The 144,179-nt window shown below is 31.9% G+C and overlaps 1 protein-coding gene across 3 annotated transcripts; it reads right to left on the bottom strand.

Moving 5' to 3' along the window:
* Positions 1 to 52,111: 52,111 nt before the first annotated feature.
* LOC114335966 (UDP-glycosyltransferase UGT5-like) lies at positions 52,112 to 112,778 on the bottom strand. 3 transcript variants are annotated; one of them, XM_050653581.1, is made up of 7 exons: positions 112,657 to 112,701; positions 97,211 to 97,385; positions 82,542 to 82,771; positions 80,671 to 81,278; positions 64,545 to 64,764; positions 52,646 to 52,865; positions 52,112 to 52,409 (listed from the first exon to the last, which is right to left on the bottom strand). In XM_050653581.1, exons 3-7 carry the CDS (start codon positions 82,747 to 82,749, stop codon positions 52,118 to 52,120), a joined length of 1,548 nt encoding a protein of 515 aa, XP_050509538.1. In that variant the 5' UTR covers positions 82,750 to 82,771; positions 97,211 to 97,385; positions 112,657 to 112,701; the 3' UTR covers positions 52,112 to 52,117. The 3 variants fall into 3 exon arrangements, with proteins under 3 accessions (XP_050509538.1, XP_050509643.1, XP_028142066.1); XM_050653686.1 differs by having other exon boundaries at positions 64,611 to 64,764; XM_028286265.1 differs by lacking the exon at positions 97,211 to 97,385 and having other exon boundaries at positions 112,657 to 112,778.
* Positions 112,779 to 144,179: the final 31,401 nt, after the last annotated feature.

Below are 144,179 nucleotides of genomic sequence, written 5' to 3'. Positions count from 1 at the left end.
CTTCTTTATTTAATTATCTATCAATAATTTCTACCACTTTAATACAAAGAGTACTTAATAATTTTAGAGTCGAAAAAATAATTGAAAAAACATATGGCAACGGAGCGAATCGGCTTTGAGAGGATGACACAAAAAAGTCCAATGATTGGACGTGCAAGTGCCAAAAGAATAGAATACAAGCCCAATGATTAGACGCGCTAAAACATTCTTTAAACAAAGAACAAATACTTTTGACCCGGCATCCGAGAGGTGAATTTTTTGCCACTAACCAACATTTGCCCCAGCAACTGAAGAGTTAGAGAATCTCAAAATATATAATATTTACGTTTAGTTGTCTGTGATATCTGGACCGTCAACATCTTGAAATGGTCAGCATAGTCACTATTTACACTAACATTGTCTGTTTCTTCACTTTGCTTCTGAATCACTCTTTTCAATACATTCGCCACTGTCTGCTTTATCCCATAAGGCGTGAAGGCGTGCTTGTTCTCGTTCGTAATTCATTTTAGCTTAGACTAAAAAAAATGTTAAAATCTGTAATAAGTATTATTCACTAGCCTATACTTATTTATTCATAGGAGTAAAACAAAATAAAGACAATTCTGCAGAAAGTACCAAATCCGACTCGTGGACTGTGACCAACTTCAATCCAAATGTACTTGCTGAAACTAAACAGACGGCTAAAAACTATGTGTCATCGCATAGATGAATATACAATAAAAAGCTATCTAGCCGCTGTGGCCACTATAGGAAAAATTGTCTTATATTTTAGGCGCCTCAGCATCGTTGGGGTGTACTACACCCCACCTGCCGGATGCCGGGTTAGTAGCATGTTAAATAAATTAGAAAAAAATTTTAAAACTTACCACTCAACGTGGGTTTTTTCACTGCTGAAAAAATTTAAATTAACATCAGCAGACATGGTTTCAGTAAACTATTAAATGTCCTGAATTCGTGAGTGTTTGATTATTTATAGCTCCTGCTACTAATCGAAGATCACTTCAAAGAGGTACTTAAAGAAAAGTGTAGTTTGACATATTATGTACTTCCAGACGTTCTTAATTACACTGTGCGGCAGAAAAAACGGGCACCCCAAAAAATAGGCCATTTTTGATGTCTCGTATCTCCTAAAGCTGTTGACCGCCTTAAGTAATTGTTTCAATACATTATAGCCCTATTCGTTTACAACATCGCTGTGATAATATTGTTGCTAAAGAAGTAAATTTTCATTGTATACCGGGTGTACGAAAACTGTGTTTTTTATCAAAGTTCGCAACACCCTGTGGAATATTCTAGCATTTATAAAATACTGAAATTAAAACGCAAGTATGGCCTTAGGTTTTCTTGACATTCTGTTTTTTGACTCATTCGCTTTTGTCGGATAATACAAAAGTTAGGTACTTTAACAACTAGCCATGTTCTTCATCAGTACATGGTGTTTCTAAATAAGTGCGACAAACTTTAAGGGGTAATTCTGCATGGAAAAATAATGACCGTTTGCTTTATAAACATTTGTCAGCAAATGTTTCGTTTCAGAGATACGGAATGTTGAATTTTTTCTTACAAACTGACGAATTATTTATTGCCCTAAAACCGGTTGAGATATGCACAGGAAATTTGGAAGGTTTTAAGAGATAGTTATTGCGCATTTTTTGACAAGCAACTAAGAATTTATTATTCACCATTGGGGCGCATACGGGTAATATGATCGATCATATTACCCGTATGCACGCCAATGGTAAATATAAAATTCTTAATTGTATGTGAGAAAATGTGATATAACTACGTCTTAAAACCCACCAAATTTCATTTGCATATCTCAACCGGTTTTAAAGCAATAAATAAATCGTAAGTTTGTAAGAAAACATTCAACATCCCGTATCGCGGAGACGAAGCATTTGCGCACATATATTTAACCGTTGCGGACATACCGTTATAAGGCAAAGTGTCATTATTTTTTAATGTAGAATTACCCCCTAAAATTTGTCGCACTTATTTAGAAACACCCTGTAGTGATGAAGAACATGGCTAGTGGTTAAAGTACCTAGCTTTTGTATTATCCAACATAAGTAAATGAATCAAAAAACAGAATGAAGAAAACCTGAGGGTATAGTTGGGTTTTAATTTCAGTATTTAATAAATGCTATAATTTTTCAAAGGGTGTTGCGAACTTTGAGAAAAAACACAGTTTGATTCGTCCACTCGGTATACAAGGAAAATAAACCCGTTTAGCAACAACATTATTACCTACAACATAATAATAGAATATTAAAAAAATTACCTAAATCGGACAACAGGTTTAGGAGATAAGGGACATCAAAAATGACCCATTTTTTGGGGTGCCGGTTTTCTATAAAGCGCAGTGTATTATAGGGGTCAGGGGGAGAGTTGAAAATATGCGTAGTTTAGGCATAAGTTTACACATTCTTTCAACTAGACTAAACATGAAACTCAAAGAATAGTGCAGCTGCGTAGGACCTACATGTCTGACAAAAATTTTTGAATTTAATTAAACTAAAATGCTACAAACTGTAGCTTTTGAAAACAGTAAATGTTTATGCATCTTTCTAAATAAATGACTTTTTCTAAAACAATAATTTAATCATTTCGCTTAGCTGTTTTCTTTTTGTTACTATATGTATATTTTCTTTTTCAGGTAAGTCACCGTTCCATACAGATCAAAATATTAATTATGGTACTACATATAAAGGTAATTCTTTCGTTGTGGAAGTTTGCAATATATTCCAAGGCCATGTTGCTCTATATAAAGTAAGTACTACCATGGATTAATTTTCTTGTTTCGTTCTAATCTTACGTGCTTAGAAATCGGCCCACTTAAAAATTTGGTCGTTTTTGATGTCTCGTATTTCCTAAACCTTCTGGCCGATTTAAGTGATTTTTTTAATATGTTATAGCCTGATTCTTTAACAATATGGTTTTAATAATATTTTTGCTAAACATGTAAATTTTTATTGTATACCGGGTTTACGAATCAAACAGTGTTTTTTTCTCTAAGTTCGCATCATAGTCCTGTCGCCAGGGGGGGTACAACGGCCTCCTTAATTCAGATGGACTTACCTAAGTTTTTCTTATGCATTTTGACCCGTAGAACATGAATTTTTTGGGTAACAGTTGATCTGGATGTCGATAAATTTGTTATAAACAAAGAACTTGAGGAATTACATAAAAGCGATTTTTCGCAAAACAAAACATTTTTTGTATTTTTTGGGTGATTCTCAGCAAAAAATGGTTTTACAAGTTTTTTCGGATGCATAGTTTTAGAGATAAACGCGGTTGAACTTTCAAAAAAACGAAAAAGGGCAATTTTTGAACCCGAATAACTTTTGATTAAAAAACAAAATAACAATTCAGCTTACTGCATTTGAAAATTCTTTTTATTTGTTAAACAAAGCCATAAACACATAGTGTTTCCCATGCCAATGCATGCGTTTTAATGTACGTAATCTACTTAGAAATTGTATGTATGCGCCTAATCGTTCGATTTCAAATGGGAAATGCATTGAAAACATCATTCAGTCACTATGTGTTTATAGCTTTGCTTAACAATAAAAAAATTAATTTTTAGCAATGAAAGTAATCAAAACCGATAGAATTTGACTTCAACTTTCAATTGCGGTAAGCAGAATTGCTATTTTATTTTTCAATCAAAAGTTATTCGGGCTCAAAAATTGCAATTTTTCGATTTTTTGAAAGTTCAACCGCGTTTATGTCGAAAACTATGAAAAAACTTCGAAAACGAAAAAACTTGTAAAAACATTTTTTGCTTAGAATGACCCAAAAAGTACAAAACAATGTTTTGTTCTACGAAAAATCGCTGTTATGTGATTCCTCAAGTTCTTTGTTTATAACAAACTTATCGACATCCGGATCGACTGTTACCCAAAAAATTCGTATTCTACGGGTCAAAATACATAAAAAAACTTGGGTACGTCCATCTGAATTAAGGAGGCCGTTGTACCCCCACTGGCGAGAGGACTATCACCCTGTGGAATATTCTAGCATTTATAAAATACTGAAATTTAAACCCAACTACAGCTTCAGGTTTTCTTAATATTCTGTTTTTTGATTCATTCGTTTATGTTGGATAATAAATAAAAAATATGAAAAAAATTTTTTTTAAGAAACGCTTTTCTTTAGTTACGAGTGACTAAAATTAAAAATATTATAAAAAAATCAACCAAAAAACAAAAAAAAATTAAAAAAATTGAAAAAATCAAACACATCCGTCAAAGAAAAGCGTGGCGCGTGTTCATCGAATAAACGTTTTTCGCCCCATAGTCTGGGCTGATTAACGGAGAATAGGCCATTTTTAGGAAAAGTTATTTATCAGCAATTTTATTGGTGGAATCGAATTATAAGATCCTATATATTAATAATATAGGTATGCAAAGTCCTCAGATAGTGTGCTACTTTTTTTATAAACAAAATGGCGCCCGAAAATCGTGTTTTTTTCAATTACTGCTCTATAACTCCGAAGATTTTAACTTTACAAAAAAACACTCAAATAAAAATTCACCGTGATTAAATTCTGCATAGAGACGTGTTTTTCCCGATCTGCTTCGACGAAAATTTTCCTCGGAAAATACGGGTTTTCCCAACAAAATCTTTAATTTTCAAATAAAGTTTTAGATAAGTAATTATTTACCAATAATTAAATAATTTGGTGACATAAAAGCCTCCTTGGTTTAGATTATAGTTCCAGAAGCTGGTGAAAATTAAACGAATATTTTAGCAACAATTCAATTGTTAATTAATAATTTACGGTCGCAATAATAACCAAAACAATTATGATGCACTGATCAAACTTTGAAATCTTATAAAGATGAGATGCCTGTTTAACATCTTGTCGACAAAATATAAATTTTTTATTTTTTTGCATAATCTTTAGATGTTTTGAAAAAAATAGTTATAAACAAATTAACGTTTCTCAGAAAGTTTTTACTATATTATAATTTTAAAAAATAGCTAAAATGCGCATTTCAAATATCTTAAAAATGAATGCTTTAAAACTTTTTTGCAATCATTTGCAAAAAAGTTATGAAACAGCAAAATAAACATACTATTACTACGGTGTTAATAATTTTTTTTAATTCTTTCAAAGCGTAGAAGTGAGTTTAAAGTACAAGCTAATTATTTATAAAACAATATCGATTTTCAGCTTAATGGTTATATTTAAATTAAAGATTATAAATATATTTTTTTGTAATTTACACGCGCGAAAGTAGAATAATACAGTACCGTAGCTACCCGCCCACATACACAACTCGCGCGAGTTTAAGCGTGTCAGTCGCTTCGAGTGAACATTTTATCTCCGGCTCTGTATCAAGCCTACTTTCGCGCTAAAAATTACAAAAAAAAGTATTTTTAATCTTTGATTAAAATATAACCATTGCACTAATTTTTGACATTCTTTGTGAGTAATTAGATTGTACCATAGACTCACTTTTAAGCTTTGAAACAATTAAAACAAATTATAAACAATGGAGATATCGTATATTTATTTTGCTGTTTCCTAACTTTTTGCAAATGGTTGGAAAATTTTTTTAAAGCATTCATTTTCAAGACCTATGAAATACGCATTTTAAGTATTTTTTAAAATTAGAATATTATAAACAATTTCTAAGAAATGTTAATTTGTTTATAACAATTTTTTTAAACATTTAAAGATTATGCAAAAAAATGAAAAAAATTATATTTTGTCGACAAAATATTAAATAAGCATCACACCTTTATAATCTTTCTAAGTTTGATCAATGTCTCGTGATTACTTTGGTTGTTATTGCGACTGTAAATTGTTAATTAACAATTGAATTGTTGCTAAAATATTCGTTTCATTTTAACCGGCTTCTGAATTTATAATCTATACCAAGAAAGCTTTTATTTCACCAAGCTATATAATTATTAATAAATAATTACTGGCCCAAAAAATTTATTTAAAAATTCGAGATTTTGTTGGGAAAACCCAAATTTTCCGAGGAAAATTTTCATCGGAGCAAATCGGGAAAAACATGTCTCTATGTAGAATTAAATTGGGGTGAATTTTTATTTGAGTATTTTTGGTGTAAAGTTGAAATCTTCGGAGTTATAGAGCAATAATTGAAAAAAATACGATTGGTCGGCGCCATTTTGTTTATAAAAAAAGTAGCACATTATCTGTGGACTTTGCATACCTATATTAATAATATATAAGATCTTATAATTCGATTAAAGCAATAAAATTGCTGGTAAATAACCTTTCTTTGTACTTTACTAATTAGACCCACGTATTATAACTATTTTTTTTTTTAAATTTAAAGATTATGCAAAAAAAAGAAAAATTTATATTTTGTCGAAAAAATATTAAACAAGCATATCATCTTTATAATCTTTATAAGTTTGATCAATGTATCATGATTATTTTGGTTATTATTGCGATCGTAAATTGTTAATTAACAATTGAATTGTTGCTAAAATATTCGTTTAATTTTCACCGGCTTTTGGAATTACAATCTATACCAAGAAATCTTTGATATCACTAAGTTATTTAATTATTGATTAATAATTACTTACCTAAAACTTTATTTGAAAATTATAGTTTTTGTTAGGAAAACCCGCATTTTCCGAGGAAAATTTTAGTCGGAGCAAATCGTGAAAAATATATCTCTATGCAGAATTTAATTGCGGTGAATTTTTATTTGGGTGTTTTTGTTGTAAAATTAAAATCTTCGGAGTTATAGAGCAATAATTGAAAAAAATACGATTTGTCGGCGCCATTTTGTTTATAAAAAAAGTAGCACACTATCTGCGGACTTTGCATACCTATATTATTAATATATAGGATCTTATAATTCGATTCCAGCAATAAAATTGCTGGTAAATAACTTTTCCATGAATTTTGCTAATTAGCCCAGAGTACCAGGCTTTTCTTTAACGAATGTGCTAGATTTTTTCATTTTTTTTTTATTTTTTGTTTTTAGTTGATTCTTTTATAATTTTTTTAATTTTCGTCACTCGTAGCTAAAGAAAAGCGTTTCTTAAAATTTTTTTTTTCATGTTTTTTTATTTTTTACTTTTTAGTCTTACACTTTTCAAACATTAAAATATATCGTCATGTTAAATCGGCAAAAAATTTGAAACTTTATTGTTTATTAATGGAGCGTAACGTAAACAATTAACGTAAAAAGTGAAATTATGTATTGTTCATATCATTAGCTATACAATCCGTAAAAGTTTCAAGTTTTTACATTGTAAAAAACAAGAGAATTTAAGCGTTTTCCATTAAAATCGTTTTTTTTTTATTTAAACAATTAATAAACATGAAATTTTTTTTTATTGATGTTTTTCTTAAAGTAATAAAATCATTTTTTAATAAAACGTTGATAAAATCATTTTTTTGGTAAAATTATGGCTTATTTTCCATTAAAAATAGTTTATTTTTTTATTGACTATTCGTATATTGTTCCCGCGAATGCATATGTCTGCAAATTTTCATTCATTTTCATTGAAGAAAAGGCAGTCAAATTAACGTCTAAAGATTTGACGCAAACTATGGAACTAAATAAAAGCGTTTAATAAAAAGTTAGGTACTTTAACAACTAAACATGTTCTTCATCAATACACGGTGTTTCTAAATAAGTGCGACAAACTTTAATGGGTAATTCTGTATGAAAAAAATAATGACAGTTTTCTTTATAAACGTATGTTTGCTGATGTGTCGTTTCCGAGATACGGGATGTTGAATTTTTTCTTACAAACTGACGATTTATTTACTGCTCTAAAACCAGTTATGAGATATGAAAATAATATTTGGTAGGTTTTAAGAGATAGTTTTGCCAATTTTTTGACATAAAATTAAGAATTTTATATTCACCATTGGCGTGCGCAAATTGTACATTAATTTGTTTATAAGGGTTTCAAGCAAATTTCAGCTATAAACATTTATACTTTAATTAACAATAATGATGGAAAAACTCAAAAGGAATATTTTGAGCTTAGGAAAATGTTCGTATGCGCGCTCTTAGGCGCGAGATTGGCTCACCGCGTAAAGGTTCACGCGCTAACTTCTCGATGCAAATTATAATTTCTATGTATATACCTTATCTTCATTTTTCATTTTTGAAGATCCTAATAAAATTTTATCATATACTTCTTATAATGAAATCATCATACTGTACCTCGTATCACCTTTCATTATATTTACTTTGTCTTCTATTTTTGTATTAAATGAGAAAAAAATTAAAAACTGATATTTCAGAAATATAACTAAAAAGTAAGTTGATATTATTTATTAATACTATTTTTACAAACATTATCTTTCATGCATCTGCACCGAGATATACAGAAAATCTCAGCTTTTTTACATCTACATAAGTTCTTAGAGCAATTTTTACAGTTACATGGTGGTACTAAGTCTGTTCTTGTAGGCAGTAAAACTAAAACTTTCTGGGGCTTCAGTCTAATTATCTATATGATGTGGACTAACCACATATAAAGTGGATCTAGTTCTTTTGCAACATCATCAAGGCACATCAATTGTGTGTATGCCGCCACAACATAAATGCTCGTTTTATATGCAATGATGATTCTGTAAAAGAACTCGATCCATTTTTATATGGACATCACATATTTGCTCATTTGCATGCGTAGAAGCCGAGTTATGATCGATAAAGCGTCGAAAAATACTTACATACTTGACTGTGAGCCGATTTTGCGCCTCATAGCGCGCCATTAAAATATCGATATCTTGACCAAAAATAAACTTACAAACATTTTAAAAAGCTGAAAATGTTCCTTTTGAATTTTTCTATCATTATTGGTAATTAAAGTATAAATGTTTACGGCTTAAATTTACTCGAAACCCTTATAAACAAATGAATGTACGATTTTTTTAAGAAAATTATAACTTCCAACGGGTATAACTTTAAAACAAATGAAGATAAAATAATTTAACAAACTCTGTTTGGAAGCCTATTAGCTTTAAAATGAGACTTTCTAAGGCTCATTCACATGCGCAGAAGCTGAGTTACGATCGATAACGCTTCGAAAAATACATATTTTGCAATTTGCATTGTGCACGAATTTTACAATATCTTGAGTTCTAACTGTTTGGATTTAAGTTTAGTAAACGGTTTTTTCTTCGCTTTTTATTAACGAACAAATTTTATTTGAAACATTCTTTTCTATTTCTTTTGGTTTATGAGCCACAGGCTTATAAAAATATATAAACAATTAAATTGTTTATAACAATTTATCAAGAAACAAGAAACCGTTGAGTTTGTCCATCAAAATTATAAAGGACACGGTGACCCCTCTGGCGCCTAGACTGCTCCTCCAAAAATCCATTTCAATGGCTAGTAATTTATAGCGTTGAACAAATTATGTGTGGATTAAAAAAAGACAAATAGATGTTTTCATTACTTATGACGGTCAATTAAACGACTAAACGAACAAGCAAATCAAAAATTATATTTGGTTACCGATTTAATCGATGAAAGGATAAGTTCTTTTGTAGAAAATATTTGGTTGTTATTATGTATGTACGTATTGATAAATATCAACTGAAACATTAACGAATGTTGACAGTTGTACATCCAGATTTTACTAAATAAATAATATATATGTATGTTCGATATTCGCTTCCCATTTGTCGGTCTATTTCCGAATTAATTTAATTTGTTTCAATCACGGACTGAAATATTGTCGATACAAAACTGCCAGTTTCAATAATATTTATTATGATAAATGTAAAAAATAGTTGTATTATCTGCGTGGAAATATTTTACACATTTACATGTTGTTTTCACCACATAATATATTATATGAGATGGAAAATTAATTATATTAAAAATTTATCAGGTTTTTATTAACCCAATAGGGAACTTGCACATTTTTTATTACATAATAATGTTCAGTTTTGTTTAAAAATAAGATTTACAAAATTTCACGCTTCAAAAACTTTTAATATCTAGAAGTACAAATTTAAAGTCTTCTGCGGTATAAAATGGTTCAAACGACTCGTGACGTCACATAGTTTTATTATAAAGTTATGATGATGGATATATTTAGGTATATTCTTCTTCTCCTTCTTTAGTTTATTGGCCTCCACCTACTTGGGTATTTGGAAAATATTTATATATTGGAAATAAGGGAAAAATATTTATACAGGGTGTCCAGAAACTCTACCGACAAACGGAGACAGAAGATTCCTCAGATAATTTTAAGATAATTTAACCCAATTCACCTAATCCGAAAATGCTTTCTAAGGGAGCTAGAGCTCTTTGAAGATGGCGTCATGTACTTAGTTTTTCTTAAATATCTCCAGAATTCTTCTATTTAGAAAAACAAAAATTGGTACACACATTTACTTTCCAGAAATGAATCGATTCCATCCATTGCGAATTTCTAGTACCGGTCATAGGCGTCCGTTTTGGGTAGAGCAACGAATATTTTATCGCATAACTTTTTTGTCTTTAACTTTTAAGCATTTTTGATAGTGGATTATTAAATTGTGAGGTATTTTAGTACTAAAAGGTACTCTTTCTTTAAGTCGGTAGGACACGCCGTTTTCCAGGAAAATCGATTTGAAAGTTTTTTGTTCTTGGAATTTGAAAAAAAAATAAAAAAAATAAAAAAAAACTATGTATTTTATCAACTTCAAGCAAGAGCAACTTTTAGTACTCGAATACCTCATAATTTAATAATCTAGTGTCAAAAATGCTTAAAAATTAAAGACAAAAAAGTTATGCTATAAAATGACTGTTGACCTACCCAAAACGGACGCATATGACCGATACTGGAAATTCGCAATTAATGAATTTGATTCATGTCTGGAGTATAAATAAATGTACCAGGTTTCGTCTTTCTAAATAGTTTTTTTTGAAATTTTTTTTTGAAATTCAAGAAACAACAAATTTTCAAATCGATTTTTCTAGAAAACGGTGTATCCTATTGACTTAAAGTAGGAGTACCTTTTAGTATTAGAATACCTCAGAATTTAATAATTCAGAGTAAAAAATGCTTAAAAATTAAAGACAAAAAAGTTAAGCGATAAAATAACCGTTGCCCTACCCAAAACGGACGCCTATGATCGGTACCAGAAATTCGCAATGGATGGAATAGAGTTATCTCTGGAAGATAAATACGCGCACCTATTTTTGTTTTTCTAAATAGGAGCATTCTGGAGGTATTTAAGAAAAACTAATTACAAGACGCCATCTTCAAAGAGCTCTAGCTCCCTTAGGAAGCATTTTCGGACTAAGCGAATTGGGTTAAAATGTCTTAAAATTATCTGAAGAATCTTCTGTCTTCATTTGTCGGTAGAGTTTCTGGACACCCTGTATATTCTAATGACATTTATCTTATGTCATTGTAATAATATAGACCAGTTTGTTGAGGTTGGAGTTTGATAGAGTTTTTAACGGAAGGGAAGGAAGGTTTACAATAGAACATAAACCCATTTTGTAAAAGTACAAGTTTTCTATGAATAGCTCAAACGATCAAAAACACTTGTGACGTCACATAACTGAATTTTCTACTGACATTAAATGTCCTTTGTTTTGGACCTTTTAAAGGTCCAAAATGGCCGTTTTTTGCAACTGCGTTATTTATTGTAAAAATAACTTTTATGTATTTTTTAAGGCTTTAAAATGAAGATCTTTCAATACTAAACTTAAAAAAATAGTAGTGCCCGATTTGAGAACTTGTTGCTTAGATATTATAATTTGTTTATCCCAAGAGGTCAAATGTCCAAGGCTATAACTTTTTGACAAAAAAATCGTACAGAGTTAATCCAAGATCCACTCTCCTTCTAAAGACATATTTTTATATTCTGATATAAATAAATGCGTATAAAATTTTTCAACCTCTCATTTCGGGTTTCAAAATAAGGGGGCAAATTTCGTTATAAACATTTAGAACTGAAGCCGCCCCTGTACATTCTATGAGTTTCTAACTTGCAGATTATTGTTGCTGAAGCCAAAATAAAGATTCGAAACCAAATAAAAATATTCTACGACCAACTGAAGCCGAGATAATTGTTTTTGTTTTCTTAAATCGTAGTGATTTGATTTATAACAATTAAGAAATTATTTTACAGTTACTGACTAAAGAAAGACTGATATTATCTTAAAATAAAAATTATTTTGACCTAAAATTACATTTAATTATAAAAATGATTTTTAAAATGTAGTGGTGATTTATTTTTCGTTTCGACTGTGATTTATTGTGTCGGTTACCCTTAGCAACGGCAAGCAACTTATAATACATTGAATCATGAAATTTGTCAAACACATAGATAATATGTTAAAGAATAAAAATGATATTGGGCATCTGTGTGCTTTTGTCTTAGGGGTGAGTTTCACCGCTTATAAGGGGCGAAAAAATATATGTTCAAAATAAGTTCGGAAATGGATAAAACGTCTAATTCTAAGCACCTTTTGTTCTATAGCATTTTTTCACCAAGTTAATACCTTTCGAGTTATTTTCGAGTAAATACCTTCATTTTTCAACAACAAAAAAACACGTTTTTAGGCGGTTTTTGACAAATAACTCAAAAAGTAAGTTTTTTATTGAAAAAAAAAGAATTTTAACAAAAATATAGCAAATTAAAAATTGAAAAAAATGGTGTACGCGTGAAATCTCTAGACCCAGTAGAAACAAAGTTCTAGCTAATGAAAAGGAGGTTAATATCCGTCAAATTTCAAAGTGAATTATTTCAACGTGAAATAACCGAAAAATCATGCACTTTTTGGAGAAAAATCATTACAACTTTTTTAAAATGTTTAAAAAAATATGTATATCTGTTAAAAAAAAGTTTATAGCATTAAAAGTTACGCTGAAAATAAAGTTGATCTCTTTTTTTTTTTGGTAAAAAAACTCGGGAAAGTCACCCCCCAATTAGCATCAAAAATGAAATTAATCAATTTTACTTCAGTGTTGTTTACTCGTGTATGTGTCGTTTATGTCTGTAAGTTTCATCGGTTCAAGTGCTTATTTTTGAAGGGGCAGTAGTTAAAAGGACTTGAACTAGTCAATAATCACGAGTGTATGCAAATTTAGAACAGACATGTCTTAACAAATTTTTGCCTTCCAAAAAAAGCACAAAATCCAAAATATTCATAACAGCAAAAACTAAACATTTTTACTCTTTGTGATTTTTTGTCACATTAATAAATTTTAAGTTAATTAGAAAAAAACATGGTTTTTTAAATTAAAAATTAAAACAGATTTATTTTTTTTAAATAAGCCCTTTGAACCGATGATACTTACAGATCATATAAATAATACATGAGCAAAGTAACTTGTGAAGCGGTAATGATTAATTTGATTTAAGATGCTAATTGGGGGTTGACTTTCGAGTTTTTTGACCAAAACAAAAAGAGATCAACTTTATTTTCAGAGTAACTTGCTTACTTTTGATGCTATAAAAATTTTTTAAAAACAGATATACATATTTTTTAAATATTGTAAAAATTGATTTTTCTCCAAAAAGTGCATGATTTTTTGATTATTTCACGTTGAAATAATTCACTTTGAAATTTGACGGATATGAACCTATTTTTCATTAGCTAGAACTTTGTTTATACTGGGTCTAGAGATTTCATGCATGCACCATTTTTTTCAATTTTTAATTTGCTATATTTTTGCTAAAACCCATTTTTTCAATAAAACACTTGTTTTTTGATTATTTGTCAAAAAACCGCCTAAAAACGTGTTTTTCTGTTGAAAAATTAAGGTATTTACTCGAAAATAACTCGAAAAGTATTAACTTGGTGAAAAAATGCTATAGAACGAAAAGTGCTAAGAATTAGACGTTTTATCCATTTCCGAACTTATTTTGAACATATATTTTTTCACCCCTCATAAGGGGTGAAACTCGCCCCCAGGACAAAAGCACACAGAGGCCCAATATCATTTTTATTCTTTAACATGTTATCTATGTGTTTGCCAAATTTCCTGTCAATCCAAGCGGTGCTTTAAAATTTAAAGCAAAAACCGTGATACAATGTATTATAAGTTGTTAGCCGTTGCTAAGGGCAACCGACCGATCATAGTCGTAACGAAAAATAAATCTCCATTACATTTTAAAAATCATTTTTAATAATTAAATGTAATTTTCGGTTATAATAATATTTATTTTAAGATAGTATGAGTATTTTTATAGTCAATTACTGTGAAATAATTTCTTAATTGTTATAAATAAAGTTACTACGATTTAAGAAAACAGAAACAATTATCTCGGCTTCAGTTGGTCGTAGAAAATTTTTATTTAGTTTTTAATCTTTATTTTGTCTTCAGCAACAATAACCTGCAAGTTAAAACTCATAGGATGTACAGGGGCGGCTTCAGTTCTAAATGTTTATAACGAAATTTGCCCCCTTATTTTCAAACCCGAAATAATAGGTTGAAAAATGTTATACACATTAATTTACATCAGAATACGGAAACATAAGTCTTTGGAAGGAGAGTAGATCTTGGATTAACTCTGTACGATTTTTTTTTTCAAAAAGTTATAGCCTTGGACATTTTACCTCTTGGGAAAAACCAATTATAATATCTAACAACAAGTTCACCAATCGGGCACCATAAATTTTTTTTATGTTTAGTATTGAAAGATCTTCATTTTAAAGCCTTAAAAATGCATAAAAGTTATTTTTACAATAAATAACGCTATTAGAAAAAACGGTCATTTTGGACTTTTCGCAGGCTGTTTTGCAATAACGTATTAACGAAATTAAACTTGCAATAGCTCAAATTGTAGGTTTTTTAATTTGATACAATTTTCTATTTAAAACTTTTTCTCTAAAATGAATATCCTAAGCTGCAAAATTAAAAATCTTTAAAAATTGCAAATTTAACAAATGAAAATCGTCATAAATAAAAAACCGCACAAAATTTTTGGTTACATTTTAGTATAAGTTATTCCTGGCATCGTCCTTTACAACACCTGATAGGTTTCAAAAATTCCTGAATTTTATCACGTTTTTTCACCCACAGCCTGGGGTAAACGTGCAGTATATGCATTGCATTGTCAGTTATACTTACTTCAGAGAAAATATGAATATTTTTGTTTTGTCTTACTTTTTGAGGGGGGGGGTTTGGTTGGAAATCAACATATCAAGCACATATTTGTGAATTTTTTTCGAAGCTATGATACAATTATTTTATTTTTAAATTAAATAAACATATTAAGTACAATTCAGAATTTAGAAAAAAATTCAGTCCAAAATAATTATTAAAAAATAAGCCATTGGTGACAAATCTTGACAGGCAGCTCACAAAAAAATGGATTTTGCGGTGGACATCAGAATTCGTCACTAGATTATACGAAACAAAAAATTCAAAAAGATTTAATTACCTTATGAGTTTCACGAGGTCACAATGTCGAGTTTTTTAATTTTTAATGATTTTTGAATCTTTGGTATCACTCAGAAATCAAAAAAATGAAGTTATTGGTAAAATTTTTGTGAAAATCAACAGATTTATTATTGTTGAACAAAAATAAGCAAAAAAAGAAAAATATCTGGACGTTGTTACCCCATGAAATGTCTAAAGAAAATCTGTGCAAAATATCAGGTAGATCGGCCGAGTAGTTTTTCAGTTATATCCACCGCAATGTCCACCGCATTTGAAAAAGCAATTTTGAGAAAAATGCGTTTAAAGTTTTGACAACTGCATCTTCATCTTCTTATTTGTCTGCCAATTCAAAACTACAAAAGAGAAGGAGAACAGTTGTTTAAACGTTTCTCACTACGCCCAAGCGTGCTGGCGCGAAGTCGCGGCAAAGCGAGTCGAAGGTATGGATATTCAACACGCCGTATCTCTGGTAATTTTACTCCAATTATTGTGAAATTTTTAGAGAGTATTCTTGAAAGTATGCACTTTTATTTGAAATAATAAAAAAATTAAATACTTAAAACCATACCCCCATTAATACAGTTTTAAATAACTACCTACTTAACAATACCCTTAATAATATTAATTATAATATTTATAAGATATTTTCTATGTATAACCCAAACTATATTGTATTCGTAAATTAAACCAATAATATGATAATTAGAGGTTAGTAGATGTGCGTCTACGGTATCAGCCATAATCTCCTTGCAATTGGTGCTAACTACCCTGTCAGTATTAGAGAGAAGTTGGTCGAAACTTAGTCAAACAAGGATAAGTGAACTAATATTAACATACTAAGTTTCCGCTAACTTTGTATATTCTCTTACAGCGAGATATTGGGTTTCGAGATGGACTGCCCCTTAAGGCTGCTTAGGTATTATAAGAGTGTATTAAGGTGTAGGCGAACTAACCGATAAAATAAAACTAAGTAGGGTGTCACGCCTGTTTTATTTTATCAAAGTTTTAACTTCACGTTGAACTTCAAACCCTAAAGAACTGTTTAGTGTTAACATAATAGTGCTACAAAATATTTTAATTAAATAACAATTATTATTGAACTCATACTTCTCTAGGTGCGATTGGGAAAATTGTTGAGAGTGAATTTTTATAAAATTAACAGTATAAGTAGTACGCGCGCACTTATGTTGGGGCCACAGTAACGTTAACGTCTAACGTCCATTATCGCATTAATTATCACACCAAAAATTATGGAATAAACTGCGCGTTAAAGTGGCCAAACTTATTTTAGCGAGTAGTCAGCAGAAAACGCGTTTTTTAATCCAATAATTTCAAGATGGAAGTCGAAGCTGCTAAGCTGTTATATTTTATGAGTACCTACTAATGATTATTTTATGAATTTATTATTTATTACTTATAGACTATGGCGCATCTGTAAAAATATTAATACGATTGGATATTGAGAGGTGACTCATAGTTTTTTGCAGAAATTGCTTGAAAATAACTCAAATAATAATATTTGAATTATCCTCCCACTCAAAAAGGTCCGGAACATTGTTTAAATAATCAAAATGTCAGAAAATAAAGGAAAAATTCGATTTTCTTCGTTTTTTGATTATACATTTAAAATTATTCATTTCCGAGAAAAGTGGCACTAATATAAATCTTCCACCGTCCGTCGCTGGAAAAGATAATGTTGCTACAATTCGACGTCAAGCGTCACCATGAACACCATGATTTTTATGTGTTTTTTGTCGGGGATCCCATAAACAAGTTTATGTTTCGAAAACTGTTAAAAATTCAAGTATTTTCTCGTTACTCCACTCCATTTTCGTAGAATAGTATCTATGTAACCTATTTCACAAACCAAATTATACTCTACTACGCTGCAAGCTAGAACTGTGAACAGTGCAAGTGTAGCCACAACAACGCGATAAGTAACCGAGTAACTCCTTTGAAGTGTCGAAAGAAACCGCCACCCGACCTATCGCCTAAGGTTTAACGGGATTAATAATTTCATTAACAAATTAGCGCGCTAAGTCGTGGCTACACCTAACGCATCAGTCAAATAACGCGTTAAACGTTACTGTGGCCCCAACATTACAATATGAAGTTAGTTGCTAATCTAAATATTTTAAGTTACGTATTAAAAAAAGTAAAGTATAAAAAACATATATTATATTGGTGTTCTCGTTAATTCAACTGCAATATATATTATTTACGACGGTGATAGATATTTACTGATAATTTGTTATGATAGGGGAGCAAAGTATGCTAAATTTGCAGTCACTTGAGCGTTATGGGGACCTATTGGGTTGTGATTATTAGGTCCTAAAACCAAAAAAAGTTGGGTAAAATTTTCCATTTTAGTGGGGACTTTCGATTTTTTAATTTAAATTTCCATTTCCAATAATCGTTTGTTCCGGTTATAGCGCCATCTATCCATAATTCGAAAAAATGTCTCAAATAAAAGTTGCTTATTTTTACGTAAAGAATCCAAATCTTCAATAAAAATTTGGGGATCCCATTTAAGATTTTAAAGTAACCCCCCACCCTACCTCTGTGAGGGATCGTGTTTAATACCATTCCATAGATTTTTCAAAAATATTTTGAAAGTATATTTTGCAGTTTTTCGATCTGATGTTCATTTTGCGAATTATCGCGGGGTTTGTATTTAAGATTTTAAATTTACCCCCCCCCTCTCCTTAGTACAATTCGATATATTTTTGAAAAATATTGAAGACATATTTTTTAGCTTTCAGATCTAACGTTAATTTCGCGAAATATTCGCTTTTTTTTTGTGAAACTTTTTGACTCACCCATTTCCTTACACCCCGCTGAAATCGTCAGATTGTTGAAATATACACTCTTTTGCATGTACTTAACTTACCTTTTTTAATCTGACAATTTCGGGTATTTTTAAGGATAGATTTTGTTCGGGCCCCCCTTAAAGAACTTCCCTGTGTTAAGAGCCAATATATGGTAGAGGTAGATCTGCAGGGTACCAGGTTTCTTCCCATATGATAATCCGACGCGCTTAAGTAACTGCAAAAATCCCCGCTTGGGCTCCCCTACCATTAGTAAATACATTTATTTAGAAATCCACAAGAAAAAGGTTTTCCTGTAGCTGGCTGTATACCATATATCACAAAAAAATTAAATAAAATCCTTTATAAAAGGTATATTTATTAATATTCCCTAAAAAGAGCTACATCACAAAAGCATAACTAGTTTTCGATCTGATTACAGATCATCATCATTGCTGAACCTAAAATAAGTATAACATAATAAATGCAAAATTTAAAATGTTGACTATGGTTGAAAAAAGACATAGGTTATACTCACAGGATTCTGACATGATTTTTTTTTTTTTTTTGTGAGAGTGGGAATTTTCTAAAGACCGTACCAGGCGAATCGTACCTGGCGTGTGTTGGATTCAGAGTAAACGGAGTACATCCGAACGCAGTTCCCCCTCTGGGGGCCTTGCCTCCGGATGCATCCGTGTTACAATGCCTACCAACTAAACCCACTCTCGGCTAACGCGCGTGGCACGTCTTTCCAGACCGTTCTCTCGCGCGCGCAGCCTCCCTTTCTCTACTCTTTTCTTTTCTCTCTGTTACTTTATTGCTTTTGTTTACGCCTGTTGTCTCTCTCTTTCTATAATCTCTTTTCTTTTAATGATTTTTGTCACAGCCTCTATCACTTCTTTAAACTCCCTTTCCCCCTTGTCACTATGGCCATAAAATTGTTTGCTCCTAAGATGCCTACTTTTGCATGTAGCTTCGCTCTTTCGCCATTAAACTTTCTGCATTCAAACACGCAATGTTCTGCTGTGTCGCTTACTCCGCAATCTACGCAACTATCATCTATTATCTTGCCTATCCTCTCAAGGTATGCTCTAAACGATCCGTGTCCTGTAAGGAATTGCGTGAAGAAGTAGTTCGTACTTTTATATTTGCACTTCACCCACTCCTCCACGTCAGAGATCAGAGTCCTTGTCCATGCAGCCCTCCGCTCGCTTTCCCACTCTTCTTGCCACTTTGTAATGGTTTCTCTCCTTTCTTCTGTCTTTTCCTCGTTAGTCTTTCCGTATGTTTGGGCTCTCTCTTTTACCTGCAGGTGTATTGGTGGTACCCCAGCTATAACTTGTAGGGCTACCGTCGAGGTCGTTCTGTAGGCGCACACGACCCTTAATAGGATTCTGACATGATAAGCCACCAAAATTGGAAATATTTGGGTAAAAACCCTTTAAAATTAAACAGTCATGGAAACATTGACTAGAATTAGTATCATGAATGTTTTAAATATCACATGATTAGGTGCCGGACAAAATTTGACTCTCACTTGAGTTGAATTCGTTCAAAGGTTCTGCTATCTCACATTTTGAACGGTCGCTGGCAACTAATTATAGTAACGGAAATCTTCAAAGATGTCAAGGCTAAACCCTAAGCTGTCAGTGCAACAGGAAGTACCAATGTGTACCTATTGGTTATATGTATAGCCAACAGTATAACACTTGTTGAAATGAAAACAACATTAATTAACAACAAATTAATTAAAGTAAAAATAACCTCAAATGTTAAAGATGAGAACCTAAGAAGATAGTATAATTAATAGGGTGGTGCGAAAAAAGTCAAGTTGATAATCACGTATTGCTATAGTGAGGAAAAGTTGCGATTGGTAATTACAAGAAAAACAAAACAAAAATTATTAAATTCGGACTTTATCTTCCGATCCCGCAACGGGACTAAAGATTATGAGAAAAATGAAATTTTACCTTTTTTCGGAAATTTTTATTTATCCTTCATGTACGCTTGATTTATCGCTGTAGTAAAATTGATTTAAAGTTTGCATGGTTGAGTAATAAAAACAACAGTTTTACGCATCTAACGAATATCTTCCGATCCCGCAAGGTCAATCAAAATCTATAAAAATTTGAAATTTTCGATGATTTTGATAAATTAAAAAACATTTAGTTATCTCATTTTTATTCTACATTGTTTTCCTACAAGTTTTCCGCTTGTTTATATATTGTATGACAATACTTAAACAACCCAGAACTCACAACGAGGAGGTGGTTGCACTTCTAGCTCCACACACACCCTTCTCTCCAACCAACGAATGAGTGTGATTTTGACATAATTTACATAGTAAATTTCTATTTCATGTTCGTATCCAGCTTTTAAACGTCAACTTTGTATTGTGATTTGGTGGTAGAATCTGCCAACATGGACCTTGATTTAAGTGTTGCCCTTATGAATCCATTTCTTGATTGGGGCCCACATACATTAGACCAGGGGTGACCAACTTAATCGGACTCGAGATCTACTGTCGCCTTTCTAATAGAGAACTTGCACTAAAATTTTTTTTTGCATAAAATTGTTAATTTATGTTTTAAAATGTTACATTCAAAATATTACGTCTTAACAATGAATAGTGTACGTACATCTAATCAAAGTTCGGCGCCTAAAATTTCCGTTTTAAACAACTTCAAAAGCGAGACTTGTGGTCTGACGTCACAGGCCACTCGTATCGTTTGTCCGTTCGGGGTGGGCCATTGCATTTAATGCAGTTTGCCCATAGATAAATAATATAGTTGAAATATCTTGTTTTACTCTGTGGCAAAAATGATTTTTTCTGTGACAGGCAAAATATTAACATTTTATCTTTGTTGACATATGTATCAAAAAGTTCTTTTTTATGAAAGTTCTTTCTTTGTTCGTTTCTTGTGTTGAAGAACAAAGAAGAAACAAGTAACTTAAAAATAAACAAAACTTTTAGTAATAAAAGTAAGAGTTACTAAAAAGTATTGGTGCTACTATAGTATGCGGTCTACAGTCGGGTTTCTACTATAGCTAGCGGTCTACCGAGGGATGCGGTGTAAGTATAAGCTGAGATGATAAAGATATTAACTTGTAAAATTACAATATTGATTCTTCTTATTTATGCGTATTATTAACTTTGTAAAGAAGGATTTTGTTGCTGCTAATCACCATAATCTTTTCTCAGAAGGCTTTGAACACAATAATGAAAGGCTCCAGTAGGTACTAATAAACATTACAATAAAATATAATCTTTATTATAATGCCAATTACACCGTAGTCTTTTCCAGGATATACGAAATCCTTCGATTACAGGTAGGTAGATCAAACCCACGGGGTTAAACCGTATAAGTACTATAATATAATGGTACCAAACTATTGTTATAAACGGTTTAAACATGCTTATTAATAACTCTTACTTATTTGCCTTGACACCTTGCATTTCTCCAATAGAATAGCTTTTACTACTTTTTATAAAAGTTGCCACGATGAAGACATCAACGGTAGGTAAGTTAGTCAGATTGACCTTTTGAAAAACCCTCGTCCGTCATATTATGGTACCGTATATACAAGGTAGCACTCAACTTTATCAATTTCAGTTTAAAACTAAGATGATTGGGAAACTACTTATTACAATATATAAGATAAACATAAATAATACCTAGGAATTTTTCATTAAAGACGATTAAAATGTAATATACCCGTGATACCTACCTTAATCGCGTTGTTTCCGCCGGTTCACCGTGGCCGGTGACGTCGAACCAATAGAAGGACGTTCAAGAGCCTCCTAAGATATTTGAATTTTATAGCATTTTCAAAACGTCGTAATTAGCGTACGGGTTAAAAATATTTGTTTTTTTTTTCGCATGCAAGCGTTTTAAGATCATGTTGCCTTATGTTTTTTAATATTATTTTAATATTTAAAAATTTTTGCAAGTTCCCTATTCTCTGCGATCTACTGACTAGGAATTTTCGTATTATTTAGGACGGGAATAGGTAGGTAGGTAGATAATTTTTTCTTGCCATCGATCGACTGACCTAGGGGTCGCGATCGACGGGTTTGACCCCCTGCATTAGACGATGCTTCCGCGACCAACTTTAGGCACTTCTCATCAGATTGCGTGTGTCAGGGATAATTTTGTACATTCCAGTTTGGAATGGCAACTCCAGGCAATTCCAGGCAACACGCCAGACTGGAATATACAAAACCATCCCTGTCATACGCAAGCTGTCTAGCGGTACGTAGAGTTGATCACGGAAGTATCGTCTAATGTATGTGGGACCCAATCAAGAGATGGATTCATCAAGCCAACACTTAAATCAAGATCCATGCTGCCAGATTTTACCACCAAATCAAAATTCAAAGTTGACGTTTAAAAGCTGGACACAAACAAATGAAAAAGAAATGTATGTACTATGTAAATAATGTAAAAAGCACACACTCATTGGTTGTATGGAGAGAAGGGTGTGGATGGAGTAAAAAGTGCAACCACCTTCCTTCTTGTTGTGGGTTCTGGGTCATTTAAATATTATTATACGATATCTAAACAAGCGAAGAGCTTCACAACGTAACAGAAAAATGAGATAACTAAATGTTTTTTTAATTTATCAAAATCATCAACAATTTCAAATTTTTATAGATTTTGATTGACCTTGCGGGATCAGAAGATATTCGTTAAGTGCGTAAAACTATTGCTTTTATTACTCAACCACGCAAACTGTAAATAAATTTTACTATAGCGATAAATAAAATGAATATGGAGAATAAATGATAATTTCCGAAAAAAAGGTAAAATTTCATTTTTTCATAATGTTTAGGCCCGTTGCGGGATCGGAAGATAAAGTCCGATTTGAATAATTTTTGTTTTGTTCTTCTTGTAATTACCAATCGCAACTTTTCTGCACTATAGCGATATTGGATTACCAACTTGACTTTTTTCGCACCACCCTAATAATTAAGTGGCACAAAGATGATGTTTATCTACGGTGAGGGTAGGCACGCAACAATACTCGTGTATGAATTAATTTGAATTATAAAATCAACCTCAACAACTTCTTCTTCTTCACGTGCCACTCCTAGCGGAGATTGGAAATCATCATGGTCACTGCGACTTTGTTAGCAGCGCGCCTAAAAAGCTCAATCGAACTACACCCGAACCATTCACATAGATTGCGAAGCCTCGATATTTTTCTTCTTGCCGCACTTCTTCTGCCTTTAATAATTTTGCCCTGCATAATATTCCTTAAAAGTTCGTTCTTTTCACCCCTCATAATATGCCCCAAATATTCCACCTCTCTTTTAACCTCAACAACAACTGGTGGTTATACACACCTTTTTTAATACATTTTCTTATTAGATAAGCTTCTGAAAACGATTTTCGCAGTGGAAGTCGAAAGGTCAAGTATATTTTTTAGGTAAATTGTCATGAGAACAAGTCAGCCAAGACAATGTAGAAAATACATTTACATCTTTTTGGCTGACAGGGAAATTACGTTTCGTTAAATATATGTAGGTATAGGATTTCGTACTAATCATTCTAGTTCAGATAATCCTAACGCAAAATACCTGATCTATAAATTAATGTAAAATGACAAATGACGATAAGGCTTCTTTAAGCTCAAGAAACCATCTAATATCTGCGTATAAGTAACAACTGAATAAATATAATAATCAATATGGCTCAGTATAAAAGATATTTTATCAAAAACTAAGTAGCAAACTGGAACTTCTCCAAACCGACCATCTCTCTTATAAATTGCGGTTATATACTTGAGAATGACCACTACGAACTATACTGAGAATACACTATGCTCACAGACCGACCAGTCGCACCTAATGGACCAGGTCTATTAATTGCTATAGTCTATTATGTGACCAGATCTTGGTAGGGTGAATTTTTTCTTTGAAGTAAGCGCCGTATGGTGCCTATTTGGAGTAATGTCGGAAGGACAGAAAAATAAGGAAAAAGTTATTAATACAAGAGGAAAATTTTAAGTCAAAGGTTCAAACGTAAAATGCTTTGAAGCATTTAATAGTGGGGAAAATTTTCTTTAATGGATAAAGCTGTTCGTTACTTTTAGAACATATAATACCTACATATATATCATTTATTTTATTAATTATTTTCTGTTTTGTTATACTCACAGAATAAAAGCGTAAGTATTTCAAAACCATTAATTTTTATTAATATACACAGAAATATTGTTTGCCTATAATGTTCTTTAAGTATGCCTTTCTTGTAGTGGATTCAAGCCATTTTTTTGTCTGCAACAATAATAGCTCCTTTATTCCCACTAAAAACAACAAACAACACTCCATTTTCCGACAAATTCACGCCGCATCGACGTAACGTATAGTCTCCTCATTCACATGATTAAGCTATATTTCTTGCTGTAACATATTTATCAGATATTATTGTCTTGGGAGTCATACTTTATTTGTGCACGTTTTAGAAAAATAGACTGGAAGTTTTCTCGTAAAATGAACACACGATTTTATGAAAAAAATATCTCACTGACTATTCGAACAAGCATGTTTCAAAGTGTAAAATATAATTAGATTGATTTTTTTATTCTTTATTTTAATTCTGGATGCAATAATAAAACAAAACGGTAATAGCCAATAAGATGCAAATTGGAGTTAGACAATCAAATTATACAATAATCAATAAGTAATGACTTTCAAATACCTGGGAATTAATCTATCAGCCGACAACAATATCGAAGAAGAGGTAAAAGACCAAATAGAACGGCCGGATGCCTAAACAACACAATTTGGAAAAACAAACACCTACGAGTGGAAACAAAGGCCCGAATATATAAGTCAGTTATTAGAAACAAGACCAGATACAAGAAAAACACAAACACAAACATCTGGAGACCAACGAAATGACAGCTCCTATGCAATCCCACCAGTAAGAACAGAAAACAGTAAAATGAGCGAAAGGTCCACTAGAAAAACCGAAACATTTGCGACACACATTAAAAAAGTTTTTACGTCAAATGACGGAAAATACTCACCACAAACTGAAGTAGAAATTATTTCAATACTCACAAACGTATCAACTTGAACTTCCTGAGAAAGACTAACAAAAAATTAATTAAAAAATATTATACGACACAACTCGATCCAAAACAAGGCCCCAGGATACAATCTTATTACTGGAAAAACTCTTCATCAACTCCCAGAGAAACGCTTCCAATTTCTGATAAAGGAGTAGATATTTATTGCTATAATGAGATTAGGTCATTTCCCGTCACAGTGAAATTTAGGACAAATTACAAGGACATTAAGTCAGGAAAAGAACCAGAACATGTACAGTTCTACCGTCCTCTTAGTCTTCTTCCAGTAGAATCCAAATTGTTTGAAAAGATGACACTTGTTAGGCTAATGACCATACTAGAAAACAAAATACTAATACCACCACACCAATTTAGGTTTTAAAAGAAACGTTCAACAAATCAGGTACATAGAGTTTTAGAGAAAATCAATACGGAATTTTGACAATAATAAGTACTGCTTGGCAGTATTCCTGAACCTAAGCCTGGCATTTGATAAAGGTCTCTTAGCTAAACTAAAACCGGTGTAGTGATCAAGAAGAAAGAAGAGGAGGAAAAACAGCTGTACCAAAGATAGAGGGAGAGGGAAATATATTGTAAGTAGAAGGTAGACGTAATAAGTTCTGATGAGAGGCGAATAGGTGAGTTAGATTCTATGGGACAGACTGTTGAAAAGAAGCTAAAAAAAAATGTACAAACAAAAAAAACCCAATTCCGTGACCGAAAAAAAAGAAGGAAACGGGGAAAAGGAAGGGCCTCCTTGCTTACAGTCTGTGCTTCCGAAGCTATGTTGACCTTGCAGCGGCCATTCCGCTTTCGGAGCGCTGGATGACACAGGAGGGTCTGGTTTAGCAGGCAGGCATTTGGCGACGAGAGAGCATTTTAAAGTACCTCGGGAACTATCGCTGGGGCTACGAAGAATGAATCTTGCACTTAGGTCAGTCAGGCGGCGTTCTGGACTGAGATGTCTCTTGAAGATTTCAGACCCCCCCCCCGTTTAAAGATGAAAAAAAAAATCAACTGCGTCATAACTTAAGCATCATGTATTGGTTGTCAGCCAGAAAATTAAAAATATCAACTGATAATAAAATATTAATCTACATATCCATCCTAAAACCAGCTTGGACCTACGGTGGGCTAGAATTGTGCGGAATCGCCCATATTCTAACATTGAAATCAAAAAGATTCTAATCCAAAATATTGATAACAAATATTAGGAGTTACATGGTTCATAACCAATGAAGATATCCATTAAGAAGCCGGACTAACATAATAATATGTCAAAGCTGACATCAAAAATTGCACGAAAAACCATATGGTAAAACAAAGTGCATCCAAATGTGTTCGCATAAATAAACCGTTAGATTTATGTCTCTGTTGTGGTATAAATCACAACAGAACATAATTTAAAACATGTATCAAAGAAAAAAAGTTTTTCTTGTCTTTCGTTTGGACCTTAAAGACGATTAAAAATTCAAAATATAGCAGCCAGCTCAAAACGCGCCCTCATTGGTCTTGATGTCATATCATTGTAGTATTGGATGTCTTCGCCATTAATTTATTAGGTTTGGCATTCGTTTTGACACTCAGTTTTATAAATATTTTGATAGTTGTTATTTCTGATTAATATTTGAGTTACAAATGAATAAATATTTTCAATTTCCTTGCAAACAGAAGCAGTAGTCGCATTGTATTTCTAGTTCAATCAGAGAGCACAGCAAGAATCTCTACCGGTTTCGGAGCTTATTAGCCCTTCATCAGGAGAAGCATATGCTCCTCTCTCTGAATGAACTGGGATACTCTGTCTCTTGCCGTCCTGGATTGCAATGAACGAAATGGCCTGGATGTCCAAGCGACATCTGCTAGAAAAATGTTTAAGGTTTTAATCTAATAACACACAAAATGATATTTAATATAACATTCTATATCCTACCAGATTAAAAACAATGGAAAATAATGGCCTCGTATGTTGTTACCAGAGAAGGTTTTCTATTGTTTTTAATCTGGTAGTATATAGAATGGTATTTTCAATATCATTTGGTGTGCTATTAGAATAAAAAATTTATTGTTTTTTAATATTTGAGTGTTTTTGTTGAATTCAATATAATTTTCCATTATCATTTTCCAACTGAAACACAGAAATATTAAAAAATATACTTTTGATTACTGAATACATACATACATACTGAATACTTTTGATACTGAAACAGATATTATACTAAAGATAAAATGATCTTGCCGTACATGAAGACCTTGTGTGTTAATTGAAATATCTTGAACATTTTTTTGGCATGCAAGTAACCACTTAACGCCGTTTTTATCGGCTGGTAATCTAATAAATATTTTATTGGGGTTTTAATAGTTGTACTTTTACAAAATGACACTAAACAACACTTATAGTGTTTTATTTTATTTTCCATAGTAAACTTTCTTTCTTCTTTCCTTTTCTTCAAAAACTGTATCAAACTCCAATCTCAACAAACTAGTATATATTATTACAACGACATACGATAAATGCCATTAAAATATAAATATGACCATAAACATAAACATAAATAAAGTATAATGATGTGACGTCACGGGTCGTTTCACTATTTTAAATACACAGAAGAATTTAAGTTTGTATTTCTAAGTTATTATGAGTTTTTGAAGCGTGAAATTTTGTAAATCTCATTTTTAAACAAAACTGAACATTATTATGTAATAAAAAAATGTGCAAGGTCCATATTATTATTAACTGTGTATAAGTTTCTGTCCAATGTAGTTAATAATGTGACTATTTTCAGTCCTATTACTTATTGTCTATTATCTATCAAAACATTTAGGTTGAAATTTATAGAAAATAAATATAATATATAAAAAAACATAATTTAAAACATGTATCGAAGATAAAAGAGTTTTTTTCTGTTTTTCGTTTGGCCCCTAAAGACGATTAAAAATTCAAATTATACCAGCCAGCCAAAACGCCTCGTGACGTCATCCGGTTATATGTTTATATTATGCACCAACAAAGTTAAAAAAAATTGTGTATAATTTTAAATTAGACATTATAAATGGCTTGTGTTATGCAATAATGTACTAACCCACAAAAAGTTGTTTCGGAGATAAATTGATTTAAAACTTTAACTCAAATAAGAAATAGACTATTGATGTTTATAATTTTATTTATTTTTTAAATTATAAGACCGGCAACGAAAAAATACTACATTCTAAGATTATACAGATAAAGTGTCAAATTTGACATAAATCAGTGTCAAAAGCGGGTTAAGACATTTTTGAAAAACTACAATTATACCTAAAAATAAGCAAAACTGATCTAAACACTAAAGTTTGTTAATAATCATTTAATTTAAATATGTTTTTTGATCTAGTCCTCAAGAAAACTTTCGTCAATGTCAAAATCTAACTCGCTTCAGAGGTCTTCTATATCCTGTTCAAAGTTGGAACTTGGGGTTAATCTTAAAAAGTTGTAAAATGCTCTGGCATCTTGAGGAATTACTTTTAAAATATCTTTTAAGTCTTTTATTTTTTCTTTAGATAAAGGTTTATCGCTTGGCCACAACAATGGTAGGTGTAATTCCCGTATATTAAATTTACGGCCTTTTCCATGTTTTTGGTTGATCTTTTCTTAGTAGAATTTTCATGTGTTTTTAACCAACTAATATTTTGTTTATTGATATCAACCTATCTGTTTGTAACTGCGTTTAGTAAGTTTACCGCTGATACCATTTCCTCTTTTGTCATTCTATTAACAATAAATTTATTTCTGTTTCTACAGCCTTTCATAACGTTGATATAGTCTTGATCTGTGTATATTCTTTCGTTGGTTTTTAATGCACATTCAACGTCCCCGAAATGGGAATCATTGGGTAAAAAGGAATGACCCGACAATAAAAATTTTAATTGAATAACTTCCAACGAGGGATGATTTTGCAAAACGTGCATTAACATTAGTACCAATTTTATACTTCTGTTCTGGCCGCCGCACGAATCTGACCACAAATTTAATGTAGTAACTGGAGGTTTAACATTTTCAATTATATACTTGCGGAGACAAGACCCGACTTCCTGGGTTCTTCGGCCAGCTTCATGCTCTAACCATACATTAAACATCCCTTTTCCTGTGCTTCCTATAGCAATTCCCAAATTATAGAAGTTCAATTGCCTCTTGTAGTAAACGATACCAGTGGGTAGTGTGGGAAGAGGATGGGTTTTTTGCAAGTCAAATAATTCATAATAATTCATTTTCAATAATGATTTCTATCCCTACTGATGGGTTAGAACACTTTTTCTTATTTATACATTCGCCACATATAGCATTTGTGGGTTACTATGTTTTCCCCTAGATGTCTATGAGAGCGCCAATCAGCTTAAAACATTTTTGCTTACTGCAGTACACCTCATATGGAACCTGTTTCACTAAAAATCTCAATTTTGTACGAGGTGTGGGTTAGGACATTATTGCATAACACCGTCCAGCAGGCTGTTTTGCAATAATGTATTAACGAAATTAAACTTGCGATAGCTCAAATTGTAGGTTTTTTAATTCACTACAATTTTCTATTTAAAACTTTTTCTCTAAAATGAACATCCTAAGCTGCAAAATTAAAAATCTTTAAAAAATGCAAATTTAAAAAATGAAAATCGTCATAAATAAAAAACCGCACAAAATTTTTGGTTACATTTTAGTATAAGTTATTCCTGGCATCGTCCTTTATAACACCTGATAGGTTTCAAAAATTCCTGAATTATATCCTGAAATCGACCTATTTTTCACCCACAGCTTGGACTAGTTATTAATCTACTTATCTTTTCAAAAGTTTAATGGAAAATACAGAGTAATAATATAGATTATTTAACAAAAATTATTGTGTTTTGAATGTATGAGAAAAATGTTCTTGAAAAGTTTTATTTATGGTTTTTAAACAATTTTTTTTTGTGGCATGTTTATGTTAAATATATATTATGTATCACGTTGTGTAGAATTGTAAATGACAGTAGGTCTCCGAATTTCTATTAATCCGCTGTTGTTGGTATATTCTTGTTGTTGGCTTCTTCTTTTAGTCTTAGCTTCCAAAGTATGATTCTTTCTATTGATGGACTTGCTACACATTTTTCTTCATTAGGTATGAATTAACAAGACCAAGAGATAATAACCATCACAAAAATGAAGCATATTAATGATGTGCGACCTGAATGCAAGAACAGTAAGACGGAAAGACAACCTAAATGTAGGAAATGACGGTGAAGAAGTTACCAATGATAATGGAGAAAGGCTCATTATTTCATTAGTATAGGCCAACAATTTAACCTAAAATTTTTAAACAACTTCTATTCCCACAAAGACATACACAGATTCACTTGGGATCAAGATACAAGACAACTACTATCGATTATAGATATTATAATAAAACAACAATCAGAATGGAAAATCCAAGACACAAGGGTATACAGAGGTATAGAATGCGGATCTAACCATTATCTACTAATATTTCGAGCCCAAATCTCCTTCAAACATGATATAAATGAAACATCGAAAAAGGAAAAAGAAGATATAATCAAAGATTCCAAATTTAAACTAACTGGGCTATATGACGACTGCACCAGGTTCCTGTACCAGAAGAGACTGTATCAAAACTTGATCAAATTGACCTTTTATGTAGTACCAATATAATATACGAAAAAATAACATTTACCATTAACGAAGGAGCCAGTATAACATTAGGTATGGAGGAGATATCAAGTACTAGGAGAAATAATAACATAATCTGGAGCCACGAACTTGAACAACAAGAACAAATAAAATAACAGGAGTATTATAAACCGTTGAAGTCACAAAGCACATACGATAAAACCCAATACCGCGAACAATTAAGCAAATATAAAAAAAAATTAAGAAAATAATGAGAACGATACCTGGGATAGATAGGTAAGGAAGTGGAATGTCACCTAGGTGGAAGCAGATCCTCAGAAGCTTGGAAGTTCATTCGAAATCTAAGAAATAATAAGAAAAATAATACAAACCTTGAAGTTAATGATTTAAAGAAAGGGAAAACCCACGACAAAGAAGAACTTCAAGAAAATACAAACGAATACAGAAATACATCACCAAATCACTACAATTTAAATGGGAGAGAGGTAGAATTAAATGACAAATTCGTTGAGAGAATGATAAAATCACTAAAAAATAAAGAAACAATGTGGTCCAGGAGGAATCCAAGCGGAACTCATAAAAAATGGAACTGCAAAATTGATCAAATTAGTAACCTTAATTTTCAGCAATTACGGAAATTGTGAAAACATACAAGAAATTTGGAAAAAAGGATGGAAAACCCCAATACACAAAAAGGGTAACAAGTAAGATTACAAGAACTATCGCTGTATTACAGTAACCAGCAGCTTTAGCAAATTATATAAAAAAATTTAAAAACTAACAGAAAATGAATATGCACCTTTACAGATCGAACAACAAGCAGGATTCCGAACAGGAAGATCCTTCATCGACCACATCTTCTCATTCAACTAACTCAATGAAAAAAAGTAGCCAGAGACAGATAAATACATCTATTATTCGTCGATCTGACTAAGGCATATGATACCGTACCACTGTGTAAATTATGACAAGTCCTGGAAAAAATCCCCTATTAACATATCTTTAATCAAAGTAGTGCAAAAATTCTATAACAACATTCAAGCAAATATAAAAAATCAACAACGGATTTTCCGATAGCTTTATGGTGAATAAAGGACTACGAGAGGGATGCAGCTTATCGCCTACACTGTTTAAAATCTATATAAATGAGGTCTTGAATAAATGGTGGAAATCATGTTCTGAATGTAAATATAGCTAAATGATGAATGAACACTATGCACACTACATTTTGCTGACGATCAGAGGTAGTAATTGCCCAGGATAAAGATGATCTAATATTTATGACAAACCGGCTGTTTCGAGAATATTAAAAATGGGGCCTTTACGTCAATATAGAGAAAACCAAATATATGTGTATGTGAGGACAGAAAAATGAGTTACAACTAGAGGATGATATGGTTATTGAGCCAAGCTATGATTATGTATACCTTGAAACGAGAATCCAACAAAGTAGAAAGACAGAATTTGAAATAGAGGAAAGAATTATGAAATACAATAAAGTAATAGGAGTTTTAAACTCACTACATTGGTCAAAAATTATATCAAAAGAAAATAAAACACAGCTATGTAATAGCATATTTAAAAGCGTGGTACTGTATGGATGTGTAACCTGGCAACTGAATATGCGAACAGAACAGAAGTTGTTTGCACTGGAAATGGACTTCTGGCGATGATAGGTCTGCGTCTCTAGTGTCTCACTCATAACGAATAAACGAGTACGAGATATTATGAATAGGAAAAAAACATAATAGAAGAAATTCAAGAAAAACAACTTTGTTGGTATGGCTATGTACAAAAAATTGAAGAACATCGAGTCCCAAAGCTGATACTGAAATGTCAACCCGCGAAAAGAAGAAAAAGGGGCAAACCGAAAACTACCTGGATAAGTGAAATCCAGAAAGCAATGTCTGCGGGAGATCTACGACCAGAAGATTGGACAGATTGACGCGGCTGGAGAATAGGAACCGGAAGCTGCAGGAAGCTATAAACCGGTGTTATAATATATATGTGTATATTACAACAAAGAAGCATATATCTGACTCCAGGATCGGAGATCGAGATTATGTCTGGAAGACTAATGAAATCTTCGACGAGAAACAAAAAATGTTTAGAAGGAAAAAGAAACAGCAATAAGAAAACGTGATAAACGAGATTTTTAACCACTGCAACCGAAAAAACTCACGAAGATTATACTAACAGTTAAATTACCATAAAAAGGAATTATTCAACCCAGAATATTGGCATGTAAAGTTATAGATGTAACTGAAGGGTAATTGTAAGATATTAAGGTTTGGCAGTTTAGCTTCGACTGTAAAATATTACTGAAAATGATTTTATCACAATATGTGTTGCGATTTATTCTTTTTGCAAAAGTTGTTCGATTTTTATAAATAAACAGAAAATAAAGCTTTGTTATCTTTCAAAAACAATTTAAATACGTTGTGCCTTAGGCACTTTTTGTGTTGCAATTTGCAAAGACAAATTTAGTGTTTATACTGAAATAACACTTTTTTTATGTAACGCCCTAAGAACGTACAAAATGTTTGAATAAAACTGAAGCCAAAAGAACCATACACATTGTATAGATTACAAAGAATGTTTGCGGCAAAGATTAGAACTGATAGGCAAGAAGGCTATTCATGAATTGCATCAGCCTTTTGCACCTGATGAAGCTGTGTATTTGTCAAGTTGGTGACTTGGTATTTTTTTGCATTTAAAACAAGGGAGGCATGTATCAGAGGATATGTAAAATAAGGGACTTCACTAAATTCAAATCAGACATGCAGTGCACGTAAACAAAGCTTACAGTTGTTAAAGGTATTCAAAACGTATCTACTCGTTTCATAGTAACAGTATATTATTAACATCACGTTATCACTGTGTCTCTTTTCTCGATTATTAGATTTTATTGTATAGTATATAAATTACTGTAGTAACCGAATATGTAGTTAGTGAAAAAATAGTCCTATTAACCTTTAACTACCCGCGCATCAAGTTATAACATAACTACACGCGTGGCGTACTTTATACGCCACAAGAAAATACACGTAAAAGAGCGGATTTGTTTTTTTTTTTGAAAAATACACTTTAATTTTTTGTTATAAACCCTATTTGGCATCAGTGAATACCTTTAGTTAATTCTCAGTAAGCCAATTGGGATTTATAACTGAAATCATGGAATAACTGGATTCCATGATAAATAAAACTACTAATAAATATTTTTTTGAAATGTGATTTTTTATGGAAGAAAAAGTATTGTTTATAAAGAAAAATATATTTTGTGCCATAATGACTAAAAACAATTGAAATATGTACAGTGGAACCCCGATAAGTCGGCCCCCGATAACCCGGAAGTCCGGCTAACCCGGACCGATTTTCATCAGACAAAAATTTAACACATAAACAATTTAACAATTTTATCAAATAAAAATGTATGTAGGCAAAATAATATTTGAGAGATAATGTGTATTTGTGTAATTTGAACTACATATACAATAGTAAAAATGATTCATGCACACGGCAGCAGAGCGACCGTCTCGGCTTATCGGAAAGAACAGGCACCTGTCTGTATTCCTTTTCCTTTATTTATGTCAAACTGTCTTAGCATTGTTTAAAATAGACGTGACTATTTAAAAATTCTTTTTTAAAACAATGATCTTAGTCTGTTCTTAAATAACAATATTGTTCCTTGTGACCTTAGGCCGATGTCAGATTATGCGTTTTGACCGGATGCGTTTCCGCCGCATCCGGTGAAAACGCATAGTGTGACAGATCGGTCCGGTTGCGTTGGAAACGGATGCGTTTTGAGTCATCGGTACGCGCTTACAAACTGCTCCAGACTAAACGCATAGTGTGACAGGTCGGTCCGGTTGCGTTGGAAACGGATGCGTTTTCACCGCATCCGGTCAAAACGCATAATGTGGCATCGGCCTTATTGTGTGTAGTACAGTCGTATTAATCACTTCCGTTCTGTAATCGTGCTTCAGATTTTGTTTGCGTGATTTTTGTCTACGTAATGGTAACAAATCGTAAAAATGTTGTAGTGACAATGGAAGAGAAACTAGAAACATTAGGTAGGATTGATAAAGGCGAATCTTTAAAATCAATTTATTGCAGCATCATATGGTGTCGGTACATCTCTACAGTATGACTGAGTTTTTTACCAAGAAATGAACAAAACTCTACACTCTATACAACTATACGTAATTTAGATGTGTACTGTGCATATGTGTTTCATGTTTTTGTAATTATAATGGAGGTTATCTGTAAGTATACCGTATTTTATTAATTTTTACCATATTCTCCGGCTAACCCGGATTTTCGATAACCCGGATCGGCCGCGGTCCCGATTAATCCGAGTTATCGAGGTTCCACTGTACTTATATTACTACTTATATTAATAAAATCGTGGCGTATATTGTCCACCACCGGAAACAACAAATAATAAACTGTAAATTACGATCTTCCCAGAACGCCAATTATAATGAAACTAAAACCAAATGGTAAAGCACATTCCAGTGAAAGGTTAGAGAGATAAACAAGGTCAAGAATTAAATTTTTAAATATACTTACAGTAGAATTCTTATATCTGGCGTACAAAATACGTCAGCACATGTTAATGAAATAGTGAATATTTACGCGATTATACAAGTAATCGTTATCCAAAACTATTTAAAACATGGGCGGAAATAGCCCTCTCTTATGTTACCGATGACGATATTGGTGTCAACTAATGTTTACATCTAGTGCACGATGTTTACATCTAGAGTGCATCTCATGCGAATAAACTGTAAGTACAAATTTTTTAAACTTTGAAACTACCGTCTGGAAGATTATAAAAAACGCCACCACCCAGGCAACCAAATAACGTTTACAAAACATTGAATAAACGTCATAATTATCACCAAACGACGTCAGTTTATCACGTTTTTTCGACGTCGAACATCACGTGAATATGTCCCACCATAATTCACGTCATTTTTATCACGTTTTAAATACGTGGTATGAAAAACGTAGTTTTTACGTCGATTTGTTCCACCATAATTCAGGTTTTAAACACGTGATATGAAAAACATAGTTTTTACGTCGATTATGCGTCGTTTTTTAGATTTATTTTTCATTTTATGGTTTTAGAAATACACAATAATTGAATGGGTTCGCTGAATAACGTTGCAAGCGCCACATGGTTTGTTCTTGAGAAGTCAAAGGAAAACTTTTAATATTGTGATAATGGTGACTTTATACATTTAAAAAGTGAGTAATACAGTATGTGTTTTGTATTTAAAAACTGTATTACTAACCCATAAAATGTATAAACTCACCATTATCACAATACTAAAACTGTTTCTTTGACTTCTCAAAAACAAACCATGTGGCGCTTACAACGTTATTCGGTAGACCCATTCAATTATTTGTATGGGCATTGTTAGTATTTCAATTTTTCCATTTAAGTAAAACCAATTGGAAGGCTCGTTAAAGTGCATAGAATTACAATATCCTCAATGCAACATATATAACATACATAGAATTTTCACTTTTTATATTATATTTACTGTGTGAAAACTAAACCAACATATGTATAAACTAATAAATCATTTATTACCAAATTAAACAATTAGGTCAGAATTTAATAGCAAACTTAAGCTAACCTAAGTCAGAATTTAATAACAAATTTAAGTTTAAACCATTTAAGTTATATAATATTTATTATAATTATACCACAAACTTTAATGGTACGATTCCGACAACGACTGCAGACAGCAGTTACAGTTGTCACCATGACAGACGTCATTATTTTGCACTACTAATTTGCATAATTATTAGCAACTGACATTTTGCCGGACAGCAGTTGCAGTCAGATGTCGGAATCAGTCTCATACAAGTAAATAGTGCAAAGTAGTAACGTCCGTAATGCTGACAACTGCAACTGATGTTTGCAGTTGCCGTCTGCAGTCGTTGTCGAAATCGTACCTTTAGTCAGAAATAAACACATATAAATAAGACCCAATATATTGAATTTCAATGAAAACTATCGGCTTTATATTTATAAATTTTAAGGAAAACGATTGAATGATAAAAAATAGGACAAAACTACAATAGTCTGTGTTCTCACATATATTTCCATACACTTATAATCCTCAAATTGATTCCAAATAATTATTACATATTTTTGCATACAAAAAGATCTACAGACACCTGAAAAATATAGTTTTTGATTAAGGAACTGCAATGACCAAATTAAAATGATAAAAACAATTTACATGTAATATCTGATAATACACACTTAAAAGACTAATACATAAATACTCATCATGAAGAAGTTCATTATAATTAAAAATGAATAACCATTTTCATATCGTTGCAACATGAAGCCAAAGCCGTCTTATGTTTCAGTTCGTTTAGAGACTGCAATAGGCACTCTGACCGAACAGTTTCAAAATTAATTAGTTTTTCATAAGAGAATGCATATGTTGCTATCTCCAAACCATGTACATAGCTGTAATATCTGTACATGCACTGGGTTCTTCTTCTTCTGTCTTGCTGTGGGCATACTCAGCTGCAAATAAGATTGCTGCAATATGGCTGCAAACTTCACTGTTACCGGCCATACACATATGTGCATTTGCTATGCCATTGGAACTGGCTATCACCCAAGCATCTAGTGGTTTAGCGTTAGCTTTTTGGGAATGCTTCACCTAAAAAAATATTTTATCTTTGTGGAAATACTTCAACTATAAAAATTTATTTTTATTAGAGTATTTGCGTTCTTTACAATGATTGAGAATATTTTAAAATCAGACATTCATATAATATAATTTTAGAATAAACAATCATGCCTGTTTATTATTCTCTTTTCTATCATAGCAATTATATGTCGTCGACCTAATCTGTAAACTGCGTATCTCCATTTATCAAAATTTTCCAAAAACTACAAAAATCACAAAAAACTATTTATCTAGATATGACTAATGTGAATACTACGTATCTCCCATTTTAAAAGATAGGATGCTAAAATGAAATATTTTATGGATACATATATCACTAACATTTGTATATTGTTTAATATCTACAACAATAAAAGAAATAATGTTATTGCTTGCAAAATTCATCATTATTGACAAATATCAGGGAAAAATGAACAGTAAATAAAAATTGTTTCGCTTACCTTTCTCCAACATCTGGAGGTTCCAATAATAATTTCATTAAATAATCACTTTGCATTGTGGTAAGTTTATAAAGTTCACAAATGACAAACAATAGTTTTAAAAAATACACAAAAAACAGCAAACAAAATCCAAATGAATCCAAAATAGACGACAATGAAATGAAACGAACGATGATACAAAAATACAAACTCAAACATAACCTCTGTTTTGTAACTTTTGACTTTTGACAAGTAAGCTCCTCCCAATTTCGTGACGTCAGACTTAGGCTGTCTGAATCTGAAATGAAAACGTGTTTTTAAAGGTTTTTTAACGTCATATAATCTTACCTATTTAAAATCACCTACAAAAGATGTTTACACGACGTAATGTTCAAACACGTGTATATATTCAACCAAACACTGACGTTCCCTCGACGTTATTGACGTCACTTGGTTGCCTGGGTAGATGGCAGCACAAACCCAATTTCGTAAAAAAAGTGCCTTAGTCACTTTTTGCATTGACCCTTTCAGTTAGTGACAAGGAACTGATATTTAACAGATGGGCGAATTGTTTTGAGTAACTGCTGAATGGCAGTCATGAAGATGGGATAGAGGCTCTTATGATTCAAATAAATTAAAGTGACCACTAGGCACTCCCTAATGAACTACTGAGGACGAAATTAGAGCAGCCATTTTAAATATGAAAAATATCAAAGCCCCTGGTTCGGATAATCTCCCTGTCGATCTTTTTAAATACGTCTGCGATGTCCTTTTAAAACATATGCATAAATTATAATAACTGAAATCTAGCAACAGAAAGAAACAACCGCGGACTGGAAATTGGGAACAATGGGTTTAATTCACAAAAAGCGAGACAATGATAGCGTGTGATAATTATAATTCTAGAGACATCACCCTAATCAATATAGCATATATAAAGTACTATCCATAATATCGTACAAGAGAGTGCTCCCCTACTCCTAATAAATAGTGGGAGGATATTGTGAGGCTTTCCGCCAAATAAGTCAAGAATTGACCAAATGACACCCACCACATATTTGTGGATTGCAAAGCCGCATACAAGTCAATTAATAAAATATAAACCGATATTTTGTAAGCCGGCGACTTGGGGTCATGTGCTAGCTTATTTGAAAGGTTATTCAGATCTTTATCCACTAATATAAACATTAAAAATGGCTTAAATTTTTTTTTAATTAAATTAATTGACCAAAAAAAAAGAATTTATGAAATTTATTTACCCTTTGGATGATTAAAGGGGGTAAATTTTGACCCCAATATAAGTTTTTATTTAATAAATTCAGAAATATTTTCAATTTTAAACTCATTAATATCATTCTAGATACCCTCATATTTTGTAATAAAAACATTCCCTATATTTTACGAAAAACAAAATTTCTGAATTTGGGGTCAAAGACGAACTCCATTGGCCTTTCATGTTCCAATTTTATATTAAGAAAATACCGTCTATTATGTGAAATGGCTTGTAAGAATCATTTCAATATTGAAAAAAAAATTGTTAAACCTATGGCGACGTAAATTAGTGTATATTTTAAAATTTAATAAAAAATTTTTGGCTTGGTAAAAGGTATATTAGTTTAAAAAGCCTCTATAGGGCTACAAACATAGAAACAAAACGTTTTCGCTCTTTAACAAGAGCATCATCAGTGTTACAAGAACATGGTGAGCCAACCAAAAAATACAAAGGCCAAAGCCTTTCAAAAACAGACTAAACGTCTTATATAGATGCCAACATGGCAAAATCCAAAGGATGGATAAAATTCCTGTGGCTACAGCCCTAGGTCAACATATTATGACTCCCACACGTGGTAAGTGGGCCAAAAGATAACATTAGGTCATTATGTTGCAACAGGTGATAGGCAACTTAAAATTTCTTTAGTTCTATGTTCAGGATGATGATTTCTGTTTTTGTTCAGTTGTAATTAAAATATAATATATTTTATTATGTTCAACTGTTTATTTATCATTATTTATTGATACTATACTAACATTAAAATTACGAATACATTATATTATTTGTTAAAACAACTTAATTTTTTGTTAATTGTCATTTATGGCTGGGAGTCATTTTTGACCCCTGTTGGCCATCCGTGTAAAAAAAAGGTTGGTCATCGGAAGGTTAATTCAGAATACATGTTACTGCTATCAGAAAATAAATAATAGTATATTATTCAACGAGCATGTAATGAAGGCTCTTACTCACGATGATGAAGTTTGCGACACGAGCCGTAGGCGAGTGTCGTAATTCATCAAAGTGAGTAATAGCCATTACATGCGAGTAGAATACGATACTTTTTCTACGACATATTTTTATTTTAGTTAGTAAAAAATATAATCGTCAACTACTCGAGATTTAAATTATAATAATTTACAAAAATACCTAAATGCTATTTACCCCTAGTACGTGGCTGAATAATTGGTTGCCTACTATTACCAAATTCTTATTTATTGTAAAAATACAACAAAAAATAGTCAATCCAAGTTATATTCGTTTCCGAAAAATTGTAAGCATAAATTTGTACCTACTGTCAGTGAATCAAATAAATAAAAAATGGCTATTGTCGGTGGACGTATTACGTATTTCATATGGTTATAATGTTTATTTACATTTAACTATATATACCTAATATAATAATATAACAAAATATATTATGTTATCACATATTTAACACAATATAACTTCAAAAATAAACACAATATTATATTAGTTATAAATTCCAATTAACACAAACAAATTGCGCTAATGTCACTGTCACTAAAATAAATGATTAACGTAAAAAATTTTGAGTAAACAATATATTTATAAACGTCAAAAATATACTGACATTCTTACAGTTAAAATTCGTTTAAAAATTTTTCGTTAAAAGTTAACTATTGATATATTACAATAATTATTGTATTAAATAAACAAGTTTTTTAAGTAATTTTATTTACAGTTTATATACGATTAATATTAAAAATGGCATGCGCCACTTGAATCTAACTTCAGCCCGTGAGTAATGACCTGTGAGTAACTTCTGTCCGTGAGTAATGAACTATTACTCACGGGTATAGTAATGGGTGCTATTGTCTATGAAAAAATAGCGAATAATGAGAATGTTATTAAACGGTCGTAGAAAAAAATGTTTATTTCATAAATAAACATTATTTTCGGTTACATTCAATATTCCAGCAAACACAGACGCAGGTGGGTGGCACCACTTTCGTCTTACCAATTTGGACATTTAGTTTAAGCGAAAATCGATGGTTATTTATCAAATAAACATTTTCTTCTATTTTCAACATCTAAAATATACTGTGAGTTAAATAAATTACATACATTTTTCTTTTTAAAACATTAAATAAAATCCTTTATAAAAGGTATATATTTATGTATTATTAAAATTTCCTTAAAGGACTACATCACATATGCAGGACGTTTTCGATCTTAATATAGATCATCATCGGTGCTGAACTTATTAGTCTGTTCAAAACAATTATAATTTTAAGTAAAAATCGACCCATTTCAGTATTTTCCTTAAAGTGGCCGGCTTACGAAATATCAAATTTAATCCTGCCATTTCCACCATACTGTATTAGAGTAGTATTCCAGTATTCTACAATACTGTATTGTAGAATACTAGTGTTTTTATTAAGTAAAAATGCTGACAAAAGTTTCCAACAAAAAAGTTATTACACCAGTAGTTATTCACAGTTAATGTTGCGTTTCTGCATTAAGTACTGAATTCGTTAGAAATAATTGCAGCGACTAAAAAGAAGGAGAGACAAACTAAACTATAATTCTTCACGTGATAAGCACGTTTTGCAGGTTGCTTTATTTGTGCCTCGCTTACACAAACAGTGTGGGACACATCAAATAGAAAATAGGCATTATTGTCAATATTTTGTTGAAACATGAGTAATGAAAAGCGCAAGTGGAACTACACTTGCGTACATACAGGGCGCTGGAAAAAGTGTTACCCCCTTATTAACTTCACAATTAGTTTTAAAGTATTAAAGTTTTACTGGTGTATTTAGTTCATTGTTGATATGTAGTATGTTCGATTTTACAGGATCCTTTCCAGCCCACAATTCGTTCACCAAAAACAATCTACGTGTCTTATTAGTCTCCATCAAGCGAGTACCACCCTCCGCTGTATTTTCTATTTCGCCTATAAGATTAAGAGGCATTGGCGTTTTGAAGATTAATGGAATTTTAAAGAAGCAGTATGTAACTGCTTCAACCCCTTCTCGATAATGAAAAAATATACGTTCAAAATTACTCGGAAATGGTTAAACTGACTAATTATAAGCAACTTTTGTTCTATAGCGTTTTTTCACTAAGGTTACATTTTTCGAGTTTTTGCGATTGAATTTGTTAATTTTTCAACACAAAAAACATGTTTTGGGCGCTTTTTCACAAATAACTCAAAATGTAAGTATTTTATAAAAAAAAACTTTCTTAGAGAAAATATATAGCCTATAAAAAATTAAAAAAAAACTGTGAATGCATGAGGTAGTATGTTAGTTATGTAGTATTTAGAGTTAGAAATACTGAAAAAATTCCTCTGATTGAAACAAAATTTGTTTGTTTTTAACATAACAAAATTTCTGGCAAATTGGCTCGGCAAAGGCCATCAAATTTACAAAAAGAAAATAACCAAAATTGAAGCACTTTTTGGGGAACATTGTAACTTTCTAAAGCATTTAAAAAAGCTTTATTTTTGATTAAAAAAAAATTTAGCATCAAAGTAAGCAAGTTACGCTGGAAATAAAGTTGGTCCCTTTTTTGTTAAACAAATCGTGAAAACCACCCGCTAATTAGCATCCCAAATGAAATTAATCGTTACCGCTTCACAAGTTACTTTGCTTTACTCGTGTATGTACAGTGGAACCCCGATAAGTCGGCCTCCGATAACCAGAAAGTCTGGTTAACCCGGACCGATTTTCATCAGACAAAATAAAATTTTTTTCACTTTGACTGAGTTTTTTACCAACAAATAACCATACTGTACACACCTGTACGTAATTTAGATGTACTGTGCCTATGAATTTCATGTTTTTGAAAGTATAATGTGTATTTGTTTATTATTTATATGAATTTTATTAATTTTTACCATATTCTCCAGCTAACCCGGATTTTCGATAACCCGGATCAACCGCGGTCCCAATTAATCCGACTTATCGAGGTTCCACTGTACTGTTATTGTAATCTGTAAGTTTCATCGGTTCAAAGTGCTTATTTTTGAAAATGCTGTAGTTGAAATTTCTTGAACGAGTCACTTATCTCGAATTTATGCAAATTTTGAAGAGCCATATCTTAACCAATTTTTGCCTTACAGAAAAAAAAATCAGAAATATTCAGGAAATCAAAACCTACCTTTTTTTACTGTTTAATATTTTTCGTATCATTAAGAATTTTTAAGTTATTTTGAAAAAAAAAATACATTTTTTTTTTAAATTAAAAATTAAACGAATTTTATTTTAAAATATTTTTTTAAGCAAGCACTTTGAACCGATGAAACTTACAGACCATATAAAATAATACACAAGTAAAGTAACTTGTCAAGCGGCATTGGTTAATTTCATTTAAGATGCTAGTTAGGGGGTGATTTTCCCGATTTTTTTTTACCAAAAAAGGAACCAACTTTATTTTGAGCGTAACAAGATTTTACAACACCTTTACATGTTTTTTTTTTGTTTTAAAATGAACATAATATTTACTCACAAATAACTCTGAAATTATCGACTTGGTGAAAAACCGCTATAAAACAAAAGCTGCTTAGAACTAGTCAGTTTATCCTCTTCCGGACTTATTTTGATGGTATATTTTTTCACCCTCCTAGACGGGATGAAAATTACCCTCAGGTCTAAAGTAGACATCGGCACAATATCACTTTTTTCTTTCACATGTCAGCTGTGTGTGTATGCCAATTCAGTTTTCATACACAGTGTGTGTATTTGTGTATGTGTGTATTCATGTCAATCCAATCAGTTCTTTAAAATTTAGAGCAAAAATCGTACTAAATGGACCAGTAGAAAAACACGTATCTAGAATCGATATAATGATGCCAAAAATGAGCATATAAAGAGCTCAACTAACCAAAAGAAAAAAAAAATAAAGACCAAGGAATAGATTGTTCGAGATGCAAAATATTGATGGCATAGGGCAGAGTGGAATAAGGGGGAGTAGTAATGATGATGTCACATAGAAAGAGTGTCGAAAAATCGTGTAATATGGTTATGTATTTTAAGTATGGTTTTAGTAATACGTATTTAAATTAGTATATTATTCAACTAGCATGTAATGATGGCTATTTTTCACGATGATGGAGTTTGCGACACAAACCGAAGGCGGGTGTCATAATTCATCAGAGTGAGTAATAATTATTATATTCGAGTAAAATAATAGGTAATATACTTTTTCTAGTATATCTTTTATTTTTATTAGTAGAAAAATATAATTTTCTGCTACTCTCGATTAAAATTAAACTTTACAAAAATAAATGTTGTCCACCAATAGTACGCGGCTGAATAATTGGTTGCCTACTATTATAGAAGGCGTATTCGCTCTGTGTAAGTATTTGAAGGTCATACTAGAGAAACGATCGTATGCGTGAACACGCGTTAAATACGCTTTAATATGTGAAAGAATGCGACGGGGGTAACGATTTCTTATGGTTACCTATATCTAATCAAAAGTAAGGAAGCAAACACATCAAGAATTTTTATCACGTTTTTGTTCTTGTGAAATCTTGATAATATTATATTTCATATCTTACTTTCTTAATGAATAATAGCTTCCTGGATTTTCAATTTAGTGTAAAAATAAGATCGTAATTGACCAAACCGTATATACAACTGATTTTTCCTTCCTTCGCAATTTCTTACTAACATATAAAACTGCATCTAGCAGACATATAATAATCTATTTCCAAGTAATAGCATATCGAGTAACGGCGAGTTTGGGGGAATTTTACCATTAAAAAATGTGGAAATACCGTTCGACACGAACGCAGAACAAGCAGGAATCACTTGGAATTTATTAACCACATCCAATTATTGATGGACGCAAGAAACACAACGTGTATGAACTGACGGAACGGTCGCGTGATGTTCTTTAATTAATGAAACGCCTATTTTTACCTGACGGTTACGAAATATGGCGACAAGAGAATCTTTTAGTTTTCAATAATTAAATTAAGGGAACGGAACTGGAAAAGTAACTGTTAAATAACAGAATGCAAAAAATAATATTTACTGTTAGAATTTCATTAAAATTTGTTACTCTCACTAGGTCGTATATGTCTACAATAGAACATTCGCTGTTGGGCATGAAAAAACAAGTCAATTTTTAACGAAAACGGGATTAAGTAAAATATGGTTTAAAAAAGGATGTTTTATTGGTGGCAAAAGGGGATAAGTCAATGTAGCAAAAATTGGAAGTTAACTTGATTGTTCCAAAAGAGTCACTTACAAAATAATACATAAAGTTTGTTGTAAAAAGGGATAATATGTTAACATATTCCTTTTGGCACTGTCTATATCAATATATCTATTAGTGAATAATGAGACAACTTGACTTGGCCCCTTATTCACGATTAGCTTTTAATGCAACGTGATATTGCTTTCTGGAAATGGCCCACATGTTATATGACTCCCAGATAAAAAGCGCACATTGGCACAATATCACTTTTTTTTGAAATGTTAGCTATATGTGTGCCAAATTTCAGGTCGATCCAAGCGGTACCTTAAAGTTTACAAGTTTGCAATATTTTACCATTAGTGAATGGAATGGACTAGAATGGAGTTTTTTTGCTTTTATGTAAATACTTACCGTTCTTTTTTCTTTCTCTATTCTTTCAACAACGTTTGCTATTCATAGATGTATAAATTGGCCTGATGCTTGTTTATCTAAATTTCTCTTAACTCTAATATAAGTTGCACTAGCGTAGGTAATAGCAGGTAGAAGCTTAAAATTGATCTGACTCGATGGTGCAACGCATATGTTTAGTAAACTGAGCATAAGGCACGTCCTAAGCTTAAGATCTGTTGGTGCAACCAGGCATTAGTCTTTTATAAGTTCTATAAAAGTAAAGTTTTGGTACATTCACTCAGGCAAACAATTTTGGATTTCCGATTTGTCTGAAAATTGGTATATAGCTTCTGCGGGACGTAAAAATAAGATATTTAAAGTTAAAAAATCTTCTTCTTTTTTTCTCAAAATGTTATTTTATGCGATTTTACAGTGATTTGGTGTTTACTTAAACAAATTTGTATTCTCTATCGTAAAGTATCAATGAAAAACATAATATTTTAATAGAAAGGACTCAAAAATATGGCATTGTAACAAGTTATTTTGATTTAAAACAAGTTTTGGATCAAATTTTATAGTGTAGAAAACTTTAAAATACCGATTTTTACATTTTCCTCCATTGCCAAAATACATCATCATGGATTTGGCGGAAAATTTTATTTTTCTAATCTTTAGGGGAATCAATAGTACTATAAATTTAAAATCACGAATTAATTCCTCCGTTACGTTAGCCGCCATATTGATTTTAAAGGAGAACCTGTTTTGCTCAATGTATCCGCCATTTTTAACTTTTCGACAAAAATGTTAGGAACTGAAATTGTTCCAAATAAATCGTATTTACAATTATTACAATTTATTTTTAACAGTTTTTGTCGCGAGGTCGATATTTTTGAGTTAATTGTACTTACAGTAGACGCCTATATTTTTGACTATGATATTGCATGTAACTTTTTTGGTATTGCAATATAATTCAAATCCTTCTCACTAAAGTCCTATGTTTTGACTATATGTGGGCAAATCTTCAGCCAAATCGATTATGATGTATTTTGGAAATAAAGAAAAATGTAAAAACGCTATTTTAACGTTTCTACACTATAAAATTTGATCAAAAACTTGTTTTTAATCAAAGTAATTTTTTATAATGCCATATTAATGACATTTTTGAGTCCCTTCTATTAAAATATTCTGTTTTCCATTGATACTTTACGATAGAAAATGCAAATTTGTTTACACCAAATCACTGTAAAATCGCATAAAATAACATTTTGAGCAAAAAAGAAGAAGAAGATTTTTTGACCTTAAATATCTTATTTTTACGTCCCGCGGAAGCTATAATTTTCAGATAAATCGGATATCCAAAATTTTTTTCCTCCAAAATTGAGTGATTTGAAACGGAATCACCCTTTTACTCACTGACGAAATTGTAAAAATTATCTTCGCTAACAATATTCTAATTATAGTATTGTCCTTTTCATGAACATTTTTCAGTGCGGAACAAATGATAGGAAAAAGGGTAAGTCCGTGATAATACACATTTATGACATTTATTCTAACATGACATTTTAGTTAAATCTGACAGTTGTCACATTTTATTTTTAATTTGGAATAAAAACAAATCAAATGTGTTTCTTGCATTTATAAAATGGTATTTTCTTTGATTTGTATAGTCTTATAAATTATACAGATTATATTTGTAATATTATTATCTAATTAAAAAAATTATTTTTTTTATTATGGCACCATCTATCGACAACTAGAATAACTAGAATAAATGTAATGTAATCCCAGACGTGCCTTTTTTCTGTCACATACAATTTAATGCGTTAGAAAGAAATCGAAAAACTGTGACGCACTGAAAGATGATCATGAGAAAAAGAATATATTATATTATTATAGTATATTTTTATTATTAAGACTCTACGTCGTTCAGACGGCTCAGTGGGTCGAGGCGCGCTCGATCGACAAATCTAGCGGATTTACGATCGAGGTTCAAGCCACAGCCTGGTCATTTGAAAAATAAAAAGGCCAACGTCGTAGTATAAAATTTTATAGAATCTACGACATGGTCTGGAATAAACTGGTGTCTGTTCGGCCTATGGAAAAGCGGTACGGCAAGGTATAAGAGTTTGCGGCTTGGTAATATTCCTCAATAAATCCCTACCGAAGGGCGTTGACGCCTAATAACGGTGTATATATAATATAAGAACCTACGAATCTATTTTATTTTTTTTATTTATTTCGAGTGCAAAGATCCTTGTGAATGTTTCCAATAAAATTTTTCACGATAAACAACGTATTATAACTAGATTCGAGCTAAGTAACTAAGCATCCAAGATTCGACAGGGAGGGGGATCAAAAATACACAGACATGTATGCTAGGCCGTTGAGAAGCTGAGAGGTTGGGCTGTAATTAGGAGGGCGTTTAGCTGGACACCCCATTCCATTATTTAGAATAGCGCAGTTTGCGAAGTAGGTTGTTACGGGATGCTACATTCAGAGCACTGTTTTGGCAGTACGCTATATAAGTTAGTGTTTTTTCTAGCTATACTCCGAGGTATATTGGATACTCTAAGTTTTTCACTTGGGGTCTGTTCCATCAAACGTTTAGCTATCTTTTCGCCTCTTTCAATTTTATGTCTAATGAGCTGACTTTGGTTTTATTGGGGTTAGGCTTTAGTAAGTTTTTGTCGGAGTAAATTTTGAAGTTATGCAGGAAGCGTTTGGTAGTCCTAGTTATTGGTTGGTCGTTAGTGTACAAGTTAAAACAGTATGAGTGATAGCACCCCACTCACTTTTAATCCAATTTTCGGATTCTGACAGCGGCTTTTCTTCTCTTTAAAGGCATTCTCTTGTTTTTAAGCAATAATTTAACGACGCTTGTAAACAAATGAAACAAAAATTTTAAAAACAATCTGAAGTGCATAATCTCAATATTAATTAGTAGCATTTAGAAGACTACGTTGAATAAATTTACTACTAAACAAATAAGATTAATCTCGAAGAGATAAACAAATACTTTCACCTTAATCGGTCAAAAATCTACTTAGAAAAGGCGAAAACGGCGGGTTCGTTGGGAAAAATATTCCCATGAGATTTTTTTGCTTAATTACATTCGTGAGACATCCCAGAATAAGGTTCAAGAAGTCGTCCACGTGAAAAGTGGACCAAATCTTTTTTAATATTTTTTTAAATCAAATTGCAAAAATCAATGTCTGTGACCCGGAAAATTTTTTTGTAGGTTTTTTGGACCATTCTGGTTAAAAAAGGTCTCTTATAATTTTCCTCTTAAAATTGAAAAAAACGAAAAATGGCGATTTTCAAGGCTTAATAACTCGGTTAAAAGTTATTATTATGAAAGTCAGAGACTGACTAAATCAAAGTTTAATGCCCTCCCTACAAGATCCCGAAGAAATTTTTGTCATTATTTTATTACTAAGCTGTTATTTGTAAGTAATAATATTGAGCGCCATGCACGTGCTGGCGGCCGTAAATGTGGGTGCAAGTAATATGAACAATTGGACTGCCGGAGTGGCATCTCTCTCGCACTCAGCATTCAGGGCCGGCTACCACGTGCATGGCGCTCAATATTATTACTTAAAAATAACAGCTTAGTAATAAAATAATGACAAAAATTTCTTCGGGATCTTGTAGGGGGGCATTAAACTTTGATTTAGTCACTTTCTGACTTTCATAATAATAACTTTTAACCGAGTTATTAAGCCTTGAAAATCGCCATTTTTCGTTTTTTTTTTTCAATTTTAAATTGCTTATAACTCGAAAACGATCAACTTTAAAGAAAAATTACAAGATACCTCTCTTACCCAGAATGGTCCAAAAAACCTGCAATAAAATTGTCCGGGCAAAAAATATTGATTTTTGCAATTTTGATTTAAAAACATTTTTTTTTAATTTGGCCTACTTTTCACGTGGGCGACTTCTTGCTTGAACCTTACTCTGGGATGTCTCACGAATGAAATAATGGAAAAAATCTCATGGGAATATTTTTCCCAGCGAACCCGCCGTTTTCGACTTGTCTAACTAACTGCAGCAGCAAATAAGGCAATATGTGGATGTTGACCTGATGTAAATCAACCAAGCTTTCTGATATGAATGAACGAAAGTTCATATACTGCCTGCCCCACAATAAGCGACAATAAAGATTGGGTAACTGTTTATCAATCGAATATGTATCTCTACTACTATGCGTTGAAGCGCGTTTGAAGCCATTTTTAACCCTCAAAAACTATGTGAAAAACTGAAAATTTTAATAGGTAGGTAGCCAAGGTAGGTAGATATTCTTTAAACATCGATTGATAAAATCCCGAAGAGTTTTTTGCAATAAAATATTCAAAACTCCTTTGTTTCAATTTCAAATCAATTGCTAATCAATCGTGCGCGACACTATTTTCCACCGACAGTATGGTGCAAATGAAAGGAATGAATTCGTTATTTCGTAAACCGGTGACTTTAAGGAAAAATCCCGAAACAGTTCGATTTTAATTTTTAAGTTATTATATTGTGGCATATATGGTATACTAGTGACGTCATCCATCTGGGCGTGATGACGTAATCGATGATATTTTTAAATGAGAATAGGGGTCGTGTGCTAGCTCATTTGAAAGGTTCTTCAATTCTCTATTCCGTAATATAAACATTTATATACTTAATTATTTATACAGTGTGTCCTTCTACTTCTTTTTTGTCAAATAATTTAATTTAATAAAATTTTTTTTAGCACCCCGTATAAATAATTATGTAAATGTTTACATTAGTGAATAGAGAATCGAAGAACCTCTCAAATGAGGTACCACACGACCCGTATTCTTATTTAAAAAAATCATCGATTACGTCATCACGCCCAGACGGATGACGTCACTAGTATCCCATATAGGCCGCAATATAACAACTTAAAAATAAAAATCGACCTGTTTCGGTTTTTTCCTTAAAGTCGCCGGTTTACGAAATAACGAATTTATTCCTTTCATTTGCACCATACTGTATACACATGCAACGGTGGAGAATAGTGTCGCGCACGCGTGGTTATGAATTAAAAAACAAAGGAGTTTTGAATACTGTATTACAAAAAACTATACGGGATTTCATCAATCGATGTTTAAAGAATATCTACCTACCTTGGCAACATTCAAATTTTAAGTTTTTCACATAGTTTTTGGAGGTTAAAAATGGCCGATTTCGCAATTTTTCAATTTTTAATCGCTTATACATATGTCAAAAACTATCAACTTTAGACAAAAGTCACTAAAGACCTTATTTGTTAAAAAGTCTTACTTTTTGAGTAAGATTGTGCAAAATATCCGAATCGGAATATTTTTCCTAGCGGATGCGCAGTGGCTTTCTGGACTTTAAATAATAAGTAGAAAAAGCGATATTATTATTTCATTTGATTAAAATCATAACAGTGCGAATTTTATTCTATACCAAAACAATATACCTTCCAAAGTAAAGCGTAAAACAAGAACGAAAGTAGCTACATAACATAAACTCCTATATCTTTAACTACAAGAAACTTAAACTCTTTTGTTTTATTTAGAGTTCGTTAAATCTCCATTTAGAGTTAGTCACGTGTTTTCTTCGGTCGATATGTTTAAAAACATGTGATGAGGTTTGTTCGAAAGATTCCCGTATTATGCCAAGTTTAGAGGAAGCTCATAAGAATCAAACTCAATTAAAGACACGTTGTCGTTTTTGCTCCTTTATTTGCTTGGTTAGGAACTTGTTTGTCAAACTTGGTTAATATGCAACACCAACAACTAAGTTACATCGAAGTAGAGCTTAGTGTACTATTTTTACCTCAAGAGGCAAGCTTTATGAAGATTTTTGTTTTTTGAAGTGTAAATTCCAAATTATCTTATACCTGTACATGTACATACAGAGAGGTTCAAAATTATGGAATAAATGCATTTTTTCGAGAATAGAACACTTTGGCAAAAAATCCCGAGGTCTATTTATATTTTTAAATTTTGATTTTTTGACATATTTATCAAACCAATGAAGTCATCCATCTGGCCGTAATGACGCAATCGATGATTTTTTTTGAGAATAGGTGTCGTGTGCTAGCTCATTTGAAAGGTTATTCTGGGTTTTAGATATATTTATTTTCAAACAGCACATGCTTTTCCTGAAAATGTATAGAGAAGCATTAATATACGACCACAAAGAAGTTTTTAACAAAAAACTCAAAGGTACCAAAAGTTGAGTATAAACATAATGATACACTAAACAAGTTCTATTTAACTGGATTTTATTTTGTATGTTTTTTTACCCTGATAACTGAATAACATTTCTTTAAAATTAAAAGGGACTATTATGGTTACTACTAAAAATATAAACGCAATAAAGAGCAAGGATAATTGAACATCTAGCGAGGACTGTACGAATAGAGATAGATCTCTTGATTCTGGATTTAAGTGATGCGTTCCATTGTGCCTCATTGCGTACTCTATCCAGAAAATAGAGCGCTCAAGGGGTGTTTCTTTCTGGTCTCGAACTATCCTGGACAGTTTTTGTATATTTTTGCGGTACCTAAAACAGCACAAAAGAAATGGTGTTGTGAGCTAAGTTAAAAAAAAATAAGGATTATTCGTAAAAATTTAGGTGTGATAGATGCACAGTGTGTATGTAAACATTTATAACAAGCAGAAATTTAGTTGTGTGTAAGTAAGAAGGGGTTATGGGGATCCTAAGGATTCTAGGAAGTAGGAAATATGAGATCTACTAGTAATATATTTGTAAAACTTAAAAATATAATAATATCTTACTCTGGATTATTTAGCACATCATAAATAGCGTCAAAAAAGCTTTGCTCAGTGATTGTTTTAAAATCTACTACAGTGGCCCATCTTTGCACTCTCATTTGTTCAGCTAGTAGATGTTGGTCAACAATAAATGGTACAGCTACTATAGGTACTCCACGATAAACTGCTTCATTTGTACTAAGAGCACCGCAGTGGCTAATAAATAGTTTTGTTTTTGGATGCGCTGAAATTAATATCATTTTTGTATTATGGAGGTAGGCGCAAAATCTTGGTCCAATGCTATTTAAATGCACTAATTTTTTTTAATCCTGAGAAAACTAGTAATTTTTTTTTAAAAATTAATTTAAAAGCAGAATGAAAATTTACATTATTACCGAGGGTCGAAAGTTCCCGAAAAGTTCTATGTTTATTTTAATAAGTTACAGGGGTTTAAAAAAGAAGAAAAAATTTAGTGTGATTTCTAATTTCAAACATTTCATTCAAAAAATTTTTTTTACTCTAAGGTACTTTCGGGCCTCGGTAATCCTGTAATCTTTCATTCTGCATTTTGATTTTTAAAAAATATTTATTATTTTTCAAAGGATTCGAAAATAATGAATGCATTTAAACAGCATGGTACCAAGGTTTTGAGCCTACTCCACAATAATGAAATGGCTACTCTACTATACAGGGTGTTCGGTAAATAAATGGGCCATAGCTTAACCTCAGGTTCCTGAGGTTAAAATAGGCCGATTTAAGCTAACTAACCTTAGTACAAAGTTTATAATAACCGAGATACAGGGTGTCAAAGTTAAACTTTTTTTTTATTTATTATTGAATATTTCCTGACAGGTATGAGATAACAACATGAAATTTGGTATGTGGGGGTTTTTTCGGTCGAGAAAACTAAATTCCCTGCCAAAAATGATGTATTGCCCAGAGGGCGCCACATACACCTTTCACACTAATTTATTACGTTCAATTTTTTTATCCCTCACTCAGTATAATTTTGACATTAAAATTTTTATTCTTCTATTAGTTTTACTTCAAAAAGGTATACTTCTTTCATCTCCCTAAACTGAACCGTTTTCGAGATAAACGCATTTTAAATCTGCGATACACCATCATTTTTAGCATAATCTCATTGTAGTTACACCCGAAAAATAACTTAAACCATAAAATTATCCAAAAATGTATCGCAAATTTTTTCAAATGGAATTTGCGATGCAATGACATAAATTTGAGAACTGGCACAATTAATATGGTTTTAAGTTAATTTTCGGGTGGAACTACAATGATATCCTAAAAATGATGGTGTATCGCAGATTTAAAATGCGTTTATCTCGAAAACGGTTGAGTTTAAGGAGATCAAAGAAGTATACCTTTTTTAAGTAAAACTAATAACAGAATAAAAATTTTATTGTCAAAATTATAGAGAGTGAGGGATAAAAAAAATTGAACGTAATAAATAAGTGCCGAAACGCGTATGTGGCGCCCTCTGGGCAATACAGAATTTTTGGTAGGGAATTTAGTTTTCTCGACCCAAAAAACCCCCACATACCAAATTACATGTTGTTATCTCATACCTGTCAGGAAGCATTCAATAATAAATAAAAAAAGTTTAACTTTGACATCCTGTATCTCGGTTATTATCAACTTCGTATTAAGGTAAGTTAGCTTAAATCGGCCTATTTTAACCTCAGGAACCTGAGCTTAAGCTATGGCCCATTCTTTGCCAAACACCCTGTGTATTTACAATACCCTTTATACTACGCTGTGTACTTTTTATGCAGACATTGGTCAACAGCTGAATAGACTAAATATTATTATTTAATATACAGTATATCTCACCGGAGGGACCGCAGATGTTCGGATACAATTAGCGTCTCTTTGCAAAGACAATGACGTCGACTTTGCAAAATAACAAGACACTTACTCAACACACACACTACACAAGACACTAGGTACCTAACTGTTCAAAATTACCGTACCTACCATGCCAATGGCCATTAGTTGTCGAGGCCTTAGCTAAATAAAAAAAAATATACAGTATAGTGCAAATGAAAGGAATAAATTCTTTATTTCGGAAACCAGCGACTTTAAGGAAAAATCCCGAAACAGGTCGATTTCTATTTTTAAATTATGATATTCTGGCATATATGTCATTCTAGTGACGTCATCCATCTGGGTGTGATGACGTAATCGATGATTTTATATTTTATTGCTGTCAGAAATCGGACAAAAATGTTTATATCACAAATAAACATTGCTTTTCGCTTAAATTAAATGTTAAAACTTCCAAAAGGAAGGTGGCTGGCAGGAGCTGGCTGGAGCATTGAATTTAATCGAAAAGCAGTGTTAATTTCAGAAATAAGCATTTGTTTCTGGTTTCGGGCAACAGTTAAATATATTTTGAGTTAAATAAATTACAGGCATTCTTCTTTTTTTTTTCGTCCAATAAATGAATTAGAATTTTTATTTTATGACCCCGTGCAAATAATTATGTGAATGTTTATATTACGCAATAGAAACTTGAACGATCTTTCAAATGAGCTAGCAGACGACCCCTACTCCTATTTAAAATAATCATCGATTACGTCATTACGCCCAGACGGATGACGTCACTAGTATGACATATATGCCAAAATATCATAATTTAAAAATCAAAATCGACCTGTTTCGGGATTTTTCCTTAAAGTCGTCGGTTTACGAATTAACGAATTTATTCCTTTCATTTGCACCATACTGTATATAACAAGCTCAAATCACTTTATCAATATTAATAGCGATCACATAACGAATTAAATTAAAACAAACCGCTGCATAAAGTAGATCAATACAGTATTACTAAAACTATTTAAAGCTGCACTTCAGGACCAGGACATTTTGAACTCGATGGGATGGAGAAAGCGGGACATTTCTGTGAACGTAAAATATTTAAATCACCGTGTATACCCTAATGATGTAGTTATCGCATTGCCTGACTGGGAAGAGTGCAGGGAACCGTCGTAAAACACGTAGATGAAATATAGATATCTCTTCCCCCTCCCTCCCTCTCCCCCTCTCTCTCCTATGGCTCTACTGCCCAAGTCGGGCCCAGGCCTTCCCCAGCATCAGCCTCCAGATATCTCTGTCCCTGGCCGCCTTCGTTCAGTTTTCCACCCTCAATATCTCTAGCATCGGTTCTCAGTGGCCCTTTAGTCCAGGGCGGATCTGTTTTGAGATGGACGTTGAGAGGTGACTCAAATTTTTTTGCAGAAATTGCTTGAAAATAAATCAAATAATAATATTTGGGTTATCCTCCCTCTCAAAAAGGTCCGGAACATTGTTTAAATAATCAAAATGTCAAGAATTGGAGGAAAAATTCGACTTTTTCCTTCGTTTTTTGATTATAACTTTAAAAGTATTCATTTCCGAGAAAAGTTGTACTGACATCAAAGTTGCGTAATTTAATTTACTACAACATAGAATTGGTTAAAACTTTAAAAAAATAGTCACCCTAGTTGCAAAATAGCAATAATTGAGATAAAACCATACAAAAACAAGTATTCGCATTTTACGTTTTTCAACCATTTATGCTATACTTAGGACCTTCATACTTAACCCAGAAAAACTTTATGATACAGTAAAACAATACTGTAAATTTCATTAAGATCGGTTCAATAGATTTTGCAAAATAAATTTTGCAATACAGCTTTCGCAAAAAAAATTCATTTTTTCAAAATGTTACAGGACTGAAAATAAAGCAGATAGCAAGTTGATTTTTTTTTTGCTTATAGAAGTGTACTGTATCTTTCATTTGCAATTTTCAAAATTAAAATCGATTAATTACCACGGCGTCAGAAAATTTTTGAAATAAACAATAATTTTTGGTGCTACGCGCAGGACAGCGGTGTTCGATTCACACAGGTTGATTTCCACCAAAATTTCTTTTAATCTTTATCTAATATATTATTTTCTTACTCTATATTTTGTTTTATTTTAATTTTTTAATTCCACAAAAATCAAACTAATTTTATTATTGTTTGTGAAATATTGTTTAAACAATTGCATATGTTTAAAAATAATAAACTTTTATTATTTAAGTTAAAATATATGAACAAAGAAAGTTTTTGCTAATAAAAGTGTTATTTCAAAGGATAGAGTAATCATTATCAAAGGTCATTGGAATGCCCAATCATAGCAACCTATCCGCTGTCCTGCGCGTAGCACCAATAATTAATGTTTATTTAAAAAAATCCCTGACGCCGTGGTGTTAGGCGATTTTAATTTTGCAAAATTGAAAATGAAAGGTACAGTGCACTTCTATATGCAAAAAAATTTTCAACTTGCTATCTGCTTTATTTTCAGTCCTGTAACATTTTGAAAAAATGCATTTTTTTTACGAAAGCTGGATTGCAAAATTTATTTTGCAAAATCTATTGAACCGATCTTAATGAAATTTACAGTATTGTTTTACTGTATCATAAAATTTTTCAGGGTGAAATATGAAGGCCCTAAGTGTAGCATAAATGGTTAAAAAACGTAAAATGCGAATACTTGTTTTTGTATGTTTTTTTCACAATTATTGCTATTTTGCAACAAGGGTGACTATTTCTTAAATTTTTAACCAATTCTATATTGTAGGAAATTTAATTACGCAACTTTTATGTCAGTACAACTTTTCTCGGAAATGAATACTTTTAAAGTTATAATCAAAAAACCAAGAAAAAAATCGAATTTTTCCTTAATTTTTTGACATTTTGATTATTTAAACAATGTTCCGGACCTTTTTGAGAGGGAGGATAACTCAAATATTATTATTTGAGTTATTTTCAAGCAATTTCTGCAAAAAAATTTGAGCCACCTCTCAACGTCCAAATGTACTAATATTTTTACAGATGCGCCCTGGTCTACTTCCTTGATCTTCCTACTAGCCGACGTCCCACCATAGTTCTACTAGGTGTTCTGTCATTGTCCATTCTTATGAGGTGACCTGTCCATCACAATCTTCATATTCTGGCATAATTTGCTATAGAGGGTTCTTTGTAATATTGGTATAACTCGTGGTTGAACCTTATTCTCCATACACCATTGCCGCAAATGGGTCCCAGTATCCTCGTTAAAATTATGTTTCCTCTGAAATTAGAAACGTAGGTGCATATATAAATATAGGTCAAAGTGTAAAACTAAATTTAAAAAAAAAAGTCAACGGAAATAAGTAGGAGAGCAGTAATGTGATGGACTGCCTTTAAAGAGCTATCTTATGTATTGAAAAATATAAAAATATCTCAGAAACTTCAAGGCAAAGTATTCAATTAAAATATGGAGCTTATACAGTAGGGGAGTGCAATTAGAACGAAAATATGCATTGTTTCGGAAAAATTCAAACAAGCTTATATTTTTCCAAAACATTTATTGTTAGTTTGTATACATGTTAAAGTAAAAAGTTCTACTCGCAGATTTGGCCGCTAATTGTTTATTAATTGTTTAAACAATAACAATTGTTTTGTATAAATAATTTTAAAAATATTGATACATTCATTATTTTACTTTGACCAAATATGTTTCTATTTTGTTTTTGATTATGCTGAATCCGAATATGGCATTGCAATTTGAAAATTCTTATACAGAAGCTCCTATACAGTGTGTCTGCGTAGCTAGGAACCACATGGAAAACTTTTTTATAATCAATTTTGCGAAAAAAAATTATTCTTAATAAAATGCTATGGATAGTCAAAATCTAAAACTCAACCATCAGATATCAAATTTTATCAATTTTATACGGGTTATGTCAAAAATATGAATTTCGTTAAGGAGTGAAGTACCTGTTTATTGCAGAATATCAAAAAATGCTATTATGAAAAGTTGTTTGAAATTAGAAACTATATCTAAATATACAATTACATCATTCTAATCAAAAAAAAAATTCAATTTTTTCTCAAATTACGGATACTCATCATCATTTTATTACAATTATGATAACTATTTTATTATCACCTTTACGAAAAAAAGTTATTCTTCATAAAATGCTCTCTCTGGTCTTAAATCTAAGATACAATCATCAGATATCAAACTTTTTTAATTTTATACGAGTTATGTAAAAAATATGAATTTTTCTTAAGACTTAAGTGCCTTTATTATTCACTATATTTTAATTAGAAAGATGTAATTGAACACTAAAACAACTTTTTTAATTCCAAACAACTGTTTTTAATAACAATTTTCTATATTGTGAAACGTAAAGGTACTTTACTCTTGAGTGAAATTCATATTTTTTGACATACCTCGTGTAACATCAATTAAATTTGATATTTGATGATTGCATCTTAGATTATACAATACGCTGCAGAGTATTTTATAAAGAATTACTTTTTTTCGTAAAACTTATCATAAAAAAGTTATCAATAGGTCCCAAGTTACGCAGACATACTGTATAACAGCTAAAAAAAATGTTTTTGCTGAACATTGATTATTGTTGACGCTTATTATTAAATGTATTTTAGGGAAAGTTTTACAGAAAAAAGTTTTGATCACGTTGTATAAACATTGTTTTAGCTGGTAATTTTCGGTTTTTGTATTACATTTTTGTTATCTTTCTTAATTTTCTTAAAAAGAATTTTCTCTTAAAAGAAATAGTTTATTTTACATCTAAAGTAAGATAATTCAGTGCATTTTAAAGACTACATCATTAGCTTTAAAAAATCACTTATAAATCTGTAATAGATTTGTTCAAACTGGAGTAATACCGTCTTAAAATGGTGGTAATTCTATAAAACTACGAAGATTTTAAAAATTACAATTTGTGAGACGTTCATTTGAATTACATTTTTGAGATTTTTTTAATGGAACATCATTTAGTAAGATGCTTGAAAGGTAAGTTGTGCAAAATTTAAAGATTTATAGGAAAAATTGTATTAGTTACACATTTTTAAATCATTTTTAATCAAAATTAATGTAAGGCTCATTTTCCGTCCACACCGTACTTATGCCCATAGATTTTATTTCTTTCTATTGTAACCATAAGCTAGCCTAATTATTCTTCTTTCATGCTTAATTTGTAAAATTTTATTTGATCAATTAGTTAAAGAATTACATTAAAATAACTCAACCGTGCACTTCGCCGTACGTTAGTTTACAGTGCGCCAATGTTTGTGAGAAAGGTGACTTTAGCGTTATAAATAAAAAATTATAGAAGATACAGATCTAATTGTAGAAAATTCTTTATATAAGTTTTTTTTGTAAAATTTTCTGAATTTTTCAGTGGTCAAGTCAGTTTTTTTCTAAAATTTATATTTTCTGATTTATTTAAAAAAACATCTAATTTCGTAGTTCATTTGTTTAATAAAAAATGAAGCACCCACTTCTCGAGAAGAACTTTTTGATATGTTGTTTATTAAACATTTCTTAATGAAATTACAAAAAGTTCTATCTTGTTTGATTTTTTCCGAAGTGAAAATATATATGCACTCCCCTACAGGAACAGTAACTAAAACAAATTTGGAGTAGATGAGGAAAACTAAAAGATCCATGGAACGACAAATGCTGGGCATTTCACTTTAAAAATATCAAACTAAATATTTATTAATTTGAGAAGGAAGAAAACTAAAAGATGTTATTGGACAAGCAACTTTATTGAAATGGAATTGGGCTAGATACAACGAACTGCTCCAGGATAGTAGATGGAATAGATAAGTATGGAATATAGGGTTGGAGATCTTGTAGAGCGAATGTAAGACGAAGAAAAGAATTGTAACACGAGAAAGACCTTAAATGCGGTGGACGATGACATTCATAATGTTGCAAAACCCACATGGAAACATCTGGCATGGGACAGAGAAGCATGGAAGGAAATGAAATAGGGCTATATTCGAACTTCTTCTTCTTCTTCAGGTGCAATTTCTGCTACGGAGTTTGTCAATCATCATAGCTATTTTAATTTTTGAGGCAGTAGCTCTAAATAGTTGTTTTGAGCTGCATCCAAACCATTCTCTCAAGTTATTCAGCCATGAAATTCGTCTTCTTCCGATGCTTCTTCTGCCATCTATCTATCCTTGCAATACGAGTCGCAGGATGCCATACTTCTCGCCCCGCATCACTTGTCGGAGATACTGTAGCCTTCTTTCTTTAATTGAAGTTCAACTTCCTTTTCTTTACCTATTCTCCTCAGTACTTCATTGTTCGTAATTCTATCTACCCAGGAAACACCCATAATTATTCTTCTATAGGTCAATATTTCAATATTCATATTCGAACTATCAAATAGTAAAAAAATACAAATTCGCATTATTTATAATATAAAATAAAGAAGCAACGTAAGAAAGGGACAACGTGAATCTGGAATAGTAAACAATTGCAAGCTGCAATGAATATCTATTTAAATCTAGGAACAAATCTAGCGAATACAGGATGAAACGAGGAATATATTAAAAAAAGGATAGCAAAGGAAATAGAGGTGATGGGAGCCCTGAATTCGGTACTGTGGCAAAAAGCATAACAGTAGAAAAGTATTAATAAGAGTAATAGTATTAACCTATGAAGCTAAATTTGGCAGTTAACCAGGAAGTACATACATCGCTAAATTACTAGCTACTGAGATGGATTTTTGAAAAAAATCTGCAAGAATATCTAGACTAAAATACATCAAAAACGGTGACATTAGGTAACAATAATAATATGAAAAATAATATATAAATCTATAATATTCTTGAATCCCTAAGTGAAGCATAGATCTTCGGTGAAAACGCGCCATCGGGTTATATTTTGTGCTAAGGTCTTCACCTCAGTCCAAGACTTTCCTTGACATCTTATCTCGTCCATGATGGATCTTCTGCAAGTTTGTGCTGGGCGACCTATTTATCTTTTTCCCTGGGGATTTCACTCTAGGGTGGTCTTTGCATTACTGGAAATATCTTTTCGTGTGTGTTACCGGTGCAACCCCACTTTCTGGACATTACTTCATTTTCTACCCTGTTTTGTTGGGTCAGGTGTAGCAGATCTTCGTTTCTGATGATGTTTGGCCAGAAAATACAAACAATTCTTCGTAGAAATTTGTTAACAAAACCTGCAATAATTTATCTGTAAGGGTTTTTGTCACGTTCAAGGTTTCACATTCATAGAGTAGAATAGACATGACATTTGACTTGAATATTCAGATCTTTGTCCTTGTAGTATATTCGCCAGACCTCCAAACAGGGTTGAGCATGCTGAACGTTTGTTCATCTTTTCGTATCCTCATAAGCGTAACCAGGGGGTGGTTTTGGGGGTTATAACACTCCCTTTTGGACGTACTTTGAGCTCTATACGCTTAACACCATTATTATTCTATACCCCCAGAGTCCTTCAAGTAGATGTAACCCCCCTTAGGATTATCCTGGTTACCCTTCCCAGATACGTAAAGTTTTCCACATTTTCAATCTGCATGTTGTCGATAGTAAATAGCGTGTTGTTCCTTGCATTTATTCTCATGGATTTGTTTTTAATAATATTGATTTTCAAACCAATTTTTTTGGCTTCAGTGGACATTGTTTCCAATTGGTCGGTTACATCTTGGAACCTTTTCCAAACAGGCCGATATCGTCGGCGTGTTCCAGATTGCTTGGGCGTGTGGTTAACGTTTATTCTATCTTTTTTTTGTCGAAGTCTAGTTTGGAGAGAACATAGTCTATAGCTATGTTAAACAGAAAAGGAGAAATCACGCATCCATGTCCGACTCCACTAAGTACGTCAAATACGTCACTGTTGATCCCACTGTGTGTCACGCTGCATGTCGCCTCAGTGTTCAGTGACTTTGTAACGGAAATTTATTTTATGCGGAATTTTTCTTAGCCCTATAATATTCCATAAAGCAGCATGAGATGGGCTGTAAAAGGACGTTCCAAATCAACAATAACCATATATTAGGGGTATGTTCCGTGGAACCGATTGTTCCATTATTGCCTTCACAGTATTAAGGTGGTCTATGCAGGAGTATTCTGGTCTAAAACCTGCTTGATTAGCTCGAAAGTCAACCTTGTTTGTTAACCCTAGAACAGCACAGTTCGTTCATCTAACGTAGACTGCACAGTGGGGTCTCGAAAATCCTAATTGTCTTTTTTAGTAATAAATGTCATTTATTTTGTATGTTTTACAAAACAATAAACAACAATATCTTATTTTCAAAATATGTTTATTTCGAAAGAAACATTTCTCATTAAATCTGATAAACGTGAAAAAACATAATCTAGTGCTTTTATTACACTTTTTTTTTAAATATGGAGATATGGCCAAAAAAATTAAACAAAATTCCAGTGAAATAAAACTTGTCTCTTAAAAACCCCTTAACCTAACATAAAACATAAATGTTGTTACAAGATAACTATTTCTTAAGCTTAGCCAGGCACTTCAACTTTGGCTCTTATACACATAACATAATTGAGCTCGATATTCTAAACAGTACGATATTCTAAACAATTTTTTTCAGTATACTGGCGATATTTCTTTGCGAGGTATTGGGTTCTGTTTGTTCTCCTTCATTACCGTCGTTACTTTGTTCGTTATCAGTGTCAGACTGATGTTCAGGAACATAATCATCGTTTTCGTCTGATGAATCTCCAAAATCATCTTCGATGGTCTCAGGTTCATCTTCATTCGCCCACAGGTTTTCAGCATCCCACTCTAAGTCTTTTGTTGTCAGTGGACGCTAATATTTTCTCTTAGAGTCTGCTATACTAGCAAAAAACAAAAAATCACCTTAATATTTTAACACCCTTCAACTGCACACTGGGGTCCGAAGTACCCACAGCTCCACTAAAAGCGTCACAGCAAACTATACAACATACTCACGCGGCGCAGCAATTGTCTCTCAACGTAGTCGGCTGTTAACTGAATTTATGTGAAAGGGATCGCCAAAAGACGCAGACATGATCAAGTTACATTGAACGATTCATGTATAGTCCGTTCGATAAATTCACACTCAACTGGCTAGTGTTTTAAGCTAGTAATTTTGCCAATTTGATAAAATTGCCAAAAAAATAATTACTAAATAGTTAATAATTACTAAATATTTAGTAATTTTGCAAATTTTGTCAAAATTGGCAAAAAACAAAAAAGTTACGTACTAAAATCATTAGCCATTTGCGTCTGAGTTTAGCGAACCGACTATACCTGGGTTTTTCAGACCCCAGTGTGCTGTTCCAGGGCTAATCTTTTATGTATGATGGTCGTGAACATTTTATTTATGCCAGTAAGCAAAGTTATTCCTCTCCAATTTTTGCACAGTGTGAGGTTGCCCTTTTCTGCAAGCTTAATAATGTTACGTTTTTTCCAGCCCGATGGAATGCGGTTTGTTTCCCACACCTCTCGGAATATGGGGAGCAAAAGTTAAGCGGTTAGATGCTGATCAGTTTTAATTAATTCGGCAGCAATGTTCTCGATTCCCGGGGACCTGTTATTTCTAAGAGATTTGATAGCTGTTATTACCTCCGTTTTGGTGACTCGCAAGATATATGCAAGACAATATTCTGCGGGTTTTCGACAATTCCATCTCCGTTATAGCTGGGAGTGCCTAGCATCTCCTAAAAATGATCTTTCCATATCTCCACTTGGTTATTTGTTGTAGTAAGTAATTCACATGTCTTGGATCTTACACGGTTCGAACAGTTGAGTGTTATAATGAACCCCAAGAAAAAAATAAAAGCGTGGAAGACTAGCAGTCACATGGATAAAGGGATATCTCTAGAGCGACGTCAGAAAGAAATTTAAGAGAAGACTGCCACAATAGAAAGGAGTAACGACTAGGAACGAAAAGGCGTATGTAACGCTATAAAACCGGTTTAATATATTTAAGTAAAGCAGCACAATATATTTTTTAATAATTCCCAAAAACGTAAAATTTCTACAATCCATGAGAACAATAAATTAAAATAAGATTTTTTTTCATCTATTTTCCCACATTCATAATTACCTAGTATATCGCTTTGCGGTAACCAGCTTCTTAAAATAACATTTTTTGGTATGTCTTTAATCTCACCGTCAAATTTCCATAAAACTGTTTCATTTAGTCTGGATAACGCCTTTAGAATCGCTCGCACTCTGTCTGCATTGAGATCAGATGTTCTTATGTTTGTTCCAAAACCAAACAATATAACTCCATGCTTGGATCTCGTTATTATTTGTTCAATATCCTGCAAACAGAATAAATCCTTAAATTTGTTTAATATATAAGCCGATGCAATTTTGTACGTGTTTTGGTTAACACTTTTTATTATTTATCTGTTGATAGAGAATAAAGTTCAGTTAAGCTTTAATCTTATAAAATAGAAATGTATGTATTGTGTGCCGTAGATTTTTAAGTATGCGCTGATATTTTATTTTTAATGTATTTTTTAAGAACTTAACAATATTTAGGAAGTCATAACAATTTTGCAGCAGCGCAAATAGCGAATTGTATAAACAATATTATACAGTATGGTGCAAATCTAAGGAATAAATTTGTTATTTCGTAAGCCGGCGGCTTTAAGGAAAAATCCTGAAGCAGGTCGATTTTTATTTTTAAATTATAATTTTTTGACATAATACCTTTATAATACTAGTGCCGTCATCTTTAGGCTATTGATTATGTACCATAGAAAGGAACTACAACGTTAACGGGGTTTTATTATTTCATATGGTCAATTAATCTCTATATATGAAAAAACCGCGGAGTGCTACCATTTAAAGGAGTGCGTTTTTGAGAAATGGGTGAATTAGTCCCTGGGCACAGGTTACATTAGGGTGAGTTCTATGCACTTTTGGTACAAACACGTCTACATAAAAATTGTTCCTGGTTAAATTTCCTATCTAAATATAACTTTTTAAAGTCAAAGATACTTTTTTTTACAAAAATATATTCAAAAGAAAAAGCACAGAGACACCCAGAAGAAAGAAATTTGGTTTCTTGTCCCATAACTTTTGTCCACGGGTATATAGGTATAGACATTGCTTCACAGAAAAAAAACTTACAAATTTTCTCTTTAAAATGATGTTTGGTAGAGGTCATTAGGATTTATAGTTTTCGAAATATGATTTTTCAAATTTCGCCACTCACAGCAATTTTGGGCAATTTTCCTTGTTATTTCGCAAATATTGTTCTATAACTTTTTTATACGTAACTTTAGGCATATTCATTGGTCCACGTAAGAGGAATAGAAATCAATTACCTTTAAAATGTTCTACTGTATAATGTTGTACGACTTCTTTTAAAGAGGTTATCTTTTTCAAGATTTTATACTTTTAACGAGTTTTTATATTTTTTACGATTATTTTTTAAATTTTCCATTATAACTTTTTTTTCTACATTTAGGTATATATTATGTAATAAAAAGAAAGCTTATGTTGGTTTCTTTAAAATGGTGTATTACAAAAAATTCTAGGAATATTTTTGAATAAGATATGCTTTTTCAAAATGTAATAAGTACTTGCAACGATTTTTGATTTTAGGATTATTTTTTAAATTTTTTATTTTAATTTTTTTATGTGATTGTGTGTTATGATTGAATCTTATTTTTTATAGGTAATACTTTGGATCCACTTGACTCGGACTTGACTTGACTTGAAGCTCCTGCACCACAAGCTTTGCTTGAAAAAATAGCATGTAAATGTACCAAAGAATGTACAAAAATCTGCGGTTGTAGGAAGATAGGAATTAGTTGTTCAATATTCTGCAAAGGGTGCATGTGCATGGGTACTAATTGTGGGAACTCTAAGATAACTGAGGTGTCAGAGGAAGATATTGAATCTAATGCTAACGAAGAGATGGACTTTGATTCTAAAATTTTTTTCAATGTCAACGTTTAAATAATTTTAACTAAAGTGATATTTTCTAAGACTAATGTTTTTGTAATTTTTGTAAATGAAATAATTTTAAATAATACAGGTAAAAAATACCAACGAATCACTCGGTTTCCATTATTTAAATATAGATGATACACCATTTTAAAGAACAGAAAGTAAGCCATCTTTATTGAGCAATATATATTATATTCATGTACAAGAAAAAAAAGGTATAATGAGAAATTTAAAAAATAAACCTAAAATCAAAAATCGTTGCAAGTACTTAATATATTTTGAAAAATATTATCTTATTCAAAAATAATCCTAGAATTTTTTGTAATACACCATTTTAAAGTAAACAAAATAAGCTTTTTTATATATAATATAATATATACCTAAATGTAGAAGAAAAAAGTTATGAGAAATTTCAAAAATAATCGTAAAAAATAATAGATATGTTTTTTATATTAGGTATTATAATATAATATATAATATATAATATATAATATATAATAAAATATTATATAATATATAACATATTATATAATAATATTATTTTATTTTTATATTATATTATAAAAAATCGTTAAAAGTATAAAATATTTAAAAACCATAATCTCTTTAAAAAAAAGTCGTAAACATTATACAGTAGACCATCTTAAAGGTAATTGATTTCTATTCCTATTACGTGTACCATTGCATATACCTAAAGTTACGTAGAAAAAACAGAACAATATTTGCGAAATAACAAGGAAAATTGCCCAAAATTGCTGTGAGTGGCGAAATTTGAAAAATCATATCTCGAAAACTATAAATCCCAATTACCTCTACTAAACAACATTTTAAAGAAAAAATATGTAGATTTTTTTTCTGTAAAGCAATGTCTATACCTATATCCTCGTGGACAAAAGTTATGGGACAAAAAACAAAATTTCTTTCTTTTGGGTTATTTTGTGCTTTTTCTTTTGAATATATTTTTGTAAAAAAAAGTATCATTGACTTTAAATAGTGATATTTAGATACGAAATTTAACCAGGAACAATTTTTATGTAGATATGTTTGTACCAAAAGTGCAGAGAACTCACCCTAATGTAACCTGTGCCCAGAGACTAATTCACCCATTTCTCAAAAACGCACCACTTTAAATGGTAGCACTCCGCGGTTTTTTCATATATAGTTGTCCATTGACTATATTAAATAATAAAACCCCGTTAACGTTGTAGTTCCTTTTAGCTATCTTATTTTGAATATAATCAATAGCCTACTATTTGGGCGTGATGATATCATGATTTTTTTAAATGTGAATAGGGGTCGTGAACTATTTTATTTGATAGTTCATTTAACTCTATATTCCTTATATATAATAATATTAACCCAAATATTTATACAGTGTCCAAAAATTGTTTATAATTCAATTAACCGACACAAAAAGAAGAATGTATATATTATTTAATTTATTTGATTCAAAATATATTTCTGCTTTTAAAAAACTGAAAAAAAAAATGTTTATCTGAGAAATAAACATTGCTTCTCGCTTGTCCGGGTGGCCGCTGGATTACGAAATAATCTATTCCTTACATTTTCACGCTACTGTACATATATTGTAGTTAAAAAACGATATCAATATAATAATTCAATGTAACATATTTAATGAGATTATAATCGATGTTTCGGCAAAATAATGGCAACTGTAAAATTTTGAAAAAATAACTTTATTGTGTTGATTTACAGCATTTTCTATATTTCTGGACCTCGGAGGTACACTACACTATGTCGACATAGTGTAGTTTTGTTTTTCTCCCCTTTAACACACTCGGGTCTCCAAGAGCTTTGCAGAAGTGTACTACACTTTGTACTAATGACCACGAAAACGAAATTACCACAAAAATAGAACACTATGTTCAATTAATTTAAAAGGTAAAAAGCGCCATGTAAACTTGTGTGTTTTTACCTCAGAGTTACTGCAACTGCAGGCTGATAGCAAACAACGCTATGTTGACTTAGTTCACTGAGCACCTAGCGGCAAACGGGTCATAGATGACTGTTCTTCTTAACAGAAATATTCTGTTTGTTTTCCTTTATTCTTTTTTTAAAGTTACATATTTTTGTTGTTTTTATAAAAATCGTGGTTATTAATACATTGCTCTTAAAAATTGGTGTTTCTATTTCGAGTGATATTATACAAATAGTTTCAAAAGTTATGCATCACTTAAAATTATGCCGACTTTAAAAAAATATATAAAAAAAAAACAGAAATAACAACAAGTATTATTAAATGTTATTATTTTGTTGAGCCACAATATGACAACAACAAATTGACAACATTTAATTGTCGTTATTTCTGTTTTATTTCGATAGTCAATAGATACATACATATTGGTTTATTAACCCGCGAGTAGTCGCGCGGTGAGATAGAATCTCAATTTTTACCCTTTTTCGCGATAACTTGATGAAAAATTTTGCAATTTTGAAAAAATTTCGTAAGTGCCTCGAGGAAGGGTGTAGTAATGCGTAGGAATTTTTTTCTTCTTCTTCTTTTTGTGGAATTTATGGCTTTGGGGAGAGCCAATTAGCTTTAACCCGCGAGTAGTCGCGCCGTTAGATAGAATCTCACATTTCATCCTTTTTCATAATACACACAGTAAAATTTGTCAGTAGCAGCCACTAAAAATGAAAGAACTATTAGCCGATATAGAAAGGTGGCCGCTATTGCCAGTTTTTGTAGTCTACATATAATTGGTTTGGGAAATTTTTTAACTGGCCGTTAGAACAGGTGGCCGATGTTGGCAGGTGGCCGTTAACACAGGTTTTACTGTACAGTAAAATTTGCCAGTAACGGCCACTAAAAATGAAAGAACTATTGGCCGATATAGAATTGGACGGTATTGCCAGTTTTTGTAGTTTACATATTATATGTAATTGGTTTGGGAAATTTTTAAACCCGATGTTGGCAGGTGGCCGTTAACACAGGTTTTTTCAATAAAATTGTTAGAAATATATATTTTCAATAAAAAAAGTAGATGAAAATGGTACAAAATAATTTTTTTTTTAAATTCGTATTTTGAGATAGAATCTCACACGCGACTATCGACGTTACAGAAGTGAGCGCGACTACTCCCGGGTTAATAATAATGTTACCACAATTAAATGGATAACCAAACAACATACCTTGTATCGGGCACATACAAAAACCTATTTAGTATTACAATGGTATTACCATATAATTAAAATGTTTCATAAAATCTTTTATAGTGCGTCTAATAATTTGGCCAGAGACTGTATACTACGGAAAAACAGAATCTGTTCAGATTGTTATCAGCTGTTAAACATCCAATGTTAAGCGTTTTAAATAATTGAATGTTGGGCTACAACAATGTTGTAAGCGACATATTGGGTCAAAGTGAGGTTTAAATTCAATATTATTGTATATCCAAAGACCAATGCGAGCATCTTTCAATCTGGCTAAAAATATTTTGCCTTCCCTGAGTTTTTCGTACCGCAATGTTGGTATCCGTATGTTCATAAATGGCTTGTCAATGTGTTTTTTTCATCTCCTGCATAATCTCGATTCTGTCGCTTACAACATTGTTGTAGCCCACCATTCAATTCTCCAATTCACTTTTATTTTTTTTATAATGTAGCTTTATAATTTTACACCATATTTTTTGGCCAACTGTTGTGAATTTAAACCATACTTTTCACTTTCTCAGCTATTATATTTTTATTTGGTTTCTTAGCGACAAAGGTTTCCTATTTTACGACATATTATTATAAAGCTTTAAGAACTTTGTGATCGCCGATACCAACCCTAATTATTATTATGCAGGTTATTTTTAATCTCATTTCAGATAAATACGATAAGTAATAACATCTTTTTCTTCTACGGCACTACAGCCCAAATTGAGCCTTGGCCTCCTTTATTTTTTGCCTCTAACCTTGCTTGTCTGTGGCTGCTAAGTAATAAAATAGTATTGGGTATTTCGCAATACAGGGTATTATGAACAAGTAAATATACAAAAATATTTTGGCCGATATTAACTGGTAAATTTCTATGAAATGGGTTTTAAGAATAATGAGATTATTTGGCCACGTCCGTATCCGTATTATAAGAGGCCTAAAAATACCAGATCATAAATAAGGGAATCTACATAATGGGTTTGGGGCTTGGGGAATTTAGACAATGGTCGTTAGTCAAGGTTGCCGACTTTGACAGGTGGCTGTTAACACAGGTTTTACTCTAATAACATTTAACTAAAATAAAAATTTGTTTCATGAGAAGTAGCTAATGTTTGTGGGCTGAAATACCTTCAAATTCTTTAAATTTTTATATTGTTCTGAAGCTATGTTCTTGTGGGCATTTGTGCAATGAACTATTTTTAATGGGAAATAAGCCACAATTTTGCTAAAAAATGATTTTATTAACGTTTCGACGTCCAAATTTGGTGTCGTTGTCAAAACACAAAAAATATTAATGAAATAAACAAAAATTTTGATGCTTAGTAAAAAAAATCCTTCTAATAATTTATTTAATCTGACTCATTTATATCGGCAATTCAGACATATATTATACATTTTAAAGTAGAAGACATTTAAAATGATACTGCCAATATTTATGACTTGCGTTCCTGGGACGACTTTACTGAAAGATAGCCCATTCGATTACATGAAATCAACCCCAACTCAAGAAAAATCATAACATGTGATGTGTCTTTAAAAAGACAACCACATGCAATGGTGACAGTAAAATTAAACGTATTTACTATGGAATTTCTAGCGCGAGAATTTTACTGTCACCATTGCATGTGGTTGTCTTTTTAAAGACAGATCACATGTTATGATTTTTTTTGTGACGGATATTCTTGAGGTGGGGTTGATTTCATGTACATAATCGAATGAACTATCTTTTAGTAGTCGTCCCAGGAACGAAACTCATAAATATTGGCAATATCATTTTAACGTTTTCTACTTTATAATGTATAATATATATCTGAATTGCCGATAAAAATGAGTCAGATTAAATAAATTATTAAAATAATTTTTTTTACTAAGCAACAACATTTTTGTTTATTTCATTAATATTTTTTGTATTTTGACAAAGACACCCGATTTGGGCGTCGAAACGTTAATAAAATCATTTTTTTTAGTAAAATTGTGGTTTATTTCCCATCAAAAATAGTTAAATTTTTTATAAATATAGATCAAACCTATCAGAGCTAAACTGCACTATGTCACGGTAAATTACCTATAATTACAGTAATTAGGGCAAATTTTAAGGTTTTATTAGTTGGATTAAACCAACTAGTTATATGTTAGGATTAAAATATAATCACATTGTCTTTCAAACCGAAAGGTACCTATTTATGGTATATAAAAGATTTTTAAAACATTCAGAGGTAAAATGTACTATGTCACTGTAAAATGCCATTAATTACAGTAATTAGGGCAAATTCTAACGATTTATTAGCTGTATTGTATAAACTAGTTATATGGTATGATTAAAATATGATTGTTCACATTTTCTTTCAGGCCGAAAAATACCTAATTATGGGATATATAAAATTTTTAAATATTCAAACTGCTTTACTGAAAAGTTGCTTAAAATGACATAGTGTAGTGTATCTCCGAGTTCCGGATTTGTAAATCGACATATAATTGTTCGAATTGTACCATGAGAGGGCAGATATGGCATTATACCTGCAAGCCTTTATTTGCCTTCCTTTGTGGCAGAACACGAGAAATTTTTCAGTTGTCCAATAATTTCAATTATTACAGTTGTATCACTTAACTTCCAGAACAGCAAATATCAATGATCAAAATTATAATTTAACAAAACTAGTTACCTAGTAATCAAGTACCCATTAAATAGCTTTAGTTTCATAAAATTGGGTACACAAATTTATCTTGACAAAAACAATAATAATTAAACTTTCAGCCTCATTAGTTTAGGTTAAGTTTTTTTGTTCATTTGTTTGTAAATCGGTAATTCTACATTTAAAATTAAAATATAACCCACTAGGAGAGTCAATGGAGATTTTTCTTACGGAAAAAATCAAACAAGTTAGAACTTTTTGTAATTTCATTAAGAAATGTTTTAAAAACAACATATCAATAACTTCTAGTCCAAAGGTGGGAGCTCCACTTTTTATTAAAAAAATGAACTGCAAAATTAGTTGTTTTTGAATGAAATACCTACGAAAATATAAATTTTAGTAAAAAACTGACTTAACCATTGAAAAATTCAGAAATTTTACACAAAAGACCTTGTATAAAGATGTTTTTTTTTAATTCAATCTACAGTTAACTATTTTTGATGGGAAATAAGCCACAATTATACTAAAACATAATTTTCTTCACGTTTCGACGCCTAAATCGGATGTCGTTGTCAAAATATATTTTTGACATTTGATTTGGGCGTCGAAACGTTAATAAAATATTTTTTTTAGTAAAATTGTGGCTTATTTCTCATCAAAAATAGTTAATTGCAGAAATACCACAAAAAAATAGATTCAGAACAACATTAAATCTACTGTTTCTAAAAATTTTTATTTATAACGCTCAAGTCTCCCCTCTCACAAATATTGGCGCACTGTATATAGTCCTGTCGCCAGGGGGGGTACAACGGCCTCCTTAATTCAGATGGACTTACCCAAGTTTTTTTTATATATTTTGACCCGTAGAATACGATTTTTTTGGGTAACAGTTGATCCGGATGTCGATAAGATTGTTATAGACAAAGAACTTGAGGAATTACATAACAGCGATTTCTCGCAAAACAAAACATCTTTTTGTATTTTTTGAGTCATTTTAAGCAAAAAATACTCCTACAAGTTTTTTCGTAGAACGCATAGTTTTCGAGATAACCGCGGTTGAACTTTAAAAAAATCGAAAAATTGCAATTTTTGAACCCGAATAACTTTTGATTAAAAAATAAAGTAGCAATTCTGCTTGCCGCATTTGAAAGTTTAAGTCAAATTATATCGGTTTTGATAATTTGCATTGCTAAAAATTAATTATTTTTATTGTAAAACAACGCTATAAACACATAGTGTTTCCCGTGCCTAATACATGCGTTTTAACGCATGCTACGTAGAAATTGCTTCGCTTGCACTTGTAGCTACTCTACCTACTCGTTCGATTTTGAATGAGAAATCATTGAAAAATCACTCACGCACTAGGTGTTTAAAGCTTTTTTGCCCAATAAAATAATAAATTTTTAGCAATGCAAATAATCAAAACCGATATAACTTGACTTAAACTTTCAAATGACGTAAGCAGAATTGCTACTTTATTTTTTAATCAAAAGTTATTCGGGTTCAAAAATTGCAATTTTTCGATTTTTTGAAAGTTCAACCGCAGTTATCTGGAAAACTATGTATTCTACGAAAAAACTTGTCAGAGCATTTTTTGCCTAGAATGACCCAAAAAATACAAAAAGATGTTTTGTTTTGCGAGAAATCACTGTTATGTAATTCCTCAAGTTCTTTGTCTATAACAATCTTATCGACATCCGGATCAACTGTTACCCAAAAAATTCGTATTTTGCGGGTCAAAATATATAAAAAAAACTTAAGTAAGTCCATCTGAATTAAGGAGGCCGTTGTACCCCCCTGGCGAGAGGACTAATAGTAGGGTTCGACGCAGCGCGAGTTTGAGATAAAAAATTATATTTTTTAACTAATTGATCAAATTATATTTTACAAATGGAAATTAAAGAAGAACATTAAAGATATTCTATACTTGTAATAAAAAGAAAAAAAATAATATGGGCATAAGTACAATGTGGGCGAAATTAAGACTTATTTTGAGATGAGAATTTTGTTTAAAAATGATTTAGTAATGTGTAACTAATAGAATTTTACCTATAAAACTCTAAAATTTGCACAACTTCCTTTTGAAACATCTTATTAACGATGTTTTAGTTAAAAAAATCTCAAAAATTTAATTCCAATGATACGACGATATCTCAAAAAAATGTAATTTTTGAAAACTACGTAGTTTTACAGAATTACTACCACTTTAGGAGGACATTTTTTAGGTGTTTTTTTTTAAAGCTTAAGATGAAGCCTTTAAAATGCACCCAATTATTTTACTTTAAAAATGAAATAAACAACTTCTTTTTGAGAAAATTAAGAAAGATAAAAAGGTAATACAAAAATCGGAAATTATCAAATAAAAAAATGTTTATCAAAGTCATTAAAACTTTTTTCTACATATTATAACAAGGTTAAACAATAATAATCATTCAAAAAAAATCTTTTTTGAGCTCTTATACAGTAGTAATATGCGTAACTTGGAACCTATTAAAAACTTCTTTATTATAATTTCACGAAAAAAAGTTATTCTTCATAAAATGCTATGCATCGTATAGAATCTAAGACGCAATCATCTGAAATCAAATTTTATTCATTTTGTACGAGGTAAGTCAAAAAATATTAATTTCGCTCAAGAGTAAAGTACTTTTTTATTTCACAATATTGAAAATTATTATAAACAAAAGTTGTTTGGAATTAAAGACTATCTTTCAATATTCAATTACATCCCTATAATTAAAATATTGTGAACTATAAAGGTACTTAACTATTAAGCTAAATTCATATTGCTTGACATACCTCGTATAAAATTGAAAAAATTTGTACAAAGTACATTTGGTCCAAGTAGAGCATTTTAGAAAAATAACTTTTTTTCGTAAAACTGATAATAAAATAGTCGTTATCATAACTGTAATAAAATGATGTTGGGTATCCGTAATTTGAGAAAATTTTGCAAATATTTTTTTTTATTAGAAGCATATAATTGCAGTTTTTAATTCCAAACAACTTTTTGTAATAACCATTTTTGATATTCTGAAATGCACATACCGGCAAAATTAACGTAACACCTTAAAAATGGGAGATCTTAGATGTCTCCAATTTCCTAAACCTGTTGTCCGATTTGAGTAAGTTTTCTAGTATATTATAGCCTCGTTATTTAAGAATATCAAGGTAATAATATTGTTGCTAGACAGGTAAATATTTTATCCCGAGTGTAACAATCATACTGTGTTTTTTCAATAAAGTTCGGAGCACCCTGTGGAATATTACAGCATAGATAAAATATTGTAATTAAAACTCAATTGTAGCCTTAGGCCTTCTTAACATTTTCTTTTTTGATTCGTTTGTTTATGTTGGCTAATAAAAAATTTGAATACCTTAACAAATAACCATGTTCTTCATCAACACAGGGTGTTTCTACATAAGTGCGACAAACTTTAGGGAGTAATTATGCATGAAAAAAAAAACAGAATGTGTGTACTTTGTACGCACGTAACAAGTTATACTTCTATTATATGAGTTCAACGAAATCAATATACTTTAAACAGTTTCTCTACTACTTTCCAAAAATTTTTATTAAAACAATACCAAAAATTAAAAAAATAAAAGAATAAAACACGCACAAACACATTGAAAAATGCCACAAATGATTTCTGAACAATAATTGTTGCCAAAAATTTTAATTAAATACGTATTTTCTGAAAAAAATTATATAATAATATACTTTCAATCATAAAATCTATAAAACAATAAAAAATGATATAACTTGCATTGGGCTTGAACCTACTTCCCGTGTATCCCGCCGTACGAGAGTCGAAGCGATTTCAAACTGCACCACCTTCGCGTATACGTTATGTGGGAATATACACAAACTGAACAACTTTTTGACATTTTGTTTATATGAATTTTTATTAGTTTGATTTTTGTCGAATTAAAATACAACAATATATAGAGTAAGAAAACGATACATTAGATGAAAATTTGTAGAAAGTTTGTTCGTAATCAGATTATGTAAATTAAAGCATTGCCTACTAGGGGTATAGCATAGCAAGTACTAGGTAAGTACATTATTTATTTTTACATTTTCCAAATAGGTATGAAGATAATTTTTTATTGGAATACAACTGAAACATTTAGAACTAAGTACCTGTGGCTTTTCAAAACTATTTAAAAAGTCACTATAAATATAAATTTGATTTGATTTCTGTCCTCACAACAATAAAAACTAATATATTATACAACATTTTTGTTTACCGATAACCTCCATATTGAACAATTATTCACAGATAATTTCAACACCCAATCAGAGCTCGTATAAAGACTAATACCAAACTGTCGGTGTGCGCATGCGCGCAGATCAATATAAATTCACCCTCAATCTCAATTGCGCCTAAAGAAGTATAACTTCAATAATGACCGTTTTCTTTTGTAAACGGAAATGCTTCGTGTCCGAGTGAGATTTTGAATTTTTTCTTACAAACTGACGATTTATTTATTGCTCTAAAACCGGTTGACATATGCAAATAAAATTTGGTAGGTTTTAAGAGGTAGTTATTGAGCATTTTTTGACATACAACTAAGAATTTTATATTCACCATTGGCGTGCATACGGGTATAAACATTTTAAATATATCCTGTATGCACGCCAATAGTGAATATAAAATTCTTAAATTGTATATCAAAAAATGTGTCATAACAACCTCTCAAAACCTACCAAATTTCATTTGCGTATCTTGATCGGTTTTAGAGCAATAAATAAATCGTCAGTTTGTAAGAAAAAATTCAACATCCCGTACCTCGAAACATTTGCGGACATATGTTTTTTAAGCAAACGGTCATTATTTTTTTATGCAGAATCAGAAACTTTGTCGCACTTATTTAGAAACGCCCTGTATTGATAAAGAACATAGCCAGTTGATAAGTGTGTAACTTTTTTATTATCAAACACAAGCAAATGAATCAAAAAAGAAAATGTTAAGAAAGCCTTAGGCTACAGTAGACTTTTAATTTCAATATTTTATATATGTTAGAAAATTCCACAGGGTGTTTCGAACTTTAAGGAAAAAAAACACAGTATGATTTTTACACCCGATATAAAATGACATTTACTTGTCTAGCAACAATATTATTACACTGATATTCTTAAATAATAATGCTATAATATACTAAAAAAATCACTCACATCGGACAAGTGGTTTAGGAAATTCGAGACATCAAAGATTTTTAAGGTGTTTCTTTAATTTTGCCAGTGTGTACATAAACGTACTCTACTCTTGAACGAGATTAATATTTTTGACATACCTCGTATAAAATTGATAAAATTTGATATCTGATGGTTGACTTTTATATTTTAGACCATGCAGAGTATTTTATGAGGAATATCTTTTTTCGTAAAATTTGAAATAAAAAAAGTTTCCCATATGGTTCCTAACTACACAGACATACTGTGTAAGAGCTCAATATATTTTAATTTTCAAATTGTGACATCAGACTCGGATTCAGCATAATCAAAAACAAAATAGAAACCTTTTTGATCAAAGTAAAATGATGAATTCAAGGATATTTAAAAAATTATTTATACAAAATTTTTTTTTATTGTTTAAACAAATAGGGTAAGAACAGAACAAGTGGGTCGCGGTGGAGGTGGAGGTGTAGGTCGCGGTGGATGTCGATATCCATGTAAAACAAACACATTGTAGTGAATGGAAGAGAACAGAGCAGGTAAGTCGCGGTGGAGGTTTAGCGCGATGCCATCCAGGAGGTTTACATCGATGCTTTTGAAAATAAAATGAGTTTATTTTACATGAATGTATACTGCGCTTCCTACAAGGATGCTTCCTTGTGATCGGTTCGTTCGAAGCCAAGTTGTCATTACTAAAGCTCGGATTTATAGGCAACAAAAATTGAAGAAAAAGGCGCCTATAGAGGCAAAGATTTTTATTAAAAAAGGCAGGAATATTAACATTTAGGCAAAATATAGGCAATAAAGGAATATAACTTATTATTTATAACCACTTAAAATTTTATCATTAATGGAAACAACTAAATGTTTTTCAATATTTTCGGTCTTAAAACTATGTCTTCGATCACTTAAAATTAATTTGTACATTGAAAACGAATGTTCGACATCGACAGATATAATTGGAGCATATTTCAGAGCGGATAGTAAATCTGGCATAATTTGTAATTCCTCGGAAAATGTACCATTCAAAACTTTAGCAACATTAGATAAAAACGAAAAACCTTCATTCTTGTCGAAAACATATTTCATTTTTTTAAAAATTAATTGACCGTTACTTCCAGGTGCCGATTTAATTTTCGTCTTTAAATTATCTATTAATTTTACTGACTCACATAAATTTATCTCTGGTTTTTCTAATAAGGTAATTGTGGTAACTATTAATTTATAATTATCATTGATATAAGCGAGTTCCTGTTTCAATTTGGGATTTTTTAATATTTTTTTTGCTTCTCGAATGGCTTCGGAAATATCATCATCAAATTCTGACATAACTAATTCTATTTCATTCCCCACCTTGTAATTACTGGTTTAGGTGGCAAAGGGACACCGGGAAGTCTTTCTTTATATATTTGCACCCTCAACGGAGCCTTTACAAAAACTTTTTTCATAAAATTTATACAATTATTTACCAACGGAAACAGATTCTTATTTCTTCAGCAATTCTATTTACCCCGTGGGCTACACAAGTGCAATGAATTAAATTAGGATAAAAAATCTTTAAATTAACAGCAGCTTTTAACATATATGCCGCAGCATCTGACAGCATTAAAACTATTTTATTCACTGGTATAGGGTTGGGTAAAAAGAGGTTTGTTAAACTATCTTGTATAAATCGACTTATTGTTAAATTGTTTGTTTTTTCCAATTCTTTAACGGCAACTAAATAAGGTTTTCTCGCAAAGTTTTCGTTCAAAATTCCAATCATTAAATTAGCTATATACCTGCCGCATACATCTGTCGTTTCATCCACGATAATATACAAAAATTGCCCTCTAACTCCCGCTTAATTTTTGAAATACATTCCACATAACATTTTTCCACAGTATGTTTTCTCAATGTACTCTCGTCCGGTAAGGATTTATTAAGATATTTTTCGAAAAAGCATTTAAAACTAGGGTTATTAACTTTATATAGAGGAATGTTGGATGCAATCATCATCTGGCATAAATCAAATTTAAATGCGTCTTCCTCTTTTTTTTTGAACTGATTAAACTATCCCGCAGAGATATTCGGGCTAACTTAGAGGAATTTAATTTTTCCAAATTACGTTTATGAAGTGGGGTTCCAAAATGCTGGTCAATAAAGTACTTTCTTCTACTTGAAATCTGAGAATTAAAAAAAAATAATTAGAATTCTAAAACCGCTTTAGAATTTAGTTATGTTGTGGGACGAGAAAAAAAAAAGAAAAAAAATAAAACTTACCGATTTGCCGCATGGTTTACAAAATGCTCCATCTCCTTCTAGAGAAAGTTCCGAATAAGGTGCGATCCATAGCCTTAATTTAGGTGTCATCTTTTCAGACAAATGTCTAAAACGTTTTAAAACGTGTTCTTTGCTTTTCGGTATACGCAAAAAAACTAAACTAGGATATAGCAATTTGTGACTAAACTCTGATACAGTAACCGACTGTACAACTGATAATAAACTAATAAAGCTTAGGGATTTCCAAATAATTAACCCTCAAGTCTCGACCAGGTACATTTTCCTAGAAATCTGTTATAAATCTGTTATATAAACAAACCATTGATATTTCATTATTGACCCAAAATTTTATTATAGAATGGTTTAGTAATAGAATAATATCATGGGTAGTACCATGAAATTTTAAAAAAGGCACAAATAGGCGGAATTTACGAAAAAAGGCAAAAAGAGGAAAAAACAATTATAATAGGCAAAATAGGCAAAAAAGGCATTTTGCCTATAATCCGAGCTTTAGTCATTACCTGCGCTATCTGAGTTGACACTTATTATATAATCCCTTTTTTGTATTCAGTTTATTTTTGAACTTCTAAAGTACTTAAATTCAGGAAATTTTTGAAATATGAAGGAGGATCTGATTATTTACAGCTGACATTTCATCACTATCATCACTTGACTGACACAACATCGCAAAAGAACAGTCTTTTTTCATTCAAATTTCATTAAACTACTACACTTGATACTGACAGCGCAGGTGACCTCCTTGCTATGTTCTGTCGACATCGACCGCGACTTAACTAGTAGCATCCACCGCGACCTACACCTCCACCTCGACCCCCTTGCTCTGTTCTTACCATTAATAAAAAATTAGAGGCTTAATCTGTGAGTAGAACTTTTTACTTTAACATATAAACTAACAAGAAAGTTTTAGAAAAATATAAGCCAATTTGAATTTTTTCGAAACAATGCAAATTTTCGTTCTACATTGACACACCTACACAGTAAGAAACAATTAATAGAAAACTTACATTAGGTAGTTTCCTAGCAGGTCGAATATGCAGTCCTCCAACAGGAATAATGTTTGGCGTTAAAGGTCTCGCATAGTTAAAACCCATTATAATATTGGTCAGCACCAGCGATAAATGCCTCTCCAATTTTTCAATGGGAGCTACATCTTCTCCAAAGGCCATTTTGGCGATTTCGGTGCGCCTTGTTTTGTATATTCGGGACCACAGATATATTTCCCCATATGTGTATACATAGTTTTGTATTCTTTCGAAGTAGCTCATCTTGCTGGTGAACTTTGAGTACATATGTGGAACAAATGCTGGGTGTACGCTGTTTCCAAATAGCTCTGATAAATATGGTACCAAAAGAAAAGGACACACCGCAATACTTGGAGGATAATTAAACTTTTCTATCACGGGCAAAAGACAACCTCCTAATGACATGTCAATGACAATAAGATCAAACCTGGTGTTTCTATTTTCTTGTATCAATTTTTGTATGGTCGGTGATTTTGAAATATGGAAGCAAGTATTGTCAGTGTATTCGTACAGTAATTTAAGATTTCCATATATACCATATTGTTGAATTTCATTGGGGTCCATAATCTCTTCTACAGCTTTATGCAAGTCTGAAAATTCCAAAACAGATATCTATTTAAATGTTTAAAATTATATTGTTCGTCCGCTATAACTTTTCCCATGCGTCACGACCCATTTTGAAACAAATTAAATCAAAACATAAAGTGAAACGTACGCCGATGTGTGTAGTATATAGTGTAAAGTATACAAAATGTATATACAAATCAACGTTCGTTTCACTTTATGTTTTGACTTAATTTGTTTGAAAATGAATCGTGACGCACGGGAAAAGTTATAGTGGACGGACTTGTATACAAAATTTACTTAATGGAAATTAAGGTTAATATGTAGAAAATAAATAAATGAACGAAAAATTTAATTTCTAATTTTTAAATGAAGTAATACAATTTTACTTCATTTAATATGCACTCACATATGCAACCCATTCAATATTCTAATTTTTACTTTCTTTATTTCCCACCTTAACAATCTTACGAAACCTAAGCTTGATCAAAAGTTGTAGAAAAGATAATTCTACAACTTTATACAACACTTTAGATTTATTTTGAAAGACACTGTTAGATTATTTACATGGAGAGGTTAAGTAAGGTCTATCATAATTTTCTTGGATTGTATTGAACTATGCTTTGCTTTTAAATTATGAGGACTAAACTAAAAAGAGATTCACACCCAAGAAAGTCACTAGTCACTAGTCTCTAAATATCACCAATATTCTGTTTTAATTGATCATGTCGGTCTTCAACGGTACCTAATCTATAAATATTATATTATACTAATAGGTTGCTAAGAGTTCTAAATTTCTAAATCTACAATTTCTTTCATTATGACAATAATGGCAGTTATTATTTTCCCCCATATATCTGAAAATATCGACCGCACGGAAAATATTGTAATGAAAGGAATTATACTTAGAAAATCACATTTTCAGCAATTTTAGTTGACATACTTTTTGTGTAGAAGTTGAAAATGGCGGAGAATTGAGCAAAAACTGTTCCCGTCTAAAACCAAAATTACGGTTAACGCAATTCAGTTGAGATTTTAAATTTACACTACTACTGACCCTCCCTAAAGATTAGCAAAAAAAAAATTAGGAGCTCGGCATAAAAGGTTAGGCTCGTTATTCGTCTAACCCGACTGGACTATCCCTGCTATCTTTGTTATCTACCACGTATACGGAAATTGTTTTAAGGAAAAAAGTTACGTGTCTCGTCAAAGTAAAGCTACTCACGAAAAATTAGCTTGTTAGTAGTAAATGGTGAAAATACGCCTGGGATTCCTGACTATAACCTTACCTTCTAACTCATACATGGTAAAATTACTATGCACAATAACATCTATCGTTTTCGGTCCGATCAGAGTGACATGGTGTCCTTTATCTAGAAGGGCTTCAACCAATACATAATTCCATATTTGATGACTTGGCGATAAAATTTCATCTATCATTAGAATATTTGATCCAAAAGTAGTGGGTATACTCAAAATAAATAACAATACCTTCATTATTTTGTGATCTTGGATTGATCTAAAATTTATATATTAAAATTTATTATTGGAGCCTAAATTATATTTTTAATATAATCTAGTATAAAAGAATACGTTGTTGTAATGGGGTAGTTACTCTGAGAAGAGGGTTGGTTGTTAGGAATACCTTATTTGTCCATACTTTATTTATTGAACACTACTAATTATTATCAGTAACAAGTTGGTGTGCTTAAAGTAGAACCATCTACGAGTGCATCTGGATTAAGAATGATATTTAATTAACGAATCAATTAGAATAAATCACGGTGCCTTCATGTATAAGTATATAAACAAACTTGTAACATCCAGTTTGTTTATATTGCCGATTCAGCTTGACCATGACATACGAAAATATGAATTAGATGACTATGCATTATCGTCGACTGGTGCTTCTAACAAATCTAGGTCACCTACTAAAATTTAAACAAATGTGTATGTTTTGGTTTTGTTTCTAGTACATTTAAGAATTAAATGAATATGCCTTGATCTCAATTTTGGATGTTGATAAACCGTTACACTAGGCTCCAGCTAAATCACATTGGCCTTTTCAATTCTGATGGGAAAACTTAACGGTTTCTTATGGATTTTCGTCTGCTGATTACGAATTTCGAGGGGGGATTTCGATCCGAGTGGTCAAAAAATTGTTATAAACAATTCAATTGTTTATAAATTGTTTATAAGGATCTAGCTCATAAACTAAAAGAGATAAGAAAACATTTTTCAAATAAAAGTTGTTCCCTTATAAAAAAAAACAAAGAAAATAGTGTTTACCAAACTTAAATCCAATAATTATAACTCAAGATATTGTAAAATGAGTGCCTAATGCAAATTGGAATTTGCGAAATTTCAGTATATTTCGATGATTTTTTGATCGCAACTCGGCTACTACGAATGCGATTGAGCTTTACAAAGTCTCATTTTAAAGCTTAATTCACAGACTTTCAAATAAAGTACTACTTTACCTTTATTTCTTTAAAGTTATACCCGTTTGAAGTTAGAATTTTCTTATAAAATGTGTATATTGATTTGTTTATAAGGGATTTTATCAAATTTGAGCTATAAATATTTATAGTTTAACTAACAATAATGATATAAAAAATCAAAAGGAACATTTTGTGCTTAGGAAAATATTCGTAGAATTATTTTTGATTAATATATGGATATTTTAATACCGCGCTCAGAGGCGCAAGAACGGCTCACAGCGAGAAGGTTCGCGCGATAACTTTGATACAAATTATGATAATTTATACATATAATACATAATATCCATATTATGTATAAGTTATCTTAATTTTTCATGAGGATACGAATACAATTTTATCATATAATTTTATAACTTAGTCCTCATAAAAATATAACTAAAGTGACTCGTATCGCCTTTCATTCCATTTACTTTTTCTTCGATTTTTTGTACTCAATGAGAAAAATAAAATGAAAACTTAAGATTTCAGAAATATAACTTAAAAGAAAGTTATTCTTATTTATTAGATAATACTATTTTTGCAATAATTTTTTTTATAATATGAAAAAAAATTACTGTTAAAATAATCTGTATATCTGCATCGAGATATACAGGAAATATCAGCTTTGTTACATGTACATAAGTTATTAGAGCAATGTACTAAGTCTGTTCTTGGAGGCACTAACATTAGAACTTTTTGGGGCTTCAGAGTATCATTATCTATATGATATCCATATAAAAAGTGGATATATTTCTTATGGAGCATCATCAAGGTACGTCTATCGTGTGTACGCCGCTATTCAGATATTTATAAAACAATTTCATGAATATTTCCAAATTAAGAACAATATTACCGATAGTTTTATACGAGTAAAAAGACACCGCAAACATCTTATGGGAAATATAATCTCTTTCAAATTCATATAAAATTTACATGGATAGATTCGTCTCGAAATTGCGATCATTTCAAATCATGACGCTAACTCTGAATTGTTCTTAATATCGGAGTAAATTGACATAATAAAATTTAGAAATCTAATGGGTACGTACATAAGTACATGAGGGTACGTACCCTCTAGAAATTAGAACCCATGTTCATACCCATTAGAAATCTAATGGGTACGTACATGAGGGGTATTTTATAGAGGTAGTACCTTTTATGAGAACGGCCACATCGAGCGTAATATACGGGAGATGGTTCGAAGTAACTGGTCCTCATAAGACATCCAACTGTCACTTATGGCTCCACGTGCCACACCCTGGGCAACTGCATTGGTCTGTAGGCGAAACTACGTGAGGGTAACCACCGAGCGATTGCCGGTATAAGCAATCTCCACTTACTAGCCAACAGTTTCGGGTGGATGAGCTAGTAAGTGTTAGGGCACTCTTTTGTCCTGAGACTGAGAAATCGGTCTCGAAGGCGGATGAACCCTACAGAATGGTCAACGGCATAAGGATGCAGAAGGCAACGGGGAACCACTGCATTAAGGACTCATAGAGTACCCCTAGTAGTAATCATCATGGTGGACATGCAAAGGAGAAGTACTGATCATGGACATCGGATACCAAGATCCGGCAGAGGAAGACAAATAGATAAGTACAAGGCTTCCTCTGTCGTAAACCTGAGAAACCCTTGTAATAAGAAAAAGACAACCATAAAAATTGCTACGTGGAATGTGAGGAGCTTATTCTCTTCGGGAAAATTAGATAACGCCGTGTTGGAAATGGATCGTTTGGGTATAGACATATTAGGCATAAGCGATACACAATGGCCAGGAAATGGCAAATGCCCCACAACTAATCATGGTATGTTTTATTATGCCGGAAGTGACACCACAACCCATCGATACGGAGTTGGAGTCATCATCTCAAAAAAATGGAAAGATGCTGTAGCAAATTTTACTCCATTCTCAGAGCGCGTGATGTTAATACAACTGAAAGATAAGAAGAACATAATAAACATCATACAAGTGTACGCTCCTACAGCAGACAAAGACGAAGAGGAAATAGAACAATTCTATAATAACTTAGAAGAGGTGATGAGAACAACAAAGAGACAACACATTAACATAGTAATGGGCGATCTGAACGCCAAGGTAGGTCAGGGTAAAGTTGGAGAAAATGTCGGTGAATACGGCTTAGGTAATAGAAATGAAAGGGGTGATAGTTTAGTTCAGTTTTGTCAAAGCGAAGATTTAATAATAACTAATACATTCTTTAAATTACCCCCAAGGAGACTGTATACGTGGACGTCACCTCAACACACACAAGAAAAAGTAATCAGAAACCAAATAGATTACATAATGGTGACAAAAAGATACCGTAATGCCGTGAAATCTAATAAAACTTACCCTGGAACTGATATCGGTTCGGATCATAATCCAGTAGTATCTGTGTTAGAAGCTAGACCAAAGAAAATGAAAAAAACCATCATCCCAACGTTAGACTTAAGTCAGCTTAAAAGTGAACACCGACGACAAACAGTGCGCGAAGAAATCAACACCGACCTCAGTGTAGCAGAAAACCAAATCCGCAGAACAGACAACATAGATGAAAAACTGAAGTATGTAAACACTATAATAAGAACTACGGGAAAGAAACACCTAACCAAATCTCCCAAGAAACATAAGGTGTGGATGACACCAGACATACTAGAACTAATGGATGAAAGACGCAAATTGAAGAATAATTCAGAAAAATACAGAGAGGTTGATAAGAACATAAAGCAAATAATAAAGAAGGCCAAAGAATCATGGATTAAAGAGCAATGTGTAGAAATGGAAGACTATGAAAGAAAGTATGACACATTCAATATACATAAAAAAGTAAAAGAACTTACAGGAACCCAAAGAAGACATCAAATAAGTTTGCTTAAGGACAAAGACGGAAATATTATTGTAGACTTAACAGAAAAAATTAATAGATGGAGTGAATACATAAGAGAATTGTTTGAGGACAACAGAAATAACATTGACAAGGTAAATGGTGAAACGGGACCTGAAATCCTAAAATGTGAAGTAGAAATGGCACTTAGAAATTCCAAAACTGGAAAGGCAAATGGACCCGATGAGGTTCCTACTGAATTACTAAAGCTCTTGAATGATGAATCAACAGGTATAATATTGCACTTATTTAACACAGTATACAATACTGGTATTATACCTCAAGAGTGGCTGCTGTCTACATTCGCTACACTGCCAAAGAAATCCAATGCAAAAGAATGTTCAGAACATCGAACAATATCTTTAATGAGCCATCTACTAAGGATATTTCTAAAAATCATCCACAACCGAGTTTATCAAAAGTTGGAGTCAGATATTAGTAATACACAGATGGGGTTCAGAAAAGGACTAGGTACTCGAGAAGCTCTCTTCGGTTTGAATGTTCTTACACAAAGATGCCTAGACGTTAATCAAGAAGTACATGCATGTTTTATCGATTTTGAAAAAGCGTTTGACAGAGTACGCCACGATAGACTAAGAGACATTCTTGAAAGGAAAGACATAGATAATAAAGATCTGCGAATAATTCTCAACTTATATTGGAATCAGAAAGCTAACATCAAAATAGAAAACGAGATATCAAAAGCAATAGAAATACGTAGAGGAGTAAGACAGGGATGCATTTTGTCACCACTGCTATTTACTGTATATAGTGAAAGCATCTGTCAGGAAGCCCTTTTGCAAGCAAATGAAGGAATCGTAATCAATGGAGAGGTTGTAAATAATACTCCATACGCAGACGACACTGTACTAGTTGCAAGAACAGTAGAAGAATTACAACGATTACTTACAAACATAAATATTGCTTGCAACAATTATGGCATAAACATTAATATCAAAAAAACCAAGTATATGGTCTTCAGTAAAATCATGACACAACCAGCACATATTAGTAAAAACGGCATTCAAATTGAAAAAGTATCAAGTTATAAATAATTGGGAACTTTAATAAACGAAACTGGAGACCAAAACAATGAAATAAAAAGACGTATCGAAATTGCCAGGGCCACCTTCATAAAGATGAGAAAATTCTTCTGCAACAGAGATATAAGCATCCCTCTACGATTAAGAATGCTAAGTGGCTACGTATTTAACACGCTATTATACGGTGTAGAGGCCTGGACTCTCAAACAGAACAACATAAAAAATATTGAAAGTTTCGAGATGTGGTGCTACCGTCGAATGCTGAAGATAAGTTGGGTTGAAAGAATCACAAATCTTGAAGTAATACGAAGGATAGGAAGAGACCCAGAAATTTTATTAACGATAAAACGAAGAAAACTCGAGTATTTGGGTCACCTGATGAGAGGTCATAAATACGCATTACTTCAAAATATAATGCAAGGAAAAATAGAAGGAAAACGGAATCCAGGCCGTAGAAGAATGTCGTGGATGCGGAATTTGAGAGAGTGGTTTGGCTGCACCACTAATGAATTTTTAGGTCAGCTGTAAACAAAGTCAGGGTAGCCTTGATGATTTCCAATCTCCGATAGGAGTGGCACAAGAAGAAGAAGAAGAAGATACTCCAAGTAGTAAGACTCCTATGTTCTAGATAATAAATGAAGGATGTTACTGGAAAAGGAGCCAAACGCCAAAATCTTAAAATTTGCATTACATGTACCAAGCGCCTTTAAGCAACTATATTTAAATACTGGCAAAAGATCCAGCCCACATATATATAGATATACTCTAGCTTACTCTACCGCTTGTCGAACCAACTGACAAACTCACAAAACAGCGTTCGCGCGTTTATTAAAAGAGATCCAAGCGACAGACACGGTGGTTGGTTCTTTGTAAATAAATGCTTTTTATTGACATTTGGCGCCTGGGTCGTTTTAAATAGTGTACGCCAGTTTACGACACGTTTAACGTCCCAGTGTTTTCCAGAGTTTTAAGAGAAAAAATATCTTTAAGAGAAAAAAAATACTAGCGATGGTAGTGAAAGAGACTAGAGTAGTGCGGAACAACAGTTTTGGGCTTTGCAAACTTATGAAAGTCAGAATAATTTTGTAGCTGCTTCAGTTAGACAGCAAGGCATCTAAAGAAAAAGGAACACGCAAAGTAACTTAAGAAAGTTTTCCCACATATATCATTTAAATAATAACATTGTATGTAGAAATATGTTTATCACATCATTAAAAATCTCTACGAAAAGTGTTGATACTGCTCTAAAAAAGTTCTCTGCTGGAATTGTTAAAGATGGAAGAGATAATTCTAAAAACAACAATGGTAGTAAAAATAAAAGGCTACCTGACGAAATTAAAAAAAGTGTTTTTAAACACATTAGTTCTTTTCCAACTTATGCGTCCCACTATTGCAGGGGTGAAACTGAAGCTAAGTACTTGTTTTTCGATTTAACTCTTAATAAAATGTACAATCTTTTTTGGAAGACCAAAACTTAAAAATTGATTTTTTTAACTACAAAAATTTTTTTTACGAAAATTTCAATCTAAAAATGAAACCACCTATCCAAGATGCATGCAATACTTTTGATCAGTTAAAAGCAAAAATAAAAAGTTGTCAAAATGACCGTGAGTTATTGAGCAATACCAGTATTTTACACAACCAACATTTAGAAAAAGCAGAACATGCAAGATGTGCTATGAAAAATGATTTAGAAAAAGCTAAATCGAGAAAACATGCTAAAACAGAAACCCTTACTTACATGGAAAAATTATTTGGGCTCCCAAAACTGCCCACTAACTTAATCTATTATAAAAGACAGCTTTCTATTTATAATGAAGGAATTTACCAAGGATCCAATACTCAGCCATATTGTTTTATATGGAAAGAGGGCAGCGCTGGAAGAGGAGCGCAAGAAGTTGGTTCATGCTTGAAAGTTGTGATTGATAAGCACTTTTCACCTGAAACTGAAGAGCTAAACTTATGGTCTGATTCTTGCGGTGGTCAGAACCGGAACCTAAAAATTGTCCTTTTTCTCAAAAGTGTACTAGAAACACATAAATCATTGAAAACAATAAATTTTAAATATCTGATGCCTGGCCATAGTTATTTACCCAATGACTTCAATTTTGCAAAGAATGAAATTGCTTTAAAAAAACAAATTATAATCTACCCTTAAAGAGTTTAAGGATGTGGTGGTAGATCATTTAAATAATAACATTGTATGTAGAAATATGTTTATCACATCATTAAAAATCTCTACGAAAAGTGTTGATACTGCTCTAAAAAAGTTCTCTGCTGGAATTGTTAAAGATGGAAGAGATAATTCTAAAAACAACAATGGTAGTAAAAATAAAAGGCTACCTGACGAAATTAAAAAAAGTGTTTTTAAACACATTAGTTCTTTTCCAACTTATGCGTCCCACTATTGCAGGGGTGAAACTGAAGCTAAGTACTTGTTTTTCGATTTAACTCTTAATAAAATGTACAATCTTTTTTGGAAGACCAAAACTTAAAAATTGATTTTTTTACCTACAAAAATTTTTTTTACGAAAATTTCAATCTAAAAATGAAACCACCTATCCAAGATGCATGCAATACTTTTGATCAGTTAAAAGCAAAAATAAAAAGTTGTCAAAATGACCGTGAGTTATTGAGCAATACCAGTATTTTACACAACCAACATTTAGAAAAAGCAGAACATGCAAGATGTGCTATGAAAAATGATTTAGAAAAAGCTAAATCGAGAAAACATGCTAAAACAGAAACCCTTACTTACATGGAAAAATTATTTGGGCTCCCAAAACTGCCCACTAACTTAATCTATTATAAAAGACAGCTTTCTATTTATAATGAAGGAATTTACCAAGGATCCAATACTCAGCCATATTGTTTTATATGGAAAGAGGGCAGCGCTGGAAGAGGAGCGCAAGAAGTTGGTTCATGCTTGAAAGTTGTGATTGATAAGCACTTTTCACCTGAAACTGAAGAGCTAAACTTATGGTCTGATTCTTGCGGTGGTCAGAACCGGAACCTAAAAATTGTCCTTTTTCTCAAAAGTGTACTAGAAACACATAAATCATTGAAAACAATAAATTTTAAATATCTGATGCCTGGCCATAGTTATTTACCCAATGACTTCAATTTTGCAAAGAATGAAATTGCTTTAAAAAAACAAATTATAATCTACCCTTAAAGAGTTTAAGGATGTGGTGGTAGAATGTTCAAAAAGCGTAAGTTTATCGTTCACGAAATGGTAAAAGAAGATTTCCTAAGCAGTAAAGAAATTGAGAAACTTATTACTAACAGAAAAGTAGATATACTAGCTAATAAAGTTAGCTGGTTAAAATCCAGAGTAATTAGAATTAATAAAGATAAACCCTTTTCAATATTTTTAAATCTACTCATGAAGAGGGTGAGTTTCAAGAGATTGATATAAAAAATGGCATAAGAGGAAGACAACAAAAATATACGGCCAATTTTTTTTCTTCAAAATTAAAACTTTTATATCCAGAAGGAAAAGCTATTTCCGACAAAAAATTAGCTGATATAAAAAGTTTATCACCTCTTACTCCCCAAGATATCCTGGACTTTTATAAAAATCTTCAACATAGAAATTTCGATGATGACATAGATGGGTTTGGTGATGAAGCTGATTTTGAATTCGGAGAATAAGATTAGAATACATTACCACATATTTTGAGGTTCTGCGAGAGAGGCGCTTTACTTTTGTATTATTGTCGTAATTTTTTTAAATAAACATTGTTTACAAAAAGATCCATGTCTCATTTTCCTATACATACCAAAAGAACCAAACGCCAAAATATTTAAAAAAACTAATTATTCTTTTTTAATTTTTAAATTTTTTTTAAACTCTACATTTAATTCGCACTTCAGCTATTCATATTATTGTCAAAACTTCTTTCTATTTGGATAGAGTGATTTAGAGTACAAATTAAAAATTAAGTGCGATTTTCTCGAAACATAAAAAGTGGCTATTGGCTCCTTTTCCAGTAATGCCCTACAAATGACAACGGGTTAAAACGTTCCGCGATTCTATTCTGTTCCTTGCTTTGTTCTTCCAGTTGGTAATCTCAAGTGTATTCAGATCTTGTTCCACTTGTTCCATGTATCTAAGTTTGGGTCTTCCTTTGACCTTCTTTCTACTGGTCAGGTGTTTGCCTCATTATTAAAGACTGGATTATATGCAAAATGCATATGCATATATATGCTGCATATTTCTCATGTTTTTCATAAATGCATATGCCTTGCATATTTGGAGATTTAAGAGCATATAAATGCATATTTTGATGGGAATTTACTCTACCCCATTTAAAAATAAGGTATATATTAGTAACATCAACATCCATTAAAATAAAATGTGAAAGTAAATATTTTGCTGTTAAGCTCCTTTGTTGTTGTACCCATAAACATAATGGGCGTTATTTATAGCTGCAGGTATCATTATCCGGATATTTAAGATTTATAGACTTCTCAGAATTTACAAATTACCTAAGTAAATACCGATTATATTTTGAATAACATTACAAATATTACCTGTACTTTCTGCTGGTGTCGGCCAACTATGAATTATTCTGGGAAAACCAACCAAAACGAAATTTTAAGCATTTTAAGGGTAGGATAGATTATTTTATTTTATGAATGGTTAGTCTTAAATCAATCGCCGATTATTCAACTTTTGTGATTGCAAGTTATTGACTATACTGTGTAAAAAAATCATTTTATTATTATTGTGAAAATGCCTAAAGTAGCAAGGGAAAAATCAAGTCTTCTCAGAAGTTGGATTGGAAGTAACAATCATCTAAAAGTTATCGACAGTGAAAGTATGTTTTGCACCATTTGTGATAAAAAGGTAAGTTCTCCACTTCAATAGATTTTTAAACTTATCAAACTTCTTTGCACATCTATGTGTCTGTCTATTCTAAAATGACAAACCGTCCCATTTCTTCAAAAACTGTTTTTTAAAGTTCGCAACGGTTTGGCTTATACAGAGCGAGGTGTTGAGAGTGGCCCACCCTGTATACTACGGTACACTGACTGTACTTTATTGTTTGACGATTTCAATTTCACTTTGAGAAATAAAAAAAAATTGGGGGAGGTTTAAAAAGTTTGATCATTTTAATGTAGGTATCTATTTACGAAAACATCTAAAACATCATTATCATTATATTCCAGATTCCATGTCAAAAGAAATTCCAAGTAGTTCAACACATAAAAACTTCACTTCACCAAACTAAGCTATCAAAAAATGATAATAAACCTCGCCAGCAGATTCTACAGAACAGTTTGCAGATTCAGAATACGTCAGTTGGGCAAGAAACCTTTGCAAAGGATTTATGCCATTTTTTTTTGAACTACAATATCCCTCTGCACAAGTTAGAACATAAATCGTGTCAAAACTTTTTAAAAACTTATTGCAAGATTAAAGATAAACCAGCTCAAATACCAAGTTCTTCAACTCTTCGGAAAAAATATGTCAGTGCATGTTACAAAGATGTGATGACGAGTATTAAAAATCAGTTAAAAGCCGAATATCTTTGGATTTCCGTCGACGAAACAACGGATACAAAGGGTCGACAAATTGCGAATCTAATTGTTGGAGTTCTTAACGACTCTGGCGATTTTAAAAACTCATACTTAATTAGTGTAAAATGTTTGGAAAAAACAAACTATGCTACAATAGCTAGATTTGTTAACGAATCCCTAACAAATTTTTTTTTACCTGATCAAGTACCATTTGAAAAAATATTATTAATGCTTAGTGATGCCGCCTCATATATGATGAAAGCTGCATCCAATCTTAAAATCTTTTTCCCTAATTTAATTCACTGTACATGTTTGGCGCACGGCCTAAACAGAGTTGCAGAGAAAGTTAGAATTGAATTTCCCAATGTAAACACCTTAATAAATAATGTAAAAAAAGTATTTCTGAAAGCACCACTACGTGTACAGGTATATAGGGAGATGCTTCCCGATATTCCTTTACCACCAGAACCAGTATTAACCAGATGGGGAACTTGGCTTAAAAGTGCTATATTTTTATCTGAACACTACGACGACATCAAAAGCGTTATTTCAAGTTTTGATCCGACTTGTACCGCTATTGATAACTGTCAAAATATTTTTAAAGAAAAGTCTATTAAAAATCAATTGTTGTATATAAAATCGAATTTCGATATCATTGAAAGTTCAATTACAAAATTAGAGGCTCAAAATTTATGTCTTCACAATAGTATGTCTATTGTTGATTCGGTTAAACAGAAAATAACAAATCTGAATGGGGAAATTGGAGTAAAAATTAAAGATAAACTTGATGACGTTTTAAACACAAATGAGGGTTTCACTTTATTGCGTTCAATAAATAATATAATCAATTTTGGAAACTTCGATGAAAATATTAATATGGATCCATCTCTAATAGCAAAGTTTAAATATGCCCCAATTACATCTTGTGACGTTGAGAGATCTTTTTCTGCCTATAAACAAATATTAACAGATAGAAGACATAATATTAGTTTAGAAAATATGAATCAATATATGATTATTTATTGTAACAATAAAAATATGTAAATTTGTTTTATTGTACTCTTTTTATAATATTAGTTTAGAAAATATGAATCAATATTGTAACAATAAAAATATGTACATTTATTTTATTGTACTCTTATTTATCTTGTGGTCAAAATAAAATATTTTGCCGTTTTATTTGTCACAAAACCTGAAGTTAAAAAAATATATTAAGAAATAATAATACAATTTGGTTTAAATTCAAACCTATTTATTTATTTTTATTATTTTTTATTTATTTATGTATTTAACGTAAACCATAAAATTATTCATATAAAAATAAGTGCATATATAAATGCATATTTGCATGTTAATTGTGCATATTCAGCTTGTTTTAAAATGCATATTGCATGCATATTTTAGACATTTTTTAGTGCATATTTTCCAGTCTCTACTCATTATATATTTTGGTGTTTCAGTCTCCAACATCTCTTTGAATAGAACCTATACTAATGGTATCTACGAATGACATTTTTATGGACTTCAAAAATGTGTTGGTATGTGCCAATTGAACTGGCAAGTACCTAGCATTTTCGACCAGGGACACATGTTGCCCTTTGAGCATGTATTCTATTATATGTAACAATATCGACTTGTAGTCACCATATTCTATTAAAATATAATAATATATAAACCATATATTATGGTGTTACCACTTTAAATAGTGTGCTATTTTCAAACTACTCACCAGAATGCACTGAAGATGTTCTGAATTAGAACGGAAGCGTTTTGCAATCCATTTGGATGACATTTTAGATAGTTTTTAGTAAACGATTTTATACCAGAATACAATTTGAAGTTTTTACTTCTGTATGAGCTTTTTTTTCAAAAATGTAATTTCGATAATCTTTAATTAACATTTGCGCCGGTAATAATCAAAATTTAGAGTTGGCACAATAATATGAAATGATCGTAATATCAAGACGACTCTATTCATATAAATTTTATTGAATTTGAGTGACATTATATAGGGTGTTACAAAAATATAGGTCAATAATTAAATTACATATTATGGGACCAAAAATAGTTCGAATGAACCTAACTTACCTTAGTACAAATATTCAGATAAAAAACTTACAGCCCTTTGAAGTTACAAAATGAAAATCGATTTTTTCGAATAAATCGAAAATTATTAGAGATTCTTTATTGAAAATGGACACGTGGCATTCTTATGGCAGGGATATCTTAAAGAAAAATTATAGTAAGTTTGTGCAATCCGTAAAAAATTTATGGGGGTTTTCTTCCCTTAAACCCCCCAAACTTTTGTGTACATTTCAATTAAATTATTTTGTGGTACAACTAGTTAAATTCAATATCTTTAAAACTTTTTTGGCTCTTAGTATTTTTTCGATAAGGCAGCTTTTATCGAGTTGCATCGAGTTAATATGTTTAAATAAGATTTTATGGGGGTTTTGTTCCTTTAAACAGCTCAAATGGTTGTGTACGTTCCAATTAAACTATTACTGCGATACTAATTTAATTACACGGTGTTTTTAAAACTTTTTTTGCTTGTTTGTATTTTTTCGAGAAGTCACCTTTAATCCAGATGTGGCTTCTTTTTATGATTCAAAATACATATACCTAAAAATGTAAATCATAAATAAATTTTCCTATTATGTATTACCAAATCTCCATAATCGTACTTAACCATTATACAAATATGTGGTGGATTTGACAAATATTAAAAATATCTTGATAGAAACTGACTTTTCGAAAAAGTACTAAGAGGCAAAAAAGTTTTTAAAATATTAGGTTTAACTAATGGTACTAAAATAATAATTAAATTGGAACGTACACAAAAGTTTGAGAGGGTTTAAAAGAACAAAACCCCCATAAAGTTTTTATGGGGTGTCAAAATTTGACTATAATTTCTTCTTAAGATACTGCTGCTATAAGAATGCTACATGTCCATTTTCAATAAAAAATCTCTAACCGTTTTCGATAAATTGGAAAAAATCGATTTTAATTTTGTAACTTCAAAGGGCTGTAGGTAACTTTTTATTTGTGCACGTCTATACTAAGGTAAGTTAGGTTCAATGGAACTATTTTTGGTCCCAGAATATGTGATTCAATTTATGACCTGTATTTTCGTTACATCCTGTATATTCCATGAGATGTGTGCCATGTCCTTTGAAAAAAAATAATTTGGGTTGTAATGGGTTAAAATCCTAGGATAGTAGAGTCCTATCCTATATGTAGGATAAATGCAACAAGTGCATCAAGTTGTAATGTTTTTTCCCGAATGGAAAGATTAAGCATTTTGGCAATTCCAGGAGAGAAAAAGACAGTTTATGCATGTGTTTCATACAATGTTTCGTCTACAGTTCTATACAAACAATTAAATCAAAATTGGTATTTGTTAAATATATACTTAAACACTAAACACCTTATGTATACTATATGCAGTTACGAATAATAATGATTTAATGGAAAAGTGTAGATAATAATATACTAAAACAATCAATAATTTAATTATACACAAATATATATTCTTCACTTCGCAAAGTAAATATTAAAACGCAATTATTTTAGACTAATATAATGTTGAAGGTTGGCTAAATGATGTTGAAGGTTGATAAAACCAAAACATACTGCTGATATTAGATCCTAGTAAAATTTGCCACAATTCACTATACTAAGTTAAAAAAAATTCTAAGTGAAAAATAAGATTGTGTTGCCTTTACATTACAACTGAATAAAAATGGTATACATTTTATTTTTATTTTATATTAATATTACTCCTATAGAGTAACTAGGTCCATTTTCCGTTGGAACTTTACCAAGCTGCAAACGGGGGTTGTGAATTGCATAGTGTAGAGTTCCTTCCCTTTGTCTTCACTGCAGCATCCATCTGGCTTGCATATTGTGAAGCCTTGGAGGGTCACCAGGGAAATGGACCAATAAGTTTTTAATTTAAAAATCTTTTAGTAATATTTTTAATATTTTTTAATATTATAAATGTTGCTATTAGGATTGAAAATTTTACCTTTCAATTGCCAGATGACGCTAGACACCTAATCCATACACGTCAGTTGCAATGTGGGGGTACGCTTTCATGGTTGGTCACTTCGAGTATGAAGCAGCAGGCCTACCTCTCTCCGATGAGACTCCAATAAGAGTCGAAAATCGTCGATTCAGAGTGCTGGACTGCGCTCCGTATTCTAAGTGAAAAATAAGATTGTTTTGCCTTCGCATTTCAACTGAATAAAAATGGTATACATTTTTATTTTTACCACTATACTAAATTTACAATCAAGATGTAGTAGAAATAAACAAACCAAGACACGTTAAATGCTATTAGGAGCACTCCCGGATCATAATTGTTTAAGTTCAAAAAATAAAACTTCATGATTCAATATTATATATTATGAAAGGAACCTACAAATTCTCACAGCACATATCTTATTATGCGTAGGAATTAAAACAGAAGAACTGAAGCAATTAAACAGAAACATCAACAAGGCACTACTTACGAACAAGAACAAACAGGAAGAATCAGAAAAGAAACACTTACACAGTTTAGCAATGACTGATCCACCAGATATTGTAGAATTGTAAAAATTGCGAAAAAGCACGGAAATAGCAAAATGAAAATGATTCTGCTCGAGTACGTACAGAGAATTATGTTATATGGCACCAAAGCTGATTTACTTGATTTAAGATCCCCTATCAGCACTACGATCGTTGTTGAGAGACTTGTTAATATGTGTATACCAGATGGTAGTAAAGTATAATAATTATGGAAAATAATAAAAATTGCTTACTTAATGAATTATGTAACGATGACGAGACTATTTGGAAACTATTTCCGAAGTAGAAATCAGTCAAGATTTCTGAATAAACGTCAGATTTTAAAATGATAGACTTACAGAATATAGTAGATACAAAACTAAGCAAAATGTAGACTATACATGAATAGTCACTGACTAAATCTGAGAGTTTTTGGAGCTTTTGAGACACGTGCTCACTGTTGCAAACAGAAAAACTTAACTCAAGAGATTAGATGCAATATTAAATTAATGTATTTTATTAATTATTAAATATTAACGTTAAACCTTAAACGCGTTTTTTTTTTTCAAAACTGCTTTTTTCATAGGCGGTAGACATTGTAACTCAAAAACTGCTTGACCGATCTACCTGGAATTTCTTATATATTTTCTTTAGACATTTCGTGAGGTACGCTGTCAAGATATTTTTTGTTTTTTGCTTATTTTTTGATTAAAAATAATTAATATGTTGCTCTTCACCCTTTCTTTACCAAAAAAAAAACAGGTGATTTCTGAGTGATACCAGAAGGTCAGAAATCGTTAAAACTAAAAAAACTCGAGATCGTTACCTCAAAAAAGTCATTTTTTGTTTCAACGTCACATGTATTTTGTCGGACATAATTTCCAATTGATTTGTTACCATTTCATTCTCATGCAAAACTCTCATACAAAAATCAGACTGGTGTTTATCACCAATTGGGCATTTTAATGAGTGGAACACGAAGAACATGTCAAATTAATGACAGGAATTATATTGGTGATAATTTTTTTTAGGTTTTGCCTTTTAGTTGATTTTTTTAATACCTTTAATTTTAGTCACTCGTAACGAAAGAAAAGCAATTCTTAAAAATTTTCTTTTCATATTTTTTTATTTGGTATAGGTTTCATTTAAGGGCAATTGCCAATTTTTTAATTACAGTGTGTTATATTTAAAAAAACCCTTTTTATACCATATAAACCGTCTATGCTATCAACGATTACCCATGTACTAGTATCATTAAAAAAAATTATTTTTTCACCGAAACCATCCCAAAAAAGGAGAATTAATACAGAAAGTGATTTTCTTGTAATCCTTCACACACCATGCAATTTATTGAAATGCTTCCTAATAGTTCAATTTGGGCACGTTCTTATTACCCATGCATGCACATCAAAAGCGATTTCTTAGTGCAACACCTGTAGCCAAAAAATAAAATAAAATGGGGGGTTGAATTTTTTTTTTGCTTTTTGCCCATATGGACATATACTCCATCAATAGGGATTTTCATAAATATATATGGTTACTTTAACATCCCTGCGAAAACTCCCTATCCCTGAAAATAAACTGCGGAAACTACCCCTATCCTTTGGCGTGCATGTTTTTACAATTTTCTCATTACTTATGCATTTTTTTGAAACAAAATTTATACAGAATTAAAGACCACTATTTCCTATACAAATAAAGTCCTATGCATTTTTTTCGTATAAGCAACCGTACAGCTGCTCACAGTGGCGCCGTAAACCTCAGAAATGCTTTGGCGGGCTCCAGTTTTTGTTTTTTGTTTCGTCATCTATTCATTTTATTGATAACGTACTTATGGAAAATAAAAGAACACACTATCTGCTATACATTACGACCTATGCATATTTTACTTTCTTCGCACCCTAAAGCCACGCAGTGGTGGCCCAAAATCAATTTTTGATAATATCCTTTTTGAATTCTCCTTATTTTTGGGGAAGTTCTGGGGAAAATATGGAGATGCATTATACATACAAATTTGTAAATAATACTTGTACTTGGGTAATCGCTGAAATTTTTTTTACTCTAGCATCGGCGGTTCAGATGGTATAGAAAGGGTTTTTTTTTAATGGAACACCCTATAATTAACAAATGGGCAATTGCCCTTAGATGAATCCTATACCAAAAAATAAGCCACTTTTTTAAAAATTTGTCAACTTTGAGGCGCTAGCCCCGCTAAACTGTGGGTGATAGACATATGCTGTTGGGAAATAAATATTAGGAAGTATATAGCTCTTTTCTTATTTCTATTAAGGAAATTTGTTGCAAAACGTACAGGAAGGGCTACATTTCGCCAAAAGTACAAATTACCCCCTTTAATTGGATGAAAATGGGAGGTCCGGGCGAAATTTTTTAAGAAAAACTTAGTCTCATAATAATCACCTCTTAATATACCAGAAAAAAATCAAACCGGACTTCTTGCGAGGTTCCACATTTGTTTCCTACACTATATGTTTATCTATTTAAAATTCTGAAATTTGATTTAGAGTGAAAATAATAGAAAAATAGTTATTTATGATATAAATGTTAAAAGTACAATTTTAAGGCACGCATGTGAAAGTTTGCAGAATGAGCGAAGCGAATTGAAAGAATGTCGTGTAGAGAAAAAATTTCCTTTTGAACCACAAACTGGCGTGTTTTTTTTTTAATTTTGAAGAAACTCTTGGTTTCTGAGTTTCTGAGGAGTCAAATTTTCGATGAAACACAGTGTTCCTATTTATTGATCACTTTCTTATACCAACCAATCAAAATTTTTTCAAGAATATTTTAGTAATGACTTACCTCATAATACTTTTCAATTACTAATTTATTAAAATAACTTATAAAAAAGATTTTGTAGTAACAATAAATGCACTATAATATAATATGGCACCAATGAAAGAGTTTAGAGCTAACAACTTGTTTATTAAACTTCAAATATATGGTATTATCGCCGCGAAATTCGTATCATATAAATATTTATTGTTGTACAAATAAACTATTTTGCATTTTTTTAGTTCGAGATATCTTCTCGACAGTTAATGGTCATTGACACATACTTTACATTAATAGTAATATATTGATAAATAATTCGAGCCAGACATATTTTATATGGATTAAAATTTTTAAAACGAATTTACATTTTTTATTATATTACAGTGTGCTAATTTGAAAAAGTATCACTTTCTATAATTTGGTCCTTATAGAAAATCTAAAAATATGCAAAAACACGTCAAACATATTTGTGAGGGGGACATTTTATAGACCAGTTTTCAATTAAATTAAATCAACACTCTAGCGGGGGCGGGCACAAACCCCAAAATATTTAACTGAAAAGGGGTTGAGTGATACTTCATTTTAAGTTCGTTCAATTAAGTTTTCAAAAACACCGGATACATTATTTTTCTTTTCAGGACTTTTGCAAAAATCTTGGACTCTATACTGGAGTTCTATAAATTTAGATTTCTGAACTCAATGCTTAATATCTTTCTGGTTTTACTTGATTTTTCAAGAAAAAAAAATACTTAAAAAAATACTAAAAATACTCCGATACTCCAATAGTTGAATACCCAAACAATTTTTGTAGATCTTAACTCCAACACACTATTGAACTCCAACATTTTTTTTGAGTATTGAACTCAACATTAATTTTTTTTAACATTGGAGTATTTTTAGTATTTTCTGGAATATTTTTTTGGAAAAATCAAGATCTAGTGGTATCAAAAATATCGAAATTTCTTTGGAGTATTGAGCCCAAAATTTTTTTAAAGTACTAACTTAAATTATAATGTATGTGGCATTTTTAAACAGATAGTTGAAAGACCTTTAAAATTAGATATCACTCAACCTCCCTTCCCATTAAATATTTTGGGGGTTGTGTCCGCCCCCGCTAGATATTTTTAGATTTTCTGTAGGGACCAAATTATAGAGGGTGGCAACTTTTTAATTCGACACGCGGTTTACTATTTACATACAAATATTTTTTATATGCCCATCAGAGTAAACGAGTCATCCACTATATTTAGAAAATGTTATAGAAATTTTATATAATTTTCCAGTTTCTTTTAAGTTGCCTTATGTTAATTAAATCTAATAAATCATCACTTCTAGTGAGGAGCTAGATGAAGCCTGCAAAGAGAATAAACAAATTCGTAAAACCTGTCACACCATAAAATCCTCAGGTCATATTATTTTTAAAAAATTAACATTTTTTAAACCATGAAGGACCCTTGCTCATAGGGTTTACAGGACCTAGAGTGCATATACCAGGCACTGGCCAAATACCATCAAACTGGCTCAAACTTTTAAATAAAAATATTTTAAAATAAGTAACTTTTAAAATAAAAAAAATAAAAAAAAATACAAAAAAAGAATGCATTTATTTTAATATTAACATTAACATTTTTATTTGTAAAATGTATACACTATGTGTTCTTGATACACATTAAGTGGTATAATATATTTATAATATTTATTAACATAGTATGTACATTAGCTGTAATGAGTAGGTAGATAAGAAATAAAAAATTGTAATATTATTATAATAATCATGTTTTACTAATTGGCAATACCTGTAGTGCATTTACTTTTGATTGAGACTGGCTGAATGACTACAGTCCAAGCCAAAAAATAAAAAAAAAACTTTTAAATGACAACAATGTCTCAGAACTAACAAACTTTTATAACTATATCAGCATCATCATCATCGTCATTATCATCAGGGCTTTTAATTTCCGATGGAATGTTTACCGCTCTTACTTAGAGCTCTCTGATTCGCTTATGGCCTTCGTTACAATTTTCTTCCACTCATTTCGATATGTGCATAGTTTCCTCCAGTTTCTCACTTTCAGAATTTTGATATCTCTCATGACCTGGGGTCCTCCCATCTCTCTCTGGGTCTTCCCCTTGTTCTTTCATTTTCTGGTTTCCATCTGGTAATCTTCTTAATCAGTAGGTCGTTTTTCCTTCTCTCTATGTGTCTCAGACATCTTAGTCTTTGCGGTTTAATAAATCTAACTATACCTTCTTCCTTCATTTTCATTATGTCTCTTATTTCATGGTTCATTCTTCATCTCATTTCTCCCTTGTCCATTCTCATCGGGCCCATTATCCGTCTGATGATTTTCCTTTCGAATATTCTCAATTCTCCTTCATCGTTTTCCGTGAGGCACATTGTCTCAGCTGCGTATGTAACTACTGGTCTTATTGCAACTCTGTATATTTTCAGTTTTGTATTTCTGGATAAGTTCTTGTCCTTCATTAGCCTATGATATCTCCAGTATGTTTTGTTGCCTGCTAGTATTCGCTCCGTTACTTCTTCACTTCTTATATTTTGGCCATTTACTATTACTCCCAAATATTTTAATTGTTTAACTCTATTAAATAATGACAAACACAGATGACCCCAGACGCATAACTATAAATGGCAGTGAGATAGAAAAAGTCCAGGAATATATCTACCTAGGCCAAATCCTGAAACTTGACAAAGAAAACCAAAGTGCGGAAATTAATAGGAGAGCAAGACTAGCATGGGCAGGATTTGGAAAACTTGGTTGGATACTTAAGAACCGCAAAATACCTCAATATTTGAGGACCAAAGTGTTCAACCAGTGCATCCTTCCTATCATGACATATGGGTGTCAAACCTGGACCCTAACCAAGGCAAATATGAATAAACTAGCTACAACAGAAAGAGCTATGAAAAGAGCAATGTTAGGTATACGACTGTCAGATAAAAAGAGGAGCGACTGAGTAAGATCAAAAACAAAAGTCGAGGACATAACAACAAAAGTTGCCAAACTTAAATGGAGCTTTGCAGGCCACACTATTAGACAAAAAGACCAACGTTGGAATGCCACGATACAACATTGGAGACCTTACCAAAGTAAACGACCGAGAGGAAGACCACAGAGGAGATGGGTTGATGATATTAAAAGAGTAGCCGGAACGAATTGGAAATATGTTGCTCAGGATAGAGACCGATGGAAGGAGTTGGGAGAGGCCTATGTCCAAACGTGGACGATAGAAGGCTAAGAAGAACTCTATTAAAAGTGTAGTTTTCTATTTTGATTTCTCTCGTTCTGTTATCTTCTCTTATAGAGCAGAGTAGATATTTTGTTTTTCCTTCGTTAATTTTTAGACCTCTTTTTCGTGCTTTCTTTGCCAGGATTGTTACTGCTTCTTTTAATATTTCCTTGTGTATTCCCATAAGAACTATATCATCTCCATATGCAACCATTTGTGTTGAGGAGTGGTCTATAGTTTCTTTAATTTTGCTGGCCGTGACTATTGCTTCTACTGCTATGTTGAATAATGTGGTTGACAGGGAATCGCCTTGTCGAACTCCTGTTTCTATTGAAATTGATTTTGTGCTACCTTCCTCTGTTATTACTTTAGTTCGAGATCCATCCATAGTCATTTTTGTTAATCTGATTAACCTTGCTGGTATATCTTGATTTTTCATTTCAATAATAAATTTGTTTCTTCCAATACAGTCAAAGGATTATCTGAAGTCTACGAAGAGGATGTGGAGTTCTATGTTGTGATCGTGGCATTTTTCGAGTGTGCATCATCGTCATCTTCAACAGCTATTTCATCCATCGTCAGTCCATATAGATCGTCATCGCATCAGTCCATATAGCTTGAGGTCTGCCTCTACTTCTTTTGCTTTCCCTTAGCTGCCATTAGAGAATTTGCTTCGGACAATAAATTTCTTCCATTCTTCCTATGTGTCCTGCCTAGTTCCATTTTAACATTAAAAATCTTCTGGGTCACATCTGTTACTTGTGATTGTCGTCTTATCTCTTCATTGAACTTGCGATCACTGAGCTTAATGTTAAGCATTCTCCGTTTCATAGCTCTATGATTCACTTGAAGTTTATGGACTACGCTGTTGTTAAAAGCCCAAGTTTCAGCTCCGTATTTCAGAACTGGCAACAGGTACTCATAGAACGATTGATATGATATGAACGTTCGCATATTATGATATATACGAAACTGGAATATTGGGTGCGTTCGGACGACCACAGCGGCTGGACAGCTGAGCCAGCAGTAGCTGTCAGACGTCACCGCTGGAAGTCAGCCGCTGAGAGATTTACTAAGCTTTCCCTATCACGGCTGGATGCAACCACTCAGCCGATTTCTGCTGGCAGCCAGCCGCTATGGTCGTCCGAACGCACCCATTGCCACAAAAATATGGTTGGGGTCTACATTTTATCCCACTCCCAAAAAACCTATATCATCGTGCAAAGACTTTAGACTAATATTACTGTCATGAGTCACTCTCTCAAGGTATTTCTTAAGATAATTCTTAATAGAATTAACCATAAATGTAAAGAAATAATGGAAAAGAGACAGTTCGGTTTCAGAGAAAAATTGGGAACAAGGGAAGCTTTGTTCTTAATTCTAACATTACTTCAACGACATTGTAGTACAAAAACCAATTTACGTCTGCTTTATAGATATTGAGAAGGCGTTTGATAGGGTTCAACATAATAGAATATTTGATTATCTAGAAATGATGAAAGACTTTTACAACATCTATATTGGAGTCAAGAAGCTTTTATTCTGGTAGACGTCAAAGAAACAGACAACATTTGTATTCAAAGAGGTGTCAGACAGGGTTGTGTGTTACCCCCAACTTTGTTTAACGTTTACTCAGAAGTAATATTTAACGAAGCCTTGGAAGGGCAATGTGGAATTCTAATTGGGGGAGAACCTATTAACAACATCACATATGCAGATGACACAGCGATTGTTACGGGACGAATTTTTATAACAGTTCATAACACCCAAAACTGAATATTGCCAATTGCATTTAGCGCGCCAATATTTTAAAGTTCAACTGGGTCAAGACTGATGGATGGTTGTTCAGCATGACAGTGAATGCTGGCCCGGAGTACCGTTGATCTATCGGTACGTACATCTGAGAGTCTTACTGATAGGCCACCAACATTGCTTACCTCTTCGTATACTCTGACAATGGTGAAAAGAAGGGTGGGGTCGCAAGCATGTCAATCCCAATGGAGCGACACCTCTATTTTCTTCCCCATCTATTAGTGCTACAATCCCTTAGTTGACGCGGAAGACTTTCTACGGGAATGGGTCCAACAAGAAGTCACGACCGTCGGACGCGTAACCACACCCGATCTAAGAATTCTGCGAGACATGAGTCTACCATTCCTGACGTCAACTAATGGAAGAAGGGTGGGGTTAAAAGAAAGGAACAGGCGGGGGAAGAAAAGCCGGTAGCCGGTCAGAAGTAACGAAAGGGCTTAGCGAGAATACTATAATATTAAGCAAAGGAAGTAAAGTAAATTTTGAGGGGTTGCTGTATTGTTTTGATAGTGTGTGCGTCTTAAGAGTACCTACCCTATGTTGGAGCCTGGATGCAAGTAGCAGACGCCAGTTAATATCATTATCTCACCTTCGAGTGAGCCAAAAGAGAGTTATCAAGTAAAATTCTATCCATCCGTTATTTTGACACGTAAACGCTATTTTTTTACGGTAAAAATTTTAACGTATATGTAATTTTAGAGTTATCAAGTGCTTCACGTTAAAAGTTGGTAGCTGTCAGTCAAATGTTGTATTTGACAGCAATATAAATATAATTAATTTTTTTTCTATTTTTGGTTTCTTTCACCCAAGATACATAATATTTTGTAATTTTGCCTGGTTTTGTACAATTTGGGTTTCAAAATTTTTCTAAAGAAATATGGAAGAGATCTTAGAACAGCAATCAAGTTACTTGAGGCCATTTGACGAAGATTTAGAAAAAAAATTTGAAAATAAAATGTTTTCCACCAACTTTCCACTAACTCCAAATGTTAGCAGATGGTCAATCAACCAAGAAAACTAGGACAAAACACCTTATTAATGTACAGAAATAAAATTTCATAACAAAGAACAGATGACATAACCACACATAACAGAACTTAAATGTCCGAGTCTTGCCGAATTGGTGCGATTCGCTTCTAACGTTACCGTATTTCAATCCCGCTATTCGACGTACCGTAACGGAGCCCGTAAACGTTAAAATCATTTCCGTTATTCAATATTCATACTGCGCATGCTCCATTTCTAAAATAACGTTACCGTATTCTCCTAGAAGTACTTGATAACTAAAGACCGGATTATATGTTTTTTGCATATCGATAACCATCAAAGATACAATCAAACGCTTCAGGATGTGGACGAATTATGATAATTAAAGGCGTTTGACACTAATTTAATTTTACATATTTAGAATATTTTCTGTTTTTTAACATATTTTGATGGTTTGAACATATTTTCGACCGTTTGACATATTTTTAACATATTTTGGCATATTTTTAACATATTTTGGCATATTTTGACATATTTTTGGCTGTAAACAGCTTGACACAGTTAACCATGTAACAATGGTTAGGTTTATAAATGATGCATTCATGAACTTTTTCCTTCCCGACATTGTTCCAGCTAACAAAATCTTGCTTATGGTTTCCGATGCTGCGTCATACATGGTCAAATCTGACCAACAACTAAAAGTTTTATATCCCAATTTAATTCATGTGACGTGTTTGGTGCATGGTTTAGACTTTTAGACAGAGTGGCGGAAGAAATTCGAAATTCATTTCCTACATTTAATAGTTTAATTAGCAACGTGAAGAAAATATTTGTAAAATCGCCTTTAAGGATTCAGATATATAAAGAAAAATTACCAAATACTCCTTTGCCACCGGAGCCTATAATCACAAGTTAGGGAACATATTTAAAAGCTGCCTGTTTTTATGCGGAACATTTTCTCCCTATAAAAGAACTAATTTTATGTTTTGAAGAAACAAATATTGGTGCGATTTCAAAATGCAAATCAAGTTTAGAAAACAGATCACTGCACAATGAGCTTTGTTTTATTAAATCGAATTATGAATTTGTTTATAAAACCATCCTCAATCTTGAAACTGAATCGTTTCCACTACAAGAGTCCCTTAATTTAATTCAGAAATTTAAGGAAAACGCTGAAGAAGTTTCTGGAAGAATTGGACAATCAATAAATAAAAAATGGATTGAAACTTTACAGAAAAATAGTGATTTAAAATTATTATTACAGGAAGCAAACCAAATTATTTGTGGCGATTTTGATGTCAATACCAATTTAAATGCGGAGATTGTTAATGTTTGCACCAATCACATCAGTTGATGTTGAACAAAGATTTTCAACATACAAATTACTACTAACGGATAGGCGGCATAATTTTACTATTGAAAATATTTAAAAACATTTGATTGTGAATTGTTTTTATAAGAAGGAATAAAATGTAGAAACGTAAGTAATAGTAATAGGTACTAAATAGGTATACATTCGTATATTTAGGTTAATTTTGTCAATATATGTACTTACCGTTATTTAATAAAACTTTTATACATTTTTTAATGCATATTTTCTTGTTACTTTAAAATGTTTTTCACATATTCCACATATTTGGAACATATTTTAAACTTTTAGGGAATATTTTCAACATATTTTACTCATATTTCAGACATATATATGCACATATTTCAGTCAAATCAGGAACATATAATCCGGTCTTTATTGATAACTCTCTAAAGTGAAGATCCATACCCTCTAATTTTAAGAGGTGAGTTATACCAAAAAGTATTCTTATTATTTAATCCCTAGTCGTGACATAATAAATTCGTTTCTTAATCGTAATTAATAATCGTAATTCTTAACATTCAAGCAATTTTCATTCGTTTTGTACCGATAACCAGATTCTAGTAAGTCATGCCAAGAGACAAAAAGAGGCTACTATTAGCCTTAATGAGTTTATAAGTTTTTGTCAGCAGATAGTACTGGTTAGTCAAAACTAAATTTGTATTTTTAACGCTTAGCAAATTATCACTAAAGGCACCGGTTTTTGAATTCAATAGATTTTTATACTAATTACCGGTTCTCCAAAAGTTTGGAACGTTAATGAATGCTAGATTAACTCAACCTTTTTATTGGATGATTATTTCATTTTACCGGAAATATTTAATAGTTCGAATCATGAGGTAAAATTTTTAGGGTTCTAGCACAAGAAGCCAGTAGACCAGTTCAGTCATACTTAACAGAGTGGCATTGTATTCATTTTCCGATGATATTTTCTACGTGGGACTGAGCTAGGGGTTGGGTTGCTGAGTGCCTCACATTGCTGTTATACCGTGACATGCGCTAGTCTCCTATATAGGAAGGACACCTTGGTATCGTTAAGATTCATTTCTTTTCTTGTTACATAAATTTTTGGTTTAACTTTTATTATATTTTTTTATATTTGTCAACATTAATAGTTAAGGCCGGATGTCATTGTCGCGTTTAACCCATAGGGGTGACAACCATCCTTTCCTTTTTCAACTTCCTGTTTTGTCTGTTCAAATTTAACTTAGTTGGCGTCGGGTCGCATGTTGCGAACCCACTATAAAGTAAGCGTAGCATATAGTAGCTAGGTCGTAAGGATTGCTCTCTCCTCTCAATCAAGTTGTAAATATTTTTTTTTATTTAGTTCCATTTAGTATGTTTAGCATAACAAATAATTTAAACTTTTGGTATGTACATGTAAGATTCCCTTCGTAACTTATTTGTAAATAAATTATATATAATATATTTTCAAGCTAGAATTGGGAGTTTCATTCCTGTAATCGACACTTATCCAATTATTGGTTAGTGGGTAAGGTAATTTCCGATAGTGGTGTAAGAGGCAGATAATCAATTGGCGCCTTACTCCGGTCTATTATAGATACCTAAATTTTTGGAGGTAATAGATTTTTTTTATAACCACGACCAGCCTCCATCTGAGCTCAGCCGAACCACCACAGCTTAAGATCCTATTTTGGGTGAAGTTCCGGTGGCCTTGCGAACTATATCAAATCCCTATTAATAACAACGATACTGCTTATCATCGGCCACCCCCATAAGCTGTGGGACCCTAGTTACCAGGTCTAAGCGGGTAACACGATCATGGCTGAAAGTATAGAAGATCTTCAATTCCATATAAATCTAGTCACTAGAGAATGCTCCAGTAACGGACTTGGCATAAATATATCAAAGAAAAAGTTACTAGTGGTTAGTAAACAAGACGTAGGTCCTATGCAACTACTTGTCAACAGTAAACCGATTACAAAAGTTAATCATTTTAAATAACTAGGATATTGGATAAAAGGGATACTAAATCCTGATGCAGAAATTACAACTCGGATAGAAATACTTGCAAGAGTAGCATTTATAGTGCAGTCATTGAAGCGTAAAATAGGTTTTTACCTCCGAAATTTTTTACTATGAACCGATTCACATAAGATTTTTGGAATTAGGCTTTTCTTACCCTTAGCTTCAAAAGTGATATAGACCCGAACTCCGTTTTTTATTTTAAGGGGTGAAAACAACCCCTTAATGGAAAAATTGATATTGATCCATTTTATCGCCAGAAAACCTGTTTGATAATAAAGAGTGACATTGTGAAGTGTATTCTAACACAGTACCCTCATGTTAAACTCATTTTTATCTCCTTGAAAACCGTACAATCCTTGCAAACAACCCCTAAATCGAAAAAGTTTACAGAAAATTAATTTAGTGTGTCATAAAAGGATTTAAATATAGAGTAAATGATATTTTACGTTCTCTTTCTTAATTATTTAATTGTTAACCCCTAACAACCCTTAAAATCAACCCCTCGATTAAAAATTGTATAAAAAATTTTTTTGATAAACTAAAAAGGATTTAAAAAGTTTTTTAAAACTTAAAACTACACCTAAATTTCAACATTGAATATGTATGAATTAGTTTTTGGGCCATAACTACTTCAATTTTGAAGCCATCACAACTTATAAAAAACCATTTTGAAGGTAATTAAAAAAACTACAACTTTTTTCATTGTAATATGTAGTGAAGAACCTTTTATTTTGAAACGGTGAAGGGTCAAAGGGCTCGAGAGAGACTGTGGTTGCGCTACCGCGCGCTCTTTAATCAATCATATCGTCGGCTTACTGCCAAAACCAACTAACTCCACTTTTTAAAGTTTTGAGGAATCGACGTTTTAAACTTTAATTTGAAATGAAAAATCGTTTGAATTTAAAAATGATTTAATGACTGAAAAATATTAAAGTAAATAACATTATAAACGAATCATTTTGTTAAAAAATTATTAAAATGAAGTGAAAGTTAAAAAAACAGTACAAAAAACATTTTTTTTTGGCACTTGTCGGGTTTTGGCTGTACACATTTAGTCAACTTGCAGGTAACTTTGAACATCACTGTCCTTCATATCAGGCACTTGTTTTGTTTTGGCAGTACTAGAATATTGTAAATGATAAAATACTATTTTATTTAAACAGAGATGTGCAGACAAGTGCACATGTCTGTTTTTGGCTGAATAAAAGTGTCATCATTGGAGTTAGTTGTTTTGAGACCATTCTGTTTCCCACATTTAAAATCTGCTTTGAAGTGTCTGGTTTCATCAGTACATTATTTGATAATTATTAAGTACAAAGGCGTACTTAACTCAGAATCGACAAAAAGTGGAGTTAGTTGGTTTTGGCAGTAAGCCGACGATATCTTTGTTAATTTTTGTGTGATGGGAAAAAGAAACAAACCAAAATTTTTGTCAAAAAACCTATTTTTTATTATTACACTTGATCACGTATCTCTCATTATTTTTGAGATATTATGAAAAGAAGTTAGTTTTTTTTTTAAATTCGAAATTTTTTTTTTATTAAAATCGTGATTTTTTCAAAAAATATGTGTTCCAAAGCAGCGAAACTGCTAGAATCTACCAAACGATTAATTTTAATTTTGGTGCAAATGGCTCTTATGAAATCCATTGATTTAAAAAAAAACATTATATGTTCCTCTTTTTTTTTTCATTAGAGCTCACTCAACTTACGTACAAAAGACTTTTAACGGTACTCACTTTAAAGCCTATTTTAAGAACTATAAAATCGTTTCTCATTAGCATGCATCAAATTTATTCGCTCTCCGCTAGATGGCATTGAATACATCGATTAAATTTCACACAAAATAAAAATCGGCTTTGATCTTTAATATCTAGCTTAATATTGCACACAGAAGACTCTTTAAAAAACCAGTTTGTTTATTTTAATACTTGCTACAATTTTGTTTGTTATAACATTATCGTTAAAACGCATATTTTTGGAGATATTTGCAATAAACTGTTGAAAATCGTGAAAAAATTCCGAATTTTCAATTGCCAAAAACTTAAAAAGTATTGAGGTTTTGAAAAAACTTTATACAACATTTTTTGCTTAAAATAAGGTCTTCTATCGATATCTGAGGTTATTTTGAAAAAAATAATTACACCACTGAAAAGGGGTGGCCACCACCCCCAGGGTGAAAACGGAGTTCGGGTCAATATCACTTTTGCAGTTAAGGGTAGAATAAGCCTAATTCCAAAATTTCATGTAAATCGGTTCATAGTAAAATTTTCTGAGCTAAAAAGCTTCAATGACTGCACTATTATGAAACTTATGTAGATCCATACTGAGCAATTCTCAGCTGAATTTACAACTCTAAGAATCAAGTTCCTAAAATGTTTTGTATATCCTATATTATTATATGGCGGTTAAACATGGATCATGAGGGTTAATATGCTGAACAAATTAGAAGCTTTCGAGATGTGGTCATTTTGTAGAATGTTCAAAATATCATGGATTATGTTATGATAATACTTACTGTATAATATTAGCTATAGAAAATATGATACATTTTACCTTTACGAGTTGACGGGTTTATTTCTAACAGTAACAGTCGTAAATAATAAAACAAATAAACCTATATACATTTGCCCAACATTATTATTTTGAAATATGCTGGTATTCCACGTGCAACCACGTGTCTATCAAAATTCATAAATTTTTGCTAAATTAAAAAAACACGCTTACCTTCAAGGACGAATTGATTATTCAGTTTTATCTTATGGACTACAGGCACTGAAAAACAAACAAAACGCAAATATTTATATACAAATGAAGCATTTTAAATAAATAGTGTTATTACAGGAGAAACCATTTAATAGTTTAATACATGCATATTGTAGATAATTAAATGTTATTACATTGATTCTATGTATATGTGACTACAAATGCAATGTATTAAATATTTTTTTAGCATGTATTACAAGTATGTATGTTAGTTTGCGTGACCATGCATAGATATACGAGGCCTTAAGTTATACGAGGCAATTTGAAGTTGCATTATGTTACCGTTAAAACCCGATTTCAGTTAAAACCCGAATTTACTAGGAAAACGAGTTTTAACTAAGCGCTTTAGACAATTCTAGTTTTAAATACCCATGTAGCACAATAAAAACATTTTAGTTTTATTTAAGGTTTATAAAGGTTTTATTGTGGTAAATAAGAAGATAATGGTTTTAAAGTTACCTTGTAGATATACTGCCAGAACTTTAAAGCTGTAAAGCATTTGTCACTAGTTTTAAAATATCTAATAAGATTATCAAATGAGACTAATTAATCTTAAAAGATAATTTGTCTTATTGTAGTTTTAAAATGGTTTATTCTCAGTTGACTTTAAAACTAATCAGTTTCATGAAGAACTTCCGGACTGTTTGGTTTTATTAGATTCTAGTTTGTTCCCTTTTAGTTTTATTGCAGTTTTAAAGATTCTCCTAATATGACTAAAAACACCTATTATTAAAACTATTGGATCACAAGTCTATTATGTCAGTAAAACATATGCCTTAAAACTATTTTTTTAGTTTTCTTAAAAGTTGCTTTCTTAAAAGCAATTAGTAGGCTATATTAAAACCAAACGCTCTTAACTGAATCAATTTGGTTATCGTAAAGACTAAACTATGCTTCTTGTTAGAAGCAATAAAACTAAACTCATCCCCCCTTCTTTCATGTCCAAAATGGTCGACCATTTGTTTTAGAGCGAAACAGTGGTATAGTGTGTTGTAAAAAGTGGAAGTACAGTTAGTACGGAAGAAATAACGCGCCAGTACTTAAAATATAAACGGATTGGTTATTTTAAAAGAAAAATACAACATACACAGCACTACGACGCCTCGATTTTAGGTTAGATTCACATTAAAACCGAGAGGCATTACTGACAGCCGCATTAAAACTAAACGGTTTTAATTCCAAGGCAACCTTGCTTTTATGTAGGAAGTTATGCTTTTGAAAAGTTATAAAATAAAACCATTTGATCTTAACAATTCTATGTCGATAGACCAAATAGTTTTATTTGGATTTCGGGCATATTGCTCTCTGGAGATGCTGAAAGCCATGATAGATTACAATATAAGGCTTACATAAAAATCATAAATAAGCGACTTAAAGACATAAATTCGATTTATTTTAACATTAAAACATTAAAATTGTAGATAAAATTATTTTTCTTTCAAATTAATATTTTTCGGATTAAAATTTTTTTATTATTTTTATTTTTTTAATCGCCAAAGTCAGAAATTTTAGAGCGCGTGAGTTATTTAGACCTATTTTTGTAACATTATCAATACAGTTAAGTGCGCAAGTGCTTTTCTACCCTGATTATCCGAAATAACCAAGTACTTTTTATTATTTTATGGTTACAAATACGTATCTACCTATCATAACACATGTAAAAATCTGTTGGCCTATGTAGAGTATATGGGTTTAGAGAATCATTTAATATGGTAAATTGTCTTTAAAAAGTCTCCATTAAGAAACCTTTTTAAGTTTGCTATAAAACTGCCTGCACTTAAAGTGTCTTTTAACATGGTTTTAAAAGCACCTTCACAGCAGCTTTAAAACTAGTTGCTTAAGAAAACAAAGTTTTAATAAGGTTTTTATTTTTGGTTTTATTGACCTCTTTCAGAGTGGGCCTCTTTATTGTACAGTTTTAAAGCATCCTTAAAAGACTTAATAAACCCTTTCGGTGATACTTGGGTAGTCAAAACTAGATTTGACTGCTAAATTCAGTTAAAACTAGAAATCGCGAACGGATTTCATTTAGAGTAGTTTATATGCGATTCTCTTGTGATTGCATATCGATCAAATCTACCTGACAGCGACTATTCATTTCTGAATACAATATTATAGGTTTAAACACAAGACCTCTCTTCGTTTTTATATTTTTACTCTTCTTCCGTTGGCAGGTTTCACACATTGGTATAAAAGTATTGATCTTATCAATAAAAAGTTATATTTGTCTATTTTCTGGCGGTTTTAGTCTTCAACCTACCGCGATTTTCATGAAAAATAGCAACATGGGCTGCTTCAATTATGCCGAAAATATTTTCGACATGTACATAATATTTAATGGGATCCATTTTAGAAGCTAACTTTTTTATTTCGCCAACTTCAACAATTCTAAATCATCTTATTCTTCAATTTTGTAATAGTGTTTTCTTGGCAGACAGTTCCGAATCTTGTACTTCGACCATTAATTTATTATATATGCTTTTGTTCACAACATTGTAGTAACTTTCTTTCTTCTCTGTCTCTTCCATTTGTAAAATCATTTCCAAAACACGTTATTTTCACGTTCTTATATCTCTGCTCTCAATCTGATCTTAGATATTATAAATAATGGTGAATAATACACAGTGGTGTAATATAACCAATAAAACGATGCAAAACAATCAACAGTTTCACACACTACTTTGCTACCGACCGGCCGCCTTCGTCATTAACACTACCCCGAAAAAGCCGTAATACATACTTGTCTCTTGCAACAATTTTAACTGGCATTCGCCAGTAATTCCAAAAAAGCTACTTTGAACTAGTATAAATTACTCTAAAAATGAAATCCGTTCGGGATTTCTAGTTTTAACTGAATGTAGCAGTCAAATCTAGTTTTGACTAGTTAAAACTAGAATTGTCTAAAGCGCATAGTTAAAACTAGTTTTTCCTAGTAAATTCGAGTTTTAACTGAAATCGGGTTTTAACGGTAACATTATATATCTACACATGCATGATGATGACAAAGGAGGTTGCATTGGACGTATTTTGCTAGTGTTTACCAATTTAGATACAAATACTATAATCCTGCCTCTACAACATTTTACGCTCAAACTCCGAATTCGGACAATGTCCGAAATTTTTACTCACTTCGCGACTTGGACAACCTGAATTACCCACGCGTTTTATTTGTCCACAACGCGTTGTGGCAAATAAAGGTACTCAATTGCCGAAATAAATAGGTTCAGCGGAGATTGAGCAAAACTATAATACTCAAAACCCGATGTGGGTAATCTGTTTTACTTACGTCGGGTTGTGTCACTTTTTGTAATTAAGTAATGTTACCGTTTTCAGGTTATCGAGAACCTAGCCAGTACCATAAAACTAGTACATAGAAAACCAAGACACTCGCAGAGTCAAGGGACTGTCGAACGTGCCTATTAAGGCGTTCGAGATAGTCTTCTAGCTTGGATGACTGATAGCAACACCCTAGGATGGAAAAATGATCTCAGGATCATTCAGAATACTAAGAACAACAGTTACAGAAAAACTAGAAGGTGAGTTCTCTTAGCATGAAAAAAGTTTTAATAAAAAAGATAACGAAGAAATAAATGCTGTGGGTGAAGATGCTTCGGCTGTTTTGGCAAGGACTGTCGAAAACAATAAACACGTAGAAAAAGAAACTATGTCCAGCGATAACCCAACACTCTGTGATGTTGGATGTGACAAAGCAAACATCTGTTTTGAATGTGGCCTGCACATCCATGATTGAAGTTTCAAATAACGAAGACTTAGACTTACCTTTGTGCACTCTGTGGTCAAGAAAATCTTCCAGAGATACAACACGAGGAAACTGTGTAACTGCTTTAAAAAGTCAGGCAGCCAAAATGTTAAAGCTTCCTGAAAGAAAATTAACCCCAGTTTCAGTCGGCGATAACGTTTTGGTAAACATTCCTGATGTCGACCGGGGCCGACTAGCTCCAAGAAATGTACTGGCTGTTGTAATAAATAAGGACGATGATTGAACATGTATCAAAAGACTTAATATAAAATACATATGTATGAAAACTTTTAATAATTTTTTTTAATTTTTATTCTATTTTCAATAATAAGATAGTTGTAGGAGTTCGGCCCTGATAAATAAGTAGAAACAGTTGTTTGTCTCGGCTCTTGATATTTTTTATTTAATTACGAATATGTAAAGTGTTAATCACAATTAAAATAAACCAACAGCATTTGGGACTGTAAGTCTTAATATTATATAATATTAGTTAAACCTAAATTCGCTTCCTTAACTGTGAGAATAATTAATGGATATGTATGCCGATGTTACTATACAGAATGTCTATTCAATGAGTAAATCTTAGTCCTCAGCTGCCTCCCAGAAGAATTTATTTCCCACGAAAGAACAGACGGTAATATTTAGTGCTATAAATAATGCCCCTATTCAAGATTACCTCATTCCGTTAGGCACAATAATATACCCAAAAATATTTTATTTTCTTCTCGTTTATCCAATAACAGAATGTGTATGTACCTAAGTAGCAAATCCACCATAGATAACTTCATTGAGAACTATGGTTCTCTAAAGTCTAAGGTCGAAGCTTTTGTACCTAAATACAACCACATATTAAGCTTAAGAAGACAAGTATTTGTCAGCTCACATGACATCATGATTCCAGATTCTATTGTAATAAATTACGAAAGCGTCACCTATAGAATTTTCATATCTCAAGACAATCTTACATGCTATACGTGTAAGCAAACAGGACATAATATATCAAGCAAATGCTCTAACACCAACAATACAACATCTTCCACTTAAGCTCAGAATACAACTCTACAGAACACTACTTCAACACTTATATCCCACTCCTCCAGAAGGTGATCCAAACAACATAAATATTCAAAAACCTATATTCACAATTAGCGTGTATACGGGTAATATGATCGGTGATATTACCCGTATGCGCGCTAATGGTAAATATAAAATTCTTAATTTTATGTCAAAAAATCAGCAATAACTATCTCTTAAAACCTACCAAATTTCATTTGCATATCTTAACTGGTTTTAGAGCAGTAAATTAATCATCAGTTTGTAAGAAAAAATTCAACATCTCGTATCTCGGAAACGAAACATTTGCAAACATACTTTTCTAAAGCAAACTGTCATTATTTTTTATACAGAATTGCCCCTTAAAGTTTGTCGCACTTATTTAGAAACACCGTGTATTGATGAAGAACATGTCTAGTTGTTAAAGTACCTAACTTTCTTATTGTCCAACATAAACGAATGAATCAAAAAACAGGATATTAGGAAAACCTAAAGATGTAGTTGGGTTTTACTTTCAGTATTTTATAAATGGTGGAATATTTCACAGGGTGATGCGAACTTTGAGAAAAAAAAACACAGTTTGATTCGTACAACCGGTATACAATAAAAATTTACCTGTTTAGCAACAATATTATCACAGCGAATTGTTAAAGAATTAGGCTATAACATATTAACAAAACCACTTAAATCGGCCAACAGGTTTAGGAAATACGAGACATCAAAAATGACCAAATTTTTAAGTGAGCCGCTTTCTATGCACGTAAGTTTAGTTCGGCTACTAAATAAAAAAGCAATAAAAATTTATTTTAGTTTTGTTCGGTTTCCTATTATTATTCTAATTTTTCTACTAATACAAAAAAAAAAGAAAATCTTAGAAAAAGTATAGTATTCAACTCACATGTAATAGCTATTACTCACTCTGATGAAACTTCATCATCGTGAATAATAGCCATCATTACATGCTCGTTAAATAATATACAATTACTATGTGAGCTTTTCTTTTACCACTTAAGGTTATCGTGAAGACGTAATGTGTAATAGGCATAAAGTTAAATCGCACGGTAGTATATTAGCAATTACTTACGTTAATTTTGTGAGCGACACCTGGCTCTACTTAAATTACAGTTTTCGCAAGACTTGCCAACCACTTCCCGAATTTAATAATTAATTTTTGGGGTATAGGCAGAGACGTAGAAAAATTAAGTAGGTGGAAAATAACAACTTGGAAATAAGGAGAATGAAAAACTGGTATAACAAATAATAGAAAATAAATAGAAAATTGAAGGCCGGATTTTAATTGGATTCCGTTATGCAACAAGCAACCAATTTACATTAACTTGGTTTTGAGAAAATCAAGAGAACTATTTTATTTGTTTGAATAAATTATTTGGATGTAAAAATAATAATAAACGACACAAAATAGATACTTTTATTATAACTTATAGGTATTAATGCTATTTTAGAATAAACAACTAACAAAGTAATAGTCCGGGATCCCAGGACCGTTTTCACCATTTATTACTAACAAGCTAATTTTTCGTGAGTAGCTTCATTTTGACGAGACGCCCAATTTTTATTCTTACAACAATTTTTGTTTATGGTAGCTAACAAGGTAGATGTTGATTTGACGATTCTCAAAAAATTATTATTAACTGGGATTTTTTTGTTAATTCTAAAGATGATTATCACAGTTAGTCGAAAAAATATTTGTCCTACAACGCGCAAGGTCTTAACAAGGAGTCCCCCCTTTTCAATATGTATCATATATGAGATCATGAAAAATAATTACTAACCATCTGATTTTCTTTTCTGTTGATTAGTTAATAGCTATTTAATTTAACACCCACGTTGTCGCACTAATTGCATGGTCCGTTATTCCTGTCCTCCAATTAAATACATACATATTTGAAATTTATGAAATTAAAAGTCAATTTATTTTCTGTTATTAGAGCTTATATATTATGTATACAGAGAGAGTCTGTAAAGTGGAATAAATTCAATATCTCAAATACTAATTGTTTTTTTGGAAAATGCTCAGACCCGTCGATTAGTATTTCAAATTGTCCTTTTTGACATTCAATAAAAATGTATACAGGGTGTCCCAATTTAGAGATATGACGTCATCGTCGATTTTCTTAAATGGCAACACTGTCATTTTGATAGCTAATTTGATAGGGTTTGTAAAGTTATACATAACTGCAAAATATCAAATTTTTATTCTCTACCATTTACAAGATATGAGAAAATAACAAAGTTATATCTGTAATTTGGAATATATTCAATAATTAAAATACTAACTGTTTTTTTGAAAAATGCTCAGACCCGTCGATTAGTATATCAAATTGTCATTTTTGACATATAATAATAATGTATACAGGGTGTCCCAATTTAGAGATATGACGTCATCGTTGATTTTCTTAAATGGCAACACTATCATTTTGATAGCTATTTTGATAGCGTGTGTAAAGTTATACACATCTGAAAAATTTCAAATTTTTATTCCCTACCATTTACAAGATAATAAAAAATAACAAAGTTATGAAGAACAAAAAGTAATCAAATAATAATTGAATTTATTTATTTCAATTAAGAAAATGCTCATAACGTTGCCCATTGACAATTTGACAATAATTGAGGGCAACATTATGAGTTTTTGCTTAATTTATTGAAATAATTAAATTCAATTATTAGTTGATTACTTCTTTTTCATAACTTTGTTATTTTTTATTATCATCTAAATGGTAGAGAATACAAATTTGAAATTTTGCAGTTGTGTATAACTTAACACACCCTATCAAAATAGCTAGCAAAATGACAGTGTTGCCATTTAAGAAAATCAACGATGACGTCATATCTCTAAATTGGGACACCCTGTATACATTATTATTATATGTCAAAAAGGACAATTTGATATACTAATCGACGGGTCTGAGAATTTTTCAAAAAAACAGTTAGTATTTTAATTATTGAATATATTCCAAATTACAGATATAACTTTGTTATTTTCTATTATCTTGTAAATGGTAGAGAATAAAAATTCGATATTTTGCAGTTATGTATAACTTTACAAACCCTATCAAATTAGCTATCAAAATGACAGTGTTGCCATTTAAGAAAATCGACGATGACGTCATATCTCTAAATTGGGACACCCTGTATACATTATTATTTAATGTCAAAAAGGACAATTTGAAATACTAATCGACGGGTCTGAGCATTTTCCAAAAAAACAATTAGTATTGGAGATATTGAATTTATTCCACTTTACAGACTCTCTCTGTATAGAGTTACAGCGTTACAAGTACGCATGCGCACAGCGTTGTTTACAGTATGTTAGCAAGGTATAGAGACGCGTAGGCCTTTTCATCACATTTTTTTGTGCGCATGACAATTCTTGTCGGACTTGTGATACATACCTCTTTTCTTGTAGGATTTTATTTTATTTGGATCAAAAATACATTTATCTATCACGTGATACCTTTGTACTACAGTTACTAATAAAAAAAATGGTCTTGTGGTATTACCAACTTTTAATATTTGTTGGAGATGGCCAATTCTTGCATCAAATGGTATGGAAACATTGTTCTATACGAATCATATAAAAAATGAATTTTGGTGAAAAATGGAGTTGACTGGTTTTTGCACAGAACCGTTAAATAGAAAGTCATGAGTTGGCTGGTATTTTGGCCAGACTCAGATGTAGGCCTTCCTCTTTTTGCATAGGCTTCAGTATGTTCCCTTAAGGTTAAATATTTTATCATCGACTTCCTGTCGTAACTTTCCGTGACTAACATTTGATCTGTGAGACGGACCACTTCAAGTTTTTACGATTACATCAGAATCGTTCGTTATGTATCTTCGCAGCCGTCAGTAGCTGCCTGCTTCAAGCGTCTGTTTTTAGTGTCGAAGTTTGAGTCTTCAGTGTCAGATGATCAAGAAACTATCGCAAGTTTTGTATCAGAGACCGACGCACAGTGGTTCCAATGCTGAAAACGTGATCATGGGGTGAAAAAAAGTGCCTATCTAGAGATTTTCATGTTATATGTTATATGTATACCTGTCGGTCAATTTAATGTTTCCACCCCCTTTTTTTGTTTTTTTTTGCTTCATATTGATTTCAGTATCTACCTATGTATGTATGTGCCTGCATAAGGATTAAATGTGCGCATATGTACGTAATCTTATTATGTTTGGAATATTGTAGCAAACAGTAATTTAGTATCTATCGTGGCTGAATCGCTCAAGTAATCCGAAGCCAATAAGGAAAGAAGAAAAAAAAAGAAGAATTTCATTTATACAGTAGTTGTTTTTTCATATTATCGTAGAGTCGTAATACGCAGGTATAAGGATCAGACTGAATGTATTCTGGTTCATAGCTCAGAAAAATGTGAGATATGTCCGAGGTTATTTTGGCCGGCAGAGAAAGTGAAAAAAACGCGTATATTGAAAACGCTGTCTAACGTTTTGTAGTTTATTAATTTTATCGGCGTAAAGCAGATTCTTCTTTTTTACGTATGTACTTAGGTAAGATGTAAGGTAACTTAAGATTTATTAGCAATAAATGCCTTAAATTTGTTAAAGCATAAATAGTGGAAGTATACTTGAAATAATCAAAATTTTGTAAAGATACATTCAAAAAGTACAAAATTCTGCATAATTCTGCGACTAATGTTTATTAATCTTAAAATATATAGTAATAAGATATATAATTACTTTGGTTTAGCTGCCTATTGGGACCGTGCAAGTTCGGCAAAGCGACACCTATTTCTACGCTCTGCAACTTTATTCGCACTTTTAATTATATTGGCCAATTATATTAGTCCTTGTTACTGGATAATTGTCAAGGCCATAGCCCAAAAAAATAATAAGAAGAAAAAATAAGATTCAGGTTATGTTATTAAAACGTAAACAATTGTATGTAGTAAATGAAATTAGTTATTAAAATGCAGTACTGCAAGCAAAATACAATTAATTAAATTTACCATTATATAGTACTTGCATATCATATCAATATTGATCAATATTGTGGAGCAACATATAATTTTTCTTTTTCAATGACAGTAGATATGAAATGTACGTCAATTTGACAATTTCAATTGACAATATGAATTATTAAAGAAAGTTGCAATATTTCTTCGCTATTCGCGCACGATCGTTTAACGTATCCCTTCCAAGTACTTGCACACCGCGAATAACTGCTTATGCATTGCTTGCAGTTGTTTGAATACAAAAGTGGGAAATGTCGCATATTACATGATTCTGGCGATTGTTGAGTATGTATAGGCGGTTGTACATAAGTACTAGGTTCTGAATATTGTACTTCATAAATAAAATGTATTGGTAATCACTGTAATGTAATCAGCAATTTCAAAAGTCCCTTATAATATAAAATTTTAAACAAATTTGCGGTTAAAATAAAATGTTCGAATTTCTTTCGGCCATATTGAATCCACTATTTTGTTTAAAAAAAAATGTTAGATTTGTAATCAGCGACCTTAAACTACCAAATTTGGCAAAAAAAAATTGCGTTTTGATTGATACTTTCAATTTCTTTACGCCATGTTGGAACCGCCATTTTGTTTTTCAGAAAAAATCATGTCAGATTCGTAATCAGCGACGTCAAAAACTCTTAAGAACGAAAGTAATTTCGAAGTGTATAAACAATATACGCTTTTAAAGGTTATTGTTGACATTTGGAACCACAGTGCGACGCACGTTAGTTTGGTGCTTTCAATCCGTCTGGGCAACAGAGTAAAATTAGTTGGTTTTATTGATGTAAAGCAAACTGTTTGTGTATTATAAATCATTATATGGGTTTTCTTGTGGTGCTATTTCATTTACTTTTTAATGTATGTAATAATATTGTCGAAATTTAGATGACTTTTTGACGAAGTTCCATCTGATGTAGCAGGGGATAATGATACCAGCACATGACGACCACTTGGAAGTTCAAAATGAGAATAGTGATTAGGAACACGATATGTCCGACGATGACGTGGCCTCTGCGCTAGCAGTTAGGAGAACGGGCAGTGAACCTTGTTTTGTTGGATGTGACGGTGCTCGATAGAAAAACATTTAGATCAACCCAACAACGTGAGAACACGTGTTGACAATTTAGTAACATAATTGCCAGTACTAAAATGTGAAGCTAGGCTCAAGGCACAAGGCTAACAGATATAATTGAAAGCCTTATGCGGATTACTCTATATTACAGGTAAAATCAAACAAAATTATCAAAATGCTTCGGACCTTTTCAGAAATAACGATATGATCACAAAAATTTTTTGTTTGACCATGTCTTTGTTTTTATTTTGTTTGGTGTTTTGTTAATGTGTAAGAGGCTTAACAAATTAAAAATAGGTATAACTCTTGGTTAGTTTCACTCCTTCAAGGAGTAACAAAATTCATAACATTAATGGGAACATTTTTTTATGTCGGTCTCTGACACCGATGTTAGCTTTAATGTTCAGACAACCTATGTTAGTTCCGAAAGGTTAAATTTTAATTTAAGACATTAAACATGTACCTAATCAAAAGGTTTTACATACACCTTAGTTAGTTTCACTATGCTTATGTTGTCACTTAAGCAAATGTTTAACAACGAGTCGGTTACAAAAGTTAGCAATTTTGAATACTAAATTTGCTGGATAAACGACACTATTAGAACCAGAACTAAAATGTAAATGATCAGGGTCAACGATTTATGAACTTACAGCTACACTTTACCATTATCAGCTGAACCTACAACACTTGGGGTAGGTAATGAGAAGCAGCAGATACTCGATACTAACAGTCAACGGAACTTTTGAAAAAAAAAGTAGTTTTTAGGTAGAAATAGTCCTGACTGGAGGCAACGGGAAACCACTGCATTAAATATCCAAATGGATTCCCTTGTAAAAAAAAACATCAATCGCAATGTTCAAAACGAAATAATCCGGAGCAAAATGTTCCCCAATCGGATCTCCGGGGGGAACAGTGGCGAACGAAGTCGTGAAACTTAAAAATAAAGTTATGAGAATAGCTACTTGGAATGCAAGAAGCTTGTATGCAGCCGGGAAATTAATAAACGTAACAACAGAAATGGAAAAACTACATGTGAAAGTACTTGGTATCAGCGACCTTCAGTGGAAAGATTCCGGCAAATATCCAACTAGAAACGGCATGTTCTACTATTCGGGAACTGATGATAAAAACCACCGTTATGGCGTCAGAATAATAGTCGAAAGGGAAATCAAAAAATCGGTAAGTTTTACCCCATATTCAGAACGAATCATAGCAATCCAACTAAAGTCGAACAAAGGAAAAATTAACATTATTCAAGTCTATGCACCGACAGCAGAGAAAGAGGATGAGGAAATAGAAGGATTCTACAAGCAACTAGAATACATTCTGGAATCGACCAAAAAAGAAGAGGTCACCGTAATCATGGGCGATTTCAACGCTAAAGTCGGTAAGGTGAAAACTGATGGATGCACTGGTGAATTTGGACTTGGACAACGAAACGACCGAGGTGAACGTCTCGTACAATTTTGCCAAGAAAAAGAATTTGTAGTAATGAACACAATATTCAGATTACCAAACCGTAGATTGTACACGTGGATATCACCAAGGGATAATGCAGACAACATCGTCAGGAATCAAATCGATTATATACTAATCAGAAGCCGATTTAAAAACTCCATCACCTCTACAAAATCCTATCCAGGTACTGATATAATCGGATCACAATTTGCTGGTGGCTGTAGTAAATATAAGATTCAAGAAACTACAGAAAAATGCACCTGAACAAAATATAGACGTTAAGCAACTGAAAGACGCAACTATACTGGAAAGGACCAGAGAACAGGTAAACAAAAATCTTAGAAACCTCGCTGCAAAGAATAAAAGAACACAGGCAATGTAGAGGACAAATGGATGGAGATAGCAAAGGCTCTTAAGACAGCTGGTGAAGGCTCCTTAGCTCCAAGCAAAATTAAGGAAAATAATGGATGACAAACGAAATTTTCTACCTCATGGAGGAAAGGCGAAGAAATAAAACCAACAACACAAAATACAAAGAAGTGAACCGTGAGATTAAGAGAAAAATTACAGAAGCCCAAGAGAAGTGGGTTCTGGAAAACTGCAAGGAAATAGAAGAATGTAAAAGAAAGTACGATAGCTTTAACATGCATAAAAAGATCAAGGAAATAACAGGTAAAAATGTGAAACAATCATCCATCGTAAACGATAAAAAAGGTAAAATAATTACAGATTTAAATGGAAACTGGCAAGATGGACAGAATACATTACAGACCTTTTTGCAGACGAAAGACTAGAAATAGCAGTGGCAGAACCTACAGACGACACAACAGGGCCTGAAATCCTAAAAAGCGATATATAATATGCTATAAGGAACACAATAGGGGGTAAAGCTGCAGGACCAGATTGAAATTCCTGTAGAATTGTTGAAACTTATAGACGACGACACACTTGAAATAATGGTGAACTTCTTTAACACAATTTATAGAACAGGCATCATACCAAAGAAATGGCTCTCCTCTACTTTAGTCAAAATACAGAAGACGAATAACGCTCGAGAGTGTTCAGACCACAGAACTATAGCCTTGATGAGCCACACACTAACAGTATTTTTATAAATAATAGACAAATGAATATTTAATAAATTAGAAAAGGACATAAGCGCCACACAGTTTGGATTCAGAAGTGGACTGGGAACACGGGAAGCTTTGTTTGGTCTGATTGTGTTAATGCAAAGATGTTTGGATGTAAACCAAGACCTCTACGTAGATTTTATAGATTTTGAGAAGGGCTTCGATAAAGTCAGACACCAAAAGTTTGAGAAGGGCTTCGATAAAGTCAGACACCAAAAGCTGTATGAAATACTAAGAAGCAAAAGCATCGACAGTCGTGATATTAACATAATATCCAGGTTGTACTGGGGGCAAACAGCAAAAATCAAGGTTGATAATGAGTTAACCGAAGAAATCTAGATTCGTTGAGGTGTGCGTCAAGGTAGTGTGCTTTCTCCATTACTATTCAATATATATAGCGAAACAATATGTAAGGAAGCGCTCCTAGAGCAAAACATTAGTATGAACATTAACGGAGAGTTAATTAACAATATACGATACGCTGATGACACGCTAATAGTAACAGATAACCTAGCAAATTGAAAGTATTTGATGGAAAACATAAACACTCATACCAATAAGTATGGTCTAAAACTGAACATCAAAAAGGCCAACTTCATGATTATAACAAAGAAGCTATACACCAATGTGAATTTAACCATAAATAATCAGCCAGTTGAGAGAGTTACGTCCTACAAATATATAGGGGTTTGCTTCACTGATACCAATGACCAGACAAGAGAAATCAAAAGGCGAATTGAGATAGCGAGACAATCGTTTGTCAAACTGAAAAAGTTCCTATGCAGCCGGGACATAAATATAAACTTAAGAACGAGAATGTTAAGGTGCTATGTTTTCTCCGTTCTGCTGTACGGCATGGAAGCTTGGACACTGAGAAAGATAAATATAAAAACATTGTGGCATTCGAGATGTGGTGTTACAGGAGAATGTGGAAAATACCATGGACAGAAAGAGTAACAAATCAAGATCCTTTGTTGAAGATTGGGAAGGAATGCGAAGTCATAAAAACCATACAAACGAAAAAACTGGAGTATCTAGGCCACATAATGAGAGGAGAAAAGTACTCTCTGCTAAGACTCATAGTCCAAGGAAAAATCTCGGGAAAGAGAAATGTGGGACGTAGTAGGATTTCCTGGTTGAGAAATTTAAGGGAGTGATATCGGTGCAGTTCAATACAGTTGTTCAGAGCTGCAGCCAACAAAGTTAAGCTTGCTGTGATGGTAGCCAACCTCCGATAGGAGACGGTATTGCAAGAAGAAGAAAGTCGTGACTGCGAGATAAAAAGGAAAAATGAAAAGGCAGATACTCAATGGATAGACTTATTAGCAAATGCGTTGTAATTGTGCTACATGCTACATGCATCACAAGATCGAGAATTTTATCGGCAATTGGTCGTTGAGGCTACCAGTACCTAAATTTGGTAAAGATAATAAAAAAAATTGAATTCTAGAATCTACCTACAGTAACAATTGACATAAATGCCTTTGGCAGCAAGCAGACGTAGTTATTTTACGTTCATAATCTCTGCCGCAGGCCGCAGTGTAGATAAATATCTGAGATAAAGTAGTGTGAATGTATATAAATAAACAGATTGGTCTACTAAATATATCAATATTTTTCTTTGAGCATCTTATCGTCCTCGCAATATTTTATTTTCCCTAGAAACTTATCTGTTATGTTAAAATGTTGAAAAGGATACTACATAAATCGTTTTCTTTGAGTATATTGCAGATATCTTGTTCACATTATTTGATTTATAGTCACACGAAAATATCCAAATATCTTTAAATATTTGCAATAATAAAGAAAAATAAAGCTATTATGTTACTGGCCACTAATAAGTTACTGGTTAAAAATTCAAAAACAAGTGGAAGGACAATGTATTTCAATACCACCTAATTAATGCTAATAAAACAATAATCATTATTATCTATTAAATTTATTTACAGAGGTAAAAATAATATTCGTTGAATTATAAGAGCATTTCACATGACTAGAAAAATAAAATTAAGTACTCAGTGGGCATTTATTATAGTTATTAAGGTACCAAGGGTATTATAAGGATAATAACGCTTGAGGTCAATGGTGTATTTTACCGAGGGCCTTCAGCCCGAGGGACATACGTTGACCGAAAGCGTTATTACTATAATACCCGTGGTGCCTTCAACGTTTAATGTCCGAATAAATTATTCTTTATATGCGAAAAATTGAATGAATTTTGAATTAATTAGTTTTCAAATAAGTACATTTACTAGTAACAGTAGTAAGTAATTGTGGTAACCATAGCTTTACTTAGGTTGATATTTGTTAACTTGACAGTATCTAAGTCGTTATTTACATTTAATGCCCAAGGGCGTTATTTTTCAAAATAATGCCCTAGGGCGTTATTCGTGGGTGGTTTTAAGAGTTGAAATATTATTATAATACTATATCGTAAAGCATAAAACAATTATTATTTAACTAATAAAAACCAAATGTTGACCATAATATTAAAGTTTAAAATAATATTTTATAATTCTTTTCAATTACGGGTAGTTTTTAACCTTAAAAAACCAAAAGCGTACAACGGCTCAATATAGAAAATAAACTCTAGAGGGTGAAATGAGCATAATCCCAAATTTTTGTACAAATCGATGCTGGACGAAAAAATTGAGAGGTTTTGCCATTTTTTCAGCTTCATTTCTTGACCTATATGCAGAAATCTCATACTGCACCTTGTTAACTATAATAACAATGGAAACAAAAATAGTGATCAGAAACAAAAACTCAAAATTAGCAGTAATTTCACGTTGGTATACTGCAAGTATAGACACTTTTTCTATTGAAATGATAGTATAGGTATGTTTGTTTTTATTTTCTTCACTCTGTTATAATTCTAACATAGCATTTCAAATTAAATGGGATAGAAATACAATGTGTTATTGTCGCCGTGATAGTAATGTTCCCATAGCGTCATCCAACATTCTTCTTCTTCTTCTTCTTCTTCTTCTTCTTCTTCTTCTTCTTCTTCTTCTTCTTCTTCTTCTTCTTCTTCTTCTTCTTCTTTGTTTGCCGTGCTTGTTTTCAAGCGTTGGCTATCATCGCATTAACAAGTTGATGAAATGTTTCTCGGTCGGCAGCTATATGAAACAATTCCTCGGCCATTCGACCTGTCCATTCTCTAATGGTACGCAGCCAGGACAATTGTCTTCTTCTAATCCAGCGTTTTCCTTCGATTTTGTCCTGAATGATCAACAGTAGTTATCGATATTTAGGTCCTCTCATCATATGACCGAACTAATGAACCTTTCTCATTTTTATGACGTTGATCAATTCTCGCTCTTTGTGCATGGTCACAAGCACACGTTCGTTGGATATGTGTGCTGTCCATGGGATTATGAGCATCCGACGGTAACACCACAGCTCGAACGCTCCAATTTGTCGAGATTCTTCACTTTGGTTGTCGAAGTTTCACATCCATAGAACAAAACAGACCAGACTTCAGTACTCTTGGACGTGTGGTCAATGAAAGGCTTCTACTGCACAATACAGAATAATACTGCACAATACCAGCTAATAAAGCTTTTTCGTGCAAGTTCTATTCTGATCGAAATTTCCTCATCACTTTCAACCCGGCAATCAATTCAGCTACCCAGATATCTAAAGTGTTCCACTTTTTCCTGGATTTTGTTTTCTAATTTTAGTACTGAGTCCTCGATATTAATTTTTCCGACCACCATCCATTTTGTTTCCCTTGCGTTGATTGTTAAGTCCTCTGCAATGCATTCTTTGTTTACAGCGTTCAACAGGGTTTGAAGGTCTTCTAGACTCTCTGCCATTATGGAGGTGTCATCTGCGTATCTGATGGTATTAATGATTTCACCACCGATTTTATCACCTTAGAATAGAATAGAATAGAATAGAAATATGCTTTATTGCCATGAAAATTTTTACAATTTTATCGACAAAGCTTATAAATAGTCAAAAAAAAAACAAAACAAAAAACCTTCGCGACGGTTATTAAACTCTTCATCAAAAGTTGGTTCGGTGTAGGCATTGAACAATGTCGATGTCATAACACATCCCTGTCTGACATCACGCTTAATAGAAACTTTAGCTGCAAGTTCTTGGTCCAACTTAATACAAGCGGTCTGATTGTAATAAAGATTTTTGAGCAATCTAATGTCGTACGTGTCCAGACCAACTAAGTCCAATCATTGAAATAGTAATGTATGTGGTACTCTATCAGAGTACCACATTTAATATTACTTGATTAAAATCCCTCCCATGTTTCTGTTTTATTTTCATGTTACAATCACTGCACACTCGGTTTAATTACAGTACTAGTCCAGGGTAATAAGGTTTTTTCCATGACACTTGAACAGCCAGGGTACTGAAGCTTTTTTTCGACAGGTAGTACCTAAAAGAGCAAATTGTAACTATTTCCTGCGTAGGATCTGGCGGCCATTTATATTTATAAACAATTAAGTGTCAAAAAATTACATTTTTTACTTTTTTATCAAATCAATGGAAAACAGGGAAACTTATGGTTTTTTAGTACAAATATCTTCGAGATTATGGAAAAAGCTTTAAAATGACGTATTATAAAGTTTGATATACTCGATTATTGTTAATATAATTGCGAAAAAAGTCGGAATTGCCAAAAAAGAATATTTTCGCAATACCTGTTGTAAAAATTAGTGTACAGCTTTGAAATTTTTGTCAAATAAGGGTTCTTTGGTGCTTAATATGTGATAAAAATTTCAAAGCGATTCATTTAATTGTTTAAATTTAATTCAAATTGTTTATCCCAGAGAGCATTTTTTTTGCAGTAACATAAGTCAGAAAAAAATGACGTTAGAACCATTCCACAGGTGTCAAATGAAAGAGCATAAGCTATATTTTCAACTTGGTTTAAAAAAAGTAAATAAAAAATGCAGTTATTAGTAAAAAATAATTATGCAAAAGTATCGTAAATCTTTCCTTATAAACTTTTTATTTTGTTATACAGCGTGTCCCAAAAGTAGCGGAACTGTCGAATATTTCTCGAACTAAACGTCGATTCGAAAAACTGAAAAACACGTTTGAAATCATTTTTAAAAATCTATCCAATGACACCAAACGCAATCGCCCACTACACCCCCTGGAGGTGGGGTGGGGAGTAACTTTAAAATCTTAAATAGAAACCCCCAGCTTTATTACAGATTTGGATTCCTTATGTAACAGTAAACAACTTTTATTTGAGACATTTTTTCGAATTGTGGATAGATGGCGCTATAATCGGAAAAAATTATTTATTGTGATACCATAGGTAAATTATAGAAACGCTCTCATATCTCAAGAAATACACTTTCAAATAAAAAACCAAAAAACACATTTTTAATATTTTTCAAAAACTTATTAAATAACATTAAACATGACCCTCCACCCCACCCCCTGCAGGTGGGGTGTGGGGTTAACTTTAAAATGTTAAATGGCAACATATATTTTTTATTGCATATTTCGATTAATCATGAAAAACTAAGCAACATTTATTTGAAACATTTTTTAGAATTCTTGATAGATGGCGCTATAATTGGAAAAAAACGATTTATTAGCGCCATCTATCAACAAATCTAAAAATTGTTTCGAAGAAATGTTACTTAATATTTCATGACAAATCCAAATCTGCAATAAAAAATTGGGGTTGCTATTTAGGATTTTAGAGTTACTCTCCACCCCACGTCCAGGTTGTGGAGTGGGGGGACGTGTTTGATGCCATTCGATATGTTCTTGAAAAATATTAAATACGTATTTTTTTGTTTTTCGTTTGGAAGTGTATTTCTCGAGATCTTAGACCGTTTCTATTATTTACCTATGACATCAGGATAAATGGTTTTTTTCGAGTATAGCGTCTTCTGTCCATAGTTCAAAAAAATGTTGCGAATAAAAGTTACTTAGTTTTACGTAAGGAATCTAAATGTGAAATAAAAACTGGGGTTTCCATATTTCAAAGTTACCCACCACCCCACCTCTAGGGGGTGGAGTGAGGTGTCGTGTTTTTTGTCATTCGATAGATTTTTAAAAATTATTGAAAACGTATTTTTCAGTTTTTCGATACTATGTTTATTTAGAGAAATATTCGACCGTTCCGCTACTTTTGGGACATCCTATATAAGAAGTTATATATATTTATTACAATTTTTTATCAATTATGATATAAATAACATTACTTGGTAGTTGTACACTTAAAACAGGGTAAAAAAGTTAATTTTTTTGAAAAAAGGTAGTCAAAAAGTTTATAAAGAAAAATTGAAGGTACCTTTGCCCAATTATTTATTACTAATAAATGCATTTTTTATTCACTTTTTTAAACCATGTTGAAAATGTAGCTCATGCTCTTTCACTTGACATCTGTGGAATGGTTCTAACGTTATTTTTTTCTGACTTATGTTATTGCAAAAAAATGCTCTCTGGGATAAACAATTTGAATGAAATTTAAACAATTGAATGAATCGCTTTGAAATTTTTATCACATATTAAGCACCAAAGGACCCTCATTTCGCAAAAATTTCAAAACTGCATACTAATTTTTACAACAGTTACTGCGAGAATAATTTTTTTGCAATTTCGACGTTTTTTCTGAATTATATTAACACTAAATGAGTATATCAAATTTTGTAATACGTCATTTTAAAGCTTTTTCCATAATCTTGAGGATATTTGTACTATAAAAAAACCATAAGTTTTACTGTTTTCCATTGATTTGAAAAAATGGGAAAAATGCCATTTTTTGACAGTTAATTGTTTATAAATAAAAACGGCCGCCAGATCCTACGCAGGAAATAGTTACAATTTGTTCCTATAGGTATTACATGTCGAAAAAACGCTTCAGTACCCTGGCTGCTGAACTGTCACGAACAGGGTATATTTTTGTCTTATTACCCTGGCCTATACTTGCTTGATCATGACCCTAACTTACTTATAAGACTATTATCGTATAATAAGCTTTTTATCATAGGCCTGGATCCTGCGAAAAAAAAAAGTTGATTAATAACAAGCTGAAAATTTCTTAATAGCTGAACGGAGTCTAGTCGGATAAACTTTGAAGTATGGGAACACTGGAACAGGGGAAGTTTTAACCCTCCGTTAGTCGCGCGGTCTACACTCGTAGACCGCTCTTTTTTAAGTGGTTGCCAATTGCAGAAAACTGCACATACGCCCCCATCGCGCTTAGTAGCTGTCACTAATACTTCCAACTTACTCTTCAGTTTGCTAAACGCCGCCGATCTGTTTGCATTATTTTTTTACCATTATTCAAAGAGCACTGGTCTACAACCGTAGACCGCGCGACTAAGCTAATATATGTAGCCTGCTGTGTATAATATAAAGCTAATAACATAAATGAAAAAGTTTCAAGAAGCGACTTCATTGAAAACTTGGCATGGGAACTAATCAAACCGCAAATTGAATATGGATCAACTATACCTTCCCTGCGAAGAGAATTTAGACGACGAGCTCGCGTACTGCTTGGAGTTCAAGAAGTCGTACCCCCTACCCCTAATATTCCAACAAATAACGTGGGACGATATTGTATTTGTGTATGAATTTGCAATATGTCAACAAGAAGGGCATGCCAAAGATGTGACACATTTGCATGCAAGGATCATCTCGTGGATATTTGCACTGCTTATTTGACGGACTAAAATTGTGCCACTTTGACCATTTAATAGTTTTGTTCTTTTTTTACCTTTTAGTTCTATTCGTTATTATTCATCCCTATTGGTCATTCTATAAGTTCAAAGATAAAAAATATTCGTGTTTTTTACTAAATGGAGCTTATCTTTGTGACCATTTTCATTTACTTAGGAATACAGACCCAAAAAATCATGACCTAGTTTTTAATTTTACCACTGTCAAAATGAGAAGCGCCAAGGAACGAAACATATCTAATATCAAAATACGAATATAAATAAACATGTCATTAACCATGTTTATTATATTAATTTGTTAATTTTGACAAAATCCGGTACTATACGACATACGACAAAAAAAAATATTGGTCTACAACCGTGGACCGCGCGACTAAGCCCGTCATCAATAACCGCGCGCTTAACGTAGGGTTAATTATTGTGGACCGTGAATTTAATTGTAGAACGTGCCATTCCGACAAGTTTATGATTGTGAAAACAATCAGGTTGTTTTTAAATTTATTCAATAGCAAACTTTATATAATATATGAAAAAACGTTTGTCCGACAAACATGTTGGGCATTTTAATAAGTCCGACACGTATAATATTTATGTAAAATGATAGGTATTGTATTGGTGGTAAAAAGCTGTCTGATTTTTGCATGACAGTTTAATGAAAGGGTAACAAATCACTTTGAAGTTCTGTCCAACAAAATACATTGGACGGTTTCGTAGTCTAATGTTCGAAACCTGCAACCTGTTCCACAATTAAAACTTCCCCTCTTCCAGTGTTCCCGTACATCAAAGTTTATCCGACTAGACACCGTTAAGCTATTAACAAATTTTCAATTTGCTATTAAACAACTTTTTTTGTTATGCTGGATCCAGGCCTATCATAATTGTGATAGTATACACATTTATAGTCTAAATAATTTATATAATATTCATAATATACCTACATAGTAAAACGATTGTATATATTCAAATTATGTCAGAGTAAACCACTAACTTATATTTCTCTATTTCAGGTAAATGGATAAAAAGCTGTAGCTATATATGTCTATAACGTAAGTTTTTTTATAATTATATATTAACAATCAGAATTACAGTCGGAAAAATGAAAGAATACCCATGAACGAACATATAAAACACGCTGTATTTACCTGTCACCGTGTCACAAAGAAAATTGCCCAGCGCAAGTACATGTAATAATTATTATTACATGTACTTGCGCTGGCCAATTTTTTGTGTGACACGGTGACAGGAAAATACAGCGTGTTTTATATGTTCGTTCATGGGTATTCTTTCATTTTTCCTACTGTACACATTCTCTAAGTTAATTTGATAACAAGCACAATAATAGTCCACGGAATGAAGCTTAAAATAGGACAAAACCTCGAAATTTTTACAGAATGGATCGATTTGCTTGAAAATTTGAGAATAGGTAGTGGATAGTCCAAGGATCAAAATCTATATGATGCCGAAAGGCGCTTTTACCATGGGGGTGGTTGCCACCCCATCTCGTGGTTGGACATTTTTGTATTATATTTTGACCACAAAAATTAGTAAAAATATTCATTCTAAGCAAAAAATGTTCTATACATTTTTTTGATAAAATTGATAGTTTTCGATTTATTCGCTATCGAAAGTGTTAGTATTATATCGAAAAAATCAATGTTGTTAATAAGTTTTCGGCTAATAACTCCAAAAGTTTTCGTTTTATCAAAACATCTTTACTTAACTTAATGTACCTTTTAAAAAAATAAACAAAACTGTTTCTTTTAATCTTTTTTAGACCAACAGTAATCGAGCTATACATCATTAAATATTAGCTCTTCTTCGTCAAATGCCAAATACTGTAGATTCAAAATCAAAAGACGGGAAAACTATGCATTTTTCGAGGAAAACTTGTTCAAACTAATTTAAAGCATTTTAAAATATCTATCTCCAGAAATAAAAGCAAAGTCTCTAGCTCAAAAATTAAGTGACGTAAATTGAAAAGAATGTTAGTCCCTACTTTTTTCAGCGAAAAAGTGATCCGAAGCAACCTCCTAATCACCACCCTAATTAAAATTAGTCATTAATCTTATTTGGTATTATTTATTTGTATATTATTAATAGGTTTTAGAAGTTTGACCGGCTTAGAATGATTAGTTTTTAAACAAATGGAGTTAGAAGCGAATAGCGAATTTTTGTAGTTTGTAAAAAATGGCATTTTCTTCCGAATAGGAAGATTAGCATCAGAGATACGAAAAAATGTTTAAATATGAAATTGTAGCTTATTTAATCTCCAAGAAACTGGTTTGCAAAAATTTTTACTATAGTAAAAACTGAGTGAGCTATTGATAATTAAAACTTATAATAACATGCAAAAACCACCTTTACCAACCCTTTCAAAGTCACCTGTTTTTGCTACTGAGGATTTTAGAAAGATTTAATATTAATAGTCGTATAGACCTTATAAAAACCTACAAAATTATTTTTTAACAAACTTTCTAAGATAAGAATAGAAAAGTTACGGTTAAAAAATCAATATATTTTTTTGAAAAAAAAAACGGGAAATCTAATTGGAAGCATAATAATGTAAGTTAGCGGTATTTTTAGTTATTGGCCTTATTCATTCTTCTTTATTTATGTATTATTAATAGATTCTAGAAGTTTGACTGGCTTAGACAGACCACTTTTTAAAAAACTGGAGTTAAAAGCGAGTAACGAATTTTTGTAGTTTGGTAAAAATGTCGATTTCTTCAGAATAGAACGATTAGCATCAGAGATACGAAAAATGTTTAAATATGAAATTGTAGGTTATTTAATTCCCAAGAAACTGGTTTGAAAAAATTTTTTCTATGGCAAAAATTGAGAGAATCATAAATTAGTATATTATTGAAAAACACTTATTTTTTCGATATAAAACTAACACTTTCGATAGCGAATAAATCGAAAACTATTCATTTTATCAAAAAAATGTATAGAACATTTTTTGCTTAGAATGAATGTTTTTATCAACTTTTGCGGTCAAAATATAATAAAAAATTTCCACCTGTGGGATGGGGTGGCAACCACCCCCATGGTAAAAGCGCCTTTCGGCATCATATAGATTTTGATCCTTAGACTATCTACTACTTATTCTCAAATTTTCAAGCAAATCGATCCAATCACGCAGCGGTTTCACGTCAGTTTCAGCGAAGATCTATTTATGGGCCATCATAATCTTCGCCATCTTCTGTTGTCTAGTAGCTGCACTTAGTAGTGGTAATATTAATTGGTCTTCCAATTTCTGGTGTCTGTTGACTCTTTCTTGAATCACTGTGCTGACTAACGGGATGTTTAAGGTCTCTATGAAGTGTTTGGTTGGAAATGTACCACGGGGCATTTGCGATGGTGCGTAGAATTTTTGTTGAGTTCTTTTAATTATTTTTGTATTTAATTTGCTGGCACAACTCCATAGTTCAATTCCGTATGTCCATATAGGTCTGATGTTTGTTTTATAAATGAGCAGTTTGCTCTCAATTGAGAGTTGAGATTTTCGACCTATAAGCCAATTAATTTCTTTCAATCTCAACTCAATTTGTTTTTTCTTCTTTAAAATATGTTGTTTACAGTTTAATTTAGAATCCAGATGGAGCCCCAGGTATTTGACGATATTCTGTTGGGGTATGTTGACTTGATTAAGACTAAAATTTGGGCATTGGTGTTTTTTCAGTGTGAAAGTTATATATGTTGACTTAGTTTTATTAGCATTTATCTTCCATTTCTTTAACCACTGTCCGATTTGGTCTAGGAGTTGTTGAAGTATTAATACCGAAGCTGTTGGATCCTCTTCAGTTGCAAATATTGCTGTGTCATCAGCGGAAGTGCCAATGGTGGTTTGTGGAGAGGTTGGTAAATCGGATGTGTTTAGTACATAAAGAAGTGGACCCAGTATACTACCTTGTGGGACTCCTGGCTGAATTAGGTTACGGTTTGATAGTTCATCGTCCACTTTAGTTTCAAATTCTCTTTGATTTAGATATGATTTTATTAAGTCAAAGTATTTGTTAGGTAGAGATTTTTTGATTTTATAAAGCAATCCTGGGTGCCATTGCCATACCTTATTATCAAAGGCCTGGCTGACATCCAGAAAGGCTGCTTTGCAATATTGTTTATTGTCCAAGGCTATATTAATTACATTTGATATGCGATGGCATTGTTGCACTGTAGAATGAGCTTGTCGGAATCCAAATTGGTGGGATCCAGTTTTGGAATTATAGACCGCTTAAAATTCTTTTAAGTAATAGCTTTTCAAGAAGTTTTAACATTATGGGAAGTAGACTTATTGGGCGGTATGATCCGTTAAAGCTTTACCAGGTTTCGGTGCCATAATTACTTGGGCAATTTTTAGTGATTTGGGCCAATAATTTTGTCTTAAGGCTGCATTTAATATGTACAATAACTTCATTATACCTTTTTTAGGAAGTTGTTTGCATTGTTGCTGCTATGAGATTAGTGCCTGGTGCCTTCTTTTCATTCAAATGATTAATTTCATCTTTGACTTCCTTCAGTGTATTTAACGTTAGTCACTCTCGTTGATTAATTGGTAAGGCTATAGTTCCTACTCTACTTCTTGAACTTGGTCATAGTCGTGTGGTTTGAAGACTTGAGTTAGATGTTCAGCAAATATGTCAACTTTTTCTTTGTTGCTTTTTGCCCATGGTCCTGCTGGTATTAAATTTTTCCGAACTGGAGCTGAAGTATTTATTGGTTTATTTTTGTTTTTGATTGGTATCCAGATGGAGTTATCTTGACAAGAAAGGATACATAGTTTTCAAATGAGTTGTTTCTCATCTGTTTTTAATTTTCTAGTTTTGTTATTATAAATTGTCCTGTCGTCTGGTCTGTGAGTTCTTTGCCAGATTGATTTGGTTTTTGTTTTTCTGTTGCCACTCTTTTTATTTCAAGAGGAATTGAATCTCTTTTCTGTCCAGGTTGAGGGATAGACTGTTTGGAAGCATTTTAAATTTTAAAAATATACCAAAGATAATTTATTAAACTCAAGCATTTTAAGCTTGTTCGACTAGTGTTTTGTTCTGTAAAGTGCTACTGAGCAGGGTTTAAGTACATGCCTTATTCTGAAATTTCTTGTTAAGGCCGGTATAGGGGAGAGTCGGACAAAACGGGATAGCTAACGTTATTTGACTCTTATATAACTCTTTGACTATGCTATTGATATGTACTTCTTCTTAACTGTAATTTCTTCATTGATCACTTCCTATGTTTAAGTATAGTTACGCCTAAATAGTTTGACGATAACACTAAAAAAGTTAATTTTTTTTTAAATTCCAAAGTATTCCGTTTTGTCCACCTGGTCGGGTAAAACGGGATGGTTTTTGAATGTACATCAAGACGATATTCAAGTTAAATATATTGACTTGAAAAATAAAACATTATTCATAATATGAATAAGTCGAAGAAATTAAACCCCAAGGTTTAACATGGACTAGTCATGTCCATAATTTTCCTAATACCCGCCTTGCCAAGTTAATCTCGCAAGATGCCCGCAAAGAAAGAAGGCCTTTAGGATGCTCACAAATGCGATGGAAAGACAATATGTGGTCAAATTTAAGAACAATGGGGCTATTCTCCGACCCAACCATCATGGACAACCGTTCGAGATGGAAGCAAGTTGCGCAGTCAGCCAAGGCCCACCCCGGGTAGTAGTGCTACGAGAAGAAGAAGACGAAAATTTGGTGCGTACCAAAATAAAGATACTAAGAGCAATGTTAGGGAACCCAAGACGGGATAGTATAAAAAAAGACAGAAGATTACATCATCAGGGAACAAATTCGGCCTACAAGATGTAGTTAGATAGGGTAGGCAAAGAAAAAAACAATGGAACAATCATGTAAAAAGGATGAAGGAGCATAGACTAGACTATCAACAATTGCGCTAGAAGGACACCTACCTGACAAGAGACCACTGGGAGGACCACCAAAGATATGGAGAGATGGCTGGCAGAGATTGCTGACATTCCATTTCTTAAGAAATACTTTCGCAACAGAATTAACCCATAGTCAGATGTACAACACATAAAAGAAAAATAATATTTCAACTTATCTTAAAATTTTTCCTTCGTTGCAGATTTGCTTTAAGTTGTGTAACTTTTCAAAAACTAATCCTACTACAATTCGCTTCTATTTATGCAGTAAACGGTATATATTTACTCTTTTAATTCAACGTGCTCATGGGAAATTAACTCTCCCGCAGTCGCTTTTGTATTTACAAAAATATTATTTATCTAAATGAATCCATCCAATAAAATTAGGTGTCTTGTATATTTTTATTTTTTAAGTCGTATATGGCTGGTGGTCTGACAAAGTAACCTCCCTCGCCGACTAGGGTGATACAATCTCAAAATAACATCAGATTTAGGAGGCTAATGCCTGGTTGTACCAACAGATGTTAAGCTCCAGCTTAGCTAAGCTCTACTTATAGATAGAGTCTCCTTGAGTATCACTTACGTTGCACCATTATTTTAGATTCTTATCTTATTATCAATTATATCTATTATTATATTATGGTATTCTTATTATAATATACCGGGTGTCCACTTATATTTTCCCCCATTTTAACTGCCTATAACTTCTAAACAGTTCAAGATAGAAATATACGGTTTTCGCTGAAATGTCTTATTTTAGTAAAAGTTTTGTCTGAATGGATTGAATTTTTTATGTCGCTTTCAAATACAAAATAAAAAATGGCGGATTATTGAAAAAAACTTTGTTGACTTTTTTTTAATGGAACACCCAGTATATTTTTTTGTAAGCTGAAAGAAAGGTCATTCACCTATCCAGCGATATAAAGTTTTTCAAAATCGGTTGTCAAATCACTGAGTAATTAATTTTTAAAATGAGGGGTGCAACGTGGATATCACATACCTAAATAACATAACTGAACAAAATGATATTATGTTATGTGATTTCCACATTGCATCTCTCATTTTAAAAATTAATTGCTCAGTCATTTTGCAACCGATTTTAAAAATTTTATATCGCTGGATAGGTAAATGACCGTTTTTTCAAAACACAAAAAATATACTGGGTGTTTTAATAAAAAAAGTCAACAACGTTTTTTTTTTCAAAAATCCGCCATTTTTTGTTTAAAAGCGATATAAAAAATGGTCATTTACCTAAAAACTTGAAAAAACGGTCATTTATCTATCCAGCGATATAAAAGTTTTTAAAATCGGTTGTCAAATGACTAAGCAATTAATTTTTAAAATGAGAGATGCATTGTGGAAATCACATAACTTGCTTAGTTATGTTATTTAGGTATGTGATATCCACGTTGCACCTCTCATTTTAAAAATTAATTACTCAGTGATTTGAAAACCGATTTTGAAAAATTTTGTATCACTAAATAGGTGAATGACCTTTCTTTCAATTTACAAAAGAATATACTGGGTGTTCCATTAAAAAAAATCAACAAAGTTTTTTTCAAAAATCCGCCATTTTTTATTTCGTATTTGAAAGCGATATAAAAAATTCCATCCATTCAGACAAAACTTTAACTAAAATAAAACATTTCAGTGAAAACCGCATATTTCTATCTTGAGCCGTTTAGAAGTTATAGGCAGTTAAAATGGGGGAAAATATAAGTGGACACCCGGTATTATAATTATATTATATTAATTCTTATGATACTCTCGACTTAAGCCTAAGATCTGTTGGTGCAACCGGGCATTAATCTTTTTTGAGCAGACCTGTAAAATTTTAAAACGATGTGACTATTAGTGTATTTTTGAGAGCTACATGAAGTTGATGTGTTTGGAAAAATGACGCATATTGAGAAATAGCTATTTGTACAACAAGGGAGGAAAGTGCTATTTTTCCTCCCGAGAATGAACTTTACTACCATTCTACTACGTTACTACTAGTAACCATTCAATGGAGGAAACAGCCCCTTTACAACCATATTAGACATATGATTTTTCCACCTTCATCAAATAACAAGTCATTTTTTCATTTTTAAATAATTTATTTATGTAGCTAACTCACAAAATTTATGTAATAGAGAACTAAAACTAACAAGTAGGTACATTATAACTGTCAACTGTCAAGTATAACTCAAATTATTAATGTAAACATTATTAAATCAAAATAACAATTTACTGCTTTTTTACCATTCTACAAAATACAAGATGTTCTATAAATAAACGTTAAAGTGTATAGATACTTACGTATAATAGATAATGAAATATTGTACAGGGCGTCAATAATTTATTTCGTCAATGACATTCTATGACGTTACTTTTCCTTTTCCTCCCTTGGGAGGAAAAGTACGACTTTGCTCCCTACAATCAAGTCAGGAAAAGTATACTTTCGGTAGAGTTAGGTGGAAAAACAATTTTCGATCTCTCATTAAAGGAGTAGGCGCAAAATTTCGGAGGTAGTATTTTAAATGTAATTATTTTAAATGTGTGTTAAGTGGATTAATTTTTATTTCGAATAATGAGAAAATTAATGAGTATTTTTTAAAAATTTATACGTATAATGAAAGATTACATTATTACCTTTTTTCTTTTTTTACCCCTTCTCTCATTTTTTCACCCCTCTAACTTATTAAAATAAACATTATAGAAGTTTTTAGGGACTTTCGGCGCTTGGTAATAATGGAATCTTTCATGTTGCGTTTAAATTTTTAAAAAATACTAGTTTTCTCAGGATAATTGACACCTATTTTGGAGAGCTGCTTGAATTGTATTATTGGGACGGCATAAAGAAGTTAGAAAATCGCTGCATTCGTTATAGTCAGTTAAAAGGGGACTATATCGAATAAAATAAAATAATTTTCTGGAAAAACATATTTTTCAGTTCAAGGAGGCTACTTGTCAGACTATAAAAATGTGTGTTAGCCAATAAGGTGGTTGTTTACGTTGATCAACAGGAATACTTTAAAATAGTCATAACTCGTTTAATCGGTGAACAAATACCATATAAATGTATTCAGTTGACAGATGACGACAGGGTAGCAAACCCCCAAAACAAACTATCTCGTCTAACTCACTAAAATGACTCAAATAATTCTAATCTAATCGTGTTCCTTTATTTATCAATACCTCGTTATGTAAATATGGTTGTCTATGTTTTTTCAGTACTGTGTCAAGTTTATTAAACAACCTTGCTGGTGTTGGCAAAACTACCTTACGTGCACTTTACCTAAGGTGTTCTACTTATTCAATTAACCCGGCACCTGCCACGTGGGGTGCTACCAGCACCCGATAACACATTTTTATCAAATATTTGGCATTTCAAATTTGGTAACGGAGCTGTGCGTCATAGTAGCTTTCTATAATATTATATAGCATAGATGTGTTAGTGTTTGAAGTGGTTATTTAGTGTCATTCTGAACTTATAGCACCAAAATCGAATTCGGGTGTCACCATCTGGCACTTTAAGTTTTAAATTTGTTTTGTATTTTTGATAAACAGGTCAAATTTACATTTTTTATTGAATAACTGATTTAAATTATTAATATAGACCCTATCCCTATACTCACTAAATCTTAATTTTTTTTAGATATTTTACTTGTCTTCATTTATTATGGCTTGGTACTTGCTAATTTGCTTATAACACCTTTTTCATTTTATTTTTTAACTTTTATAACATATTAGTGGCTAATAAGTTAATAAAACATGTTTTTTTATATTCTTGTGTTATTTAACACATTATTTTGTTTTTTAACCTTCGGATGACCAAGCGGGGGAAATTGTGACCCCAGCGTAGGTTTTTCTTTAATAAATCCAAAAGTATTTTTAATTTTTTACTCGTTATTTTTTTTGTTTGACTTTAATATCATTCTAGATATCCTCATATTTTGAAATAAAAAAAATTCCCTATATTTTACGAATAAAAAATATATTCCGAAGTTGATGTTTAGTAAAATACCGTCTCTTATGTGTAATTCCAAGTAGTTTTACGCTAGTGACGTCGACTTTGCAAAGTAACAAGACACTTACTCAACATACACACTACACATGACACTAATACTCATGTTGTGACTGGCTGAATGACATAAAGTCCATGCCATAAAAAAATAAAATAAAAAAGAAATTTCATTTGTTTGTTAATTGTCATTTTCGACATTTTTGACCTGGGGTCATTCCCCCCCCCCTTGGGAAGGGACCTTGGGGTTGGTCATCGGAAGGTTAAACAAGTAGATCACAGAAAATTTTTAAGGGGTGCTGTGAGCACCCCATGTGGCAGTTGGCGCCTTGCAAAGCCACGTGGCAGGTGCCGGGTTAAGTGTATGCATATGCATGTTGTTTATTGTTTTATAAATAAACATCTATTAACTAAATCAATCATTAAATGATTAATTTAGATCAACTAAATT

Source organism: Diabrotica virgifera, chromosome 1 (assembly GCF_917563875.1).
Source record: "Diabrotica virgifera virgifera chromosome 1, PGI_DIABVI_V3a".
Lineage (NCBI taxonomy): Eukaryota > Metazoa > Arthropoda > Insecta > Coleoptera > Chrysomelidae > Diabrotica > Diabrotica virgifera.
This window is presented reverse-complemented; position numbering and strand designations above follow the sequence as displayed.

Coding starts and splice junctions, on each gene's coding strand:
- LOC114335966 (XM_028286265.1), bottom strand. CDS start 82,749: ATGAAGGTATTGTTATTTATTTTGAGTATACCCACTACTTTTGGATCA. Junction 81,279..82,541: donor TACCATGTATGAGTTAGAAG/GTAAGGTTATAG, acceptor TGGAATTTTCAG/ACTTGCATAAAGCTGTAGAA. Junction 64,765..80,670: donor CTGCTAGGAAACTACCTAAT/GTAAGTTTTCTA, acceptor TTCTGTTTGCAG/GATATTGAACAAATAATAAC.